This window comes from Syngnathus leptorhynchus, chromosome 10 (genome assembly GCF_054491065.1).
Source record: "Syngnathus leptorhynchus isolate UIUO chromosome 10, UIUO_Slep, whole genome shotgun sequence".
Taxonomy (NCBI): domain Eukaryota; kingdom Metazoa; phylum Chordata; class Actinopteri; order Syngnathiformes; family Syngnathidae; genus Syngnathus; species Syngnathus leptorhynchus.
The window spans coordinates 11951219-12093955 of NC_141204.1; the positions used below are offsets into that span (position 1 = coordinate 11951219).

Sequence of the window (142737 nt, forward strand, 5' to 3'; positions counted from 1 at the left end):
ACAGCTTCCGCAGGAGCTGATGAAGAGGTGGCATGAATGGGAGACAGAACTAGTACACCTGTCCAAGGTAACCCTGCCCAGGTGCTAAACTAGTCCCCGCCTGGATCAATCCAACTGTAAGAGTCTAGGTACATGTGTTCTGTGATGCCTCTGAGCAGGCATATGGCTCAGTAACTTATTTGAGGACGGACATTTCGGAGGAGGAAATAGAAGTTGCATTCCTTGCAGCCCGATCACAAGTTGGCCCCAAGAAGCAACAGTCTATTACCTGGCTCGAGTTGTGTGCTGCCCTGACAGGTGCACAACTCTACAAGGTCATCAGCTCAGAGTTAACCCTGCATCCGCAGCTGTACCATCTGGTCAGACTCCGCTACTGTGCTGACATAGTTCCCCCCACCGTAGACCCCTTCCAGTTTGCCTTCCGACCCAATCGGTCCTCTGAGGATGCCATCTGCTCTGCCCTCCACTCTGCCCTCACCCACCTGGAGAACAGGGACTCGTATGTGAGATTGCTGTTTGTGGACTTCAGTTCTGCATTCAACACCATTGTACCTCCTGCTGAACGTCAGCAAGACCAAGGAGATTGTCATTGACTTCCGGAAGGGTCATACCCACCACCTGCCGCTGACCGTCGACGGTGCTGTGGTGGAGAGAGTGCGCAGCACCAGATTCCTGGGGGTGCACATCAGTGAGGACCTCTCCTGGACCACCAACTCTGCGTCGCTGGCGAAGAAGGCTCAGCGCCGCCTGTACTTTCTGCGGAAACTCAGGCGTGCAAGTGCTCCTCCCGCCGTCATGACCACATTCTACCGTGGCACCATTGAGAGCGTCCTCTCCAGTTGTATCGCTGTGTGGGGTGGTGGCTGCACTGAGTACAACATGAAGGCCCTGCAGCGCATAGTGAACACTGCTAGTAAGATCATCGGGGTCCACTCCCTTCCCTGAAGGACATTTACGCCTCCCGTCTCACCCGCAAGGCGACCGGGATTGTGTGTGATGTGAGTCACCCGCTCACTCTTTGTTTGAACTTCTGCGGTACAGAAAATGAATGGATGGATTCTTACACGGTCTTAAGTACAGCAGCGTGAGAACTTACGGGTAACAGTGGATGCTTTGAGAGGCGAAGCACGTTGCAATTACTACACTTGTGATCGATGCTAACATTAGTTCTGATTCGAGGCAGCTAATTCACTTTTCTACGCCTGCTCAAAGCCCAATTCCAATCACGGCCCCACCATTATTCACAAATATTCTTTTTTTGGCGGCTTTCCTTTTAAGAACTGCGTGTTGTGTGTGGGGATTCCGTGCGACAGTAATGATTGTGCTGGTGGCATTTCTTTATCTAAATAACTTTTTGAAAATACGGGCAAAATCGGGTGCTTTTTTTTCTTTTCACCAACCAAGGGCCAATGCTTTTTTTTTTTTTTTTTTTAGCACCACTTGGGTTGCACGTCTGGATGCCAAGATCAGGCTTGATGACAAAATGAGGCGGCGATAGCGGCTTGTTGTTCGTCGGTTATTCTAGAAGCTTTATTAGTGGATAATGTTTACATCTCACAACGCATTCCACAAACCTTTTCTGGTCACAAAATGAAATATGAATCACACCATTCAAACAAACGCTGGACGTTTAGAAAGTGTTGAGCTCCACATATATTATGCCATTTTATGCCTTGCTTGTTTTTCATGTCATATTGAATTGAAACAATTTCTTCTGAATGTGTTCCTTCCATCACTACACAGCGGCCATGACACCAAAACCACAGCTGCCAAAGGTTTTCTAGAAAGGTGAGCCTAGTTAGTTACTCAAGCCATGAAGATGACTGTGTTGAAATTGATGACGTGTTGGCAAATGCTCAAGGACCCGCCCATCCTCCACCCAGAGGAGAAAGAAGTCAGCTGGAGAGGGAAAAATATCTGGCATCTTCATCAACTTTGTTTTAAATAAGTGTCAATCGGCAGCCACAAAAACAACAACCTGGGTAGTGTGTGACCTGCCCCAGGGAACCAAGGGGTGGAGAATGACACATCAGGCAGACCTTTTCTCTTCTTCCAGAAACGCCCCAAAAATGTATACGTGGAAAAAAAAGTTTCATGATTTGACAAAAACTTGGAACGACACTTCCTCCCTAAACCCCACCCCATATGTGGACATAAGGCCCCCCCTTTCCTTTTATTTTCTGTCCTGTCCACCCATCCAGCCAGCCTCCTCTCCGCACTTTCCTACTTCTTATCACTCAGCTTTACGTTTCATCCCAGGAACTTTGGCCTGGATCCTGGAAGACAATAAATTCAAATTTCAAACTCTTTCACCATCATGTTAAAAAAATAAAAATAAAAAAATAAAAAAATAATATATATATATATATATATATATATATATATATATATATATATATATATATTCAACTTTGGTAAACTGTTCTTTTAGTTTCAGTCACCTTTTTATTATTGGGACTATTCTGTCAATTTGATTTAATTGGATTTTCATATTGCTTTTCTGCATATAACAAAAAATGCCAATCTATTAAGCATTATGTTTATATACACGTTTTTTTAAAGCACATTTTCTTTCCCAACAGGAAAGACTTAGTTTTCAGAAATTACCATGATTATTTGTTTTATGTTTGGCAGAACCAAAGTCGACTTACTTTCCAACGATGTCTTTGATTTGGTTGTTGACGAGCGCCAGGTAGTGATCAATCTTAGCCTGTTACAAAAATAAAAATAAGGTTGAAAGAAACACAAAGATGAAAAGGTGGCCAAGAAAAGGTAAGGCATGTAGGGCTGAACATATGACAATTTTTTTTCCCAAATCAAAAGTAAAACATATTGAGTAGCACGTGAACTGGCTTATGTTTTATTGTGCTTTTGCAGGTACGGAGGAGCAAAAACGCACAAGTGACAAGAATGTCAAGATGATTTTGGGCTGCTGTCAAGAGTCTGCTGGCTGACTTTTTCATGCCTGGCCGCTACCTCTTGAAATTATTAAACTGATTTGTTGCGTTGACGGTCTTGGGGCACTGGACGGGCTTCGTACACAGACTGTCCAAACTGGGACTAAACCTTGATCTAGGCCGGCATTCTTTTCTGGAATGTCAATGTTGGCGCTAGCCCACTTTGGTTTTCAGAGGATCCCTTTCATCGGCTTCGTTCCCACCAAGTCACTTTGGGGAGAGCCAAACTGTTGCCACACAACCGACATTTTTAGCCACCCATAGCGACATCTTGAGAACAACGCAAGTCATGGCCTACATGCGTTTTGTTGGCCTCAGCTCCGCATAGAGCTTCATGTTTGCTTGTGCCATTTACAACTCAGCAAATTTTCTTTTGGCATTTCGAACTCGAGGAACTCAAACCGAAAGTAAAGGGGTAAAAGGTCGTTGTCCCTGATTGGCTGTTGTCTCGCCTGGATGTAGGCACCTTCGTTTTCTGTATAATAGTGGCTTGCATAAGCAGCAGCAAATTAGCACCCTACACTGGAATACATGTGTATTGCACTTGATGGTAAAAGACGCACACACCTGAAATTTATAGTGATGTGTAATTACAATGGCACGTCGTCGTGTGTTCGGAAGCCTTACCTGGTGTTTTTCGTAAATGATCGGACAGCTGAAGGCTCCGATAACAGCTAAGTAGAAGGAAGACCAACAAAATTGTCAATCCATAGTGTTAGTGTCACAAAATGATGTAATACAATACAACATACACTCATGTGCGTGTAGGATAGATTTGTTTTTTCAGTTGGGATTTGTTCTTGGAAAAGGCGACTTTGTGCTTGAAAAAGTTGTTGGGATTTAAAAAAAAAAAAAAAAAAAAACGGGTTTGCGGGGAATTTGTTAAATTCTGTTCTTTTTCTTTTTGGTAAATGTGAAATTACGGGAAAAGTAGCAATTGAGGAAATGTGAAATTGTTCCCAGGTAGTCCTAAATGACATCTTAAAATAAATTTAGATTCCAAGAAATTGCTATCAAACGTTGTGTAATTTGGTAAGGGGGCGTTTTCTTAACGAACTTGTAAATCGATTTTCAAAATCGCACATGAATCAGGTAAAGGTCCCTGTACATTCATAGGACAGGCCCCGAATGTAGACTGTCCAAAGTGGGACTAAACCTTGATCCAGGCCAGCATTCTCATTTGTGCAATGCCAATGCTGGAGCTAGTCCCCTCTGGTTCTCAGGGAGTCCCTTTCATCAGAATCACGGTTGCTGGGCAAATATATAGTAAGTACACACAAGGAACTTGTCGCTCACTGAATCGATTTCATCTGTGGACAAATTGTGACGGCGGGCCTCAAAACTCAGCCAAGTTGCCTTGTGTCAGTAGCCGACGTTCTGCTCACCCAGAATGACCAGCGTGAGCCCGTTGAACAAAGCGCCCACGTAGGTCAGGATCCACATCAGCACAGCAAACTGCAGAGGCGCAAATGCCTTTGAGTGTCGTTGAAAGCGGGAGAAAAGGGACGCAGAGGAGGAACTAGTCGCACCTTGATGGAGTCCACCAGGTCCTCGACCAGGAAGAGACGCCTCAACTCGCCGACTGTCTGGTTGATTTTCTCCAGGAGGACGTCGCTGTACTTGTGCACCGTGTCCTCGGACAGCGCCACCTCGTGCTCCAGGTACTGCCTGCGGCACCACGTCAAGACGTTGCTCAAGATGACGTTTGTGTGTGTGCGTGTTAACGAACGTGCCCGCAAGCACCGCCTTCCGACTGGGTGGCCAAAGCAGGGCCTACGACCCACAAATTGGGTGGCCAGCCGGCTCCGCTCTTTAATGGGCCCCATTCTGTGTTGACGTTTACAATCTTTGACTTCATTTCACTTATCTCTCCCTCAAAATCATTTTTGGATTCTACACTCTTTGTATTGTTAAAAATAAAATCTTGAATTCAGCGACATTTACGAGTAAGGAAAGAAACCCAAATGAGGTAACGCAAGCAGGGAGCCGTACCCGTTTCAGCGTGGACCTTCAAATCAAAAACAAAACCACATCCGCACATCGTCATTTTTCTTTCCTACAGTCTACGAAAGCCTATTCTTTTAAAAACAAGGTCGTCGATCAATGCTTGCGCCCTGGTCTGAGAAAGGGAAGTTTTTTTTTTTTTTTTTTTTTAACAGATTAAGGACATTTGAATGGGGACAACAAATTGAGCAGTCCCGAGCTTGCTCGCGGAACAGAAGTGTTCTACGGGGCGGCGCGGCGGCCAGCACTTACTTGAAAGGGTGTCCCTCGTCAGACTTCTGGATGGCCTGAAGAACACCTTTGTAGATGCGGAAGCAGACTGTGACAGAGAGCAGCGCCAGGCCAATGTAGGAGAACACACTGACGATGCTGCACACGGTCAGTGACAGCAGCAGCAGCAGCGCCGCGCCGAACACCGCAGCCGTCGTCTTCACATCGCGCCAGTACACCAGATCCACCACTGGGAAAGATGCCAACCAACCCAAAAACAAAACCAAGCAAAACAGCACAGCGTCAACATTATCATTTGGAGCAGTCACCAAAAACTGCAACTAATAATGTGCACAGTTGAGTGGTTTGACTTCTGCCATGTTCATAAGTCAAAATGCTAGATCATCTTTCCGTGCCAAAATGAAATGGAATGCCAATGTGTCCCAGCCTGGTCTGAAGGCAATTAATTCATGGAATAATCAATAGAATAATAAGAGTGACAACCTAACATGTTGTGATGTACATTTTGACAAGGAAAATGTCACTCCAATACTTGAGTGGCAACCTAACGTGTTATGAGGTGTATTTTGTCAAGGGAAAATGTCACTCCAATACTTTAGGAAAATGTTTCTGACATTACATCATTAAAAAAAATATGGAAGCTTTTTTTGTCACGACAACATTTATTTGTGCCAGTGGGGAGTTCAGCAACAGCCGACCAACTGTTCCGGGAGACCTCTCAATGGGCAGCTCATCAATGCGGCACTAACATTTGTCATTCCATGAAGAGAATGAACACCATGACAGTGAGTACTGTTCCATGTGTTGCCGCATCGTTTCTTTTCAACCTGTCAGCAGTATGTAGCCTCAAGGGCAGTAAGGTTTGAAACACGAGGTGCAGCTATCAGCTTTCTCTTGAATTTGAGTAAACTTTAACTGCAAGTGGCAATAATTGACGCCTTGTTTATGCAAATCCACACTTGTTGCGGATGCTCATACTTCAGCATTAGTTCCAAGGCACCTGACGCCGATCCACTCCGTTCTAAAGACGCGACAACAATAACGCCATGGAGAGCGCTACCGGGAACAAGCGGTCTCAAAACTACTTTCCTCTTCCTGGCTGCATCAAAATGCCGACATCACGGAAGAGTGAATAATATCCGCAGAGCTGAAAGCGGCTCACAAGTCGACAGACAACGATGACGAAAGGGGAAGAAAAGAGGCGGTACCGCGCGGTCCAAATGTGGCCGCTTATGGTCTCGAGAGGGCTAGCACCGCCGAAGCCCGGGCTAAAAATAGAGCCCGCATAAGCGAGCTCAGCCACGGTCGCTGATCCCGTCGGTGCGCCGCGCCGGGGGTCATTTTGTTACCATCCGTCCGGGTCAAAACCATCGCGAACCACCCACCGCCTTGTGGACTCAATCGCCAGGCGGTGGACAGGTGGGACAAAACGTCTTGCCGTCCTGACATGACCTCCGCAAGTAATGGGGGTTGATTGGGGCTCTGACTAACCCGGCCGGCTGCCGCTTTTGATCCGCCTGCACGCACGCCTCGGCGACACAAAAGCAAAACGACCGCTCTCAGCGACTATAGACGAGCCTCGGGCTGAATCAAACGTGCCGATTTTACTGACCCTGCTTGGTGTCCATGTTGAACCTCTGCGGAAACACGCAGCTGCCACCCGGAGGCTCCGCCCACTACCTCGCGACTGCGCACGCGCGTTTTGGCGCATCACGCTAAGAGATGCGCGAGAGAGAGAGGGCAAGAGAGAGAGAGACAGAGGGCGAGAGAGAGAGAGAGAGAGAGAGAGAGAGAGAGAGAGAGAGAGAGAGGGCGAGAGAGAGAGAGAGAGAGAGAGAGGGCGAGAGAGAGAGAGAGAGAGAGAGAGGGCGAGAGAGAGAGAGGGCAACAGAGAGCGAAAGAGGGTGGGGCGGATGGCCAAACGTTTGTGCTCAAGGGTCACGTCGGAGTTAAATATAAATAAAAAATGAACACGGCATACCGAGGTCAAGGTTTGAGTTTAAATGCGATTACGCTATTTAAAAAAGTTTCATTTTTAATATTTCCTTAACTGTACAATTAATTATAATAAAAATGCAGGCATTAGTTTTGTTTTACTCAAATTGTGATCTTATGTCAGACGAACAAAGCATCTGATTTCAAGTCCATTATAGCACCATCCACTGGATGTTGTCCAAATCTGCAGCTCAGCCAACTGGTCAGCTCACAAGCCATCAAAACATCCTGTGCAAGCCAATACAATTACACTCGATAGTCACTACAATGAAACATTTGACGTCTTTTTGTGGACGTTAAACGAGTGGCCTGGTAAAACAAGAGGCAGCAGAATGGAGAAGAGAGGCTCAGATCAAAAACATTAAGTATGGTGTACCACCTTGTGCTGCTGGAGCCCATCTCAGTTGACTTGGGGCAAGAGCCCCCAGTACACAGGCCACAAACTACCATTAGCACCAGCTAATCTTGCAGTTTTTTTGTTTGTTTTTTGCCTAACATTAGTTTTTTTCAAATACGAAAGAAAGGCGAAGTACCCAAGCAGAATTGGATATAAATTCTCTCGATCATAGTTCATGCCTTTGAGAGTTACTTTAGAGACAAACGTGTAAATGTCTCTTGTTCCTGAGAATGCCTTTTGTTCACGAGCGTGCCTCTGAAAGGCTCGTACCTCCCTTTCTGCTGTCCACCTTTGGACACAGTGCAAGTGCAGACAAAGGTCCCGGGCTGGATGTTGCAATGGTAACCAACAGCGCAAGCGCACACACACACACAAGCGCACGCACGCATGCCAACACGCACATCTGTCGAAGGAAAACTTGCACAAGCAGGACACATTTGTTATATTCTTCTGGCTAACTGGATTGCTTAGTTCATTGGCGCTATAGTTCACGTTGGATGAAGTCAGACGACTAAATCAGTCATTGAACACTTACAATCCCTTTGACAAAGCATTGCAAAGAAGCATGCTCCATCCAGACACGAAAGGACGACACGAGTACAGTAAATCAACGACAGGCGTGTCGACATGATCGTGACAAGAAGTGAAGCAAAATAGATGTCGGCGCACTGAGGACAAGACAAACAAGAAGTAAAGCAACCACAATGTCTGCATACCCTGCTGCCTCCACGCAGCTTTGCTCGTGTCTGCGCGTGCTGTCTGCATGCCGGATGCTCACAAGCACACATTCCACATGAGCTCCCGCTGCCACTGCACTGGCAGTGAGGAAGAGGGAAGAAAAGTCGGGCGGGGAGGGGCGGTGTCAAGTGAGCAGTCAGCTGATCGTCCGCCCCCAGCGCTCTGACGCAGCAACAAAAAGAGCCTCGGCCCTCCATTCATTCATTTAACAATGAAAGCAATCCCCCACCCCTGCACCCTCAAGAAGACTCTTTTTTGAACACGCTGGCCCAAAAATAGGCAGACACTTTCTATTGTCTTCACTTGACTACTAATCCTCCTCAGCAATGGCACCATTCTCCAATGTTGCGACATTCTTTTGCGCAACACGGACAAACAGCACCACAAGCTCACGCTTCTTAAACGGGCTTTCACTTGTTCAGCGCTTTTCCACCAGTCACTTACGGCCGTCCTCAAAACTTCGCACTGACTTGCTCATTCACCTCCCGATGACACAGCATGAGGAGCAGAGCAACTTGTTACTTGGACACGGCGCCCGGGGATGAAACCCAGATCCGACGGGTTAGGAGACAACCACTCTTCCACTGCGCCGCCCATTAGAGCGCCTTCTTGCGTTTCAACACTCGGCTGTTATGCATTGAGATGCTTTAGGCCTTAACGGGTTAACCGCTTAAAAATTGTGTTTGGAATAAAATAAAACATGACCTTTTTGAGGCGATGCGTAGGCAGTATTGGATGCAGTTAGGAAGAAGGCAGGTGTGCTCTCTTTTTCACACGCCTGTGAGCGAGTGTTGACTTTCAGATTAGCATTGTAGCTCATGTAGCTTGTGCAATAACAACATTTCAATTGTTCTGTTGGAGCAAAAATGCCAAAAATGAATGGGTTCAACAAACAAAAGAAATGCAAAAAGCATGGATGGTCTAAAGTGGAGGAAACATCCAGGAGATTGTGATGGCTATAATGTAAAAAGAGGAAGAAAACAAGCAGAACAAACGAGTGATGATGAAGCAAATGAAAAGTGAATGTGGAAGGGGGCGGGGCATGATGGTGGTGGCGGGGGTCCATGCCCAAAGAGATTTTGTTTACCTGCCGAGATGTTCACGCTTGGCATCTTGAACAGTTTGCTGCCCTCCGCACTCTTCTGTGCCATTGCCTCTTCGGGTTTAACAAGAGCGGAATGGACGGGCTTGGTTTGGGATGGCGGCTCCTGAACGCTGAGGTTGTCCAGCTCGGTCTTGCTCTTCTGAGAAGCGGACTGGGTTAGGAGTCTGTAGGAGCTCGGACTCTGAGCTCCTGCGACCGTTTCGGGGAGAACTGGCACAGATGCACAAAGTGAGCTCACATTCTCATCCATGGGGATCTCTGGGGCATTGGGGACGGCCAATGTGGAAGTCTCAAGAGCCTCAAGAAACTCATCAATGACTCCCTTGGGTGGTCTCTCAATGAACTCAAATTCCTCAGACGACACCTCGTGCTCAGAAACCTCTTCAGCCACCTCGGGCTCCTCCACCTCCATGCCGGTATTGCTCTTCTCCACCTGGAAGCCGGCAGGGTTCTTGGCCATGGCGTCCAGGACTGGAGACAGAGAATCTGCGGTTGGCGACTCCGAATCGGAATCTTCAACGCGGGCTTTCGCGCTTTCAAAGTCGAGACGCTCAAACATTTCCGTCATCTTGGGAGAAACGTGACTTGAGAAGCAATCTTTCTGCTCAACCTTAATAGGTTGTTCTACTTTCACTGGGGCTGTTTCCTCAGCCTCTTTGACCAAATCAAATGCACCAAAACTTTTCAGGTCGGCATCTTTTGTTTTGTCTGACACTTTCACGTCCATCTCATCCGCCATCTCCTTAAGCAGAGACACTTTAGCCTCCAGGGCAAAGGGGTTTTTAGCAGACAGGTTGATTGGGGGATTGGGTGACTCCATCATCCTACGCTCAAGAATGGGGCTCTGTTCCTCTGGGCTTCCCTCAGAAGAGCCAGAGTCCAGTTTGTCAGGGTTGAGAGGGGAAGACCTCAGGATGTCTGGAAGCGACAGCGGCAGAGTGCCATCCTCTTCCTCCTCTTCTTCATCATCATCATCATCATCTTCCTCTTCCAGACCTGATGAGAACTGGTCCACTGGCCGCATGAGGGAATCAATGGTCTTCATGCCTGTCTCAAATGTTTTCCCCTCATCTAAGAATGAAGCCGGGCTATCCTGGAGTTCTTCAGGTTGTCTGTAATGGACAAGATCTGGAGTGGGAATCTCTGACACTTTAGTGGCCTTGGTGTCAGCTTTGGATTCCCTAAAGTTGCAGGAACCACTGTCTAACAGCGGGGGGAAGCCCTCAAATGGGTTATTCTTCTTCACTTCCAACATCAAGTCGTCATCTTCATCTGAAGAGTTGCTACGCAGCTCTTGCTCATTTCCGGAGGAGCCAATGGTGGCGGCTTCCTTGGAAAAGGAATCCATACAGACCTTAGAGTTGTCTTGCGATGCTTGGAATGGTGTATCCCAGAGTTCTGTTGGGTTAGAGGAAGCAATGTGAGACTTGGCAACTGTCTGGGGGGTCACGGGGGAGGCTTGCGAACTAGGATGCTTCTCCTCAGGAGAGAAAGACACGCCGCTGTCTTCACATGGAACGTGAGGCCCCGGCTCTCTACCTAAGCTCAGGTAAGGACCAGTTAACTGACTTTGTCCACCCTTATTCTGACTATGCCCGGGTCCAGGGTCTTTGTCGTCATCATCCTGGGGCGTTTTCTTGGCCTGAGCAGACAAGGAGCCTTGGGGTACGGCAGATCCCGGAGGATGGGGTTGCTTGGGGCTCTCGGTCAAAGAGAGCTCTTCCAGGGAATCGGGGGAGTGGAGAGGGGAGATGGGAGCAGGGGAATCACCCTTCTGCCCAAGTTCTTGAGAAGAAAGGGAGGAGGGAGAACGCAATACAGCACATATCAAAAGAAACTCCATTGTCTACGGTAGATCCCAAATTGAAAGATTTTTTGGAGATCAAGACCAGACAAGTGCTGCTGAAAGCTCAACTGTGGTTTGTGGACATGCTCGTGGACGCCATCGTGCCAATTTCTTTTCATTGGTTTCTTGCTGAGACAACTTAAAACATTGGACTACTTTATAGCTAATATTCAACCTTAGTGGGGAAGTAACCCTAACGATTGATGAGAACTCCTACAGCTTGTGATCTTGCAAGGTTTTTGAGGCCAGTGATGACCCTCCGCAGACGAGACTTTGCGGCATTTGTCTGGGCTCTATCAACACATACGTGTTGGTACACAAGGGTTGCTCAATGTCTGTCCCAGGTCTGGCGCCATTAATCCATGTTAGGTGTGGCTGACAAACATTTGTATAATGATTCTGTTCAAAGCGCAATACATGAGAATTGACAGTTGAAATGTCTTTGAGAGCATTGAAGAGAACCATTGGCTACATATACAGACTACATTTACTGCCGACAAATGCTAACAGTCACAAGAACAATGACACAACATAATGGGTGTCTCATGCTGCAGGAGTAGAAACCTACTTGTGGCATGCACTAAGGTTTTTTTTTTATTTTTTTTGACGGAAAATACACAGTGACAACGACAGTACAGTGACGACAAACACAAAGAGGAGGCGGTGGGAAGACAAAGGAGCAGAAAGAACTTGCCTGTAGGGAATTGCATCAGAGGCTGAGGCTTAGGAGGAGCAGAAGAAGCATCTGCAGGAGAAATGACAGAAAGCAGCAGAGTCCAAAATCAGTCAGCAGAAGGGAACCGAGCGTCAGTCTTTGTCACGTAAGCTTGAGTCAGACCACTTCCTGACTCATCAAGCTCGCAAATGGGACGTCCCCTTACAGCCGTGTCCTCGGCTGAGACAAAAAGGGGACAAACGAATGCGCAACAAGGGAGTAACAAAAACGGCAATATTAAAGCCGCCGGCAGAGATCAAATCTCCATCGCCCAAAAAAGTTTGGTCAACATCTGACCTTGTGAAGCTGAGTCCTCAGGCTCAGTTGCCAGGCCGGGCCAACATTTTGCTGCATAGACAATACATCACCTCTATTGTCAATTCCAATGACTCAGCGCATTATGAGTCAGCATTACGCGGACCGTGACAGTATTAAAAGTTGGACCCGAAAGCAAGATGTTCTGGTCTCATTTGGTGGTCGGTCTGTTTGTCAGCTCCTGCGTATATCGGCACGGTAACCAACAGGACCCGGAGATCCCATATGTGACCGGGACACAGGGCAGACGACAAACAGTCCAAGTAATCCAACTGACCCGACGCCTGGGTGACACACTCTGATGGATGCCAGTGACCCAAAACAAGCATGTAGGTCAATTACAGTGCTTGTCATTCAAAGTCACTCACAAGAAACGACCAGGAAGCACAGCTTGAGTTGGCAGATCAGACACTAGAGCATTAAAGAGCTTTGAGGAAGTCAGAACCGCACAACCAAAATTTCCTCTCGCAAAGAAAGCCATATAGGGAACTTCTACGTGTCCAAATGTAGCAACGAAACCCAAACCAAGAATTTGAATTTGTAGTCGTTAGGCTAGAACGTGGGAATTACGTTTTTGGAAAGGTGAGCTTCTAACTGCTCACCAAGACATCGGAAGGACGATCCACGAATGCACATTGACAGAGAGCGCCAAAAATAAAAACAATTTCATTTTGTCTGAGAGGGACAACAGTTTTCAGCGCAACAGGGTCTTAAAGAGTAGTTACAGCTTTGATAGCCCTTGATAAACCCTTTCACACTGCCCATCAAAGGCAACATTTTAAGTCAAGACAAGAGAAACATTGAGCCATTGTTATTTGCTCATGAGAAAAGGGGCACTGGCAATTATAAAATGAAAAGATTTAAACCAACAGTATTTGAGAAAAGGGAATGAATTTAAGCTAAAGATGCTAAGTGAAGCCTAGGAGCGTCTTTGTTCAGAACGGTTACTGTTTAGTAAATCAGCCGGCCCCGCCCTGACTCTCTGTGTCTCTCTCTCTCTCTCTCTCTCTCTCTCTCTCTCTCTCTCTCTCTCATGCTGCAGGCGGGCGGGCAGGCAGGCAGACAGGCTTTTTCCATGCCTACAGGACCTTTTGCCTGATATTTGCCTAATCTCCTGTACAAAATCGCCTTGCATTCAACATATTACACAGATTCATTTCTTAATTCATTTCGCCCCCGGAGGCTCACACTGATCACAACAGAGCCTCTCTGCTAACTACCAGTTTTCGGGGTGGTCATTAAAATGGGGTGATTTGTGACGCGGACAGATGATGAACGCTAACACAGCTTGGTTGTAGCCACAAGGCACGATGGCAGGATCTTGGTGTTATCAGGGAGGGGATGCCGGCAGAAAAAAAAAAAAAGGGTGGCGACGCCTAGAAGATTCTTTTGTTGTGACTAATCTTATCAATGGGCTTCCGTTATCGGACAGCCCCACGTCTGAGCCAACTGACATGACTTGAACGTTGACTTCAAAGTAACAAAATCCTTCAGCACTTGTCAAAAGAACATAAGGACAAGATGGCAACGAGCAAATATGTGACGGAACAACCATGAGCTCCCATTTTAATGGCCAAACGTCAACAAGCTCCTTGGGAGTGACGGGCACCTGCGTCAACTTACCCTTTGGGGGATAGGTAACATCTTCAGTTATAAACACGAGGAAGGTGTTTCTATTCCCGGTACGCGAATGCTTTAAGCGTTTATATCGCTGTCGTTTTGCTAGGAGTGCCAGAAAAGGGGCGATTCAGCTTGTCCGACAAAGGAACTAGGTTGGCGCTAGCATGGGGGGGGGGGGGCAAAAACAGATGGATGCTGCTCATCAGATCAAAAAATTGTCTTTAGGAACATGGGACATGAACTTTATTCCCTACTACTTAAACGCATCAGATAGAATGGGAGACTGTGAGAATGGGAGATTTTTGGCCTTAAACTACCCAATGATGCAGCACACGTCCTGCGCATCCAAACAGGCGGGCCGCGTCACAATACATCAGCCCAGGGCGGACGACGCCCGCAAACACACGTTAAATGCTTCCCTTTCCTTTAACTTGAATCCCCCAACCCCCCCCAAAAAGTCCTACCTTACTGTCATTCGCTGTCAACACTCCGGCTTCTTGTCACCGCAAATCGTCGTCAAGCAAGCACGGCGAACCGGCGATTACCCGCAAGCTAAGCGGCTAACTGGCTAAAGCAGCAGGCTCAACCGTCGAACCCACTAAATTAGCCTCATTAGAGATGCAAACGTTAATATTCTCCCAACCAGCCCACCTATGTGACTGAGCCCCGGCCCCAGCGGGCTGTGCGAGTCTTTCCAGACGTCAACAAGCGGGCATCAATTGTCCGAGTTGGCGTCCATTTCGCCCACAGAATAATGTCTCGAGTAGCTCGCGCTCTAAATTTCATCAACGCACCAAAACAAACAAACAAACAAACCCCCCACATCAAACCGCCACCTGGTGGATGACAAGACGTCTTTTAAAGCGTCTGGATACTCACAAGATGCCGGAGCTGGCTGTGTGTGGGAAGCTGGCTGCGCTGCGTGTGCGGGGGATGGCGCTACTGGCTGGGCTGGAGCCGTCGCGGGGAGGGCGTCGCTCTCTGGACAAACCTGTGACTCCGCTTCACCACTGGCCTCGGGAGCTGAAAGCGTGTGAGGGAAGCTGGAGTCTGGCATTGATTTCTCCCCATCATCCTCCTCCTCCTCCCCTTCTTCGTCCCTCACTTGCGGTACCGGTTCCGGCTGCGGGTCCTGTGGGGCGGGCACCTCCTCAGGGGTTTCCGTGAACCAGTGAGTCTCACCATCTTCAGCCATGTGCCGCTCCAGGGCGACCTGGGCTCCGCCAACTAAGTCCACGATGTCGTCCAGGTTGAAGAGGTCCTGCTTGGGCTGCTGATCCAGTGGTACGCCGGTGTAAAGTTCGGGCTCGGCCTGATAGTGGTGGATCTCGTCTCTGAAGAGAGCCGAGCTGGACGACACTTGCTGCTCCTCGTTGTCTGCCATCTTTCTTTGTCCAACTCGGGTTAAGTGTAAAGTTTCAGCGGTGCGCGCCTTGAGACAGAAAAATCCACTCCTTACACAAGAACCGCGAGGACGATTCTGACGCTCTTGTCGCTCAAGTGTTCCCTGGACGCCAGACGCAGACAAAGTTTGGATTTGGACTCTTTCAGCACACGGACAGACAGACAGACAGTCAAACCCGAGTCTGGACGGGAGGCGCCAACTTGAAAAGGCAAAGAGGAGGACTTGTTCCGACCAATCAGAGTCCGATTACACCTTGTTGACATGCAGAATGATCAATCGGGCCGGTCCACCGCTGGCCGCGCCCAACGGGGGCGGGGACTCGCCAGTAAATGGAGAAGTTTGAGTTAGTCAAGTGTTACACAACATCATCGGCAGTGAGTTCACCACTCCCCCAGCAACGCTTTGCAATAAGGCAAAGAAGACGTGGCAGGCAGAGAACAAAGCTTAGCTTATGATAAACTTCATAGTCATAACATACCTCAAGTAGCTACGAGGTCATAAAATGCATATTGCATTTAAATCCAAAGCAGTCGCAAATCTTTTTTCTCATGTACACTAAACACTTGAGCCCTGACGCAAACATTGGGGGGGAAAGCAAGTATTTGATGCCAACGTTAATTGTTTGATAATTCTAAATATGTCACATTTTGATCATAAAACACTTTACCCTTTCAAATTCATCTTTCAAGATTAGCCTGAAAAATAAGATATAAAGTGGCAATTACGTCCCCTTTGCAAACAGTTAAAAAAAATCTCTTCTCATCAATAGCCAGACTGCTTACATTTATTTGCTTTCCTGAGCCATGCCAAACGTGCTCTACACATGTAGCCAAGACTTTGTAACTTCCACTAACAGCCCTGTCTAAACTTAGCTCCTCCCTGTGATACAAATGTTTTCGAAGAGTTGACGTATATTCTGTCAAAATGGTTACATGACACCATTTACTACTTTATAGCCAAGCTGGCTAAGCTAGCCAGCTGGCTATAAAGTAGGAAACAAAATTTTAAACACACGATTGTGTTCGTATCATTCAACCAAAAAAGTACAACAAAAGCCATGAGCAATATTTTTTTTGTCACACACATTCACAAGCGGAAATCGAACTCACGGTGTCGGCACATTAGACAGGCAAGTGCACCCCTACACCATCAGCGACTCCCTCCATGAGCAATATTTCAAACTTTGTTCTCGCTATATGCATTTGGAAAACTCAATGGTGACATGACAACGTTCATTCAATTTCAGTTTGAAATCTAAATTTAGACGTCATCTGACCTGTCCATACCTATTTCTAGCATGGAAGCACATACGGTTGAAAGCACATACGACTACTCTGAATAACATGAGACGGCGGGAGGACGGGGGCGATGGATACCATTACAGGATGTCTGGGTTTGATTAGCTTTGCTCTCTGTGAAACCTTTCGTTAAAGTTATTCCAATCTTGTCCAAATCCAGAAGAACGGAAGAACGCAGGTGGGCTTTTTTTTTATTTTTTATTTTTTTATATATATATATATATATATATATATATATATATATATATATATATATATATATATATATCTCCCCCCCACGAGTGTTTGGTTCCATGAGTGACAGTTGTTGCAGGCTGACACACAAAGTTATGTTTAGTCTGACTGGATGGAGTCTGTAGGCGGCTCGGTGACGCACTGGGTAGCATGTCTGCATCACAGTTAGGAGGGTGCGGGTTCGATTCCACCTCCGACCCTCCCTGTGTGGAGTTTGCATGTTCTCCCCGAGCCCGTGTGGGTTTTCTCCGGGCACTCCGGTTTCCTCCTACATCCCAAAGACATGCATGGTATTGATTGAGCACTCCAAATTGCCGCTAGGTGCGAGTGTGGATGGTTGTTCGTCTCTGTGTGCCCTGCGATTGGCTGGCAACCAGTTCAGGGTGTCCTGCTGCCCGATGACGGCTGGGATAGGCTCCAGCACGCCCGCGACCCCGGTGAGGACAAAGCGGTTCAGAAAATGGATGGATGAAGTCAGATGAAGACAGTTGCTTGGATAGCACTGGTGCCCAGTGACACAAACGCCAACTGTTTTGCCATCCAGGTGACCCAAAAGGACAATTGCAACATAGTGCTGCAGCTAATAGACAACACACAGTCTTTGTGTCACCACAGTGGACGAAACGTACACCCCAAGCAAACACATACTGACTGACGACAAAAGATATGTCTGTTTACTCGTGACCACTTTCCACCCCCATGCAAAACAAATTAAGGGTGCAAAAATCAAACAAAAGCATCAGACCAGATGACACAGATTGTCTTCAGTGGAAAACATAAACATCTAGCACAAAGGCGTCTTTTATATTAGAGCACTTCAGGACTGCGCTGCCGGCGTTACTATGCCTACATATAAAGGTACACTTTCTTGTATGAAATAAATCGTACTTGAATATCCAGCTACATATAAATAGAAATATTTGCTCAATGTAAACGTGTCGCAAACTTAAGACGGAGGTGTTTTTTTTTTAAATCAGGCACGGCGGTGGGCACCCAGCCCGTGTAAAGTGCATTAGAAAACCCCGCGTGAAGAGCCACAGGACCTCTTTTCTGCTGCTCCGCCATTTGAGGTGAGCCTTGAACTACACGGCGCTCCCAATTTAATGGCAGATTCCCCGCAAATTCCAACATTTAACAGCAAGTACTCGAACAAAAATCTCTCTTGTGTTGGTCCCTTTTAGGTGGATTGAGCGCCAGGATGCAGATTTTTGTCAAAACCCTCACGGGGAAGACAATAACGCTCGAGGTAAGCCAGGCGGCGTCCACGTTTTAACGTTTAAAGACGTGAAACTCTCTCACTTGGCGCCACCACTTTTTGGCCATTGAATTTTGAGCGCCTCGCGATGTTCAGAAATACTAGGCAGGAGTCGAGTTGCGAAGGTGTCGGAGCATGGTTTCCCGAGACTAAGCGTAACTAGCTGTTAGCCGAGCATTCGAAACACGTGCGACTAATGAAAAGTAACATGATGACAGGTTTGCGCTTTTCAACTTGGCAAAAGCTTGTGACGCGCGTCACGACAATGTAAAAATTGTCTCAATAAAACATACTTTAGATTAACTGTTGTGCTCTCGAACAGGTTGAGCCGTCAGACACGATCGAAAATGTCAAGGCCAAAATCCAAGACAAGGAGGGTAAGTTTGTTCAAGCGTTTTCCGTCTCACCGCCGAGATTGGTGGCTCAAAGATATAAAACATGACACCTTGGAACAGGAAATGATGACATATGGGTACATCGGCGAAGATGGAAGTTCAAGAGATGGAATTTACCACTAAGCAGTTGAAATTCGACAGCATGGGCCCAGATTGTTTCTTTGGGGGGAGGGCGAGGCGGATTTCAGAAAAAAACGTGTTAAAATGAAAACCTGAGTTGCAGTTTTAATCGTGAAAAGCCAGTGAGGGGTCATTAAACTCAAATGTGCTTGTGAGTAGTCACAATTGAACATGAAAAGCATTTATTTCCATCTCATCTGCTTCTTGGCCTCTTATCAGCTCAGTGAGTTAGAGGCTGGCTTAAAATCCGACCGTTTCACTGTCTTTTGCTCACCCATTGATTTGATTTTGCATGCAGGAATTCCTCCTGACCAACAGAGGCTGATCTTCGCCGGCAAGCAGCTGGAGGACGGACGCACTCTGTCGGACTACAACATCCAGAAGGTGATGCAAACCAGTTCTCCACTTTGATCTCCTTAAGAGGAAATGTAATGTCTTGTTGAAATTGTCTCCAAATGTTCCACCATGCCCTTGTGTCTATTGATGTGGGGTCAGCGAAAACTTCAAAAGTCTGATTACACATTTGTAGGAGTCGACTCTCCACTTGGTGCTGAGGCTGCGAGGTGGTGCCAAGAAGAGGAAGAAGAAGTCATACACCACCCCAAAGAAGAACAAACACAAGAGGAAGAAGGTCAAGCTGGCAGTGCTCAAGTACTACAAGGTAACCAGGCTCAACTGCTGCAATGTTCCCCGATGATGGCCTAACTTGTGTTTTTGTCTGGCAGGTGGACGAGAATGGCAAAATACACCGTCTTCGGCGTGAGTGCCCTGCGGATGAGTGTGGCGCCGGCGTTTTCATGGCCAGCCACTTCGATCGCCATTACTGCGGAAAGTGTTGCCTCACTTACTGCTTCAATAAGCCTGAGGACAAGTAGGCACACGGACGTTCAATAAAAACTCAACCTCAACCGTCTCTTGCTCTTTTCTCATTTGACGCACAAGTGCGCGCATAAAATAGTTGTACTAAAATTTACTGAGAATTCTTGCAAGTTTTGACCACTTCACATTTTTTCCCCTGTATTGCATAATGGGGTCCATTGTTTCAAGAACTTGTCTTCTTCTTGTAATGATGATTCTCATTTATGAAAGCAGGCTGAAAAAAGCTTTAGCAAATATCTTTTACTTTGGAATCAGAGTGGAAATGAGAGAGTACATTTCGATCAAGTCAAAAGATGAATCAAAGTCAGCAGCCCTAATAATAATTAAAAAAATAAGAGCTCAGTAAAATACATTGATACATAACCAGTCTGAGGATTAGTGGGTCAGATGAATGGATTCAGATCTGTTGTGTGTCCTGCAGAAGGCGCTGTGGCCAAATCATTTTTGGCTCACCAAATGATTAGGATCACTTGAACACGGTCAAGTTGGTTTAGGAAAATAGAAACACAGATCCGAATTAAAGTAGTTTACGAAGTGTAAAATTTGAGAATTAGCCCGCTCGTTTTTTTTTTTTTACACTGATGAAATGATTTGAGTTAAGTTTTAGTTAAACACAGAGAAAACACATATGTCTTGAAAATATGGTTATTTAATATTTTTACATTGGACAGACAGTTTACACTGTTTCCTTGGTAAACTAACATTTCATAACATCTGTCTTGCAAAGATCCTTACATTAGAAGGGGGGAAAAAAAACATCAGAATTGACTGCATTTTAAAAAAAGTCACTCCGACAACACATTTAGCAAATTTCTAGGGATATGCTGACGTTTTAAAACCCGCAACAATAGATCCAGCAAGGCCATGCTTAGCGTAGCTTGGCACGTGAAAGCAGATACAAACTCTGTAGATCGACCATCTGCTCAAGTGATGTAATTTTGACAATTTTGCTCAGTCTGGATTTAATCATTCGACCTAAATATTCGCTACGCTAAGAGAGCCTTAAAGAGAACTCTGATGAGCTAATAGACTTCACGTTGAGGTTCCTTCTGAAGAAAAGGCTCATGTTCAAAACAATCACAAAAACATGTACAAGAATCTGATTGGACGAATGAAAGCTCAGTGGGAGGAGCCAAAAGCCCCCATTTACCTATGCGAGCAAACGAAATCAAGTTAGCCTTTCGCTCCTAATCGTACAAAATTAGGATGATTTACATGACCATTTGGGTAAACTTGTTTTGGGGCTGGGCCATCAATTGGACTTGTCAGAATGATTACCAAAAACATTTTGAGACAAATCTTTGTGGCAGTTGAACTATCCACATCTTTTAAAATCAAGTAAAAGTATTTAAAACAGAACAACTACATCTATCCATCTTCTGAACGGCTTTGTCCCCACGGGGGTCGTGGGCGTGCTGGAGCCTATCCCAGCTGTCATCGGGCAGTAGGCGGGGGACAACCTGAACTGGTTGCCAGCCAATCGCAGGGCACACAGAGACAAACAACTATCCGCACTCGCACTGAGGGACAATTTAGACTCTTCAATCGGCCTACCCAGCATGTTTTTGGGATGTGGGAGGAAACCGGAGTGCCCGGAGAAAGCCCACATGGACACGGGGAGGGCCGGAGGTGGAATCGAACCCACACCCTCCTAACTGTGAGGCGGACATGCTACCCAGTGCACCAACGAGCCACCAAAACAACTACAAGAAACAATCATTTAGTACGGCAAGATATTATTTATGCTCAAATGATATAACCCTTGGCCAGCTTTCCAAGGTGTGGGTCTAGCGAGTGAGCCGGGCGAGGATGAATGTGCACACTGACAAACCATGCTGACAGTGCTGGAGTACCTACAGAGTCTTTTTTGAGAAACCCAAAAGTGCCATTTTAGCAGGCACAGGCGCTACTGCAGTTGTGACGTCTCTCGCAGACAACTACGATCTCGCTCAACATGGCAGCCCCTGAGATTGATATGGTATTTTTATTCTTATTCCACAAAGGCAGGATTAATCAGAGCACTGTGTTTCCACTAGTGCAGCTTAACTGTTCTCATTGGTACTGCCTGACACTCCGTGCACCAATTCGGAGTGCACCAATTGCTCGCTCAGGCAACCCTTTTTGGAGCTTTCTGAATGAGCAAACTGCACATTTCAACAACGCTCTGAGTTTATGAAGGTTTAAAGTGAAGCAGCGCAAGCTCGGGCCGTATTATGAAAGGCAGCTCTCATAAGCTCTTTCTCTTAACACTCGCTCTCATAACAGCGCAATCACATTTACTGGTATTGCCTAAAAAAATATTTTTCTGTCATGCGAGTGTAGCGTTTGCTATGAATAGTTAAAATGCAGTTTGAGTCTCATCGGCTCCGCCCACTGAGATTTGTCTGAGTCGAGCAGCTCCGCTTCCCGTTTACAAACAAATGAACAACAAAAACAGGACGGTCCACATCTCCACGGTGATGACTCCATCGTCTCCCTGCGGCCGAGATACTTTCCCAAGATCAACACGAGAAAATTCAAAAAGTTCAACAAGGATTTTGGGGGGGAAGAGGACAAGTGTATGAACAGGACAGGAAGTTGGCTAACAGCAAAAGGAAGTGGTCTGCGTTGCTTTCACAGAAAGCGTCACTGGAGGAAGACGAGAAGAAGGATGAGCTCCATGACTTGGGCTTGTGTTGTCCTTTTCCCCAAATTGTGTCGGTTACGTTTTATGCCTCAGATTTTGATGTCCTGCGACTCGACCATCTTGGCCAGCGTCTTCTTCACTCTCAAGATGGTGAGGCGGGAGGCGGGGCTTGCCGACCAGCACTCGCACATGAGCTTCAGCATAGCGCGCAGACACTACAAGAGCAACACACACACAGACAGACAGAACACACACATAATTAGGAGGTACAGACTGTCGCCGGGAGGTGGTGCCAGCCAATGGTCGCACCTCGTCGCTGTTCCATCTGTTGGGCACGGTGGGGCGCAGGCCCTTGACGCACACCACCTCCAGCATGTCTTCGTAGGACGGGTCCGACGGCACCATGTCGTAATATGGTAGCTGGTACTCCTCCACCATGCCTGCACGCACATGAGATAAAACCAAGTTGGGCTGGGTGAAGATCCAGAGCTACTTTCTAGGAACCCTATATGGGCCTGGTTCTTTTTTGCTCTCTTCCTCCTCCAACTAGTCATTGAAGGCAAGTCGCGCAGAACGCCAGTGAGAACTTAAAAAAAAGAAAAGAAACCTAGCTTCTAAAGATGGAAATTGACAAACACAAAAGTGTGCTCTGCATGTTTTTCTTGAAAAAAGGCTGGTACTGTCTGCCGCACGGCAACAGCTTCCGCCTTTCACTCAATGCGTGTGCGCTCCTGCAGCTACTTTGGCACAACTCCGGCCATACGCCGCTGCGAGTTCAACGATACGCATACATTCGCCACGCTTCTTTAAGATTTTTTTGTTTCGTATCGAGTATTTGGAGACATATGCGACGACACTACTTGTTCTTACACTGCTAAAACGCCAAGACAAACGGAGTACGATGGCAAAGGAGACAAGGCAAGGGTGTGTGTGTGTGTTGTTGGCTGGTGCGTCGGTTTAGAAGTCGAAAATTGGTTTGTAGTTAGATGCAAAAAAAAAATCACGAGAATCCGGTTCGTTTCTCGAAAAGTTCATATAGGTGTTTGTAAGTAGAGGTACCAATGTAAATGTTACTCTTCCAATTATGGTGTGGCGTCCCAACATGGACCTAGCTCAAACAACTGCATTTAAGGTAAACTTTGAAAGCTTATCCCTGGAACTAACAGACACAGATCAAAACGTGGGGGGTGGTCGTTTCGCTGTCTTCACAGTTTGTTTCCATTTGTTTTAGAAAGAGATAATGTCGTTTTGGTTTTTGACTTTTTTCCCCCGCCAGTTTGAGTTGTCTTTTTTTGTCAGTTTATCACAAAGTGGAAGAAGTTTGCGCAGACATTGCGTCGTACCTCCGGTGACGCAGCGTCGCGCAATCTCCCACACGACCAACCCGTAGCTGTACATGTCAGCCATGAGGTAGGCCTGGAAATGATTCTTCTTTAGGCTCTCGTCCAGGACTTCAGGTGCCATGTAGCGCCGCGTGCCCATACGTGTACTCGGGGGGATGTCCACTTCATTAGTGTCGCTGGAGTAATGCAAAGTAGCCAGAGCGGGTTAGAGAGCGAGCTGGGGCGAGATGGCGGTCGCGCCGTTCATCAAATTCGAGTCCAACCTGTTGAACTTGACAGCGAGACCGAGGTCGGCGATGCAGCAGGTGCCATTCTTCTTGATGAGGATGTTCTTGCTCTTGAGGTCCCGGTGGGCGATGGCGGGTTTTACCTGCGTGCCGTGGATCTGCGTGTGCAGGTGGCACAGGCCGCAGGCAGCAGAGTACGCCAGCCGCAGAAGCGTGGTCGTGTCCAGCGTAGCCGTCTTCAGGAAATCGTAAAGCGAGCCGTTCTCGTGGTAGTCGCTGATGAGGAAGAGGCGCGTGAAGGCGCCTGTGCCCTCGATGTCTGCTGCGATGAACCCTGAAGAAAGGCGCATCACAGGAGTTTTTTTGCTTTTTAAAACGAGTGAACAGTTAGTTATGAAAGAAAATGAAAATCGTTCAATATCAAAAAGAATATAAATATTTTTTAAATTAGAGAACACATAGTTATGAAAGAAAATGAAAATCTAATTCAAAATCATCATTGCCTACTTCAGAATCAAGAAAAGAGATTTGAATAAAAAAACAAAAAACAATGAAGATCATTCAGGGTTAGGCTGTAAACACGCCATAATCAACCGAGCGTGATTCCTGACATTAAATAGCAAAAATCCACAAATGACTGACAGTCTATTTAACGCCCACAAAAACATCAACAAAAAAATCCCGGGACAGGAAACTGGCTTAAAAAAAAAAAGTGCCCCCTGCCCAAAACCCATGACTATGTGACTCCACAAACCCCGAACTGCAAAAATGTAAGCATCCACTGCAAACGGCACTACAAAGTAGGGCTGCGCAAAAACACGGCTCACCAATGCTGGCATGTGTGAATGAATTTTTAAGAACCCTGACAACAGAGCATTGACATGACATAATCATCATCTCGAGTCATGAGATTGGGTCTACCGAGGATGTTGTCATGTCTCACGAGGACGGTCTGGTAGATTTCGGTCTCCCTGAACCAGCTGGCCTCCTCTCTGGTGAAGAAGACTTTGACGGCCACTTTCTCGCCTCGCCATCTGCCCAGCCACACCTTGCCGTAGCGACCTTTGCCAATCTGGCGCACCATCTGGATTTGCTTTGCGATGGTCCGATGAACCTTTTGTTTGAAATGACAGGGAAACAAGAAATAGGTTTGATTTGATTCTATCAAATTGCATTGCATTGCACTGCACTGCTCTCGTGTCGGAAGATGGACCGCCGGTGCAGCGTCGCACTCCTACCAAGAGGGGGAGCCCGGAGCCGCTTCCAGAGCTCTGCGATTGGTGGATGAGGTCTTTGAGAGACTCCCCCACAGGGATGAACCCTTCTTGTTCCACGTCCTTATGGTAGCGCTTACGCTCGCTCTGCCACTTGTACCTGACACGCACGCACACACACCCAAAAATGTACACAGTAAACCAACAATCCAAGCACACAAACACACGCATTGCAGTCACAGTCATGTGACTGAAAGTGAGAAGTAATTGATATCTGGATTTCTCCTTGAAATCAAAATTAAAGAAGAGCAAAACAAACAACAAGCAAATTGCCATGTTGGAGTGACAAGGGCTGACAATAGCAATGTGAAAAGTGTGAGGCAAGCCGCGTGCATTGTTTGCCGGTACGCCTGCGTCGCAGAGTATTTGGTGTACCTGTAGTAGCAAACCACGGTGACACAAATGAGTGTGCAGCAGCAGACCGTCATGGAGATGAGGAAGGCCAACCAGTGGGGGCTGCCTTCTGGAAAGCAGGCAGATGAGGCGGTCGCTCAGCGAAGGCCATCGGACAGCCCTGAAGCCGCGACAACAAACTAGTACCTGAAGGATCCTGCGGGGGTAGCGTGGGCTGCAGGTCTCGGTTGCAGAAGTCGCTAGCGCAGCACTCGATGGTCCTCCTGGTCTGAGCATTGGGGGAGTCCTGGCAATCCAAAGCACTCTTGCCTTACACACTTTCCAAATGTGCACGTGTACATGCGTGTGTGTGTGTGTGTGTGTGTGTGTGTGTATGTGCACGTGTACCTTGCACTGGAAGTGTGAGCCTTCATACTTCATGCACCCGGACGTGAGGATGTGTTCGCCGTGCTCATCCTCCTCGATGATGGCAAAGCACTGACCGTTGGTTCTGAGGATGGACACTTGTCACGTCACGAGCAAAAAAAACCCTCTCTTTTCTTGATTTCTCCTGAGAGCCTTTGTTGCTAGCACCAACTTGCATGTGGACCCTCACTCAGTTATTGTCCTAAATGATGACCGGTTTTGTTGTGGACCCTTTATTTCACGACAATGACAAACTAAACATGTCGGAAGACAAAAGCGTGTTTTGGTGGGAGGGACGAGAGTGGAAGAAAATGTCAGCTGGCTGAAGATGTATGCTCATGCACTTGCTAAAAGGCTGACTAACACTTTGTTTTGATACAAAGATTTTTGAGCACCATCTATTAATTTTTTAGCATCACTTATAGGAAGGATAAAAATATGGGACAAACGATCAAGCGCTCTCAGCCAAAAGTTTACAACAAAGATGGCTGCCTGTTGACAGAAAAGTACCCAAATCTACTGCTGGCGAGACAGAAGATGCTTTCGTCAGCACCTTTCTGTTGGCGGCCATGTTGTTATGTCAGCGCTGCGGAAGCGTCCTGCCGAACGAGCCAAGCGATTGTCAACTTACCGGCAGGTGTTGTTGGTGGCGTCTTCGGGACAGTAGCCGGAGCAGTAGCAGCTGAGGAAACGTGCGGCGTCTTCGGGGGCCACAGTGGAGTCCTCGCTGGGGCGCCCGACCTCCGCTTTGGCGCCAGCGCCCTGGAGGACGTGGTCCGGGTTCTGACCCGCCGCTGCAAAAGCCAAGACAAAAAGTGTCATTAACAGGTAAACAACTGCAAGTAGGCGCAAAACCCGCTGGTCGGGTTCCGTCTTCCCCGGCCGGGACAGTCCACGTTAGAAGAGGGACAAGATCACACTTGGAGAGAGGAAACGTAGAAAGCGCATCTTGGGACCGTGAGAAAAGATGACGGTTGACGAAGTGAAGAAAGAGTAGGTTGGTGGCACCTGCTTTGTTCTCTAAAACTAGTAAGAGTCCAAGCACATGAAAAAAGAGCGTTTTGGCAGTTAGCAAGGGAATGACTCTGAATGTGGTGGCGTTCTGAGTAGTTCACTCATTCGCTGTTGCTGAATCACAAGATCGGGATTTTAAGTGGGCTTTGGAGAGAGCCATCAGAGTGACCAAAAAGTCCATTTGACAAAATCTGCCACCCCCCCTTTTAAAGCTTCCGTATCACGTTTGTAATTTCTCATTCAGTTGTGGTCTATATAAAGCGGAATTTTTGTCTGAATTCCTCCTTTTGATAGCATCACAGGTCCTTCTTTTCTACTTGTTCTGAGGTGCGGCTCAGAGCAAGTCGATTTGGTGCGGTCTCTTTAAATGCAAATGAGATGCTTCACACCCTTTCCTGTCGACGTATTTGTAGTTTTTTTAGCTGAGGTAGAGTTTACTTGCCCCGCAAACTTTTTGATTGATTAAAAGATGTCAACGGCAGAAGACTTGTTCATACATCCATAACGTAACAAAATAAATCCCCTCACAATGTTTATGAACACGTCTTGTAAACAAGCACTGCAGTCAAGTTGACCAGTAAGCTGATGCTAGCCTTAGCGAGAAGCTAACCGATGCATTTAACACATTATTGAATAACACAGCACCTTCGATGCAATTCATCTGATACAACTACTCAAAATACACCCACAAGAAGCGAAAACAGCGCACAGCTCTAAAATCAGCAGAAAGACTGACGCTAATGCTATGAAAATGAGTGCAGAAACTATTTATTATTAAAGTGAAATACAGTTTATTATTTTGTGTCACCTCAAGCTTACCACTTTACATCGTTTCCATAGATTGAAGGAACTGAACCATCAACAAAACAAAGTCAAATCCTTTTCTATACCGACAAAAGATTTGTGAAACACTTGTCCTTGAACAAGCAGGATTTTGTAATAGATAAATGTAGGTAATAAAAACGGAGAAAAAAAACATTTGGAGACTCCAAGTACACAATAAAATGAATATAAAAGCAGAAAAAGTGGATTTTCTACGATTTGTCAGGCTTAGACATTGTAAAGAACAGTAGCTAAAAAAACAACAACAACAAACGTAGAGGGCTGGAAAGAGATCCATGTTTACGTTGACCCCCCCCCCCCCCCAAAAAAAACCCAGAAGAAAAGCGAAAGGAGAGGAACATCTTGATGCTTTTTATCAGTTTCTCTCCTGCCCGCTTATCTCCTAACTTGTCCAATCTCTTCTTCCCTCCAGCTCCTCCTCCTGCTGCTTGGTGCATTCCAGCCTGTGCCTGGACTTGAAGCGCGCACGCTTTGAGCGGCCTGGGAACAGTCGCTGGAGTACAAACGCCCCATCCCCCCCCACCAAACAAAGGTCCAAGGATCAAGGAGCTGTTTTTGCTGGGTTGGGCTCACATGCATGAGATGGAGGGAGGGTGGAAGCGAGAGGAAAATGGAGTCCTCTGTTCATTTCTTTCTTTTTGAAAGGGCAACTTGACAGCCGCCAAGCTTTGGGCCGCGGCGCGGTGGTTTTACAGCGCCTTGCGATCGGTCATAAGCGCACACACGTCGCAGACAGAAAGCGGAAGAACGAGCAGGTGCAAAAAAGAAAGGAAGGTCGATTTGATCGAGGCATCGGGCTAGGAGCAGGTTAAGATTTGTATTCCTTTACAGGGACCGGGAAATTTGAAATTTCATTTGGATCTAGTGTTGAAATATCGTCTGCGACTTAAGAGATGGATGTGTTTTTCCCCATGTAGTATGCCAATTAGCAGGTGTACTGCAAACGCTGTTAGTGTGTGTGTGTGTGTGGGGGGGGTCTGTACGTCAGTCAGAGTGGAGAGTGAGGTCTGGCAGAGTGCACGCTGCGTAATCAGACTCTTAAAGACACACGCACACACGCGTTTTCATGAAGTGCAACTCTATGATAGAAATGAATATTAAAAAGTTGTTTTTGGATCAGTCCTATAATATATGTTTTTATATTTTGAAAAGAAAGGAAAATGAATAGTATCGATGTGGAAGTCCATAGAGAACCGAATCAATAAGGACAGTTGTCCAGAATTTAGTTGGCAAGGGTTATTGTTTGCTGATAGGCCGCGCTCTTTTGAATAAAAGCGATTCTTGTTTTGCGCAGAAGCACATGTGTCAATATGGAGGCATACTATTTAGTGTAATGTAACTCAGAGGTGTACGAAGCTTGATATGGATGTCATCTGCCCGAGTGATATAGTGCCCGGCGTGGACATTTGTGGCTTGTGCAGGGCGAAATGAGCCCTCTTCAAGGGATATTTCCGGAGAACAATGACTGTTGAGAGCGTTCTGCGCCAGCGCTGTGTCATACAGGAAATGGTTCATGTGCAAAGAGGAAGCCGAAGCGCCAACAATCGGTTCAACAGCTTCCTGCGGCGGCGCGAGGCCAGTGAAAGTTTGCCGGAGCCGCACAAAATGTCCGCTGTGGGAACAGTGCTCCCAGTGCGTTAGGGAATTTGCCTAGCGATACCTTGAGGTCAGAGAATAAGGTTTGCTGCAGGCGCAGATTGCATCAGCCACGCATTCAAAGCTGCAGATATATAAAATATCAGACAAATTACAGAACTCCTGGAACGGGACAGTCTGTCCTCGGCAAATTTGGAGTTTGACACAAAATTTTGCCTCGGAGCTCGAACAAAGCTTCGAAATCTGACGTGACTCGTGCGACTTTTGTAAAGAAAACGCCTGACCCGGCCAGGCGCGTTGGTCATACCTTCTGCTCCGAGGACTATCAGCAGGGCGGCGGTGGCCAAACGAAGCAGGAGCCCTCCCATTCTGAGGCGTGACTCCACGGACACTCGAACAGAGTAGGGGACGGACGCTTCCGCCGGTCCCGATGCAACTTTGGGCTCCGGGGGCTTCCTGGCAGATGTTTGCTTGCTCACAAGATGGGAAGAAGCTCCTCTGGTTCGATGTCTCTTTGGGCTCGGAACGCTGGGAACACACAACAGTCACATGTAGATTGCGTGTCAAGAGGTGCGGAAAGAATGGTGACTAAAGACAACAGCAGGTGACAATAGCCTACTTGGAAACGGCACACGTGACCCTAGGAAGGCTGCTTCAACTCAAAATGCTTGACTTCCTGGGTCTTCTAAGGAGTGGTGCACTTTTTGTGGGTCAATTATATGTTAACGTATTAGTTTAATAGTATAAGTGAGAAAGGGGTAGGAATCTAAAAAGCTCTGCTTCCTCCTACTCCTTTTTGAGCATTATTTTTGTTTTTATTTTTTGTGACTGAAATATGGCACTTGTTATTTCTTGTATTTTAACTATTTTTTTTCCTCCTTTTATGTTTCAAATATATTCGAAATAAAGACTCATCATCAGCATCATCAACTCATGATGGACAAATTTCATGTTGCCAAGGCAAACTGGCTTCCTGAAAACCACAAAAGCCTTCAATCCAAATCAAAATGGCAGACTTCCTGTATCTTATGGGCATGGCTCTTGAGCTGTTTTTGTTTTTGTTTTTTTGTTTGTTTGTTTTTTTAATAGGTCTGTTCAAGACAGACATGGCGACTGTGTTTCAAACTTATTTTGAGAGAACAGTCATCAATGCAGTATGTTAAATGCGGGTGGACTTAATGCTGGTTTTCTTGTTCCTCTATGCTGGTCTGACTGCAGTGAACAGGAACAACATGTTGAGAACCCAGAAAAATCAATGATTTGTCCAAGATGTGCAATTACCAATTACAGGCGCAGCTTTAATAACCACGCATGGCAATTAGGGGGCACCGAGTCGGGGTTGCTGGATGCTCGTAACGGGGAAGTTAGGCTCTCATACGTGTGTGCGTGTTAGGGAATTAGTGGCAATGTCCAGCCAGTGTCTTTCCATTTGCCAGGGCGGGACAAAGCGGTCAGACCTGTGACCCACTTTTCACACAACTTTGGGCGGGGTGGGGCATGAGTGTGTGCATGTGACACAGAGAGACTTCCCACTCTAAGGAGAACATTGGACAAGCATCCAAATGCCGCGCGTTTGTTTGGGCTTGTGAATGCACAACATGGCCAGATAAGACAGAGTGGCACAAAAATGACACACGCAGGAGTGCAGACAAGACGCGGCAGGTTGAGAAGGGGCCGTGCGTCCAAACAGGAAGCCCGCGACAGCTCCCGCAACCTCCGCTCGACCTTCTCCAGGCACCCGTGCCACGCTCGCTTCCCACGGAAAAGAGCAGCACGACATCACGTGCGCGCACGGTATCTTCTCCATGAGTAACAAGTCAAGCGGGTCATTGGAAGACGCATCCCAAAAATCAGACAAGACAAATGCCGCGGCGGTTGGACTGAAAGTATCCGTTGTTTGAGAGAAACCCGCACAACCTTGCAAGCAAGCAAGCAAGCAAGCAAGCAAGCAAGCAAGCAAGCAAGCATCCAGCCATGAGCGCCACACTCGCACCCGCCAAAGACTCCAAACTGTCCAATTGCTGAAAACCTACTTGCCATCTGACTGATGACTAAACTATATATGGCGCACTCTGCCCCAAATTTTGCTGTGATACAAGTCAAAGTCCGCTTTATTGTCAATTTCTTCACGTTAAGGCACACAAAGAGATCGAAAGTACGTTTCCCCCGTCCCACGATGACTAGACACAGTACACAACACTCACAATCAAATAGCACAAAGAGTAAAAACGAACAGACAAGAGCAACGAATGGTGATGGGAGTCTATTGGAAGGCCTCTAAAAGTCAACTTGTGCCTTCTTCCAGGCTTCACAGAGCAGCCAGCATCCACCGGGGTACCTCGTACATCAGAGAAAATCCCAAAGTGTTCGGATGATGAGAAAATCCAAAAGTGTTCTGATGATGAGGAAAATCCAAAAGTGTTCTGATGACGTGGCTCGAGGGACCTGGGGATGTTTTTCATGAGGGTCACCACCAAAGTAACAGGTCTGCCCGGGAGGCATACTGTTGCCTTGGCCGTCCGGTGCGGCAGTCAAACAAAGCCGGCGTGCTGTAAGCCAGCGATATGATCATAAACCACGCACGACGGCAGAACCAGAAAAATATTCCTCCAACATCACCAACAGGTTTTACAACATTTATTGCTGATCGTGGCAATCCTTTAATACATGAAACATACATACGTATGACACGTGATATGATTTTACACACGTTTGTCGAGTTCCTGTGTGTGCCCTCAAAACTCCGATATGAATTCACAACCGAACGTGACCTTGCGTCGACCATTCTTGAAACATTGGACACTGTGTCTCGGCCAAGCTGCTCAATACCAACCATATGGAGGCCGGACGTAGCTAACCAAAACCTTGCTCCAACACCACGCGCCGCCGTGCAAGGTGTAGCCACATGGTTTCCATCCACAGAGTCACGCCAAGCCTCAGGGTCAACACGACACACAAATTGGTGGTCCTTTTGCAAGTGCGACTGGAAAATTGGTCAAACGTTGTCAAAGTGCCAAGATAAAAATTCTAATTAGCTTCATCTTGAGTTTAGTTTAGTTTGTCATGAGACGGTGTGATTTCATTTCATTAGCGCCCAAAGCAAATAACATGCAAGTGCTCCTAAGGTCAAATTCTCGCAAGCATCTAATGTTGGGCCGCTACAATTCTTTTTTTCATGAATTGTATTCAGCCCTCTATGGTCTAAAATGGGGCCTGAGATAAAGAAAAGGGATGCACAAGATCATCAAACAGTAAACAGCGATAAAATCTACACCGTTGCATTCCATCATTCAGCTCAATCTTTCTGCTTAAGATCTTTTCGCGGGGAACTCTGACATGCGTTTCTACTGAAATCACCCCTACTTGAAAATGTGTGTGTGTGTGTGTGTGTGGGGGGGGGGGGGGGGGACATATGGGAGTGATTTGGACAGCAGGCGGCTGCCTCTGAAGGTTTTTGAGAGCATTTCGAGTCACAACGTCAAAAGTTCCACTCAATCACTTATTTGATTTGAACATAGAACGCAACATTTCTTTCGATAAAAGCGGCCCCACCACAATGGGCATTCACTCAAGACCGATAACCGCTCCCTTTGCTGATAATGTGGAGTAGGTTAACAATGTCGTCTGTGATTCCCGCTGGATTGTTATGGATTCGAGCCGACAACGGGCCAATCAAGAGGCCGCAATTAGAAAGTACCGATTGGCCAGCCCCGCCTCATTGCTGAGTGAAGGGATCTCCTCATCAAAGGCCAGAGAGGTGAGGATTTGGGGGAGGGTGGCGAGGGATCTGACCTGACCCACCGTACGCGTTTTTATGTGACCACACCAAATCCTGCCGACATTAAATACTATTGTGAAGCCTACTCAAAAACATGACTGTGTGTGTGGATTGTGGATTGCATTTGTGGTTTGGCATTAGCAAATTCTTCTTCTCTAACCTACAGCGCGTTATCGGCAAATAGAAAAACCCAGTGAATTTTGGCAACACTTTGTGGTATGTTTATGCTTTAAAGCAGTGTTTGTCAAACACTGTGCCACGGCACACTAGGAAAATTATCCGATTTCACCTAATTGGTCTCAAAATATTTTTGGAAAACGAATTAACCAGGATATCAGCTCTGTGTTCATCCAAACATGCACAGGTTTCACACTAAGTGAGTAAAATATACTAAGATTGACATTTTGTACATGCAACTTTTCATATTGTAACAGTGAAATCTTTCCCAAATATGATTGCACTTTGACTGCACTTTTTATTTGAAGGAAGAAATGTAAAAGATGATAAAATACGTTTGAGTTGATTCCTATTAAAGACACTTTGATAAGAATCACTATATTGTTAAAAGAAGGTGGCTACATCTTAGCAGATTTTTGTTGGTGTGCCTCGAGATTTTTTCCAATGAAAAGGTGTGCCGTGAATGAAAAAGTTGACTAACACTGCTTTAGAGTACACCCAGAAGAACTGCCATTGAGGAGACAGTCACCAATTTGCAATTTACCTGAGCGCCGTGTCCGTGCGTGAACCACGATGCTGCGAGGCTCCATGGGAGAAGCAGGTCACGTCAGAGCAGACTGTCAGGACGAGAGCAACACAAAGACGGAGTCAGGCTTTTTTTCCAAGTTACACATTGCATCAAGTTACTTGTTGCTTTTGTGAAGAAGACGCGGCGGAAGGAGGAAGTAGAGGAGCTGGGTGGCAGCCATCATTTTGTTTTTATAGAAGAGAATAAAAGGAGCTCCCACTCGGGGGTGCATACGACAATCAAAACAGAAAGCAGCTGCCTCTCATCTATTTCTGGAGGGATCAACTGCTTTTTTTTCGTCAATGCAAATTAACAGCAAACGCAGGCAGACTGATTGACACTGCGAAGTTCATCAGGCAACCCTGCAAATAAAAGCCAGTCCCATTCTTCCGTTTTGAGCAAAGAACCGAAGCAACGTGCCGAAAGCGTGCACATGCCCCAATCAGACCGGCCAGCATTTACATGCGTTCCATTCGCCATTTCTTTTCAACACAAAATTGGGAAATAAATGTAGCTACTGGCCACAGATCCTCAAGTGACATTTGAAAAACATTTTGCGGTGAGTTTTGCCTCAAGCTGTACCTTCTTCATGCGTAGAAAAGTAAAAGGGCAAAAAAAGGTTGCTTTGCAGCCACGCGTCAAGAATGCACGAGGGAGCAGAGGATCCAGTCATCAGCTCGTGAGCAAGCAAAGCTGACTGAGCTATGCGGGCCGTGAGGTAAGCGCACGCGCTCACGCATACATACACACACACAGAAAGCAGTCCAAGCTCACTTGACATGTCCTCCTTGGTGCGGGTGACTTGAAAATGCCAAGAACGACTTCTTTGTAAAAAGTCTAGACATTGAAATAATGCAACAGCACCTGGCAGCGTCACAGCGTGTGCAAGCAGACACACACACCACGTGCGTGTGCATATGCCGAGAGCGCTTCTCTTCATCCTCATCGCAAATTTGCACACGCTCACCAATGGATGAACATGCATGTGAAAACCGACATAGCACAATAAGAGGAGCAGTTCACAGCCGTGGACCAAAACCTCAGCCAGACTTTCTTTCTCTTTGGATTGGGCAAAAAAAGGCTGGAAGAAAGCAGGACATTGATCAGAAAACATCCCGGAATGGATTTGTGTCCTTGCCCCGGCAACAAAATGGTTTCATTCTGGTCACAATGAAAGAGAATGACGGAGACAGGTGACGCCCAAAAAAAAAAAATGACTGACAGCGATCACACGACTGCCGCCAGCGTGGCGAGCGCGTCTGAATTATTCAACGCATTCGAGTCTGATCAATAAGACTAAAAGTCGACATGAAGTCACAAAATGTAGGATTCGTGCTAAAAGATGCTCAGCATGACGATTCGACCTTAGAATGAGTATTACGGCCACATTGAAGCGCCTCGGAGAAGAGTCATGGGTTGCTACCATCCGGAATGCGTTGCAGCGGCAAAGCAAGGAGAAGGCACATGAGATAATCAACAAGGAAGGCAAACGCAGAGGTGGGAAGAAAGCGAGGCTAAGAAAAATACTTTCACGTAGGATGCCGTTTGAGCAACCTTGAAACATGATAAGTGAATGGAATGACAACTGTGATTATTACACACACGGGGAAATCTAAATTCAGTACCAGATCAATCTACTGAACACAAAAGCGGAAAAACCAAGCAGAAAAAAAAAAAAAAAGCCAAATTCAAAGAGAACCAAATTGAAGTCGCTGTCGTGCTAATAGTCCAAAGGTACGTGTTTCCCCACCTTCTACTAGCACATGACATCTTGGAGCTATCGATCCACCCACCAACCATCCATCCATCCATCCATCCATCCATCCATCCATCCATCCATCCATCCATCCAATCATTTTCTCTACTGCTTGTCCTCACGGGGGTTGCGGGCGTGCTTGAGCCTATCCCAGCGGTCATCGGGCAGTAGGCGGGGGACAGCCTGAACTGGTTGCCAGCAGGGCACACACAGACAAACAATCATTCGCACTCACACCTAGAGACAATTTGGAGTGCTCAATCGGCCTACCAAGCATGTTTTTGGGACATGGGAGGAAACCGGAGTGCCGGGAGAAAACCCACATGGGCACGGGGAGAACATGCAAACTCCACACAGGGAGGTCCGAAGGTGGAATCAAACCTGCACCCTATGAACTGTGAGGCGGACGTGCTAACCAGTGCCTCACCGTGCCACATTATTTATTCACACCCCCCCCAAAGGAACCGAATTGAAGTATGCCGGGAAAATGAGGTGGGTTCATTGCCACCATCGCTGCGATCGCGGTTTCTCATTTCAACTTTGTCTTCATTTTGCTTGCTGCCGTTTACAATTTCCAAACTGTTCCTTCAAACTTCTTTTGGCCACATTTGCTTTCATTTTTTGCTCTGCGCTTTCATTGCTACGGTGAACATAGATTGTTTTTTTCTCTCTATGCTACTCTGTAACAAAATCATGTATGCATTTCCCCTGTGGTACGGGTTTCAAAATTTGGTTTGGCCTTTTTTCCCATGGCAAGCAAACTGAGCGTATTGCAGACCTTCAAGCAACACCTTGTGGTCCTAAATTGAGAAGAACTTCTTCATACGTGCAGAAAAAAATATGATGAAGAAGCTGATGATCACCACCATGACCCTATGCTCCATTTGAGAGATTTGCGGGAGGAGGAGGAGGGGGGCATGTTTTCCTCCCCAACCCAGCCACTCTGTCTCCACGCTCCTCTGGGATGGGGGAGGAAATAGGGAGGAAAGCAGACAGAGTAGAGTGCTGGAGATGTGAAACCCGATCTCCCTTCTCCACCTCCTCCTCCCTCTGCTACGCCAGCTCGCCGGAGCGCCTCCAGACTGGTGAGTAATGCGATTCTGCAGCCCGCGGCATTGGATGCTCTCCAAGAAAAGGCGGCCCAGAAAAGAAGCAGCAAAAAGAGCGAAGAAAACGGGAAGCAGGAATGAACCCGACAAGGAGTAGAAAAGACAAAAGAGGAGGAGGAGGAGGAGGAGGAGGGCTTAATGCAGGGAAAACTAAAGGCAATGCACATGGAAAACGTAATGTGTTGTTTGGGATCACCCAAACGTAGGCAGCAAAGTAAAACAACTGGCAAGGAAAAAGCTATCCATTTAAGTCAAGAACAAGAGCAAGTGACCACACTGGAACGACAGTGCAACTGTTTATCCGTCTGTCCCAGCCTCCTTTTTATAATGATTCATTAGCTCGACTCTTGCTTAGGGCACAACATAAAAGTGAGCTTGTAGCACCGCACATACGCTCATGCGCGGAGATTCTTTCCTTTCGGAGTGCGATATAAATACTTATGTATGAACGCTCAGTATGGAATGCGCAGCTGTCTGACACACCGCCGCAACGACAATTCCCTCGCTTAGTCGTGCTCCGAATGAAGCGACCTTATAGGAGCTGTTGCAATCCTTAACGCCCTTGAAATACGAGTTATTATGACAGTCGTTTCTCAAACGGCACTCTTGTTTTAGTCTTTTCTGAAAATGGCTGCCAATGGATGAGATCAAGAATCCAGTCAGTGCATCAGTCATGTTTCAAAATAAATAAAATCATCTTAGACTCTAAAATGTACATGGAACCAACTATGATCACCAAATTAATGGACAACTATTTGGAGATCTTGGTGGACTTAAACGTGTAGGGCTTTCAGTCACTCAACGGTAAGTGTTGTACAATTTCTGTTTCCTGCCAAGGAAGCAGACTGCAATTTTATGACCAATGCTACGGGAACAGAATCATCATCCATTTATGTCAACTTGAAATAATGTCCTGTATGATAAATGAAAATGTGTTTATTTATCCAATCATCACTTCACTGGAGAACTAACGCCTTGACGCCTTAAACGATTATGAGAATAATGGCTTTCTGCAGACCCACAAAATTTTGAACCTTTGACTCGGAAACCAATGTGCGCAACACTGTTAGCTAATGGTAATTTGTGCCAACATTACTACAACTTCGCTTACCTCTTAGCTTTGACATTGTCCAAGCCTACCTGACCTCATCACTGTCTTAGAATCCAAGTGTAGCTTTTAGTTGTCTAAACTCGCCCCACTGCGTTGTCACGTGGGCATAATTCTCAATGGCTCGCTCAGACACGTTTCCACAAACGGTCAGATCATTTAAGATTTACTTGACGCAATTTGATATTTGATGGGTGACCAGGCACTCAAAACAGATTAAAAAGGCCCAATCACATTATTTCACCATTTAAAAGGCTTTTTTAGATTTAAAAAAATTCATGATTGCAATTTAGTAATTGAGGGTAAAACAATGACGAAACACACTATCCTGTTTTGAGTTCTTGTTTGGGTCCATGCTCTTCATTTTTACTCGTGTAAAAATCTGTTAATAAAAGGCTTTCGGGTCCAATTTAGCCATTTGATTTGGGACATTTTACCAATGAAAAACACATTTGTCAATTGTCTTCTGTTAGCGCACGAGCTAGCATTGCACAATATTATACTGCCCGAGTTCCGTGGTGAAGATGTTATTAATTATCGAGTCGATGACAAAGACTTTGTGTTTGGAGAAAATGAAGACCAAAAGTTGAGCTAAACGTTAGCTAGCAGGGGAATGCGGGTGAAGAATTAGACAACTGGGGAGTGAGTTAAATGCTGGATTAACATCCTATTTCTTCCTTGACGTGTTAATGATATATAGTAAAGAGATTCTCGTGAGATAGAAAATAAGACACGAAACCATTTTAGCTGCTCAAAAGAGGAAAGTTTAAGATAACTTTTTTTTCTGCGACGGCAACAGTAGGGATCCGTCTATCACCTGGCAACAACACCCAGGAAACTCTAAGTTGCGCGAGGTTTCGAGTGACTTTGTGGTTTCTTTGCACAATCAAACGCCCATCAGTCTAGCAAACAATAAGAACGGACAAATACTGTGTTTAACACGCTCACCTGTGGGACTTGGAACAGAAGAAACACATTTGGTAACCAGATTGATAGTAAACACGAAAGCGCTTCTCCCAATTCTGCTCCAACAAATAGACATCGACAAGTCGAAGGGGGGGGGGGGGGAACTTGACGATTATTGCTTTTACCTTTTTCGTCGCATGTCATCGACGACTGACTCGCTCGCTTTCTCTTTTTGAGGTGCTTTTTCTATCAGTGGATCCAAAGTCCAAAATTCCAAAGAGAACCGAAGAAGGACGAGGCGTGAATTTCCTGTCTTTTCTGCGCTATTACAGCAAAAGGCGAGTGACTGAAGCAGCTACTGCTGTTGCTGTTTCTCCTCCTTCTGCTTCTCCTTCTTTTCGTTCGCTCGCTGTCTTGCTGGTTGCGCGTGCGCGCGTGGTTAAAAACCCACCGGCAGCCATCTTGCGTTGCCGCTCGCTCAGCGCACCTAGATTGAATACGGAGGATTTAGGTGACTTGAGCTTGTGTCGCTCTGAGCTTTTTCCTGGCTCTACATCTTTCCGTCCACCTGCGTCCTTGCACGAATTTCTAGTTTACAGCAGTTAAATGCCAGGTCCGCGCATACATTCAAATTAGGAGGGGCATCAAAATTCGAGTGGCACTGGAACTTGCCCCCACTCTCTCCACTGTCAACGCCGTTTTGTGATTTCGTATCCCTTCCCACTACCGCTAACCATACACTGTTGCTATGACAACATGGCAACCCCATGTTAATTCACGATGGACAGAAGCGTGGGCAGGCGGTGGGGGCTATGAGGGCGTAGGACGTTTAATGGCCGGTTATTAAATAAGTGCACCACAGACCCTCTTCCGTCAGGACGGAGACGAGCAAGAAGCCTTTTAAGTCCTCCTCCTGCGAGATTCGATTTGAGCTGAAAGCAGAGGAACCTTCTAGAAGATGAAGATGAGATGACTTCATCCCCCGTGAGGAGGATTTCCATGGTTACCGTTGGCCTCCAAGTCACGCTTTCATTTTATACTTGAACATGCTGGACGCAAACGGGACACTACATTAGCTACAGCCAAACAAACAATTCTACTTTTACAAGGATAGGCACTGTCAGACAGATCGTCAATGAGCAAGTATTACTATAATACCCACTGAGCATTTTCTCGTCTAATAGAATGCTTTTAGACCCCTTTGTGCTGCCTAGACGCCTACGCTATAACTCAGCTAAAAAAGGTCTAAAAGTGAAGGTTTCATAGACGTCTACCCCGTAGACATCTACGGGATAGACCTCTTTTCTACTGCTATGCTATAGACGCGCCTCTTGTGGGCTTTTGATAGCCCCCTCTGCTACTCAGCGCTGGAGCCTGTTTTATTTTTAAAGCCATTGCTCTCCCTGTTTTATCATCCGTGGCCTCTTTGTGCGTGTCCCCAACAGCTGAACTTGATGGACCATTGTAGACCTTGGGATTGCTCTGCCAAGAAATATGAATATGAAAAAAAAGACGACCTTGGTATTACTCTGTAAAAGAAATATGAATATGAAAAAAATGACGACCTGTAAAATTGTTTTTCCTTGATGTATGTCACGTCAGTCGCACATTTCGAACATGAAGCAATTGCACAGGAATGAGCAGACAGTTTTTTTTTTTTATTTACCAGCGCTATTAGAGCAGTCTTCTCAAGGGCCCTCTGCACGAGTCACACGACCACGCATATTGAACGTTGTCATTGTCATTTGTGTAGAGTCGACAACAGAAAAAAAATGTCAACATTGAGAGCAGTATTACGCCATCACATTGTAACCCTTCACTGTTGTCTTTTCTAATCTACAGTACAGATGCAAACTAATCAGTCTTCTTGGAAACATGCAGGTCTTCAAATCAGCCCCTCCCAACACGAGACTGTTTTGCAATCTGTATACAGGGAATTATGAACAGTGTCTCAGTAGAGTGGAATTAAGAGTGTACAAAATTGAATTGAGGACTTTTTTTCTTGTAAAGCAAGCAAAAAATAACTGAAAAGTCAATGACTTTGATAGTACAGCAGTTAAACCATACGGAACCCTACAGGTTCCATTTGTAAGCTGTCAAGAGTGAAGGGAGGACCACAACATCCAAAATCTTGACAAACCAATTCCAAGCATAATCATTCTGTCATTTAGTCTTGCATCCTGTTTTTCATTTGTTTCCTTGGACATCATGTCAAAGGTCTCCAGATCAGTCATGGGCAACCATCCACCCTCTGCGTCACATTATGAACAAGGCTCCTCAGCCAAGGGGTTGCCAGAAGGGTCTCCACGATGACCTTCAGAAACTCTGAGAATAAAGAGAAATAGAAATAAAATACTCACTTAAATTACTGCAGCTACGACCTTTTTAAACAACTAATACCTACAAAAAAAAAAAAAAAACTTTCTTACTCTTACCTGTCATGGGCATTTCACACTCACTTCTTAGCTGTTGAAGAATGAAGCAAATGTTCGCTGCAAGATTCAAATGAACCATTTTCCAATTACCGTATTTTTCGGACTATAAGTCGCTCTGGAGTATTAATCGCACCAGCCATAAAATGCACAATAAAGTGAAAAAAAAAACATATATAAGTCACACCGGAGTATAAGTCGCACTTTCGGGGCAAATTTACACCAAGAACAGACATGAACCAGCAACAACAGGCTAAACGATACGGTATGCTAATGTGACATATACACAAACGAGGAGCTGAGAACGGGCCTGAGTAACATTCAGTTATTCAAATAACTATTACATAAATAACACATTTATAAAACCATCTGTGTCACTCCAATTCATGAAATCCATCGATCGTCCTTTATGTAAACAATGCCGAGAATGCGCCGCATATGCGCCGCGCCGCTGACATCGGACTCGCTGTAAGTTGCATTTCTAATTATTCCACAGACCCATATAACGATATGTAAAGTATATTTCAAATAACTATCATATAACAACAATATTGGCTGCTCGGTGGCGCACTGGGTAGCACGTCCGCCTCACAGTTAGGAGGGTGTGGGTTCGATTCCACCTCCGGCCCTCCCTGTGTTGAGTTTGCATGTTCTCCCCGGGCCCGCGTGGGTTTTCTCCGGGCATTCCGGTTTCCTCCCACATCCCAAAAACATGCTTGGTAGGCCGATTGAAGACTCTAAAAATTGTCCCTAGGTATGAGTGCGAGTGCGGATGGTTGTTCGTCTCTGTGTGCCCTGCGATTGGCTGGCAACCGGTTCAGGGTGTCCCACGCCTACTGCCCGATGACGGCTGGGATAGACTCCAGCACGCCCGCGACCCCCGTGGGGACAAAGCGGTTCAGAAAATGGATGGATGGATAACAACAATATTATCAAACCATCTGTGTCACTCCTAATCATTAAATCCATCGATCAAATTCCTCGTCCTTTATGTCAACAACGCCGCCTGCGCGCCGCACAGAACTAGTATATAACTATATTGTAGCGTTAACAAAGTACCAGGACAGACGTGGGTTTGGTATAAACGGCTCTTTATTTAACAAAATAAGAGTTCAACGAGCCAACTACTGACCTGTAACGATAAGAACATGTACAAGTTGCTACACAAAATAAAATATACTATAACATAAATAAGTTTTTCAAACTTTGTGTCACTCCAAATCATTAAATCCTTCATCATCTTCGTCATCCCGTGATCGAATCCCTTGTCCTTTATGTAAACAACCCCCGCGCGGCACCGGTGACGTCACTTGCAGTTCAAATGACAGTAATCCCTTGCTAGATCGCGGTTTGTTTATCGCGGTTTCAATACATCGCGGATTTTTTAATTTTGAAAATTTTTGAAAAAAATCACATGTAAGTCGCTCGCGATAAGTGAAATCCGCAAAGTAAGGTCACTCGCTCATCTGTACATTTATTGTGTCTATAAATGTATATGAAACCATTTAAGTGCATATTTTATTATAAGAACGTTAAATAAATGTTTCAAACATGTAAATAGTACATTGATAGTATAAATAACCTACAGATTTTTTGCATAAATATTGAAAATATAAATATTATACGTGTGTGCGTGTAACATGTTAACATGAAGTACTGGGCAGGGTAACGAGTTAGCGGAAAAATGCTAATTTGCGATCATGCTAACACGTGAAAACGGACCTCTAAAAGAATGTAAACCAACATTTGGAGCAATACTACATTGTCCTAAAGGTTAGACATACGTTCACTTCTCTTTTTAGGAGACCAACTTACATCGTCAATTACTACTGTATCACTGTAACATGTATGTACACGAACGTGAAACAGGAAGTGGTATCCCCTGAAACCGGCCTTCAAAATAAAGCACTGAAGAGAGAGCAACAGCAATATGTACATATTTTGTTCGGTTAGACAATCTCATATACGTTTTAATACTCGTGTGAAAATCTCATTATTTTATATAAACATAACTGCTCAATCAGAACACGAATACAACACACAGAAATGTATAAACACACACACACATACAGTAGCACTCACACACACACAGACACACACGCACATTGACACGCACGCACGCACGCACGCGCGCACACACACACACGCACATTGACACGCACGCACGCACGCACGCACGCGCGCACACACACACACACACACACACACACACACACACACACACACACACACACACACACACAGAGGTGACGTCCCCACACTCTCAGATACCAAATGGTCAGGTGACATTTCCCGCCTTTTCTGGACAGTATAAAGCAAACTGACCTGTAGAAGGAATTTGGTGTTTCATCTGCTGTCGTGCCCTGTGTACTGACCACCATTACACAACCCAAGATTTTGCCAATAATGAACCAACTTCATACTTCACATCTTTGTTTTTCCTGGTTCAACAACGGACACGATGTGTGCACGATGCACAACACGCAACAGCACCCTACCTCAAATCAAAGCACGACTGAACAACATAACATGGAGAATTCTTAACACATAGTGTAAATACGTTTTTAGAACAGCTTTTATGATATATTTTTTTATAACAAGGTACAAGTGTACATACTGTAAATATGTTTTAAGAACTCATTAATATAACAAATTTTCGATAACAAGTTGCAAACACTGTAAATCTGTTTTTCAAACTCTTATTATGATAAAAAAAATTTTATAAAAAGGTACAACTGAACGCACTGCAATTGTGTGGGCACTCCCTGGCTTCTGCTGGCGTGTGGGCAACTTTTGTGCCATAATTCCCCACATTAGAAGTTTTATTTTGAATGATAATTGTTTTTAATTTGGAAAAAAAATCCGCGATGTAATGAAACCGCAATAAACGAACCACGACGTACGAGGGATTCCTGTATATTCAAACCACCAATTTCCAAAGATAACGCAAGACAGTTGTGATTACTTCAACAATCAAGAATAAGTCTAGAATCAATCTGTACCTTGTGGAGATCAGTCAGTTTTTAATACAGATGCTCCTCTTTTCTCCAGGCTTTGAGTCTGTGTTGTTAAAGGAGGAAAAGAACATGTCTTATTTGACAACTCACCCATTAACCGGTTCATCACATGGCACAACACAATTTTAATAAATGAGATGCACATTTTAATGACATCAGAAGATAAAAACCTACCTTTTCACGTGCCACTCCTTGAACTAAATCTGGAGTCGCAAATCACTACATGGGTTTAGTGGCGAAAGATAAATTGCATGTAGACTTCGGCAGTTACACAGAATTAGAAACCTATATTGTGTGGCGTCATCCATAGCATTGTAGTCCACATTTCTAACCGCTAGAGGGCAGACTATGTCCAGTGAATAAGGGCTGGCTCCCTGTGAACTCAAAGCAGCAGTCTTTATTCGTAAAAGAAGCCAACACGACACAACACATTGCGCTTCCATGTAGTGTTTTCCCCCTTTTCATGACATTTACTTTGAGACAGCAAAATGCATGTCGCAACGGCAAATTCGTGCTACCCCATAAAAACTGTCAATAACTTTTCATGATAGCCATGTTTCCATGCAACACTAAAAGTCTTGGAAGAAAGCCTGTTTCGGACCTGGTTGTGACAAGGATGGGAGACCATCAGGGCATACCAGGTGCTGAAAGCTTTTTTTTTTTCCTCCACACGTCAAATGTGTTAAGAAACCTTTTCAAGATTCAAGAGTTTTTATTCGCCATGTTTGAGCGTGCCAAACAAGGAATTTTACTTCGGTACATCACAGCATCTGTTCAACATTTAGGTGACTAACAACACTCAGGAAATGTGAAAATGACAAATATTCTCAAATTCGGAGTACTTGGATTGGAGACACCCTGGGAATACCAGGTGCTGTAAGCATTTTTTTTTGTGGCACTTCAATCGTTAAAGCAAATGTTTACACTCATCACGTATGGCATTCGGAAACTGCAAGCTAGTCCCTGTGGGTTTTGTACTTCGTGTACGTTATCACAGTTCATCAGCAAGCCAAACTCATGTATAAATTTGAGTCATAATTCAGAGCGTCTTGCTCCCTTTATTTTCACATTCCAGTGTAAAACACGAGTGAAACTGCAAATGGAAACAACAAAAACAGTTTCCTCCACAGTATTCTTATAAACAGTAATAAAGTTATCCTACAAAACGATGATAACTTACAGTCATTGCTTCCATGAGCATGAGAGGAGAAAGATTCACCTGGATGACGCGAGTAGAGTTATAACGTCTCTCAAGATCATTAGTTGTCAAGTCACTTCAAGGAAAATATGCACAACTTCTGGTGCATTTCAAAATGAAGTTCTGGTTCGCTTCTGAACGACAAATAACTGTGTATGTTTCTTTACTTAGAAAACATTTCTTAGCATAACGTATACTTTCAATAAATCAGTTTAAGTACACTTAGCTTTCTAACATCAAGAAAACAATTCTGACTGCAGAACACTAGTTTCAACTCCGACATTAAAACTACAGTATAACCCGAGTTTGAAATGTATATATATTGTGTGGTGTCATCCATAGCATTATAGTTCACATTAATTACCGCTAGAGGACAGACTATGTCCAGTGAAAAAAGAGCCTGGCTCCCCGTGAACCCAAAGCAAGCAAGCAAGCAAGCAAGCAGTCTTTACTTGCAAAAGAACCCAACACAACACATCGCGCTTCCATGTAGGGCAGGGGTGTCCAAACTCTTTGCGAAGCGGGCCAGATTTGGTTAGACGAAAATGTATAGGGGCCGATCATTCGCACCGACATTCCTTCATTCGCACCGACATTCCTCAACTCATGACCATTCGAAATGAACCTGTAAATATGTAACGATATTCATTGCTGTCTGCAGATAGGTCGATATTGCAAATGAGAATCTATTGTCAATTGCACTACCAGAAAAGTTAAAGATTACAATAATAATAAATTGAATACAAATAAACAATTTTATGAAAGTTGAATTCATTTTTTATTAGCTGTATTAAGTTTGTTTTATTATTGTTGTATTAATTAGAAGGGTGATATTGGTGTTTCAACTGCAGTAAACAGGCCAGGTTGCATAATGTCAGATTTTTAATCCAAATTAAATCATTCTCCATTTTATCTTTTGTATTTCAACAAATTACTTCCTAATCACAAAATAATAATCCATAGTCTTTTTGTTGTTTGCGATCACTGTAATCTGTAATAAATGGATTGTTGTTCAAGCAGACAGGGGCTGTGTCACCTCATCCGTGACCCCGACAGTCGGGGTCTGGTTCCTGTCTCGTTCCTCCTCCGCAGGTTGACATCTCCTCAGCCGCAGTGAGTGAGATATCACGAAGCTGCCGAGTGCCGTTTTCCTGTGGAACAATGCAACTAGACTTTCTATTGCTAAGTTTCTTTTCTTACCAAACTAACACAACACACCAGTAATATTGAGTAAATATGGGATAACTCTTACAATTACTTCAACAGATAGGTTTTGCTATGATACTCGCATACAATAAAGAAAGATAGGCCCCGTCAACAATAATCTATGAGAAGAAGGGAAGTATCGGATAAGACCCACAGGTGTGGGAACTGGGAGTTAATAGAATTCTCTGAAGCTAGACAGAGAATTTTGCTGGAACAAGGGGGTTCTGCTCATAAATTTTGAGAGTATCTGCCAGGGGTGGCCAGTGCCCCACTGTACAATTATTACCACACTAGCATACTTCAATAACTTGTTATCAACATAATTTAAGTTAAATAGTTCAGAAAAGAAGAGCTTATTGGTCATTTGAAGAAGATAACATGTTTAGGTTGCAGAAGTGTCTGTGAAGATTAGGACTCATTCCCTTTGATATAACAATAGCGATATTGTTAGTACTGAAGTTTATAGAAAATTGATCAGAGACTGTTACATTTCTTTATTATTTTCTGGGACACTCACAATATGTTAAATAATTGTTTTTATAAACTGCTTTCTCCCAGAATGCAGTGAGGTCCTGAATGCTGTGAATTTGAAATGGAAACTTTTCAGAAATTCTTATTTTATTTCATCACTCATGTCTTCCACTCAAAGTCTTATACAGTATATTGCTGAATTGTCTCTCGCCTGTTTCTCCTCTCCCATGCAAAGAACATTGGGCAGGTCCACTTTGGCAGAGAAGAGGATCTTATTTGCCTCAACTCACTCTGCTGCATGTCTCCAATCACACAGACCATGCTCTCCATCCGGGTCTTATGCAAAATAGACAAAAAAGAAAAAAAAAAGAAGAAAAAAGTGTTTTCTCAGTTCTAAAAGCATCCCGGTTTCTTTAAAACAAACACCATTTACTTTTTTGTGTGCACATCTTTGCTTTGGAACAAGGGCAATGCCATTTGATTGCTTTGGAATTATACGACACAAATAACTTTCCAAGGCGATTGTAGGAATGTAAATCTGGCTCATGGACTGAAAACGAGATGTACTTCACATGTGCCTGAAATGAGAGTTGGACATGGGCTGCCTGAGCATTACTTTGCCTTTTAAAGCAGGTTGCAATGCCTTCTTTGACTTGCCAAAGTATTTTAACTGCACCATTCTTTGAGTTTTTTTCTTTAGCAGTAGTATCAGTACCAATCAGTAAAGAGCGGAAGTTAGGTGTGTATGCTAACCTACTTCAGAATCCAATTTTTTCTGTACTGAATGCATTCCTCCAACTCAGTGGTACCCAACCAATGTGATAACCGTCGTGGGTTTATGGACTGACCGAAATCCCAACATATAGTTCGACCAAAGAACCTGGATTGTGCATTTTCTACCAGCACTAAGTATACAGTTAAGTCGTAACGCCTTCACTGTGATAACCACTCAGCTATTGCCAGAACAGCAGGGCGTCTTTAAACGTGACTTTGTTCTTTGTCGCAATATTTATAGAGCTAGTCTAAGACAGTAAACACAGTCATGTTCATTCTTCTGGATTTTAATCGCAAACACTTTCAATGGTTTATTCCTTACACCGTCTATAACTATAATATGATATATCATAATAATAATAATAATATAATATAGCACGTTCACAACGTCCTTCATCATAACGTAACCAAATTTAATATAGAAGCTGGTGTAATACTTAACAAATTTTTGGTGGTGGTGTGCCTCAAGATTTTTTCCAAAGAAAAGGTGTGCCGTGGATGAGAAAAAGTTGAGAAACACTGCTCCAACTCACATTGAACATTTTGCACTTCACCCCAGTTTTTGTTTTGGACATGTACGGTGATTGAAAAGCCATGTCTTCCATTTTTGGACAGCAGAAATTCCATTTGTGGGTCCACAGTGATACGTTTCAAATACTGTATTTTCTGGACTATAAGGCACACCTAAAAACCTAAAATTTTCTCAAAAGCCGATAGTGCGCCTTATAGTCCGGTGCGCCTTGATTATGGACCAAATTCCTAAATTTAAACTGGCCCGAAGCATTGTGTCATGAAATCCATCATAAGTGGCCTGCTGAAGACTATGAATCATCAATCCAAAAGACTATGGATCATTATTTTGTGATTATAAAGTAGTTTGTTGCATGTGAAGTCGAAATAAAAAAGATAAAATGGAGAATGATTTGATTTGGATTAAACATCTGACATGATGCATTAATGGTGCGCCTTATAGTCCAGTGCGCCTTATATAAGGTTTTAAAATGGGCCATTCATTGAAGGTGCGCCTTACAGTCTGGTGCGTCTTATAGTCCAGAAAATACGGTAATCACTTTCTGTTACTTCCTTTGATTTGGTGGAGTGGATGTGTCTGGCCAAGTTTCTCTTCCAACAAGTAACAACACAGAGGAGGTTACTTTTTTACCTTTATTCTCTTGGGCAGTATCAGAATAAAACTCCATTGAGTTGCTGCAGTAGAACAGTCAGGGCTGGAGATGGGGATATTGTCGTCTGCTGCAGACTCATTTTGGGCTTCGCAGTAGATGAGGTGGGTGTTTTTTTGTATTTTAAGCCAAGAAATGTTTTTGATTAGAGGACAAATTAGTTGTATGACACAATTTCATGCATGTGCTTTAATCTTTAAAATGACATTACCTCCAAAAGCGATGGCATTTTTTTATGTGCACATCCAAATGCTGCTGAAGTCTTGATGGCAGGCTTGGTTTATAGATGTCTTTGGGACAGAGGGGGCAGTGAAACAATCTGCAGCATGTTGTGCAGCGTTTCACCGCAGGCTCTTCCAACAGAAGGAAAAATTGAATAGTGCATCTGAGAAGAAGAGAGAATGTATTACGTGTTTAAATTACAGTACAATTACTTTATTTCTGTGCAGTATGCATGTATGTATGTACCGTAATTCTCGGACTATAAGTCGCGTTTTTTGTCATAGTTTGGGTAGGGGGGCGACTTATACTCAGGAGCGACTTATATGTGATTTTTTTTCACAAATTTTCAAAATTCAAAAATCCGCAATGTAGTGAAACCGCAATAAATGAACCGCGATGTAGCAAGGGATTACTGTCATTTGAACTGCAAGTGACGTCACCCGTGCCGCGCGGCAGTTGTTTCCATAAAGGACAAAGGATTCGATCACAGGATGACGAAAATGACGAAGGGCCCCACGTACTACCGGCGTCATTAGCGGCTTTGTTTGTAAGTGACACGGAGAACGAAGAGTTTGAAGGATTTAATGATTTGGAGTGACACAGAAGATTTGAAAAACTATTATGGCTTTTACGCACGCCCGGTCCTTCTCGACGAGAGCTCTCTTTCACCTCCGTGGATGGAAGTCGGGGGCCGGCGCTCGGCCGGGTGGCTGTCCGGGAACGGTGGATGGGGCTCGGACATGGCTTTTACGCACGCCCGGTCCTATTATATGTAGCTCTCTTCCACCTCCGTGGCTGGAAGTTCAGTAGTTGTTGGCTCGTTGAACTCTTGTTTTGTTAAATAAAGAGCCGTTTACCAAACCCACGTCTTTCCTGGTACTTTGTTAACGCTACAATATAGTTATATACTAGATCTCTGCAGCGCACGCACGGCGTTGTTGACATAAAGGACGAGGAATTTGATCGATGGATTTAATGATTTGGAGTGACACAGATGGTTTGATAATATTGTTGTTATATAAACCCACGTCTTTCCTGGTACTTTGTTAACGCTACAATATCGTTATATACCAGATCTCTGCAGCGCACGCGCGGCATTGTTGACATAAAGAACGAGGAATTAGATCGATGAATTTAATGATTTGGAGTGACACAGATGGTTTGATAATATTGTTGTTATACGTATAAACCCACGTCATTCCTGGTACTTTGTTAACGCTACTATATAGTTATATACTAGATCTCTGCAGCGCACGCACGGCGTTGTTGACATAAAGGACGAGGAATTTGATCGATGAATTTCATGATTTGGAGTGACACAGATAGTTTGATAATGTTGTAATATGATAGTTATTTGAAATATACTTTATATATCGTTATATGGGTCTGTGGAATAATTAGAAATGCAATTTACGAGTCCGACATCAGCGGCGCGGCGCATATGCGGCATTGTTTACATAAAGGACGATCGATGGATTTAATGAATTGGAGTGATACAGATGGTTTGATAAACGTGTTATTTATGTTATACTTACTTGAATAACTCTGAATCTTACGTCAGGCCCGTTCTCAGCTCCTCGTTTGTGTATATGTCACATTAGCATACCGTATCGTTTAGCCTGTTGTTGCTGGTTCATGTCTGTTTTTGGAGTTGGATTTTGACAAATAAATTTGCCCCCGAAGTGCGACTTACATTCCGATGCGACTTATGTATGTTTTTTTTTCACTTTATTGTGCATTTTATGGCTGGTGCGACTTATACTCCGGAGCGACTTATAGTACAAAAATTACGGTATGTATGTATGTATGTATGTATGTATGTATGTATGTATGTATGTATGTATGTATGTAAATATACGACCCACAGCATCCAGATGAGGACCCACAGCGTTCGCATGACTCATTTTCATCAAATTTGATTAAAAATGGTCAAGACGCTAACTGGAAAACGAAAGGGAAAAAAAGGTTCCCTCTTTGTAACTGTGAGCATGTGGCCCTTCAAAAGTCCATGTACACTGCTGCTGGCCCAATTGTAGCTTTCCAGTTCATCTGAGAAGACAGCAAAAATGTTAACATGGAGCTGAGCATCTGGCAACAGCAACACGTCAAATGTCATATTTGTGCCCTCTTAGCACTTGTTAGCGGAAGCATCAACATGAGCCAAGAGGACACAACAAGTAGGCGAGTGTCCTTCAAAGAGCCATAACAGCGCTTAATATAGCAGCAGCCTTCCTTTATCTTCAATGCCAATGTCTACTGGGACTGTTGGGCGGAGCAGCGTAAGGCCTGGCATGTTCTCTCCTACATGCACGCCATTGATCGCACCACACACCCTATGTGCTGTCACCAAGATCGAGGGGAGGGGCGTGCGTATTTTTGCACGTGCATGTGTGTGTGTGCGTATGTTTCTCTGGGAGGTCTTGCAACAGGTGTCGCATGCCTGATGCCCCTGGACAACAGGTTATTTTGGATTTCCTTATCAAAGACGAGCCGGGAACAATAGATGGAACCGCTCGTCTTTATTTAGACTGTGTTGACTACAAGAGAGAGATAGACAGACAGAGAGATGTGGTAGTCAATTAGAAATGGTAATCGCGATTAATTGCATGATTTCCACAGTTAACTAATGATTAATCGCAACTTCATGTCGCCATTTGAATGTGTTCCAAAGGTTTAACTAACTTCAAGGGAGCCTTTCTTTTTCCTCCAATTGCTTCAGTATCCATCCATCCATCCATCCATCCATCCATCCATCCATCCATCCATCCATCCATCCATCCATCCATCCATCCATCCATCCATCCATCCATTTAAATTAATACTGACCTTGTTTAATAGCGTGAGTTCATTTAAAATAATAAAATTAAAATCAAAGTGAGGTGCAATCACAGCCTTACCTTTTTGACTAATGTTTTTATGTTTTATTTTGAGCTGCTTCCAAGTCGTTTCTTTCTCCTGTTGAATTGCACCTAAATGAAAATAAGATTTCATTCCTACTTAAATTCATAACTATAGGCTACGCTACGATTTTATGGTTAGATGTTACATCAATGAAATAGTACATTCAAACTTGCGCATCGAGCAGCAATTTCCTCCCATGACGTCTCTTCGCTGCTGCAGCCGTATTAGATTTGCGGCAAATAAAATACGTTGTGCTCGCCGTAGGCCTGCATAAGGCCCAATAAAGTAAAATAAGGTGATCTGTTTTTCCTCAGTTGTCATGGTGACTTGTAGTATCGGGGCTCGATTGATAATGGCTTTTTATAGGAGTTGTGCACACGCGTTACTCTAGGTGGACATACTCAGAGTTGATTAAACTAACTCAGATCAGCTTTTCTGGAACCGAAAACTCAGTTTCCCATCTCAGAATAAGTCAACTCAGAGTTCAGGGATAGAATCAGAGTATGTTGAACCTGCTTTCTGGAATACCGTCCAAGTCTTGCCCCCCAAATTGTTTTGTTTGATTAAGGAGTAAAATTTTTGTTTAGGGTTAAATATGAAGAAAGATGAAAATGCCTTCGGTATGAGCCAATGATTGACAAATCAAAACTTTATGATTATTTTTTGCTTAGGTAAAGATTCAGATGATTGATTACTTTGTCTCAATAAACCAGCTCTTGCCTTAATGACAACACATCTCGTCAAAGAGGGCTAACAAAGGGTTTAATGACAAACCATTCACACTTGGTTGCATAGGCAGGCAAATTTTTTGTTATTTTTGTACAATTAAGTGCTCGTGATTGAGAGCCCTTCTCACTCAGTCACGATACAATCAGCTGTTAACAATCACCTACTCGTCTAAGAAGCTAGAATACAATAAAAGGAAAGAAAGAAAACAAAACATTTCCAGCATTTTGTTTTGACTGGCAAATGTTTTGAAATCGGCTGGTGGCAAAGTCACTTGACGCTGAACACATTCACGTCCATTTTGGAAACAGTGCCTCTCTCTGTCCGTGCCTGGAAGTGTCAATGCTGCATAAAATTGCAGAGGATGCTGAGCTCTTAAAACAGAGAGCATAGCTGTTGTTTTTTCCCTGTGTACACCGTTCAGTATACACGCTAAATAATAATAATAATAATAATACAGTTATCCCCCGTATATTCGTGGTTCATTACGTGGAATTACCTGTTTGCATTTTCTTCCTTTTACACGTTGTGAAATATTGCCACAAGATGCTGCCAGAACCCTGTCTACATATGAATTGGTGTCAAAGAAGTATGTCGATGTGTTCTATCTGGACTGGCAAACAGTTTGGAGAGGCCAGTGGGCTATCTTTCCCCAAATTAAATGTTTTGGTATTTTAAGACCAACTTGGACAGCGGGCCATTTTTTTTGGTATTGTGAAACCAACTTGGACCATCACGATTGAGACTGTTGACGCACACCAGCACATTGAACAATTTCATCTACGGATGCGCCGCAATGGAAAACTGCCAAAGTTTTACACTGTGCTGCTTTCACAAAACCATAGAAACGATTGTCAAGGAAGAGGCGGGTTGCGCGAGAGTAACTCGGCGAGTATAGAGGAGTAAGAGTGGGGTTATTTTGAACCAACGCTTCAGCCACTTCCTCGTGATTGGATCCGCTGTGCAATGTACACCACTCGCAAGCATTTTGGCGAGAGGTGGGCAAGCTAGGCTATTTCTGTAAAGACACTTGAAGGTAAAGCTGGAATGAGAACGAAGCCGAGTTCATCATCTGAGGTTAGGCTTTGCTGTTTGACTGTTGAGCGTTCCGCTTGCTACATGCGCAACGTCACATGATCAAACCTGGACTACTGGCTGCCATAACTGTTGTAATAACGGGTCAACTCCTTCTTTTGGGGGGATTGGAGCGGCCCTCGGGACAGTAACTTGTCTCTGGGCCGGTGAGCAAGGCCCTTAAGAAACAACGTTTCTTTTTCATTTGCGGCTTTTCGATTGGAAAGATGGAAGGCTTGACAAATTGGTGCTCACAGTAGGCCACGAATAGCGGGGAATGACTGTATCCTACGACTAAACCTGCATACGATCGGGTACGGCGGCATTTGGATCTGAGTCGCGCTTTCTAGAAAGTGGATTCCAGCATGGGTTCACACACTTCCTTGCTTTCATTTTGTTCCTTCGCATCGTCGTCGTCGTCTTTGATGTCATACTTGGAGCCGTCGGGCGTCTCGGCTGAGTCCCGCGTCAGCACTTGGAAGAAGTCCCACCTCTTGGGGATCACGCCTTTGTGGAAAAGTAGCGAGGCCAGGAAGGAGAAGGACAAAATGGAGGCCACCGCCGCCAGCATGCAGATGGTGCGAATGGGCCAGCTCTGCACATAGACGCCGTCCACCAGTGCGCCGCCAGGGAAGCGCAGCGCCGGCGGGAGGCCCAGCACGGGCTCACCGCACAGGACCCGGAGGAGAGTCCCGCTCAGGCAACCCAGGACAGCCCCATAGCCGTTGGACACGGCGAAGAAGAGGACGCACACCAGCTGCGGCAACATGAGCGTGTAGGTCAGGTCCGAACGCAGCATCCAGATCATCAGCACGCTGTTGTCCAGGAAGGTCAGCGACGTCCCCGCCAGGCCCACCACCACCACAGACGCGCGGATCACCCATTGGAGCTCTTGCTCGGAAGCCTGGCGGAGCCACCAAAGGCAAAGTGTCATTCAGCCACTTCTTACTTTTGTGTTTGCAAAGCCAGTGGCATCCATTTGATTTGGACAAATGTGTCATTTTCTTTTTTTTAGGGGGGGGGGGGGGGGGGGGCAGATGAGCAACAAATTCAAGATTGTGTCAAGGTAAGCTTTTTTTCTGGACTAACGCACCAGATTTGGGTGAAGAGCAATGACTCACATCGCTGACGCTCAAGCTGGTTGTTGTTTGTTTCAATGAACTAACTTTGGAAAAGGAATGCTAGTTGTGGCGCAGATTATTGCTAAAGAAAGGTCTGGCCTAGAAGGTAGCCCCCCCTTTGCTTCTCACCTGAGTCCTGAGGATGTTCTTGTAGATGTTGGAGGTGAAGATGGAGGCGGCGGAAAGCAGGGCCGAGTCGGTGGATGACATGACGGCGGCTGCCACGGCTCCGATGCCCACGATGGAGATGTATTGAGGGGTGAGGTGCTGCAACACAATGGGCAGCACCAGGCCTGTCTGACCTCGCTCGAACGGGGACGGAGAACCGTAAGTGGTCATGTTCCAGTCTGGGAGCAAAAAAACCCCAAAGGATTGTTTTCAAAATCATTTAGTCACATATCGATGATGAAGGGTCGGCCACATTCTTTTTTTTTGCTTTTATTCAACACGCCTGGCCTGGGCACTTTTTGTCCAAACTTCTGGCACGCTCACTATACATAAGCAGGAACCGTGCACACATTTGGCTGGGAACCGCCCACATTTGGCAGGAACCGCCCACATCTGACAGGGAACGCCCACATTTGACAGGGAACGCCTACATTAACTGCCCTGTGGCTGCGTGTGGCAAACCTTTCTAATTCACACATATGGGAGAACACGGCTCTAACTTCCTTGAAACGGGATTTCTGCTTTCGTACCCGTGGAGGCGGCGGCTGCGCCCAGCAAGATAGGAGGAATCCCCAAAGTGGGGACGATGAAGGCTGCGGCGAAACAGGTAATCTTGGCTGTGGTGGACGAGGCAGCAGACAAAGTCCTCTGGTGGAAGTTCTGAAGGCCCAGGTTGCCCAAACCCTTGACGGGAAGACACAAGAACAAGTTAAGCCATGCACATATGGAATAAATGAACACCGCGGTTCCTTGAGATAGAAGTCACACCACAAGAACGTTGAATTTTTTTTCCTTGTGAGCAAAAAGTCAAGGTCCAAGCTGTAATGTTGACCGTGAACTCAACTCAAGCATTAGTTTGGCAAATAACATTTGACAATATTGTTCAAAAACACACTCTAGCTCTTTAATTGCACTCTTTCAAAGGGAATGCACCCAAAACACAATTAGGAAAGCTTGTTTAGCTGAATGCTAATGTCACCCGTCATGGACGAGCTAACAACCTGGATCCACGCGGTGGCGTCTCAATGCTTTCAGCAATTGAGATTTGTACATAAATGCCATCGCAACACACAAATACAGACAATATCACATAGGAAACAACTATTATGGCATCTTACTGCCGACTTAGGGTAGTTGAGCAACTCTTCTAGCGACTTGTGAGGATACTGCCATCAGGGGATGGCCAATGTACATCTGCTATCCACACATACAATGAGGCAAAAAAGTATTTAGTCAGCTACCAATTGTGCAAGTTCTCCCACTTACAAGATGAAAGATAGCTATCATTTTCAACATAGGTACACTTCAACTATGAGAAACATAAATAAATAAAAACATCCGGCAAATCACATTGTCTGGTTTTTAAAGAATTTATTTGCAAATTATGGTGGAAATCTTGGAATTTGAGTTATTTGGTCAATAATGGCGTCGATCTGGGGCTCCACGCAAGATCTCACCACGTGGTGTCAAAATAATCACAAGAACGGTGAACAAAAATCCCAGGAAAACACGCCGCCAGGGACTCAAATCCTGGAGTGCCAGACGTGTCCCCCTGCTTAAAGCCAGTACATGTCCTGGCCGGCCCATCTGAAGTTTGCTAGAGAGCATTTGGATGATCCAGAAGAGGATTGGGAGAATATGGAATATCAAACTTCACATGGGCCTGGACATGTAGTGGCTTAGGCATGTCTCTCAAGTGTACTTATGATGAAAATTACAGGCATCTCTCATCTTTCAAGTGGGAGAACTTGCACAATTGGTGGCTGACTCAATACTTTTTTGCCCCACTGTAAGCACCCGTTTCAATAAGATATAAAGGTGAACATTCTTTCTCTCTTTTCTCACCAGGATTAAGAAGTTGTCAATCCAGCGCCACACTCGGTCTTCCTCCAGTGTGCCCACCCACGGCGGCTGGAAGGTGTAGTTGTATGCTGTCTGGCTGATGTCCGTCACAGCGGGGCTCATCAGCGCGAACGGAACGCACATCCACTGCGAAGGGGTTCAACAACAACCGCACGTCGGGCATACTGCTGCTTAACGTTATGTGGGAGGCTGCGAGCTTCCAACTACAGCTACAGCCTTCACCAAATGTTGGACACCTTCAGGGATCTCGGGATTAGATCGACAGCTCGAGCGAGAGTAGTGACTACTCGACCGGCACGAATATCAGCAAGCGGACACAAAAGCACAAGAGTGCCAGTTGCGAGAAAAACAAGAAGCAGCACTGACCAGGCTGATGAAGATGAGCACCAGCTGGATGATGTCGGTGTAGGCCACCGAGTAGAGTCCACCCAGCAGCGTGTAGGTGATGGCCACGGCAGCCGAGATCCAGATGCTGACCGTGTACGACAGGTCCAGGATCACGCTCATGGTCACTCCTGGTGCACACACATTTGACCACACCTTAGATCATTTGTGGCCATTTTCTGGCCATGTACCGTACTTCCCAAACTATAAGTTGCAGTTTTTTTTTATAGTTTGGCCAGGGGGTACAATTTATACTCAGGAGCAACTTATGTGTGAAATTATAATAAGACGATGAGTGTGACGTAAGCGACGTAGAAGAGGAAGCGATGCATCTTCTACTTCCGGAATTAGCGGAGTTGTTTAAAAGTGACACCGAACATGAAGATTTTATTGGATTTAGTGATTTGGAGTGACACGGATGGTTTGGTAAACTTGTTAGCATGTTATTTATGCTATAGTTCTCTGAATAACTCTTAATATGTTACGTCAGGCACGTTCTCAGTTCATTGTTTATGTGTCATGTAACGTTAGCATACCGTGCTGTTCAGCCTGTTACCTATTCTATTTTTATTTTAAATTGCCTTTCAAGATGACGTGTCTGTTCTTGGTGTTGGATTTTATCAAGTAAATTTGCCCCCAAAATGCGACTTATATATGTCATTTTATGGCTATAAAGTGGAGCCTCGGTTTTCAAACACAATCCGTTCCAGAAGGCTGTTCAGAAGTGAATCGTTCAAATTCCGAATCATGTTTTCCCATTACAGATAATGGGAAAAAACGTCATTTTTTTCATTTGCGCATTTTGGTCCGATCGCGCGACTACAGCGCACCGCCGGCCGCTGAAATTTTGAAAATATTTTTTAAGTCCTGATGTACTTTCTAAAATTTAAGTGGAGCTCAGTGCGCAGGGAGCTTAATTTGGTCCGATCGCGCAAACGCAACGGTCACTGTCGCATTGCTTTAGGAGCGTCTTTGTGTTTTAGGATGGCTTTACTGCTCCCACTTGCTTCATTTGGAGGCATGAGTAGAGTTGATGAAATCCTCAGAGTAACGAGAATGAAATAACGAACGAAGTCAGTTGGCATGCGGGTCCTCTCGGCTCATCTCGCGAGGTTCGACAACCGAATTTCGTCCAACATCCGAAGGAAAAAAATGTCAAATTTTTCGTTTGAATCCCGAATTGTTCGAGAACCGGGACGTTCAAAAACCGAGGCTCCACTGTATATACCCTTTATGGCTAGTGCGACTCATACTCTGGAGCGACTTATTGTTCTGAAAATACAGCACACACACACACACACACACACACACACACACACACACACACACACACACACACACACACACACACACACACACACACACACACACACACACACACACACACACACACACACACACACACACACAGGCTGAGAAAAAAGGGGAAAAAACAAAGAACGCAAAGCAAAAAGTGTTGAGTCTTGAGTTGGATTCATTTTAGTCAAGGGGATTCAATTTTGTTCATCATGACAAGTACAAAGACGTAGCTTGTACGACTTTCAAACCAAAAAGGAGGATTGGATGCAAGCAGGATACTGCTAATACGTTGCAAGAGCTTTCATCGGAAGTGACAAAAGCAGACAAAGTTAGGGTTGACATTATTTTGATCGTATGATTATGTTGGAATGTTGACTAAATGTTGACTAAAATCATTAACCTTCCCTTGACTTTTTGAAACTTTCCACATTCCCTTTAGTTGTTGAAACTTTCCAAGGTTGTGCAAATGCTCTTGCTTAGCTTGTTGTCTAAAGATGCTCCACTAGTATCTGTTTTCACATCCTTGTAAAACAAAGAGCTGAGACCCTCTTCACTGATTAACCAGTTTGCAGACGTGACCCCCGAAACCTGTTGACTTTCATCCCCACCCTGCTTTCTCTCAATAAATAGTCTCTAGCAAGAGGCGAAAATCCGACTGCTTCAAGCACCTTTGTACCACACAGGGTGCTGATGGTTTTGTCCGCTTGCAAGTGTAAAATGGCCAAACTGTCTCACGTGTGGTTCTTGCAAAGAAGTTAGAGTGGACAAAACTTGATCATCTCCAATTTGGGATTTCTTTGCATTAGCTCAGCGATGATGGATGAAAACAAATACATAGGGACCTTGATGACCACAAACGGGCGGCGCTCGGGCTGAAGCAACCTTAACGGCGAGCGGGCGGTGTTCTCACGTTCCTGACAATGAACGGAATGGTGAGAAGACAGCAAGCATAACAAGAAGTTGCGGTGTCGCAGTCGGCGAGCTGAGCACAATAACAGATCCCATGTCCTCCTCCACGGGATGTTGACGGTTGTGTTGCAAAGTAAGCGCAAATGTCCTATTTTGGCAAAACACAAAGCTTTCACAGAAGACTAGACAAATGGAAGATTGATCAGTGTAAGGCTGAAAATACAAGGATTTGGGCATTTTGAAGTTCAAAGGGACTCTAAACCATGAATTGATTGATTGATTGATTGATTGATTGATTAATTCGATAATCAACTCAAGTCATATGATTGCTTAAACATACGAATCTTTCAACATACAATGTGAAATTTGATCAAATATTTGAATCAACATCCAAAGTAATTCCTAACATAGGACGTCATCATGGTTAGACCGCTTGACGGCAGCACGTTGGGATGACGACAGTTAGCGTCCGGTACTAGTGGTGAAAAAAGAAAGAAGGTGATGATTTTCTTACAATTGAAACAAGAAATCATAAGAAAACATGAGCGCGGTTTGCGCGAGTAATATTGCAAAACAATATGGCCGGAAGATGTCAACAATTTTGACGATCAAGCGACGGCAATTAAGCAGAAGGAAGCCCTCAAGCCATCACTATCACGATCATCTCTAAACGTCGCAGGCCTACCCTGGAAGAGATGGCACGGCTTTCTTTAAAAAATCTGCAAAGCGGTTGAGTGATGGTGAGGAGAAAAGAAAAGAAAGCCTAAATTGAATGGAAGATGAAAGTTCAAAAGAAAATGTAAAAAAATATATCAATTTTGAGTTAACGTTATGCAAGTTGGTTTAAAAAAAATGGATTGAATTGAATTGTTGGGCTTGGAGATTGACTCTTTTTTGTTTGTTTTCAACAAAATGAAAAGTGCACATTGGTCAGCCAGAGAGTCACCGCTGCAATCCGTCTGGTTTGATGCGTCTGCCCACGGGAAAAGCCGGCGCGAGCTAAAAGTGGCCGTTCCTTTCACTCGACGGCCAGCTGCGGCGTGCGGCGGCATCCTTACCTAATCCTATGAGAGTGCCGGTCACCCACATAATCTCAGAGACCAGCGCAGCCATAGAGAGGGCGGCCGTGGCCACTTTGCCGTACTTGATGTGGAAGGGGTCCATCATGGTCACGTACTTGCTGTTGCGCATGGGCTCGGCAAAGAACAGGCCGCCTACGGCGCACAAGAGAGAAAGATGACAAAAAACAACCACCTGGGCGTCATTCGGTGTCAAGACGGTCGCGGGCGGTTGCGTTTGTACCAAAGCGTGTTGCCGCAAACAGACAAATGCTGACACTCGCGGGCAGTTGTGTTTGCTCCAAAGCGCATCGGCGCAAACAGACAAATGCTGATATGCTCGCTGGGAAGGATGCAAGCTTGCACTAACGCAGGCCAGCCATTCTCCTACACTTACTTAAGGCAGGCTGTCCTGCCTGTTTTTCTGCACGGCTCCCTCCCCGCTGCAAACGGTCAGCTCCTCTGCAACTCCAGAGAAGTTCCAATCGGCTGCCTTGCAGCAGGGAAGGGGAGACGCGCCGGACGACAGGCCGGGCAAGAGTAAGAGGATCAACCATGTGACTTTCACGTGGCCAAGGAATGCGGGCCAATCTGCACATACTTACGCAGGCTGCTGTCCGAGTGCCCGCTCCGTGTTTGTCCGCCGACGACAAAAGTACGCGCTAGCACGAACGCGCTAGTACAAACGCGCTAGCAAGAGAATTCATGCCAGCGGCACGTGCCTCCATTTGAGATCTCAAACTTTGTACGACACTTGGCGCCTTGTTTTCTTTGACAATATCAACGGTTAGGTGGCTGCTCATCGACAACAGTGCCGGCGAGCTGAGCTCAAAGCGATTGTCTCATTTTAGTTTTTTGCGTATTGGTGACGTCAAATGCACCGCCTTTAAAGATACTAAGTTGTCAAGTTGTAATGTTGCCATTGAATCATTTGAACTTTCCCCGAGATGGCATTTTTGCCGTGTCCTGGTTCTGACGCTGCGCTACTGCTGTAAGAGCTGCCCAGTGTGACCTCGAACGTTATCAGTGGAGCACTCGAAGGTCACAAACAATGAAGAGCTCGCTCACGACAGGGGCGGTGAGCGGTTTTCACTTTGTACTCTTATTTAGGGGCTCTTATTCAAGTCAACCGCCAAATCTCCTCCACAAAATTGTCGAGTGTGCGCCCCACGCGTCGGAGCGCGGCATTCTGGTGAACACTGGGAACACATGAAATCCATCTCTGAGGGGTCGGCCATTTTGCCACTTTCTGTCGACTGAACATCACATTACAGTCGTTCAGCTCTCAGGTCACAACCAACCACAGCTCAGCTTTCAAGACCGGTGAGCCGTGACCCGTTGTGGCGGATTGCATTTGCCAAATTGACACATCTCATTTACAAATTACAAAAATATTTTTGGCTTCGTTCGGGACTTCTTGGGAAGGACTTTTCCACATTTCAAAACCGGCTCTTCAGACTTCTACCAATTTCAACACGAGCGGCAATCTCAAGTTCTATTATTGTGATCACATGCTACTTGCACTCGAGCGTTCTGGGCCCACTTGTGATTTTTCTGAACTCAGGAGGGGTCAGCTTCTGACCTCGTAAACCCTATTTGGACTCCAGCGCCGACGCGAATTAAGTGTTCTTAAGGACTCAAATCCGCCTGTTGTGAGGGCCCGAGGAGACTCTCCTTGTTTGGACGTTAGCGCTTTTGTTTTTTGGGGACTATTGTTCACCAGGCTGGGAGAAAAGGTGGGCCCGGCACCGAGCGAGAGGCGCTGAGGCGCTGCGGCCTGCCCTAAAAAGGAGCGCTGCTCACCGAAGATGAAGCACATGGTGGCCGTGACGGGCATGACGGCCCAGATGAGCCCCATGGACGGGTTGTAGACGGCCTCCGCCGTGCCCACGATGAACCCGCCGCCGACCCACGTGGCTGTCGACAAAAGACACGCGCGTCACATTTCAGCTGAACGCAGCATTTTTATCTTTCGGCACGCGCAATTCTTGACGGGCTCAACGGTTTCGTCGCAGCATTCAAACTCAAGCAGGGCCTTTGAGGATGTGCCCCGCCTCGTAACTGTCAACGTCAAAATACATGCGGCACAAGTTGGTGCAGTGCTTGAAAAACGCTCACAGGGTCATAAAAACATAAAACAACAAGCTATTGCTTCGAACCACAGAGCGCAAAATGACGTCAACGCGTATCGAAGCCATTAAAGATGCTACATTAGAGATGCACACAACATGTCTTGGCGCATTCAAGGTGGATGGAACATAAATGCGTGACACAGCGATGCTAAATTGTTGTCAACTAGAATTTGTTCTTTTTTTGGCATAAAACAACCAACTGAGGTCATTCAAAAAATAATAATCAAAAATAACCGAGGTCATTCAGTTGTTATACTTTTGCTGAGATGTCAAATGGATGCGCCGACTCAATAAATGCGCACGATTGAAACAATCATATTTTATATTTTATATAGCTCAACTGAATGAATATAAACTGTGTGTATGTGTCTTGTTGACATCAATGACTCTGCTTTACTTTGAGTGTGTGTGCGTATGCTGCAGGAATGGACAGATGGTGTGAAACGGGTCGAAGGCTTGATGGTGTACGGAAGCCAAAGTGACAACCTGCCTGCAGTACTCGCTATCCAACAGCAGAGGCGGCGGCCCGCCAGAATTGTCGGCTGCAGTCCAATTTGTAAGAGGGGCCGGGGAGAAAGTCGAGCTCGTCGCGCACTCGGCCAATTTATCCTGCTAATTTTAGGCAACAATTTTGCAAGACGAAGCGAACAAGGTATTTCCGAGTGCTGACCTGTCAACTTTGATCTTGGGTGTCACCGGCCGGGCATGTACATAAATGCAAATGATAGCAAACTTGTGTTTCTGCGCAGTCTTCTCCACGCTTCCAACAGAACCTATTTATGTTCGATGCTCCTCGACTGGCTTTGAGGCCTGCTCTTTTCCATACGGACTTTTAAACTTTTGTTAACGTCAAACTGAAGGATGTGTGCAAGGACAATGAACAATTGTTTTTGGCTTTTAGCTTTTTTTCAACAAACCTACTCTGTGAGTCAGGCCATAAGAATATCTTTTCATCTTTTGCACCAAAACTCAACCTAAATTGAACATTGGAAAAAAAACGTTCTTATGCAAATTGATCTTAGCTCAACGTAAAAAACATAATAATAATGGAGTTTTACTGAGATTTGCGTGCCGAACTTCCCAAAAGTAGCAAAGGCGGGAGCTCAGTCTGTCTACTGGAAACAAAAGAGCATTGGCGTCTTATAAAATAGAGCAGAAGGAAGTCAGCGGGACGACCGAATCGAGTCTTGTTCACGGCAGACGTCCCAGCCCGTCACTTTGTTCCGTGCTATTTCCTTGGACTTGTGGCTATTTCAGGGGTAGCTTGTTTCGCCTCTGCAAGCTTTTGCTGCTGTGGCTTTGCAGCTTTGCGCTTGTGAATCTCAAACTTGTCCCGATGATGCCGTCGTAAGCAAAAAATGAAATTGGTTGTATTCAAGTGAGCTTTGTTGGTTCCTCCGTAGCAAACACTTCACTTGGGGACATGCCCGGCCCATACGTCTCCGATGTGCAATTTTAAATCTTCTATGTCTCTACACTTGCCATTCAAGACCAGTAATGTGTTTTTCTTCAAAGCATTACTTTTAAACATTAGAATTAATGCTTTTTAATTGAAATGTTCAGCATGTCATATGCATCATACATAGTAATGTACTATCGTTTGACATCATATTTAAAGGGACAGTGTTTTTTCTTGGCCATCTTGTGGTAGACTTTAGAAGCGCGCACACACGGCAAGCCGAGACAGCAACGTCTTCAGCAGAGGTGAATGCAAAATGTCACCACAAACAACTTTGAGTCTTCCCTCAAGTGACCAAGCAAGCGCATCAGATTTGTTACCCACTCTGCCGACATCAATCCAGCAAATTATTCTCCCTCGGCTAGCCATAACGGAATGATGGCAGCGAGACGTGGCACCATCCACTACGACGAGGTGCGACACGGTAATATAATTGGCCATTACTAGATCTACGGGAGTGGCTGATGGTGTAGGGGTACACTTGCTTGTCTTGTGTGCCGACACCGTGAGTTCAATTCCCACATATGACGGTGTGTGTGTGTGTGTGTGTGTGTGTGTGTGTGTGTGTGTGTGTGTGTGTGTGTGTGTGTGTGTGTGTGACCGAAAAAAAAAATATATATATATATAAACTGGACCTACATAATATGTTGATGTGATAGCACTTTTTTTGCACATTATTAAAAATAATTACGATTTTTTAAATTAATGACTATTGAAAAATCAAACCATTCCACATTGTCACTTTAATGTGTGTAGCACGATTACGTCCTATCTCAAACACGTTCTACTTGTACGTGTAATATTCTATGCACCTCTAATGTACCATAATTACGTCATATGTACCACTTGAACATGCATGCGCTTGTAACTGTAATGCATTTTATTCTGGACGCACCTGTGTGCATCGTACGACGATATGCAGACCTCGAACGGCACAAGGAGGGTTGAGTCATCACGTGCGCGAGGTGAAACGGAGGTCGAATTCCGATTCATTTGGCCCGTTTTCCAGGCCTAAATAAGGCGTCGGGAAGCGCGACGTACGCGTGTGCCGCTCGGTCGGCGCCTGTACTCGCCCGTCATGGTGAAGATGCCGACCGCCAGGTTGATGCCGCGGTTGCCGAGCAGCGCCATCTCCGTCTGGTCTCCGCGGCCCTTCTTGGCCTCCCGCTTGGACTTGAAGGAGGCCCACACGCCGATGGCCAGCACCAAAAGGTAAAAGAACATCATGACGCTCACACCGGGGATGTTGAGAGCCATGATGGTCGAGCGGAGCAAGTGGGTTGACGAGGAGGAAGAGAGAAGAAGAAGGAAAGGAGAAGGACGCGCCAAGCGAGAGACCGGGCGACAGTGACGGCGGTTGGGCGAACATCCCCTACATCCACCCCTCCCCTCCCCTCCCCTCCGCCGCCGTGCCCGCTGCCTCACGCCGGGCTCTGGGAGGGAGGGAGGGAGGGAGGGAGGGAGGGAGGGAGGAGCGACGGAGGGGATGGGGTGTTGGCAAGAGTCTACCCTCCCCCGGCCTCCGCTCGGCCAATCGGAAGCCGGGCCGGGCTGGCCGGGTCGAGTACGTCACGAATGGATGTCGGTTAGTTGACTTTGTCCTGTGCGAGCCGCCCCGAGGTGACGATTTGCTGCAATGTGCTGACGCAGAGCCCAGACGCCATACTGAAATACACTAGGGAGGACAAGGGAAAGGGGCGCGGGGGGGTGGTGAAGACTCCAGGGAGAGAGACTGGGCGCTGCCCCCTCCCTCCCTGGATGCAACGTACATTAGCTAATCAATATAGCACATGCATAGGCAGCTTGATGACTTAATGGGGCTTCTTCGTTGATGAAAAGACTCCATCACATATTGGCGTGAACTCAAGTGTAGTGGGCACTCGCGAAAGGGAACCACGGAATCAAATCAAACATACGCCTCATTCAGGAAATGGTTTTACGACTTGTCTTTTTATTCATGCCACCTGAACAGACGTGTTGGGGGACAGTCGCTCTAGTTGAGAACCAAAGGAACAAGAAACATTCATGTAGCTAAGAAAAAAACGGAACATTCATTGGGTGGGGTTGCAGCAGGGGTGTGCAAAGAGGGGGGTTGAGAGGGTCGCGGTCCCCTGGCATCCCTTCCCACCACTGGTCGACAACCAATTTTTAAAGGGCAGCAGAATGTCTTGAGCCGTGCAGAGCAACAGACGGTTGTTCGTCAAACACTGAAATCTTCCGTCCGACCTTGGTGGCGGGAGAAAAAAAGCACATCAAAAAGCGCAACTGGATTGTGCATTAGCTAATCGATATGCAGGAAGCTTTCTGACTCACGAGTCTTCTTACTGGATGAGCAAATTGCAATGCCATCCAGTGAGACAGCCGACAACCGAGGAACAACGCAACACAAATAAAACACGAGGGGGTGGGGGCTTGACTAATGAGTTTCATTCGTTTTGTGACAGTGTTGGCGTCATGGAGGGTCATTAAGGTTGTTGTTACTTACCAAGTGAGAAGGAAATTGCTTTTGAGCAAACTCATACATTTAGATGAGTGTAGTTTACTTTTTAAACTTGGTCAAAAGTGTCTTTTTTCCGTTGTAGGTGAAATGTCTTGCGGGTATCGAGTCCTTATCGTCGCCGGCCCCTTGCCACCGCCGGTTAGCCTGTGCAGCCTTAGAGCGCTCCCGTGGTGTTTCCACTAACAACAGTAAAAAAAAGCAGTGGCCTCCAGCATCCCTGTAGAGATTCAGACAATGTCTGCCAGCTCGCGGGAAATATAGCGGTGAAGCGCTGTGGGTGGGGTAGGGGAAGAACGTATGTAAGGTTGTGATGGGTGGGGGGGGGGGGGGTGTTAAAGAGGCTTGAACACTCCAGCAAGAGGATGATCTCTTCATGAAAGCTACGCAAGCTGTCGGCGACAACTAACATTGGCACATGGGGGAAAAAAGTTGTTGGGGCTCTGCTGAGATATTTTTTCAAAATGGCACAATAAAGCTGACCCAATATGGATTTTTTGTTGTTTTGCTCAACCCCTCTGGTATATGAGCGAGCACCTGTGCTCCCTTTTTCGCTGAAATGGAATTTAGAGTTTCTCCTTGCCCAGTTGGTAATGTTGCTGGTCTTGGTCAAGTGTGCATGGACTTTTATGTGAAGCCCTTTCAGACAGAGCCTTCATTGACCTGAAGTGGACTCTTGCAAGTGCTGAAGATTGAGCTACACTTTGCTTTTATGCACAGTCGTCATAATCGCTTTGAGTTCAGGGCCACATTTGTGACAGTTTGAGCTTGAGTGGGCTGCACCGGGCGACTCGTTGGGGCCCCAAAGCCACAAATTACAACAATTCTTAATTCCTTACCCATTTGGAAAATATTCACATTTATTGACTATCCTGCGGCATCATATCAATCATTCCAGTGAAAGTGGCACTTCGACAATACCACCTCAGCCGAGTGGACGTAACAACAGTTATCAACGTGCGAGTTGTGCCGCGCTCACCGCCATCTTTGTTTTGGTTTAAGCCCTGGGAGGCTATTTTTAGAGAGCAGGGCGGCGGCGGCGGCGAGGAGCAGCCGGGATTAACATTTGAAAAAAGATACAGCTAATTCATCTGCCCATGCTAACAGCACTAGCGCCTGGCTGGCACCGCAAGCACCAAGCAAGACTCTCGGCTGGCTTGGAATTCTTTGCTGGGGAGGGTCGTGGGCGCAGTTTGGCATGAGTCATCTCTTGAATGTAAAAAATACGAAGGCGGAGGCTATATTGAAGGCCGATGACATAATCGTTTGTGGAGAAGGCACCCTGAGGGCCCGCATCGCAAAGAGGCTACATTGGAAGGCACTCACCAGGATTTCAACACAGACCACCATATAGAATGACCCCATTTAAATATTCCCCAGCCTTCTTTTTAGATCACATGTGTCAAACTCAAGGCCCGGGGTCCAGATACGGCCTGCCACAACATTTTATGTGGCCTGCGAAGACAAATTGTGCATCAAATTAGTGTCATTACTAGAATTGCAAATTGTCTTCACTTTTAGTAATTTTCTTTTTTTTAAATATTTGACCAGTTTTTACTCGTCTGATTTGAAAACGAGTTATTTGTTTTGTGGCTTTTACTGTATATAATATGACGTGCTCATATATTTATATGGATTGACAGTCATAATGGAAGCTATGACTACAATGCGGCCCGCGAAAAAAAATGAGTTTGACACCCCGGTTTTCGATCATTTACGGCCAGTCATTTGTTTAAAGGTCTTTAAACACACTTTAGAAACACATTTCAAAAGAAATCCCGTTTCCCCCACAAACTAAGAAACTTATCATCTCAGCAACAATCACACCCACAGATTTGCTTCATAAAATGTACTTACTGGCATTGCTTTCCATAGGTGCAAAAGAGGATTGAAGCTGATAAGATCCATTCACCTGCAGCAGCAATTAGGCTGAGTGGAAATACTTCCTGTTTTCATTGTTCAAATTCAAAGCGTGAAACAAGGTGTGTTGCCACTCAGAGGTTGGCAGTTGAATTACGGGTCTCACTAACTACTTTCGAGTGTTTGTGTGAAGTGAACAAATCTAGAAGAGAGGTCGTCTGGCGGGCTCTGCCCAAAGCTGGCACAACTAAAGCTTAACGGCTGCTTAGTGGCTGGCCCCATACGACTGTGTAGCGACATTGACGCCTGCTCGCTTGTAATCACGTATGCTGCTGTCCCTCGTTTCAAATTCCTAAGGAAAAGCTTGAACCTTGAGCACAAAAATAATGGCCAGTGTTGATATGGCTCAAGTGCGAGGAACATTTTGGACATTTTTCGGCCGGGTTGGGCTCGGTGGCTGGCAGTCTGCGGTGTAGGTACCACATCTACTCGGGTGACCTCCGCTGGGCGCATGACCCGGCCGGACGTTCCATTCTAAGCTTTCTTGGGCCGCAATGCCTATGGCAGCAGCTGCGCACAGAAATAGATTCTTTACGGCTCACAGCACATGGACGCAGCGACAATGGCCGTCGGCCGCTGGAAACTGCACCTTGCGCACCTCCGGCCAGGTGGAGCCAGAGGTTGACGTGAGTCTCTGAAAGCGTAGGGGAGCACTCGGCTGTCTTGTGTGCCGACACCGCGAGTTCGAGTCCCGCATGAGATGCTGTGAATGTGTTTACATGTGCCCCCCACAAACACTAATTAGCCAACTTTTAACATTGTCAATATCGACATGGAACATTATTACGACATTAACGTTGCAGTTTTGAAAAAGTTAATAATATTGCAAGCTTTAACAAAAATCATGTAATACGCAATGTAGTGTCCCCTAGTGGTGAACACACGCACACCAGCGTGCCACGTGACTCATGACAGACGCTTAACCGGTTTTATTATTTTTTATATTTGAATGGCGTTAACACTGACGTTTTTACAAAGAAACTGATTTTCCAAGAGTGCTACATTGGCTCCCTCTAGTGGTATGTAAAAAAATCACTGCACAGAACACTGCACACTTGAGCTGCGTTTATATTTCTTTAAGGCCATACATTTGCAGTTCATCTCAAAGTGCCGTTTGCTTTTACACATTTCTTCAGACAGACGTTAGAATTAACTTTGAATATTAGACGTTACAGTTGTTTATTTTTTGCAAAAACATTGCTAGATTACGTGATTAAATATGTATTCAAAAAGATGCAAGGTCAAACTATTAAAAAAGTGATATTACATTCAATAAAGAAATCATAACATTACAAGTTGATTTTTGCAAAAAGGGCAAAATCTCTTTAGATCAGGGGTGTCGAACTCAAATTCACAGTGGGCCAAAATTTTAAATTGAACAAAGTCGCGGGCCAAGGTTGAACAAAGGAACCTTTTAATATGGAATCAAACAAGTTTTGATTTTACAATGAATATTGAACAAGCAAGGCTTATATAACTTAAAAGTACAGGCGTGCAAAATCAAGTTGATAACACTAATAATACTACTAATAATAATAGTCATAATAATAATAATAATAAAACATATCAATGGCATATTAAATCAAATTTAAATAAAAATTGAATGCCTCCTTTCTGTTTGCAGCCTTCTGAGGTAGATGTCAAAATTAGCTTCTTACACAGGCTAATAAATTTGAAAATAAAATAACATAACAACTATGAATAAATCAACCATTCAGGCCTTGGAGTAGCAAGAAAAAGTGCATAGAAAATTCCAGAAAAGACTTAAACTGGCGGTGATTGAGACCTTTGTGTTACTGTGGACATAACATCCTCCATCTTCAGCGCTTTACCACACAGGGGTTCTTGATGTAAGATGCAGTGATAAACAGATAATTCACCTGCACAGTTCTCTTCGCGCATCTTTTCACAGATCCTGCCCACCAGTCCATTCCTTTTACCACTCATGGTTGGCGCACCATCAGTGGTTAATCCCACAAGTTTATTCCACGGAAGGTTTATTTCAGTTACACATTTTCAAACCTCCTCAAAGATTTCTTTCCCTGTGGTTGTGCCATGCATTGGTTTAAATCCCAAAAGCTCCTCCGTAACATGCAGATTTGTGTCCACGCCGCGGACGAAGACAGTCAGCTGCGCAGTATCAGACGCGTCAGTGCTCTCATCCACAGCAAGGGAAAGAGAAACAAAATCTTTTCCCTTCTCCATCAACTGGACATGCAGATTGGTGGCAAGCCCGCATGTGCGGTCAGCTATTGTGTTTCTGCTCAGGCTTACGTTTGCAAAGGCTTGGTTTTTCTCGGGGCACACTTGGTCACAAACCTTCATCATGCACTTTTTCAACAACTCTCCTTCATTAAAGGGTCGGGCTGATTTGGCAATTTCTTGTGCCACGATAAAACTTGCCTTTACAGCAGCCTCACTTTGTGTTATGGCTTTTGTGAACATTTTCTGTTGTGAAATCAAACCTCTTTTCATCTCCTTAACTTTCTGGCTCCTTTGAGCCGTGTCCAGGTCCTTCTACTTGTCCTGGTGTTTGGTTTCATAGTGTCGTCTAATATTGTGCTCCTTAGTTACTGACACGTTGGCTCCAAAAACAAGACAAACAGGTCTGTCTTGTATACATATAAACAGATATTCTGTCTCCCACCTGTCCAGAAAAGTTCTATTTTCTGCCTTTCTTTTCGCCATTTGTTGGTAGGGTAACGCAGTGACAGCTGTCGTTTGAGGTCGCAGTGTGGGTGGGGGAGAGGCACGGAGATGCGGGGTGTGCACATAGACTGTTTATAAGAAATGGATGTAACATCCGTGACGTCATCCATTAGTTTGTGGACGGCTGCTCGAAAGCCAATAGTATCGAATCTAGGCAGCGCCATCTTGAAAATTTCAGGTGCATTCTGGGGAAAAATGAACACGGATTCTACTTATATGGGCATGAGGCGGAGTCATGAACGGACGTATGGGCGCCAAAGCAACAGCAGACCATTATGGGATTTGTAGTACAAGCGATGAATGCGGTGTTACAGCGCTGCCGCCGTATAATACCGGCGGGCCAGCTCTAATGTTAATTTGAAATTGCCTCGCGGGCCAAATATAATTACACTGCGGGCCAAGTTTGGCCCGCGGGCTAGAGTTTGACACCTATCCTTTAGATTCTTAGTTACAAGTCTGAATTTTGTACAGTTGTAGTTTTACTTGTTAGAAGTGTTTTGTCACAATATTGAGTTATATTTTGTGGGCAAAATTGCAGAAATCAATCATAATCTTCATTTTGAACAAACTGGACTTTCAAGTACGCACATGCACAAAAATTCTCATGAGAAAGTCAAAGGCAGGCCTCCCCGGAAACCTGTTGGATTTGTCTCCAAAACAAGCCGAGAGCGTCATCGCTGAAGAGGAATTGGGAGGGCTCGAGGGTGGCTAACCGCAAACGTGAGTCTCCTTCCAGCTGCGTAAGGCGCCGGGCCCCGGGGAAAGCAAATTGCTGCATATGCCAATGGAAAATCATCCTAATTGCTGGGACAAAACGTGCGAGAGGGATTTGCATCAAATCATCAAACTCAAGAAATTATGGCGCAACTTTTGCGCTTGTTGCAAAACAAACACGGAGAGCTCTGGTTGTGGGAAAATGACCTGGTTGCCGTTTGTGCGTTGTTGTTGGGGTCGGGGAGCCATCCCAGCGGGCCGAGCTCCAGATCAGAGCGCAGACGAGGAGCCATCCCAGCGGGCCGAGCTCCAGATCAGAGCGGAACACAAACACAAACAAACGTTTGAGCCCAGCTTACGAACTGGAACCCTCCAGAGGTAAGGAGAGGGCCAAGGTCAATGACGCACTTTTTGTAGGATGCCAAAGATATCAGAAGATTAATATGACAGCAAAAGTGGAGAATTCCAGCTTTTCTTGGTGATGGAGTCTCCATGTCTGCCGACAGAGCACCTTTTGCTTGAAGCCAGCCACTGTTCAAGTGAGTTTCTGAAGCAAAACACACACACGAGCTTCGTCGCGGCTCGGTTGGTCACCGTCCTGATGAATTCTGAAGTCTACAAAAGCATCTTCCCTGCAACGATTCGACATTGATCACTGATACAGTTCCACTTCGGGAAAAAAAAAAAAGACTCCTACTGGCGGTATCAGCCCACTCGTTCAGATGACAACAAAACCAGGCCAGTCAGATCAAGAATATGCTTTAATAATAAGATCACGTCAGTGCAGAAAAGCAACTTTTGAGCGGGTTCCATTTGCCGTAATAACAATGATGAGATGCTGCGTGTACAATGTCATGTGTAGCATGATAGCATTTCGAGCGTACACAAAAGCAGAATGGGCTCAGTCAACTCAATAAAAGTTGAAAGCAGATCCCAAAGTGATAGACTAAAACCCTGTTTCTAGACACAAAAATGCACAACATGCTGATATCGTCTTCCCAAGCCCAAACATTCGGGGACCTCCTACTTCGCAATGGAACCAATGTGGAACGGCGCCACCACGTTCAATGCTAACGCTGCTGATAACGTGAGCGTTGCTTCCGCCGGCCTTAGCGTCCTCCTTTACTTTTTTTCAACGCGACCTTACATTCACCAACTGCATACGTTAATACAGTTAGGCTGACGCTGACTAGTCAAATCATTACAAAAACGTTGCTTACCAATCCCAATTTTGGATTCAAACAAAATCCCCCATTGATACCTTTGAACGTTTTGTTTACAATACAATAAAGTTCTACTTCAAACCTGCGAGGAGCTTCACTTGGATTGACAGACCGTCAGGGCTTTGATTGGCTATTAAAAACAAACTGAATAATAACTACCTAAAAAAAAAGTCTGAGTCATTATCACCTGGTGCTTCGAATCAGTCTTTTGACTCAATGTTGGTTCTCGTGGCAACAGCCCACTTTTTACAAAGGCGGCTTCTCAAAAGAACTCTGTCGTGTGCTTGCAGAGTCAAAATGGGTCAGCATGGCCCCATGGAGGGCTGTATGAGATCTTTTGATAGGCGGTGTGCGCGACACTTCCGGTGGCGTGCATAATCGGGGGTCGAGTGGAGTCCGATTGGAATGCACAGGACGGGTTGCAGTCGGGATTACCCCACGTGGATGAGAACGTCTTCTCGATAGAAGGCACAAAATGAAGGGTTGGATGAGGCTATGGCACATTTGGGCAGAAACCAAATGAAGCTTTGGCAAAATATCAGCATAATGACGCAATGAGCACTAAATGCTCATTGCTACAAATTCAAATCAAACGCAGCGTGGCGCATTCTACACTCGTGCCGGCCTTAAACACTGGACGGGAAACCACGATGGCTGCTGTACAATATCAAAAATGCTACATATCGCAAACGTGAAAACAACCTTTAATCTTTCTCTGTAAAGCCCAAATAAGAAGGAAGTAAGTGGGGCAGGAAGGCAAGGCAGAAAGGCAGAAAGGCAGGAAGGAAGGAAGCAAGGAAGGCACGAAGCAAGGAAGGCAGGCAGGCAGGAAGGCAGGAAGGCAGGGAAGGTAGGGAAGGCAAGGAGGGAAGGCAGGAAAGTCAAGGAAGGAAGGCAGGGAAGCCAAGGAAGGAAGGCAGGAAGGCAGGAAGGAAGGCAAGGAAGGCAGGGAAGGCAGGCAGGCAGGGCAGGCGGGAAGGCAGGACGGCTACTGGCCAGTCAAGTGCAGCAGTGGCGGCGAGGACCACGTACCGGTTGACCACCGTCAACATTCCAAATGTGTGCCGGGCACGCGTGCATAGGTTGAGTTGTGACATCATTTGGCCAAAGGTGTTTACGGAGCATTCTGCAGATGCATACATAAATAGACTGGGAGTGAGAAAGGCAACTTTTGATCAACATGTCTGGGGCAGGGTTGACTTTAACCCCTTTCAAAAAGAGCAGAGGAACAAAGAAGCACCTCGTTGTCCAGTGGCGCAGGTCAGAATGACCCTTCCCCACCCACTGCCACCCTTACCAAGGAGGATTAGGGCCACATCGGACGGCAAACAACAACAAAACCATTAACAGTACAAACGGCACAATAATAAAGCTGAAATGAAACAAAAAACATTTCAAGAGTCTCAGAATCACAAATAAAAGAACTCAACCGGTTCAAAATACTGACATCATGAACATAAAGTTGCAGTCACCAGATATAAATGTCAGAATTTAACTGGCCAAATTCAGAATAATTTGGCCATTTTCCAAATTGGCATTCCAAGGCACTATACGATCAAGTTGGAATTTGACAAGGGGAAATCACAATAAACGGGGATGAGGGAGAAAAATAATGAATTCATGAGACTTGCACATGAAATAACTTGCCATATTACTCTTATATAGTCAAAATATTTCAATCGTAACGTTGCCATTTTACGAGAAAACACACTCGCATTTATCGAGAATAAATCCCTCATCGTGGCAGTTTCTAGCTTACCGAAATCAAGAAGAAATTTCAGGACAATGGAGGAAACAAACAAAAAGATGTTTAGGAAAAAATGATATTTCAGAATTTTCCAAGAATCAAATCTGACAAAAATCAATTATTTGTTTTACGAGACCAAAGTGGAAATCACACAAGAATTCAATCAAAATATATTACTATCATTATGTGCAATTTTAAGCGAAACATTTTCATATTAAGAGCATTAAGTTTGGAATAGAATTAGAAAAAAAAATGATCGTACTTAAAAAGTGACAAGTCTTCAACAGTTTACTCAAAGAACAAACTTGACATCACTTGAGCTGTAATTTTGAAATAAATACTGGCTAGTCATTTGAAGATGTCATTTTAAAGGAAAGAAGGACCTTCATTTCATCTTGAATTTGTACTACTGGAGAATAAAAGATATCAGGGAGGGGGGGAAGTTAACAAATTAAATTATAATAGGATGATTATAGAGTGAGAATAAAGTGATAATTTATACAGACAAAAATATTATAATAATATAGCATTCTTTTTATAAGAATAAAGAGTATATGGTGCAAATTTAAATGTGCTCTTTGAACAATACATGCATTTTGGCAACAAAGAAGACTTTTTTTCTTCTGAAAGAGTAATGATGCTGTTACATGCAATTGTATGATTTTCTTTGTCCCCCAATGTGGCTGTAATCCTCCTGTGGCGACGAGCCACACCAGGCCAAGTCAGGCCAAGCCAAGACAGGCCAGGCCAAGCCAAGACAGGCCAAGCCAAGACACGCCAAGCCAAGACAGGCCAAGCCAAGACAGGCCAAGCCAGGCCAGGCCAGGCCAGGCCAGGCCAAGCCAAGACAGGCCAAGCCAAGCCAAGACAGGCCAAGCCAAGACAGGCCAAGCCAAGACAGGCCAAGCCAAGACAGGCCAAGCCAAGACAGGCCAAGCCTTCGCATCGTGACATGACCAGCGCACGACAAAGACTGTTACAAGAAAAAGTCAAAACCTCGTGGTTGGTTACGCAAAAACAAGTGGAGCATATCAAAGTTCGAGTACTGCGTGACACTTGAAAAACCAAAAACACGAGTTGATTCTTTGTCTGACTAAAACATTTGTTTGAAATTTACAACAGAGAAAAAAACCCACTCGTTTTGCGATGCAAAATTGGAATCATGAAGTTTGCTAATTGGGGTAAATTGTTGAAAAAAGAAATTCTGGAAGCGTCAGTAAATATTCTCCAATTTCTCTTTGTGTTGAATCAAAACCGCACATTTGCACCCATTGGCTTTGAGCAACATTTTTGGCCATTTTCTCATGAATGTTAGTTAGAGCAGCCGCAACCCAAGCGGGGAAAAGGCAGTCAGATCCTGGCTGGCCGGCTAGCTGGCAGGCTATCTGGCCGGCCGGTTGCTGCAGAACAAGCCAGCAAGTGATTGCCAATCCATTGTTGTGTGCATTTCCTGGTTTTTAATGTTTTCAAAATTTCATTTCCTGAATTGAGAGAAGCCCTCAACACATTCATCAATTATTAAAGTAATCTTTAGTTGCAGCTCGAGAATAAAGCCTTTTCTTTTTATCACGTTGACATTTTGGCTCAATTCGCGTTGAGATTGATTTGAGACCTGAAATGTTTTGAGCAAGAATTTTCCAGACTTGGCTTTGCTTGCCACCTTTTTTTTTCTCGCAATTGTGGCTCAAGTTTTGTACAAAGTGGTCCTAAAAATGCAAGTAGGCTCGTGCGGCATCTCTCGCGTGAGGAGGACGGGCTTGAAGTCCAGCAAGGACAGACGGATAGACAGAATGGCCACGGGTCGTGTTTTACAGCGTCCCAACTGGACAACTATAAAGAAGGCCGAATGCTCTGATGAGTTAGCTTAGCACGGAGGCGGCGCTCGGGCCGGGCCGGGCGAAGAGTCCCCGCGGAGCTCCGCCGGCCGACTTCTAAGTGGCCTGGTCCAAGGCTCGCAGCAGGTCGCAGCCTTGGAGGAGGTGCAGGTTGCCCAGCAGCGGCACGTTGACCTCGCAGTCAAAGCGGGTCAACTCGGGCAGGAAGGTGCGCTCGGCTGACGGGCACAGCAGGCGACCGGCCGCACCTGCCATGCAACACCACAAGGCGGCGCTTTTCAAAACAAATTCCTCAGCAAAACATCTCGTAATGATTTGTTTGGTTACAAAGTATACAAACTTGGTTTCGTTTTGTGATTTTTTTTTGGGGGGGGGGGGGTGTTCTAAACTACATTTTATTATTCCTAAAACACTGTTCAAATAATGGCTGGACACTGGAAAACTCGCACTTCTTCTGAAGGTTCCAGTTTAGTATTCTTTCAGAGTATTTTCACTTTTACATCTCATGAAATATTAAATGAAAAATGAAATATTATGAGATAGAATATTAAATGTTGATTTTTGTATACTTTAATAAGCAATTATTTTTTATTTATGATTAGTTTTTTTGTGTGCCACCATATGAAGACTTGAATAAATAAATGACTATGCTCAAGTCAACCTTGGTCTTTGTCATGGCGCGAGACATCTTTTCCAAATGTTTTTGTCCCTTTGTGGCCATCGTATCCTTTCTGCGGCAAGTGAGCCGTACGCCACCTCACCTGTCATGTTTCCCAGGAAGTCAGATTTCCAGCTCTGCTGCAAAATGTTGCAGTGCGGAGTCCTGCTGCTGGGCAACATCCTGCCCGGCCCGAGCTCTAGTGGGGCAAGAATGTTCAAAGTTAAAGTTTTCTTCAAATCGCACCAGACGATCAATCGTACCAGGCACAGACGACGCTTCACATCCCAGCTCGCCTCTCATCTTTTTCCAGATGCTTTCTGACGTCTTGATGTCGCCCTGCTCAAACACGTGCCAATGGCAACAAAAGTATTGGGTCATATACAGTTTGCTCCTGCTTTTTGCACATCTGCTCAGTCTTTGTCCCCCAGAAATGTCAATTCATTTCACCCACTTTTTGGATGTCCAGCTATTTTTTATTGTACTCACCGACATTTGACTGAAGGAGCGCTTGATGCTGCTGGCTGGACTCATGTCTCTGTTATTGCGGACAAAGTCTTCAGAACACCTACACACATACACACAACTTTTTAATTTCTCTACGATGATGCTTAACACGCAAAATCATCAAATACTCTCTGGGTTTTGGCTCATTTTCTGGTCTTTGCTCGGATGTGAGAGCACCAGTTTGGATTTCTAAACAATGCAACGGCCGACAAAATAGCAGCGGGCTGAGTCGTTCGGTGTTTCAGGCATTATGAGAAGCTGCTTGATGCTTCAGGTCTCACTGGACGGACGGACAGCGCTTCACAGTGCAGGTATGAAAAACGACAAACAAGCTTGTCACCTTTCTGTGCGCATGACGCTGCGCAGAAGGTCCTCCGGGCAGGGCGGCCACCGCCGCTCGCTCGTTGTGTAGGCCTCACCGGCAGCCTGTTGTCCGTACGTCAATAACGGGTCTGGCGGCCACTGCAGGTTCTGAATGCCCCCCCGCGAGGACAGAGGGGTGCTGACGGGGGCTCGGTAGGGCGGGTTCTGCACACAACCCATCACGTACGGCCTCCCGGCCCTCGAGTCCAGAGGCCCCCGCCCGGGGGCGCGCCCCTCGCCTCCGGCCCAGGGTGTGGCGGGCGGCGGACGGTAGCGGGCTTGCCGATGGGAGGTCGGGGAGAGGGGCTGGAAGAGGCTGGCGATGTTGCTGAAACTCTGCTGCTGGGAGGGGGGGAGAGTGGCGTTGCCCTTCTCCAGGGGCTCGGCCTCGGGTATGATGGGACTGAGCTGGAAGTCCTCTCCGTCCATGGGGATGTACGGAGCCAATGTCTCTAGGTCAAAGTCGCTCAAGTCCCTCTGAAGGAACATAAAGCCGGGCGGTCAAATGAAGGTCGCCTTGTCAGGAAAGGCGAGGCGCTGCCGTGACATTTTCATACGAGGAAAACATTCAGCAACAATGTTTTACAAACAAATCAAATGGACACTGAGGGCCTTTTGATTTTCCCCGATATTAGGACGAAGTCAAACGATGAAGATGACTGATAATAATAGTAACACTATAATAACTGTACTAACTTCTTGGAGGCTTATTTGTCTTTTGTTTGTTCCAGCAAGACAATGTCCATCCACCTTACCTCAGTGTTTGCGGCACCGTCACACTCGGCGGTGTCCAAAGCGAAGAGCCTCTCCGTGAGCTCCACCTTCAGGTCTCCGTCAGTAGTGCCGTAGTAGTCGCCGGGGCTGCTGGGCTAAGGCCCGGCACAAAGCCGAACCACAAGTTGGTTAGGTTGGTTAGTCCTGCCGGCACTGGGTCGGCTCCCCCGGCGCGCCCCCCTCACCGTGGAGCAGCTGCTCAGACTCGGGGTGGCGCTGCAGGGAGGTGGCTTCTGCTGGACCGTGAACGTGGCGCCCGCCTTGGACGTGTCGCTAGTCGGTGGAAGCAGGGTTAGGGTCTCGGCGGCCCAGGACGAAGGCCCCAGGATGGGAGGAGAGGCTGCGGGGAGCTTGCTGTACGCCACCGATGTATGCTGGGACGGCTCCTCGAATTGAGGGTGGCCTATCACAACAAAACCGCTAACAACAAAAACTGCTGGGCTGATATTCGGTCTTCACGTTTGGTCTTCATGCAAAACAATAAATTTTTCAAGACCATTTCCGGATATTTCCACCCCTTAGCTTGATTTGACAACGCAATCATTATCAAGTTAGTGGATCATATTTTGGTCTGCTATCCGAAGGCTGCAATTATAAGGCGGCTCTGTCGCCAACTTCGACCGCCTTGAAGTGGGACATGAGATGGCCTATTGTGAGCGGGGCTATCTGCCGGTTTCCCAATTGAGGTATAGAAGGTACAAGTCGCACCGAAATCGAGGCTGATGATGGTGTCTCCGGGCGTGGGCGCCAGCTGGGCCAGGTCTTCGGGTTCCTCTTTGAGTTTGCCGAAGAGCGCCTCGCCCGCCTCGCCGCCGGTCTCCCCACTGAAGAAGCTGCCGGCCTGTCGGGGCTTGAACAGTGACTCTGTCTGCTCCAGGGAGAAGATGGTGCTCTTTTCCTCAATGTCACTGCCCATGTGGAGAGAGACACAATTGTTATATGCCCGGCCCGGATTGTTCCTGAAACCATCTGGCAAATTTCCCTCAGCAGTGGTTTGGGTCCATCCTCTCATTGTTGTGTTTTTACAAAATTGACTGCCTGGGTAAATAAGAGCTTGGCAAAAGAGAGCTCCAAACCTATCTGTCCACTTTGGCAGAAGACGATAAACGTCGGAGGATATTGAACGGTGAGCACGTCTGCAATTTGACGTTAAACACATTTTCCAGTGAGCGGTCACTCGCTGGCGTCTCACCTGAGCACGTAGTTGATGCAGACGATGCACTGGGGCTGTGCGTTTCGGCCGTTGTAGATGACGGTGCCCTGCGTCTCCACCCACACAAAGCCGCCGCTCTTGGCCAGCATGCGGTACCGGCCGCTCACCGCCTGCCCTTTGCTGCACACTAAAAAAACCAAACACAACCACACCAAAGCCGGCACGAATTAGACACTGTCCAAGTCTTCACCTTCATCTTCTTCCGCTTATCCGGGGTCGGGTCGCGGGGGCAGCAGCTTTAGGAGGGACTCCCAGACCTCCCTCTCCCCAGCCACTTCCTCCAGCTCACCCCGGGGGATCCCAAGGCGTTCCCAGGCCAGCCGAGAGACGTAGTCTCTCCAGCGCGTCCTGGGTCGTCCCCGGGGTCTCCTACTGATGGGACATGCCCGGAACACCTCCCCGGGGAGGCGTCCAGGAGGCATCCTGATGAGATGCCCGAGCCACCTCATCTGGCTCCTCTCAACGTGGAGGAGCAGCGGCTCTACTCCGAGTCTCTCCCGGATGACCGAGCTTCTCACCCTATCTCTAAGGGAGAGCCCGGACATCCTGCGGAGGAAACTCATTTCAGCCGCTTGTATCCTGGACATCGTTCTTTCAGTCACAACCCATAGCTCGTGACCATAGGTGAGGGTAGGAGCGTAGATCGACCGGTAAATCGAGAGCTTTGCCATTTGGCTCAGCTCTCTCTTCACCACGACGGACCGGTACAGAGTCCGCATTACTGCCGACGCTGCACCGATCCGCCTGTCGATCTCGCGCTCCATCCTGCCCTCACTCGTGAACAAGACCCCAAGATACTTGAACTCCTCCACTTGGGGCAGGATCTCATCCCCGATCCGGAGAGGGCATTCCACCCTTTTCCGACCGAGGACCATGGACTCGGATTTGGAGGTGCTGACCCTCATCCCGACCGCTTCACACTCGGCTGCGAACCGCTCCAGTGAGAGGTGGAGATCACGGACCGAAGAAGCCAACAGCACCACGTCATCTGCAAAAAGCAGTGACGCGATGCTGAGGTCCCCAAACCGGACCCCCTCAACGCCTCGGCTGCGCCTAGAAATTCTGTCCATAAAAATTATGAACAGAATCGGTGACAAAGGGCAGCCTTGGTGGAGTCCAACCCTCACTGGGAACGAATCCGACTTACTGCCAGAAATGCGGACCAAACTCTGGCATCGGTGATACAGGGACCGAACCGCCCTTATCAGTTGGCTCGGCACCCCGTACTCCCGAAGCACCCTCCAGAGAACCTCCCGAGGGACACGGTCGAACGCCTTCTCCAAATCCACAAAGCACATGTGGACTGGTTGGGCGAACTCCCATGCACCCTCGAGGATCCTGCCGAGGGTGTAGAGCTGGTCCACTGTTCCACGGCCAGGACGAAAGCCACACTGCTCCTCCTGAATCCGAGGTTCGACCTCCCGACGGATCCTCCTCTCCAGCACCCCTGAATAGACCTTACCAGGGAGGCTGAGGAGTGTGATTCCCCTGTAATTGGAACACACCCTCCGGTCCCCCTTCTTAAAGAGGGGAACCACCACCCCAGTCTGCCAATCCAGAGGCACCGTCCCCGATGTCCACGCAATGCTGTAGAGGCGTGTCAGCCAAGACAGCCCCACAACATCCAGAGCCTTTAAGAACTCCGGGCGGATCTCATCCACCCCCGAGTTTTTTAACTACCTCAGTGACTTCGACCTCCGAGATTGGAGAGTCCGCCTCAGAGTCCCCAGGCCCTGCTTGCACAAAGGAAGGCGTGTTGGGGGAATTGAGGAGGTCTTCGAAGTATTCCCCCCACCGACTCACGACATCCCGAGTCGAGGTCAGCAGCACACCATCTCCACTGTAAACAGTATTGACCGTGCACTGCTTCCCCCTCCTGAGACGCCGGATGGTGGACCAGAATTTCCTCGAAGCCGTCCGGAAGTCATTCTCCATGGCCTCGCCAAACTCCTCCCACGCCCGAGTTTTTGCCTCAGCAACCGCCGAAGCCGCGTTCCGCTTGGCCATCCGGTACCTGTCACCTGCCTCCGGAGTCCCACAGGCCAAAACGGCCCGATAGGACTCCTTCTTCAGCTTGACGGCATCCCTTACCGCCGGTGTCCACCAGCGGGTTTGGGGATTGCCGCCACGACAGGCACCAACAACCTTACGGCCACAGCTCCGGTCGGCTGCCTCAACAATGGAGGCGCGGAACAAGGTCCACTCGGACTCAATGTCCCCCGCCTCCCCCGGGACGTGGGAAAAGCCCTGCCGGAGGTGGGAGTTGAAGCTCTTCCTGACAGGGGATTCTGCCAGACGTTCCCAGCAGACCCTCACAGAGCGTTTGGGTCTGCCCGGTCGGACCGGCATCTTCCCCCACCATCGGAGCCAACCCACCACCAGGTGGTGATCAGTTGACAGCTCCGCCCCTCTCTTTACCCGAGTGTCCAAAACATGCGGCCGCAAATCCGATGACATGACTGTTAGAGATGTTCTAACTCTAACTTATTTTGCAAGAACCACACGGGAGACAGTATGCCCTTTGAACACTTGCAAGTGGAGAATTTGTTCGTTACTGTAGATACAGCAATGTCCGAACAAAGTCTGCCGTTGAAGTCATGCAAGAGAGTCTTTATTGAGAGAAGAAGGGTGGGGGTGAGAGTCAGCCAAGGTGGGGGTGACATTTGACATGTGTGGTGGGCACCTCAGCAAATGATTAACCACTTGGGAGGGTCCCAGTTTATCGCTCCACGAGGCCGTGGACATAAATCCTAGTGGAGCAAAACAAGGACGCCTCCACACCGCCTGGAGAGCTTCAACAACTGAATGGTTAAACTGTTCAGAGTAGACGGGAAGGTAAAAGGTTCAAACAAAGTTCATCATTCTAGTCTACATCCCAACATAATCATACGATCAAGATAGTTTATAAACCCTAACAATGACTACAAGGTCGATCAACGAACTGCGGCCTAGGGTGTCCTGGTGCCAAGTGCACACATGGACACCCTTATGCTTGAACATGGTGTTCATTATAGAAAATCCGTGTCGAGCACAGAAGTCCAATAATAGAACACCGCTCAGGTTCAGATCGGGGGGGCCGTTCCTCCCAATCACGCCCTTCCAGGTCTCACTGTCATTGCCCACGTGAGCATTGAAGTCACCCAGTAGAACGATGGAGTCCCCAGAAGGAGCGTTCTCCAGCACTTCCTCCAGGGACTCTAAGAAGGGTGGGTACTCTGAGCTGCCGTTCGGTGCATAGACACAAACAACAGTCAGGACCCGTCCCCCCACCCTAAGGCGAGGCTACCGTCCAAGTCCTTATTTCCTATTGCAGCCCTGCACGTTGCACAGTTTTTGGCAAGAACGAATCAGGCCATTTTGACAGGGCGCTTACTCACCGGGATGGCCTCCTGCGTGGCAAAGGAGAGCCACCGTCGCCGATGCACACAACTCACTTGTGGGGCGCTTTCAAACAGTCAACAATTGACTTCATTTTGGCAAATGCATTGATCTGGGATATTTTACTGCTTCAACTCTTTGACGATGGAAATTTGGGCAATTGCGTTGATCTAGGGCATTCTGGCTAAAGTGCAAGCTCAGTCTGGTGACAAAGAGCGGGACATTCCTTTCAGTATTTGCTTGAGGTGTGGGAAGGAAGCAGCCTTGAGAGGCACCGGGTCATTGACTGACCATGAGGGGAAGGACCACGACGACAATGAGGAAGGGGAGAAGGGAGTTCACAGAGCCCACAACATAGCTTAGCCCAGGGGTCGGGAACCTATGGCTCGCGAGCCCGGTATAACTCATTTAATGATTTTTTTCTTTTCAGATAAGCTGACCCTTCGACGAAAAAGATGGCGAAAAGAAAAAAAGATGAGTATTGCACATTTCAGGACCGATGGACTGTAAAATTTGCCTTTGTGGAGAGAGCAGGTTCTGCGGTGCGCCTAATTTGCAATGACAAAATTGCAAAGAAGAAACGGTCAAATGTAAAGCGGCACTTCGGCACACGCCATGCTACCTTTCCATCAAACACCCTGCGAGAGACAGTAGGAAGAAAGCCTGCCAAGAGCTACTGAGCAGGGTGCAAGTTAGCCAGCAGCAACTCCGCGTATAGACATGGCAACTATTATTACGCTAGTTTTGCTGGATCTTTAGCAATAGTCAGGAACGGAAATCCATTCACAGATGGCGAGTATGCTAAAGTCATTTTCTAGTCAAAATAAGTCCAACCTACGATCACGTTTAACGGATGAAAGCCTCAATGCCTGCATGAAGCTAAACATCCCCAAGTACCAACCAGACTACAAATTTATGCAGCAAATCCTTGCAGCACCAGAAGTCAAATTAATGGTGAGTATTATAACAACATTATTTAAAAGAATAAATTCAGAGACTTATTATACACATATAAATGAATATATGGCTCATACTGAAATACATTTCCAAATATTTTGCTTTCATGGCTCTCTGAGTCAAAAAGGTTCCCGACCCCTGGCTTAGCCTCTACGTTAGCATGCGCTCAACAAAGAACACAAAGCTCGGAGAATATGTGTGCGTGTGTACGTCTTACAGTTGTGGTGGCTCTTGCTGACGCTGTCCGAGTCCAGAGCGTGATAGAAGTCGTAGACGGAGCGACCCAGCAGATCATTGGGGGAGTAGCCCATTAACTCGGTTACCCTGTAAAAAGACACGCACGCACGCACGCAACCACCCACCCAACACACACACACACACACACACACACACACACACACACACACACACACACACACACACAAACACATACAAACACATACAAACACATACAAACATATATCCACACACGCGCGCGCACACACACACACACACACACACACACACACACACACACACACACACACACAGAAACAAACACATGCACACACGCGCACACAAATTCAGTTCAAGCCAAGCCCATTTAGGGGAAGCGGTAATTCCTGGCAGGTTTTCACTATGGTTAGAAAAAATAGCAGCACCTAACTCGGCACATAGACAAATGCCGCTATCCAGACTTGCTTGCTGATGACACACATCTTTTTGTCAAGAAGCACTTTTTATCCAGCGAGACCTTGTGTGTGTGTGTGTGTGTGTGTGTGTGTGTGTGTGTGTGTGTGTGTGCGTGCGTGCGTGCGTGCGTGTGTGTCCTGTAACGAGCGCCGGAACCTTCAATAACCTCATTCCCGTAATTGGACCCAGGATTTGGGCTACTATCAACCTCCCCAAAAATGATCTGAAAAGAAAAATGGGCCCTTGTTTGTAGCGGAGTCACGCAAATACACGCACACACACATTCTCGTCCAGAAGAAACCTTTGTCCTGCATGAGCAACTTGAAAAGATTAGAAGACGACATGCACAAGCTTGTGTAACTCCAATCAGTGTGTGTGTGTGTGTGTGCGTGCGTGTGTGTGTGTGTGTGCCAGCCAGCAATGAGGGGAAAAAATCCAAACCTCTGCTGTTGCCACAGAGACACAACATCAAGGTGGATGACAAAAAATAAACACCTCTTCCCAAATAAATGTAAAAGGCCTCCACAATGTCTTTTCCGTTCCGCTTTGTTCTTGCCCAATCGGCCTTGCTTTGGACACCCACTGTCACTTTTGAAGTGCCGGCCCTCAAGTGGATGCCTCCCTCCGTCAAAGAAACACCCTCCCTCCGTTTGAGTCAGCGGGAGCCACCGACCGACGTGACATCCACAAAAAACAAATGCCAAATAAATGCCTCCATGCGCCCACCAATGAAGTCGCCAGCAGCGCACACCTTTCATCGCAGTAGGTGAACTTCATGTCCATGCTGTGTCGGCTCAGGAAGGTCCTGCTGTCGAGCGGTGCCTCCATGTTGGCCGGATGTGGGACGGGTCGGCACATGAGAAGAGTGCAAGTGAGCGCCGGCTCCTTGAATGCGCACGCCGGACGCTGCGGGGCACCCGTGTACATCTTCAGCTGGCCTGTGCAGTGCAGCACCTGCCGACAACAAAAGGTGAGCCCGTGCTTAGTGCTGAATGTTGCGAGCTATTCGTGCTGGCTTGATGCCAGACTCAGCTGGCACCTTGTTATGCTGTCTATCGGTGGCTCTCACCTTCCAGCTGGCCGACTTGAGGTTGACGGTGCGACCCCTGTTGGTCACTGTGCATTTCATCCGCATAAAGAAATCTCGCTCGGTGCTTTGCTCTTTGCTCTGCTTCCCGAAGACGCTGCCGCCTAGAAACAAACGAACAAATGAATTAAACAAAATTGAAGAAAGCGGAAGAAGGCATCACAAGACTTGAACATGTCTCTCCTGTTTGTTCACACATCTTCCATTTTGTTTTGTTAATAACAGATCTTGTTTCTTGAGTCAGTCAGTGTCAATGAACAACTTTGTTGAGGTCTACTTGCTATGGCCTTCAAATGAAATTAGAAGTTGAGTCCATTTATTATAAAACATAAGGAAAACAACTCCTAACCCAGTTGCCTAAAAACACTTCCACACACAAATCATGACCACCAAATGCTGACATTTTCTTGGTGTACAGAACAAAAAGAAGGCGACAAATTAGAAAACAAGTCGTAAGCCGAGGCACTCGTAGTGACAGCGCACCAATCAAACAAAAAAGCTTCATTTTCATCTTCTTGGACTTTAAGTCATTTATTTTCTGAAGAGCACCGTTCCTCTGCAAGTGTGTGAAAGTTTTGTGTACAAGCAAGAGAAGGAAAAGAACTCTGAAACAAACCAGATTGCTCCGCTTGCGTTGCTGATAAATCCCATCGACTGCGTGTGCAGTGTCATGTGTGTGTGCGTGTGTGTGTACACAGACGCACACGCACACATGCACACACACACATACACATACACGCTCTGTTGTCGACATGACCCAGACAACAGGGTTATAGTTGGAGAGCCTGCATTGGCACGACGCTCTCGTGAGATAGCTTACGTAACTCGTATGTTTTTTTTTCCTTTTGACCCATGGGCACATTTTAAATTGCCCTGGTGACCTGCCATGCTGATGTCGCCATATATGATGAGGCGGAGTGTGTGTGTTGCATGCATGTGTTTTCGTGCATGCGTGAGGTCTCACTGACTTGTTGTTTTCAGGGCGAGGTTCTCCCTGATCTCGTCGTGGTCACACGGGTGCGTAAAGTCAAAGATGCTTTGGCCAGTCAACTCCACCTGACAACCACCACAAGAGAAACACGTCATTGTCGGAGAGCGTGACACAGCTTGCCGCGAGAGGGCGCCTGACTCCGTTGTTGCAATACATCAGAGGGAACTGTGATCTCAAGGGGATGGGCAGCATGCGGTAGCCATTTTGGAACCTCAACAGCTGACGGCAAAAAAAGTGTCACAACAACGGCATGTCTTGACCGTTGCGAGCGGCTAAAAGCCGGTGTCATGAGGTTGATCATGGCGCACTGTTAGGCAAGGAGTGCATTTTGATTGCTTATCATTTATGGCCAGGCCTTTATGTTGGACTGCCCAAAAATTGAGTGGATTGTGCTCTTTTGACTGTCTACTTCACAGGTGTCAAACACAAGGCCCGGGGGCCAAATACAGCCCACCACATCATTTTATGTTGCTAATGAAGACAAATTGTGCATCAAATTACTAAAATTGCACATTGTCTTCACTTTTAAAAATACCGTAATTTTCGGACTATAAGTCGCGTTTTTTGTCATAGTTTGGGTGGGGGGGGGCGACATATACTCAGGAGCGACTTATTCACAATTTTTCAAAATTCTAAAATCCGTGACGTAGTGAAACCGCGATAAACGAACCGCGATGTAGAAAGGGATTACTGTCATTTGAACTGCAAGTGACGTCACCCGTGCCGCGCGGCGGTTGTTTACATAAAGGGCAAAGGATTCGATCACGGGATGACGAAGGGCCCCACGAACTACCGGCATCATTAGCGGCTTTGTTTGTAAGTGACACGGACGACGAAGAGTTTGAAGGAGTTAATGATTTGGAGTGACACAGAAGGTTTGAAAAACTATTATGGCTTTTACGCACGCCCGATCCTTCTCGACGGGAGCTCTCTTTCACCTCTGTGGATGGAAGTCGGGGGCCGGCGCTCGGCCAGGTTGCTGTCCGGGGACGGTGGATGGGGCTCGGACATGGCTTTTACGCACGCACGCTCCTATTCTATGGAGCTCTCTTACACCTCCGTGGCTGGAAGTTCAGTAGTTGTTGGCTCGTTGAACTCTTGTTTTGTCAAATAAAGAGCCGTTTACCAAACCCACGTCTTTCCCGGTACTTTGTTAACGCTACAATATAGTTATATACTAGATCTCTGCAGCGCACGCACGGCGTTGTTGACATAAAGGACGAGGAATTTGATCGATGAATTTCATGATTTGGAGTGACACAGATAGTTTGATAATGTTGTAATGTGATAGTTATTTGAAATATACTTTATATATCGTTATATGGGTCTGTGGAATAATTAGAAATGCAACTTACAACGAGTCCGACGTCAGCATATGCGGCGCATACGCAGCATTGTTTACATAAAGCAAGATCGATGGATTTAATGAATTGGAGAGACACAGATGGTTTTATAAACGTGTTATTTATGTAATACTTACTTGAATAACTCTGAATGTTACGTCAGGCCTGTTCTCAGCTCCTCGTTTGTGTATATGTCACGTTAGCATGCCGTATCGTTTAGCCTGTTGTTGCTGGTTCATGTTTGTTTTTGGTGTTGGATTTTGACAAATAAATTTGCCCCAAAAGTGCGACTTATACTCCGGTGCGACTTATATTTGTTTTTTTTTCACTTTATTATGCATTTTATGGCTGGTGCGACTTATACTCCGGAGCGACTTATTATCCGAAAATTACGGTACTTTTTTGACCAGTTTTTACTAGTCTGATTTGAGAATTGGTTATTTGTCATTTTGTTTTGTAGTTTATACTGTATATATTATGAGGTGTTCATACATTTATTTGGGTTGACAGTCTTATAAGCTCTCTGAAAGCAACTATGACTATGATGCGGCCCGCGAAAAAAAATGTGTTTGACACCCCTGGTCTACTATGATGGCCTCATTGGCATTTGGATCTCAAGCACGGCTGTGTCCGGAGAAGAGACACCGAAACAAAGATAACCAAAGTGGCATAAAACATTAATGATGTGAAAAGCCATTTACAAAACAAACAAACAAATGAACAAACAAACCCAAACGAGAATTGTCACAGCAAACTTTGAAAGAGCAGCCAGCATTGAGAAAAAAAAATGGTTGGGCCATGACGATGATGCTTGCTCACCTCTTAAAAGTATAAAGGCGCTAATCTGTCTGCTGTTAAAACGAAATCAGATTATTTACTCAACTAGACTTTTAAGATGCACGTAAACGCGTTAGGATAGGAGCCAAATTAAATTTAGTTTGCCCAACACAGGCGCAATCTTTCTTTTTGGGAGGTAAACAGATCACTGAGGGAGGAGACATTCTGCATGTGTTCACTGGGAGTCTTTGCAAAATGGATGGAATCCATACGTTCCTATTTTTGGGGGTGATTTAAGACATCAAAGGGGAGAAAAGTATTGCACTAATCCTGAAAAGTATTACATTTGTCACGTCTCGTACCCAGCCGTTCCTCCATGTTGTCTGTTATGGTTTCGCCCGTGTGCTCGCCCCTCCCCTCCTGTGTGCCCCTGATTAGTTTGATTATGCTCACCTGCCTCTTGTTACCTGTCATGTATATAAGTCCTGTCTGCCCCCCATGCCCCGTCGGATCATTGTCTTTCTGTCTTTATGTTGCTGTTGTCTTGTTGTCGTAATGTCTTCACATCTTTTGTCTCACGTCCCTGTCGGTCAGTCATCTTGTTGGTTTTGGTTAGGAAGTCATGTTAGTTTAAGTCTTGTCAGTTTTGCCGAGTCTGTTTTTGAGTTCCTCAAATAAACCCTGGTCCAAGCTGCACTTGGTCGCCCTGCTCCAATCCTCAATCATGACAACATTAGCTATATATGCATTCATCAGTTCATCACATTCAACAGATGCTCTTAATTTTCGATTACCGTCAGTCTCGAGGTTTTCTCAAAATAACAAATAAACGTACTGCCCAAGTAACAACAGAAAAGAAGCCTTTTATTGTTTATTAAAATATTAATTATGATTAGAACGTATGATACTTCCTAGTTAGCACGAATAATGGTACAGATTTAGCAAAATAAATGGTTATAGTTTTGCACGACACTGAATTAAGCATTTTGTAGTTTGAGGATTCATGAGATCGACAGAAGCACAGCGAGGTGCTTCAATAAAGTGGCATTTCCACCTGAAGGTGGCGCGTGTGTGCGCGCGCGTACCTGCGTGAGGCCCACAAACTTGTTGATGTTCTCTGACAGAAAGATCATGTCACCGTCCGACGTTACCACGGTGATGAAGCCCTCCAGAGACTTGAGGTACAAGCTGCTCATCTGTTCGTCATCGCTGCCATTGCAGCCTGAGGGCGGACACACATGCGCGTGGGTTAGAAACTAGCTGCAGTCGTCCTCCTCGCCTCAGATCAAAACAAATGCCTGCGCCGTTCGCATGTTCACGTGGGAACATTTGAAATCTCAACCAGCCTGTGAGGAGAAACAACATATTAGCTACAGTTTGTCAAAGTATCTCTTGTTGCTCAGGGCCACTTGCTATAATAATGACAATAATAATAATATATAATAAGCTTAGGTGACTGTATGACAAAGCGAAGTCGGCTGCTTCTCAGAATTTGCTGTCTGGTGTGGATGTGCCCATGAAGACTCGCGTTCGGTTCGAAGAGAACGCAAAATACCGCATGTCAAAAGTTGCCACTTGCAAATCCAAAACGGACAGGGAAGCTAACTTTCCTGCCTCCGATGCTCAGTCTGCGTTCCACCGGCTGGCGCAGAACGCGGGAATTTTCTTCCCATGCCGGGAAAGAAACATGTCCGTTTTTGTTTATCAAATTACATATTTAGGTCAGTTCAAATAATATTCATTTTGTAATTATGTTGTGCTTCAAGTTGTCTCCCTGGAAGCGCCAAAAGGAAATTTGATGTTGTACAACAGATGAGGGCGGGGACATTTGTCCGAGGGGAAGATCGCAGTTCCTCCAGTGCTTCCCTCCGATAAGACTTTTGGCTTCTCAAAGCTTCCAGCATAGCCAGTGGGGACTCGGGCAGACTCACATGGTGTTTGACGTCCAACCCCCATTTGGCGGGGGAGTCCGAGAGCTTTCCCACGGGGGAGACTCTGGGGTCCGGTCCGGCCGGCGGGCAGGCACCTTTAGCCTACATTCTTTGCCGTGATTAGTGGACATTTGGAGCCTGCTTTCACATTTCCTCTGTTGCTCTTGGCTTGCGCAAGTGTCTCCCTTGGACCACAATGGTTGACATCACATGATCCCTTTGCGCTTCCTTGTCCAATCCGAGGCGGGACATGCTTGACAACATCTTGACGGAGTTTAAGACAAGTCTTTGTCCACCAACATTGACCAGTGAGACCAGTGTGCTGCTGTCTGTCATCTTTTGAGGCACACGGCAACAGCCTAGCCTAGTCGTGTTTCATAATTAATTTGTAGTTCCACATTTGACATTCAAGTTATATTTTTTCAGTGCGATACGTTACAGCACAAACAAAAAGATGAGCAAATGGTCTGGAAATATGGGAGTGAATGATAACAACTACAAGTCCAGAATGCAGTGTGCGCGTGCGTGTTAGCATGTTGGCGCCACGTCGCGGGGCTGTTATGGCTAAGTGCAGTAATGCCAGCAGTCGTCTGCCGTTGGGCAGAGTCCTCTACTTCCTCTCCAATCTCTCGTTGGATCTCGCTCACTTTTTAATCGCAACACTCATCTGGCAGTGTCCTCGCCTGCACTTTCTGCCCGCCCTGCCCTCTCTTATTCCCCTTTCCAGTCACCACATTCCCCCTGATCACGTGATTTGAGGGGAAATCTTCTCAAATTCAACCTTCAGGTCTGCAGTTGAAGCACCAAAACGATGACAACAGTATTTATGCACCTGACTGAAAGCAGCGCAATCAGCAGACAAAACAAGAAACTCCACTTGCCACATGGTCCAATTGATCTAAGAAAAAAAACAGCAAAGACTCAGGACAATGCATTCGAACAAGAATGCATTCATTTAGCAAAATCTCCATTTAAGACCACTTGTAACTTGAAATAATTTCATTTCCGTTTTATTCATTCCATTTCTAAAACGCAGTGGCGTGTCACGAATAGTCCCCGGTCAGTCCATTGTGTGTACATTTTGTCATAATTCCTGTCTGTGTGCTCGCCTCTCCCCACCTGTTTACCCATGATCAGTGTGATCACCCTCAACCGCCTCTCGTGACCTGGCTTGCATTTAAATCCTGTCGGAATATTTCTTGTTTTATGTCTCTGTCAGTTCTGTCGATATTTGTTAGGCCGTTATGTTAGTTTGCCGGTTCTGTTGGCTTGTTCCCCTTATCCTCCCTTCCACCTACCTTTTCCCTTCAATAAACCCTGGTCCAAGCTGCATTTGGTCGCACTGCTCCATGCCAATCCGTGTGACATGGCGGGCCGTGCATTTCACACCTCGTGTTCCGTCTGAATCGATCCAACCCTCAATAACTATTTTATGGCTAAAAAACGTCTACTGCAGGTACAGCTGCGACACACATTAAAAAAAGCATAAAATATAACCTGATAAAATTGCAATATTATTTAGGAAATATAGCAACATTTTACTCACCAAAAATCCTGATTATTTGTACACAAAATCCATCCTCCTTTCTTTCCTCAAAAAGATTTCAATAACTCTGTGGTGCAAATTATCCGTGCGTTTCAGTTCCATCGAGAAGTCCTTTTCTATCGCCATCGAAGCTAATGTTGAAAGTCGAGCCTGCCCTGTCCTATTTCTGGCATAAGTTTTAATTTGCTTTATAGCTCGAGTAATAATGTCCATCTTTTCTTGAAAAGTACGTCTTTAAAATGGCTTTGACAGTGAATCTGCAACCAAATATATTTCCTCTCCTTCAGCCATTGTGGGTTGACAAAACGGCTCTTAAATCAACACAATAAATCTGCTTGTGCAACTCACTACAGATGCAGTTTGCTAGCTCTGGCTAGTACACTTCTTTGACTATTCAATCAAAGTCTGTGAATACGCTGACGTTTCCTGCGAGAGGGCCTTGGTGTCACCAACTCAAAATCTGATTGGTTGAAGCAACAGTTTGATTGACATTTAATTTATGCTACGGGGCCCGCAGAACTGATTGTGAGGACCTCCAGGCAAATTTCGTTGATCTGGCAACAAATAGTGGCTGAAATGAGATTGGTTAAATGCTTAAATATGAAAATACACGTCTGGAAGCAGCGCAACTAGCAATGAAAGGAAGCGGACAGACCATTTGTAATTATTGAATACGTATTCATGGACAAAATATAATTAAAATCAGTCTGTACTTCAGATAATTTTAGGCCAGCAGAGAAGGCCTTTCAGGCCCTGATGGCCCACCACTGCTAAATTGTTAGAAAAAGGTGTTGAGGATTTGTGGAGGCCAAGGCAAAGATTGATTGAATCCACACATATGAAGCGGCCAACGCATACATTTAATTGGTTAGGCATCAAAACTATCACCACGTAAAATGAAACGAAGCAGACAGCTCAAAATAAAGCTCCGCTGGACGTCCACTCTGACGCTTTCAGGAATGTGAGAACAATAGAGCTCGTTTTTGATCCAGTTTAGGAATCAAAATGACACACAGGAGGAAGAAGTGGCGACTTGGAGGCTGACAAAATGCGTGCGTGCGTGCGTACGTCTGTCTGTCCCACGGGCAAGAGTAAGCCCCACGTGTACGAGTCCTAAGAACGGTTCCATTGACACTTGACATTTCTTTTGATCGTCACTCCTTTCACAACTTATGCTGTGAACGCACGCTAGCGTTAGCGAGAAGCTAACAAATGAATTTAACACATTATTGTGTTCCCCAAGAATAACACACCACCTTCGATGCAATTCATCTGATATAACTACTCAAAATTCGCAGCAGTAAGACTGAGGCTAATGCTATGAAAATGAGTGCATAGACACGCAATATTATTAAAGTAAAATACAGTTTAATATTTTGTTTTATCTCAAGCTTACTGCTTTATTGTTGTGTCCGTCGTTTCCATAGATTGAAAGAACTGAACCATCAACGAAACAAAAACATTCGGCAAATCCTTCACGATACTGACATAAGATTTTTGAAACACTTCTGATTTCTGAACAAGAAGGATTTTGCCTACGGATGTAGGAACACTGCTTAAAAATCTAATTTGACCAAGCAATGAGTTGTGTGGATTGATACATCCAACCACGGAACATTTTGATCTCTCCACTTCGGTATCCTTGAGTTGTTTGGACTACAAAAGTCTCTCAGAGTAATCAAAAATTTGCGAAACTGTTTGGCCACACCCATTACCTTGTTTGGTAGTACCGCCACAACCGATGTGATGTATTAGATAAAAATACGTAAAAGAAAACTGAGAAAACTGAACAGAGTAAAAAATCGCCCCCAACAGATCATAAAAGTATCTTAGCAGAACCTTGAGGGATAGGTTACACTTTTCTACAATATTGGAGACACAACAAAATGAATATAAATGCAAAAAAATTGATTTTCCATGATATGTCTCACGTAAGCACATATGGCCGCCCACACCTGTCCTGATGCATTGCAAAAAGGCAGCTGTCGTTTTCTTCACCAGACACAATTTCTGTCTTTGTTGGCAGAAAAGCTACATGATTTAAAGTTGGCTGTTTTTGCGCCTCACTTTTCTTTCCTACTCAGCTTAAGAGTCAACCTCGCCATCATCTTCCTATTCCATTGGGGGGTCGGGAACATGACCTCCGCCCGTCAGTCATGCCTCTCTGTCCTCCTGTCTGTCTACTTGCCTTATGTCAACTGACTCCTCCCCCCACGAGCCGCAAACGGCCTCGTTACCTGTCAAATTGGAACGATTGCAAGGCGTACCTGTGGCAAAGAGTCGACGCGTGCGCAGAAAGCTGATGGCGAGCCTCATGATAGATGCTTTGTCCAGGTGAGCGCTGACGCTGTGCGGCAGCGGGAGCTGGTGAGCCAGCTCGTAGAAGACTTCTGTTTCTTTACCGCGGCGGCAGCGGGCGGCATCACGAGACTTCTCCTTACGACGCTCCGAGGTACTCCTAAGTGACACAAGCCCCGACAATGACACGTTATGACGGTTTGCTCTTGCATTTCAAAACTGTCAAAAGCATCCAAATGAATCTTTTTGTGTGGCGCCGTCAATGTTGTGACTGGCTGCACACGCAACACGGCCGCCGCCATCAAGAAATGCAGTTGACGGAGAGGACACGACAATGTGGACCTGGGCAACAATGCTCACGCTTTGATTGCGTGCATCCACTGTAGACGTCGTATAGTCAAAGGATGGCTAACAATGGCATCCTATCGGCGGCGGTGGCTCCTGGTGTGGCCGCCTACTCTTCTGATGTGCCCACCTGCCAGCCGGCCAATTCCTGTCTCCAAGCCTAGCAAGTGACCAAGTGATCATGTGCAAGCACAGCCAGCTGGTGAAAAGCGTCCTGTTTTCCGAGTATGGTGAACCCCAGGGATCCGATCTCGACCCACTCTCGATGGTGAAAATCTGTTTTACATTTACCCGCGGGCAATTCTGGGCTCAGAAGTCGAAGGAGGTCGACACACACGTCTTGTACAATTTACAGTGTAACAGGTTAGCAGTGCCGTCTAATCAGTGAAAAATTTCTCAGCTACAAATAAACGTCAGCTAGAAAACGTCAGCTAACAGCTACCGTCCAACCCAAACGGTGAGCTACATTTAACTGCGGTGAAAATGATTTATAGTAATAATAACAGTCTGTTGTTACGTGGTCGTAGACAATAGGCTGTTTAAGCCAGGTACTTACAAGGACTGCCTTCTGATAAATGGGACAAAAACACAAAATAAAACAAGTTAAAGAGTTTCCACCTACTGAGCAAAGCTCAGCAAATCCCATCATTGCTAACTGCTTTGTGCTCAATTATCAACATTCAGTATAAGATAGAGCAAGATGAACTTTGAGTCGAGTTATCTGCCAGATGTGGAACTTCCAAACATTCCAAATTGACAAACAATCAGCGTATTCTTGCTTCGACAGACACCAACGTAGATTGCTTCATCAGAGACTTTAGCCAAATGTCAATGTTTGATCAAGTTTGATTGAGCAACCCATGAAATCTCCCGGAGTCCCGTGACTTGGCAACTACAAAAATGGCTGATGGAAATTGAACAGAGTAAATTAACGTGGGAGTGACAGGACAGGGAGTGACACTGGTGTGTGTGTGTGTGTGTGCGTGCGTGCGTGCGTGCGTGCGTGCGTGCGTGCGTGCGCGCGCGCGCGCGTGTGTGTGTGTGTGGTAAGGGGGTAATGTTTGCTTGTTGACGGGAACTAAAGCTGCCTTCACGTCCTCTGGTAAAAAAGTAAATACCAAAAACCGACGTCAAAAACTGCACATGAACACACACTCACGTCATAATTTCCACTGGAAAACTGGAAAAAAAATGGATACACGAGCTACCGAGATGAGATACAGTACTTTCAACATGGTAATTGTTAAACGTTCTCTATTGCTGTTAGTTGGTGAATTTGTGGCGTCCATGGTGCTGTGGCATACACAATTGTATAACATCGCCATTTACACTTGTTGCCTTGTTAGGCATCACTGTAATCATTTGGTTTTAAAAGCATACACTAGCAGTCAGTCGAGGATAACTTAGGCGACATGATCAATACGATAAAGCATAGGTGTATTATATTTACTGTCTATGTTTAGCTATATCCTCTTCCTGCAGTAGCAGATGAATGAAGAGGTCAAATACTGTTTTACCTAAGTAGCAGAAAAGAGTAAACTTTGGGTCTGCCATGTTTCCGTTAACTTCGACAACTAAAGCACTTGAACACAATGCACTCGTAATTTCCACTTCACAAGTCAGGACGACAAACATGGCTGACAAAAACCAAAAGAGTCAAGCGTATTGATCAAATCCAACTCACACATGCATTTGATTAAATTCTTCCAAAAAGTCGGGCGGATAATTAAGTATTATTGCATATCTGCCTCAGTTGGTGGCATTAAAATGATTTGATCTCATTTACTTTTCTTTTTGTTTTGGGAGAATTCCCGGCCAATTTTTTGTTTGTTGTTTTTTTTTGTTATTCTTTGTTGTGAGTTGACCTTTCTTTTGTTTTCTGCCATGGGTTTAATAAGGTTGCATTGTTATGCACTTAGAACGACTTTTCAGACAAATTATACTATTTCTAGCCACAGTGAAGAGTTGGGGGGGGGGGGGGGGGGGGGGCGTTCCTAGTAGGGATGTCACAATACCAGAAATTCAGTTGTCTGTACCAATACCTGTGATTTTCCACGATTCTTGATACTAATTCGGTACCACGGTAAAACACAGCAAAACAACAGAATCCACTTACTTTTAAAATCACTAATCCATCTGCTATAGCCAACAAGCCTTGTGCGCACACCCTCAATGTAATTTTGCATATTTGAGCTGCTGACTGCTGCCCTGTGCTGCTTCCATGCGTGTTGGTACCAAATTGGTAATGAAAGTAGTGGTTCTTGTGACAACACTAGTTCCTAGGGCACTAACATAATATTATTGAGAAGCAGTGATTTATTGTCACACACAATCACATTAAGGGCCTACCAATGCACGCGCGCGCACACGCACACACACACACACACACACACACACACACACACACACACACACACACACACACACACACACACACACGTGTGCTCAACTGCATGCTAACCGTTCATGTGAACGTGCAGAGTGAAACATCACCCCCCTTTCACCTTGCAGGTGCACACACGCGTGCACTCTCTCTCTCACACACACACACACACACACACACACACACACACACACACACACACACACACACACACACACACACACACACACACACACACACACACACACACACACACTCAGCACCGTGTGTGTGTGTGTGTGTGTGTGTGTGGTTGGACTCGGGAAGGTTGCGTTACAAAGTCATGTGTGTGAACACACATTTATTTGTAAGCTCAGTGGCCTAGGCCTTGTGGTATGAGTGTCCGCCATGAGACTGGGAGGTCGTGGGTTCGATCGATCCTCGGCCGAGTCATACCAAAGACTATTAAAAAAATGCCACCCTATGCCTCCCTGCTTAACACTCAGCATTAAGGGTTGGATTGGCGATGCTGTAAAGCTGCACCTTCGCACCGCCCTGTATGTGGGAGTACCTGCACCTGCTGGGCAACGACCCTCTGAAGGCGAGAGGGTGGTAAGAGGACGGCACGACCGTTTGACACCTAAAACAATCTTTGTGCTGGTAAGACTTGCAGAAATAACTGCTAGTCTACTCACCCGTCGGATCGACGGGAGATTCTGATATTTGTAAGTGAGCTGTGCGTGTGTTTAAATTGTTGCCACACTTGTTTTCGGGCAAGAAGAAAATGAAACAAAATGTCAGAAAGTGATGCCAAAACAAGACTGCTTTGGATTCAAAATAGCTGCTGTGGTCCAAAGCCTGACAGACCAACTGAGACGACCACACATCACCAGTCGATTCCAACAGCGATACAGTTACGTACTTTGCATAGTCAATTTTTCCCCTTTACAGCAGTTCATGTTTCTGCTGTGCAAAGCATGGTGACCTTTCATGCTCATTTTCAAAACAAAAGAATAAAAATGTACCGTATTTTCCGGTGCGGTATCTATGGATTTTTGGTGATTTTTGTCATGTCTAATACAGTTATACACGTTAGTAAAAAGGTTGTGGACTGCTATTGTGTGGCACTGCTTTGCTAGGCGGAGGGATATGTGACCAGACACACGGTCACTGGGGAGAATGGTGTGTTGATCGCATGTCTGTACGCCACGCAAATAGTGCCGCACAATTGACATGAACAAGAGACAGAACAAGATCAAGATGGACATTACTGGAGAAAGGAAGTTTTATACACAAACCCTCATTATAGGGGGACAAAAGAAATGCATATGCTGCTGCTTTTAAGTTAAAGGGAGAGATTCGGCTCTTCACAAAGGAAATAGAGCTGCTGAAGCTACTGTAGCGGTTTCTTCCAGGTACTAGAGGGCGCTGGGCTATTGTTGATGACATCTTGTTGAGTTACGCTTTTCAAGTTTTTTTCCGGCTCCCGTCTCTTCCGGAGTTTTACGTGTAGCTAATATTGCATTGCCAATTTTTCCCCTGTAAGTGGTCCCATTTTATTTATTATTAGTTGTGTGTTGTTAGTGTTCCCCGCACATTACGTTTATTATAGTCGTCATTGAGATTTATGCATATGTTTATATGTTTGGAGAGCTTCTCCATCTCTGTCATAAACGTTATGTTAATAAAACGTTTGCGTCCTCAAAGAACCATCACTTTTCTGACAATCCCCTTTGTGTACATTCTCTTACAAATGATATGATAATATTAAAACACCTGCTGCTTATAGTCCGGTATGGCTTATATATGAACAAAACAAGATTTTCCCCTCATTATAGCTGGTGCGTCTTATGATCAAGTACGGTTTATTGTCCAGAAATTACGGTACTTGCATTGTGGTAGAAGTAAGCAGCACACGTCAGAGCCACCCAGTGATCAAAGAAACAAAGGCGATATTGCACAACAAAGACCACATGGGCACACGTACACGCACACACGCACACACCTTCCCTTGCTTACAGTTGGCCTTCCTGCGGCGGAGGGCCTGTCCGACAAACAAACACAGTAACAATACAAGTTTGGCTAATCTGTGATCCCATAGAACACGCCGTTCTGGAAACACACGCACGCACACACACAGTCACAAACACGCACACAGTCACACAGTACACGTAGGGACAGACAAACAAAGAGCCATCCCACTCTGGGGCCCCAGATTGAGCTCAATCAGGAGAAGAACGATGCAAGAGATTGCTGATGACTGCGATAGGCCATGAAAGAGATGACAAGCGCGCACACACAAGTGCGCACAAATAAACAAACTTTGCAAGACTGACAAGTCGGAATACCAAACGAGAAGCCAGGAGGGCGGAGCTAGAAGACATCAATATACACACTCGTGCACGAGCACACTCGCTCACAATCTCACTTTCACTCTATCATTTGCTCATTTACTTGGTCAGATATTGGCACGCACGCACGCACGCACGCACGCACGCACGCACGCACGCACGCACGCACGCACGCACGCACGCACGCACGCACGCACGCACGCACGCACGCACGCACGCACGCACGCACGCACGCACGCACGCACGCACGCACACACACACACACACACACACACACACACACACACACACACACACACACACACACACACACACACACACACACACACACACACACACACACACACACACACGCACACACGCACACACGCACACACGCACAGAACAGGTTTTTCACCAAGGCACACACAGTAGCATCCTTGGCGATTCTGTCCCGCCAACGATTCCTTTCAAAGTAAATCGTCCAAGGCGAGAATCTGCCACCATGACAAAACGACTGGGCCAACAAACAACGCTCACTTGAGTAGAGACGTTTGTTGTCCCTGTTTGGGAAGGAGCAAAAATCGGGGCCAGAAACAACTCGACTATATTTGTGTGCTCGGCGGCTCTTTGATCGACGTCTCACCGGTAACGACACATCCGCTACATGGAAGGCTCAAACATTTTGTCCAAATGCATTTTTGAGACATCGATTAGCTCACAAAAGTCATCGGGCCGTCATTTACAGCCAGCCACAGACTTCTTTGGAGGCTGCGCACACATTCCAAGGTTGCGCATGTGTCCAAAGTCTGGATGGGAGAATGCGCAAAGCTGGAAGGTACGCACAAGTGGCATGAGGGTGTGGGGACAAAAAGGATCGGTGCTACGACTAGCGCTAATGGCGCCCTGTGCAAAAGGAGGCCTTGGCATGCGAAGGCCGCGTCAACATTTAAGATACTGTCTTGACGCCAGCACTCTCGGCTCGCTATTTCTATTGCCTTTCCTGATTGTGAGCGCACATTGAAATCTTCTGCCCGCTGGTGGGGAACATGTGACGTAACCGCGGTAACAAGATGTTCCGCCAAAAACATGACAACATCTCCCACCGCGGACTGAGGCTGTCTTGTTAATGGGTCCAGGCCGGCTGCTAATTAACATGTCAGGTCACATGACGTCAGCCTCAAAGCGTGCATGCACACGCACGCGAGAGAGGGAGAGTCCAGGAGAATCTTGTAATTTACTACGCTAACAGATCCAAACAGACCAGCATGGCAAAAGTAATTTTTTCAGATGACAGTTTCTTAAGCAATAACTGTTTGGGATTGTTTGATGATGTTTGAGTAGTCAAACAACGAAACGCAGGCCGGTGTTGAATGTTGGCCAACCGGATCGGCCGCCCGTCGCCTTCGCCTGGCTGCATCGCAACTTTCCGTCAAGCCGCTCCAGTTTCTAGTCACTCGACCGGCGTCACGCGACACTTTTCATGTTCTGACCTTGACGTTCAACTCACGTGCGGAAAACCAAAGGGATTTGTTTGACAGGAGGTAAAAATAGCGCGGCTGAGTCTGACTCGTTGCTGCCGCCAGAGGATGCGCAGGGGAGGGCACGCTTAGAAATGGCAGCGACCAGCCAGGGAGCAACGGACAAAAAGGATGCACGAATAGAGCGAGCGCCGGTTGGCCGAGGATGTATGGTGGCAGTGGTCATGTAACGTCCAGCTCGGATGAGCGCCAGCTGAGCGTCCAGACTGGCTACAAATCAGATCCACATACTGAACCGCTGGCGACAGACAATGGAACTATAGCAGAAAAAAATCAGATGCAGGTCACACAAGACAAAAGGTGCGAGATACTGTGAAAACCCTGTCAAAAGCTGCAAAATATCAAACCAGAGGGATGTACTAGGGGCAGTTTTAGACGCCACCAGGGAGAAGAATAAGCTCCCTCTTGAAAGGTGTGAACAGGTGAGGCAGCTTGTTTACCTGCTGCTTGACTGCAAGCACTAAACCAAAGTGTGGCCAGCCAGCAGCACTTTCTGGATGGGCATCAAACTCCACATCTCAGCAGACCGCCAGCAAACTTTCCACCATTTGACGCCGTCACTGCTCTTGCTAGCATTAGCCGAGCGACTGGAAGTTAGCATACCAAGTCCACGGATGAATTCACATTAGCTGGCCTGCAGCTTGCCTAAAATGGCCGAAGTCGCCGCCGACGAAGAGCAGCAGGCCACAGAATGTGTGTGTTGGCCTGTTCTATATACAGCCCACGCACACGCTCACTCACACTCATGTGGCTCGATGTCACAACACGCACGCCACAAAGTGACAACGTGAATGTGTGTCTTCAAAGAACAACAAAGACCAGGACCAAGATGATGAAGAACAAGACGACGACGATGAAGCTGATGTTATGGACGTCAGGACAAAGTGAACCAGAAAAAAAGCAAGCACATCACAGCCACAAATTCCATCAAGACGCTTCCTCACAAGCCCCCCCCCCCCCCCCCCCCCAAAAGTCTTTGTCATTTTCCCTCTTACCTTCTACTCATCTTGAGCCTTGTGTGCGAATTGGCTGCACACGGAGGCCACACAGCGTTTGCCAGGCAAAGGCCTCGACATCTACACAATTTTCCCACGCACACACATTTCGACAGCCACAAGTTTACTGCTCCAACAGTTTGACGCACACTTTTTTTTAATTGCCACATTTTTGTCCACATTCACACTTTTTTCTAGTGAAGTGGTTCAACACCCACACAAACCCTATTTACGCACAAAGGTTCAACAGACTTTTGAGGCTTGAATATCCCTTTTTCCCTCTCCAGGTGAAAGGGTTCAACTCCACGTCACTATTGCAGAGTTTGACATGCACGTGCACCACACACAGACTCACTCTCACAGTCTCACAGTCTCACAGTCTCACAGTCTCTCACTCACACACACACACACACACACACACACACACACACACACACACACACACACACACACACACACTCTGTCACACTCTCTCACACTCTCTCTCACACTCTCTCTCACACTCTCTCTCTCTCTCTCAAGCGCACGGGCACACACACACACACACACACACACACACACACACACACACACACACACACGCACACACAATTTCAAAACAATTCCATCTAAGATGCACAAAACCATAAAGACACAGTTATTCAGCTTTTTCTTTTTCCTATTTAAGGGAGATTTAACCTCACACACACAAAAAAATCAAGAAAGTAAATTAAAAATGTAACTACAACCACCATCTTAGAGAGCAAAATATTATGTATGAACATCAATCAAATTAACTCTTGCATCAGAAGCTTTTGAAACTGAAAAATGAAAGGGACACTAAATGAGTGCTGGACCCCCTAAAGAAGAGTTTACGTTTGGTATTCGAATGAACTCAGATCTGATTATAAAATAAGCATCGTGATGCAACGCTGCTGCAAACTACAAAAACAATCAACCGAATGAATGATCGTCATCGTCTTTACTATTAAACGTCACGGCAAGGATTGTAAAATTCGAAAATTCGTATTGCTTGGATTGGGCAGGTGCCCAACATTATCAAGTGTCCGGCGCCGGCCTGGTATTTGAAACAAACTTCACTTTGTGCCTTGGAAAAGTTTCACTTTCAACTTTCCACCTCCACTTTCGAGCAATAAAGGCCACCGCCTCAGGTTATTTGAAAACGAACAACACTCGTCGACACGTTGTGAAACAAGTGAAACTTTTTTTTTTTTAAAGTCAATGTCGTCTTACCTCTTCTTCTCCTTGTCTGCTGTCATCTTATTACCAACTACAAATGCGCCCAAGTGTCCAACCAGACAAAAAACAAAAAGCAAAGGAAAGCAAAGGAAAGCAAAGGAAAGCAAAGGAAAGCAAACAAACAAACAAACAAACAAACAAACAAACAAACAAACTTCAAAGCAAGAACACAAAGTGCGTGCAGATCGCAGGCTGAAGAGTGAAAGTGAGTCAGTCGGGCAGCAGTTCAACGGACGGACGCTCGCCACTCGCTACAAGACACTCGCTTGGGGACCCGGGCAGAGCCGTTCAATCTCGGAGCACTGCCGAGGATTGTACAGCCTCTCCCCGAAAAGGAGTTCCACAAGGGCCGCGGGAAAAAACAAGCTGACGTCCGGACACTTAGCCGCTGATTGCACTTTGCCACTGACAAACTGACTGACTGAGCGAGCGACTGGCAGTGGAGTTGCAGCTCATCAGCGCTCATTGGCTACAAATCACAGGAAAGGAACGCCCCCCACCAAGCTGGCCCTGCCTCCAAAAACCCGCACTGCCATCTTTTTCATGCTACAGGAGGCTAAACCTTTTTTTTTTTTATCCATCCATCCATTTTCTGAACCGCTTTGTCCCCACGGGGGTCGCGGGCGTGCTGGAGCCTATCCCAGCCGTCATCGGGCAGTAGCGCAGGTGGTGCACTGGTTAGCACGTCCGCCTCATAGTTAGGAGGGTGCCGGTTCGATTCCACCTCCGACCCTCCCTGTGTGGAGTTTGCATGTTCTCCCCGAGCCCGCGTGGGTTTCCTCCGGGCACTCCGGTTTCCCCCCTGCATCCCAAAAACATGATTGGTAGGCCGAATGAAGAGTCTAGATTGTCCCTCAGTGCGAGTGCGGATGGTTGTTCGTCTCTGTGTGCACAGCGATCGGCAGGCATCAGATTCAGAATGTCCCCCGCTTACTGCCCGATGACAGCTGGGATAGGCTCCAGCACGCCCGCGACCCCCGTGGGGACAAAGCGGTTCAGAAGATGGATGGATGGATGGGACGATGTCAGTGGTTGAAATAAAAGTCGCACTTTACCAAAAGCGGTTGGCGATAAATAAAAGCATGCAGGAAAAACAACTCGACAACTTTGTTCATCATGATGTCATGAGAATTTTTTAGCAAATGAAAAATCACCTCATCCACATTGGACAACAATGAACAGAAAACGGTGTCAAAACGGCAAATATGATGTAAAAACGGTTGAAATAAAATTCGCACTTTACCAAATGCGGTTGGCGATAAATAAAAGCATGCAGGAAAAACAACTCGACAACTTTGTTCATCATGATGTCATGAGAATTTTTTAGCAAATGAAAAATCACCTCATCCACATTGGACAACAATGAACAGAAAACGGTGTCAAAACAGCAAATATGATGTAAAAACGCTACAATCGGACGTGAAAGATGATATCAAAGGTCACCAGAGCGGTGGAAAGAACATTAAATGTGCTAAAAAAAACAACTCTAAACTAAAGATAACTATTCTATATATTCATCTTGTAAATAAAATAAAATAAGTGGTTTAAAGGTATGAAATATGAAAATAAGATGCAACATCAAGTAGAAATACATTGTGTATATAAATCTTGGTCGCTGGCTAATGTGGGAACGCCAGCAAGAGCAGGAGCACATAAACATGTTGCACGCTGTGTAAGAACATTAAATGGGAACTGTGCCGAGTGTATTAAAAAAGTACAACGACAATAAATCAACAAACACTTCTTTCACATCTGAACATTGCAGTCTTGTTCTCGTTGAATCCATTCGCCTCAGCTGTATGTGTGTGTGTGTGTGTGTGTGTGTGTGTGTGTGTGTGCGTGCGTGCGTGCGTGCGTGCGTGCGTGCGTGCACGCGTGCGTGCACGCGTGTGTGCACGCGTGTGTGTTTGTGCGTGCTGACAATGCGAGGCTTGAAGGGTGGTTGCATCTTGCGTCCCTTCAGCAGTGCCTGGTCGATTTCTCAGAAAAAGGGGCGGAGCGTGATGGCGTGCTCTGGGCATGAGCCGCCACGCAACCCAGACGCTTTTGGTCATGAAGTGAAAAACAAAAGATCAGCGAGTGAGCGTGCACGGACGATGTCTCATGATGCCAATTTCTTTCCTAATCAGATGCAAGAATTGACACGCACCTCAACGCGCTTCCATAAATGTTCTGCAGGTTTTGACGTTTGTCAGCGCACTTCCAAAAATGTCCTGCGGGTTTCGATGTTTGTCAGATCAAATCACCGGGTAAACATTTTGTCCTTGTCCACCATGTTGTCCAGCTTCAAGGAGGACACAAACAATGACACTTCTCACAAACTCATCTCAGCTTTCAAAGCGATTGAAAAACAAGCACCCGGGTGATTCCGCGATTGCCACCAAATAAGAAAGTTGGCCACACTGACTGTGCCTCTCCATTTACAGCCTGCTTGTTTGTCTAAGGCCATTGGTCAAAAAGATTCAGTATCTGGGACAGACGCCATCGCTAGATAGAAATCAGGCATTTAACAATTCTGCTTGTATTGCGTGTGGTCCTCTCTGATAATCTCAGTCCCGTATAATCACAAATCAGGTCAGAAAAACAAAGAATGTTTCCAAAGAGTTTAGGAAACCTATCCTCCTTAAAAGTGCTAGCTAATAACCAACGATGGACACACAATGCTACTTGAGCTCAGCCAGAAGAGTTGGACTCCAGCTCCACGACAAAACCAATCGTTGACGTTAAAAGAACACCCCCTTTGGAAAATAAAATTTACCAGTACCCGAGGCCAAAGGATAATCTGAGAGGACAATTCTGTAAAACATTGCCATAGTTGACAGGGAACGGCAAAAGTGGGACAAAAACTGTCCGATTGTCTTCAAGTTTTAATGAATGCCTTTTATTGATATTATACCCGTGGACAACAAGATTAAAAGCATCCCCAGATCAGTGGGGATGGGGAAAAAATAGACTTTTAACTCATTCACCACCATGGACGTGTGTATTCGTCAAGCGGAATTCAACCGTTTGCTGCCAATGCCGAAAATATTCTTTGTGTCACGATTAGGCGGTGAAAGTTGGCATCGGGTATTCGGGAGGTTAGCAGGCGACAGTGGCGGGAGGAGGAGGAGAGGGAGGGGCACTCGAGCACGGGAGATAAGAGTTGACGTGTTGAGAGACGACAGAGTCAATGCTGAATGTGGCCGCTTGGAGCTTGATGGTTGATTGCAAGAAAAATGTCAACATTGTCACTGCCACCCTTCAGCCACAGCAGCCGCCTGGACAAGCCCCAGGCGGTGAGGTGGGGAGGCGGGGCCGTCGTCTCACATGCTTAGGAAACATCTCTTTCTGTTTTTTTCCATTGCATCCTTCTTAAAAGTGTTAGCTAAAAACCAACGATGGCCACGCAACGCTACTTGAACTCAGCCAGAAGATTTGGAGTCCAGCTCCACAGCAAAGACAATCATTTTTCACATACTGCTCATACGAAGAAATGTAGTTTGATTTGATCAGATAGCATTCCCATGGAGCTCGGCAAATCCATTCGAGGTGATTAGTTGCGCATTATTACAGGAATTCAGTTGACACTCTTGGCGAGATCTGTTTCAGAGTTCACCTTTCTCACATTCCCACGCACGCATGGCATTCACTTGTCTTACTGGTCCATGAGAAAAAGAAAACATGAAAGCCATAGCTCATTGCTTCATAGACAATTGTAATTAATTTGTGCGCGATGTCAGGAACTCTGAGTGGCGGCTGTTGATGGTGACGATTGCTGCATCAGCAAGGCGAGCTGAACAAAAGCAGCCATTGGAAGAACCTGCTGCATTGTATCAGCGCTCGCTCAGAGTCACAAGGAAGCGACTCAAGCGCATCGGTGACTGCGAGAGGCCGACATGCAAATCGCTCGACCGCCGCCAGCATTTTCAGATGATCTGAACAAAAGCAGCTACCCCAAATGTCACGACTCGTCCCTGATCGTCCTACCACGTGTCCATGTTGTCATAGTTTCTGTCCGCGTCTCTGCGTACTTGCCCCTCCCCTCCTGTGTCTGCCCACGATCAGTGTAATCACAGTCACCTGCCTCTCGTTGCATGTCTCGTATTTAAGTCCTGTCTGCGTGTCGCTTCCCGTCGGATTATTTTTGTTTCTTGTCTCGTCTCACGTCTTTGTCTGTCAATTCTGTTTCTGTTAGCCAGTCTGTCGGTTAGTCCCGTTGTTGTTTTGTTAGGTAGTTATGTTAGTTTGTCTGTTGTCTCTTCCCCTTCATTCTCCCTTCCAACTCCCTTTTCCTTCAATAAACTCTGGTCCAAGATGCATTTGGTCGCTCTGCTCATTCCAATCCGTGACACTGAATTTCATTTTTGAAATCAAAACCAAGAAGAGTCTCAGTGTGCGCATTTTGATTCGCTGACACAGGGACCATTCGAGCGACGAGATGATGGGTCGCTTAGTTTGGTCCACCAGGAACCAGCAAATGCAGGCAAGCGTATGGGAAATCGCCTTCCACCTTGTTTAGGAACACACACACACACAAACACACACACACACACACACACAAACACAAATGCACGGAGCAATCAAGTTGAATTGAGGACATTTCCTGTTTGCTGTTGATCTTGGAGAGATATTTTTCCATGACATCCTGATGACACTTTGACAGCGAAGCCCTCTCAACAGCAGGCACGCTCACGCGCACACAACATCTATGTACGTGTTGGGAACCATCTGGCTCAACATTGCAAGGCCTCCTTGTGTGACCTCCCTGATATGTGCAAATTTGGTTATACTTGGGTGTGATGCTTGTTGTGAACAAGGCCATCGCCCTTTGCCATTCTATCAGCAAGGGGGCAATCAATCAAAGTGTAAATCAGAAAGTGAATCAGAATTGCTGTTGACTGGGATGCTTTGGTGATTTGCGTTGGAATGTTGGAGATTTGTTTCTGCTGTATTTGGACTTCCCCTCGGTTGGAGTCCATGAGGTTCTTCGGGTTCATGCAAGATTACGCACATATCTGAGAGAGCCGCAAAACCCGACCGAACCGGATGACTTCTTGTCGAACTTCTCACTGTCCGCATGTGTTTCCGACCCTTTCTTGAAAACTCGATGGTAGGGTTGTCACGATGCCAGAATTTCAGTAGTTGATACTAATAAACAGCTCAGTGGCCTAGTAGCAGAGTGTCCTGAGACTGGAAGGTTGTGGGTTCAAACCCCGGCCGGGTCATACTAAAGACTATAAAAATGGGACCCATTGCCTCCCTGCTTGGCACTCAGCATTAAAGGTTGGAATTGGGTTGTTGGATCACCAAATGAGTCCCGAGCACGACACCGCTGCTGCTCACTGCTCCCCTCTCCCCCAGGGGATGGATCAAAATCACATGGGGATGGGTTAAATGCAGAGGATAAATTTCACCACACCAGATGGGTGGGACTTTAACTTTACCTGTGATTTTCCACGATTCTCGATACTAATTCGGTACCACGGTAAAAAACAACAAAACAACTGAATCCACTTACTTTTAAAATCACCAATCCATCTGCTATAGCCAAGAAGGTTTGCGTGCACACCCTCAACATGTGCCCAAACGTCATTTTGCATATTTGAGCCTTTGTCTGCGCACTTTGTCTATGTATTTGACATTACATACGCTTGGTAACCTTATTGCCCCAGCTGACCCATGCCGAAATGACGGCACGTAGGCACATTCGGGTTAACGTATTTATAACGTAACGTGGCACAACTGTCATAGTAAACGGACAAATCTATAATTGCTCTGGTTGCGTCTGCCTCGAATGTAAAATATTTCCACAAACGACTCTTTGAGCGACCTGGCTTCTCAACAAGCCGGCTTGTTGGACTTCCAATCCCATTTGCTGAAGCCATTGTTATGAAAGACCGAAAGTTTTCTTCTTCTTCAGTGCCGCTGACTGCTGCCCCGTGGTGCTCGCATGCGTATACTGGCCCCTTCATTTCCGGCAAGAATTGACGCAGCTCGCCGAGTGAAAAGTTAAATATTCTGTACTACGAAAAGCAAGTATCAACATATTTTTTGCGTGTTGGTACCGGAAGTATCGGTTCTTGTGACAACCCTACTCGATGGTGGCGAAAAAGTGGGAGGCATCGCGTTGGGAAGAGGCTTTGTTGTTTGATTCTCTTCAGGGTTACAGGGAGGATGTTTTTGGCATCAGGTAGCAGTGTTCAATCCAGTGTCCATGAATTAACACGTCAAGGTGTGTCTGTCTGTGTGTGCGTGTGTGTGTGTGTGCGTGTGTGCGTGTGTGTGTAAAAACACAGCCGCTCACAAAAAACAACTCGAAAGGTGCCAAGAATCCAGCAGCAAGAGGGAACATGCCGCTTTTGATTGGTGAAAAAAAGTCATCGATGACAGGCGCTGTCCTGACCCCGGTGCTTGTTTCATCCAGTCTTGATGTCATGCATGAGCTGACACTTGGCAGACGAGCAAAACACGAAAGGATCCAAAACAAGCTCCCGGCTGCAGCGACGGCGGTGGCAGCGACGGCGGTGGCAGCGACGGCGGTGGCAGCGACGGCGGTGGCAGCCACGGCGGTGGCAGCGACGGTGGTGGCAGCAGCTGCAGCGCTCCTGCGTCTGCTCCGATGGGGTCGTTGACACTCAGACGTCAGAAAATCAACGAGGGAGGCTGAAGCCGGTCCACGGCTTGTTAGGTCAACTCATGGACGAGCGTAGGCAGATCAGATCGGGAGAATGGATCTCCGAGCCCCAGCTCTGGAAAATCGGATCGCCGCCATTCATGAAGGGCCACCTGTTCCGAAATAACACATTTGTTCAAATTAATTTTGAGGTTGTAATTTTGTCGTCACAGAGAGTTTACGACATTCATTTATGTGACCACGCCAACCATGTTAATGCCAACTTGCAACCCAAGTGTCTGCCGGTATTTCCATTTTCTAATGATGACTTCTACAACCTTCCTGGAAAATCACAATGTCCCATCAGTTTGACGACGCCTGCGCTGGTCACCAATCAATGTCCGAGCGCATTGAGACAACAGACGGGCCGCCGGTCGGCGGCTGGCCACGTGTAGACCAAAGCGGACAGGACGCCGGGCGCGTTGCATAAGAAGAGCACACAATGTGGCAGAATTTGAGCGACAGGAGACAACAATGATCCAATGCCTCCACATCCGCGCGCCACCCTTCCTGCGCATACACAATACTGGACAACGGCCTGCCACCTCTGTTCTCGTGCTGCCAAAAATGGACCTTCCTGAATTCCAGCTTGCTTTCTTTATTAAGGAAGCGTGCGTGTGCGCGCGCATGTGTGTGATATAAACAGCAGTGTATATAAGAGTATCTCCTCCGGGCCATTGTGTGAGGCCTGCGGGAAGTCCCTTGAACAATCGACAGTCATCCCTCGGTCGTCGTCAAAGACACCCAAGACACCAGAGCCACGTTCATCTTGTACATAAATTGTCCCATTGGTTGCTATGGTGACATTCATTGAGAGCATCTTACGCAAGAGTGGCACATCTGTCTGAACCACTGGGCTCTCTCTCGCTCTCTCGTTTGCTTGCTCGGCCCTCCCTCCCTGAGCCTTGTGTGACTTTAAACAGGAAGTGGAAATAGTTTGTTTCAAGGTGCTCTCCGTTCCCGACTTGAGGCGCCGCCCAGTCAAACGGCAAACAACATTTCTCTCATGGCGCCTGCACGACGCGCAACCGTGTGTTTTACGGCGACGCAGAGGAGCTGCTTGCCTTTTGAACCGGAGTGCCGATAGATGCAGTCGTGTTTTCAACACTCCTTTCGAGCTTCAAAACAATTGTTTAGGGTTTGGCTCCATGACTCACATAAGCATGCTTTGATTCAAGTCAAAAACATGCTTGCGCATGATGAACACAGATCGTCCGCCAAACCAAAACAAAAAAAACAGCCAATTGTTGACCTATTTTTAGCGGAACACTGCGAGCGATTAACGCTCAGCCTCATCCCGCCAAAGATGACCTCAATGATTTCCACGTGCTCATTTTACTGCTTAAACCTGTGCGTGCGGGCAGGCTTGGAAGCTCGTCATGAATTTGTCCTGAGAAGCAAAAAAATCCCCTCCTGACTGCATGTTGACTTTGTTCCTGCACTTGTGCGGTCGGTTAGCACATCATGCAAAGCGCAACACTTGAAACAATGGCTATTTGAAGCCACGCGTGACGATGCGGGCATCACAGGACATCTGCATGTATCTTGACAGCATGTCTGGATGACGCTGTCCTCGGATGCTTTGGACGTCAGATGAAAAATAGCCCGTTGGGTACTTCTGGTGCATCTACAGAAATGCTTATTGATGTACACTGTCCCCGTCAAATAAACCAATAATTATTGTGTACAATTGCACAAATGCTGGAAATTTGATCAAAGCCGTGTACCGGGAAACAGAAGGCGACCTCAGCAGCACTTAAAAGGGCCCACGCACCCTCCATATGCTGCTGGCAATTGTCACGCTCACCTCGGGTTGTTTTTTCTCGCTTGTCGTAAGGAACGATGAATTCCCGATTATGTCGTTTAGCATCGTCAGCTTACCTGTAAGTGAGCTGCGGGAAATTACCAAAGCCCTCAGGCATTTGGAAACCTCAAACAGTATCGTTTGTCATTGCAATTGTTTTTTATGTTCATTTGGCGCTTCAGGTTGTTGATAAAAGTAATTTACCAAAACTCTCTGTTGGCTCATCTTAGTCTTGTGCTAGCATGTACGCTACACGGCAAGCCTTTGTTAAACCGCATGCATTAAAATTGATTTGTGTTACATTCCAGACGGTACCACCGCGATAGTTTTCAGTAGAATGCGGTTGCCGCTACCATTGCGTAACCGTATTTACATTTCTGCGCTGTAATTAGGCTGATAAGGGGAACCGGCGCGATGCCAGAGTTGATTGGAAGGGGGACGGTGAGCAAGGGGGAGGGGGAGCAAAGTTGACAGGAAGTCTTGGACCCCCCCAAAAAAATTGTCTGCCATGACTAAAAGAGCAGCTATTGGGATTCAATCCAAAAAATGTATCAGGAGTGTAAACAAAGGTGTCGCCTCATTTTTAGTTGGCCGAGCAGACATTATGCAAGACCTCAAAACCAGGAAGTGCATGCTTTTGTGTGTGTATAGTGTATACATTGTGTCTCTGAGGGCCTGTTTATTGTGATCACATGGTGTGCGGAGATTATGTGTGCGCGAGTGTGTGTGTGTTGAAGTGGCGGGTAGGTGGGTCTATACAAAACACATGATAAGTATCAAAAATGTTACATAAGCAGCCAGAATATTCCTTTGTCTGAAGCCACTGTGTGTGTGTGTGTGCGTGTGTGCGCGTGATGGCGACTCGACGGGCACGATCAAATTCGTCATGTGACTTTCCATGTGTGAAGTGTGTGTGTGTGTGTGTGTGTGTGTGTAGGTGTGTGTGTGTGGGGGGGGCGTGTGTGTGTGTGTGTGTGTGTGTGTGTGTAGGTGTGTGTGTGTGGGGGGGCGTGTGTGCATGTTGTTTGTGTTTGTTGTGCGAGCGACAAAACAGGAATGCATTATTTCTGCAGTAGACGCCATCACCCAATGTTCCAGAACCTTCTAAAAAAACAATTTTTGACCTCTGCCACAGCGTCACAACTAAGGGCTTTGTCCAAATTTTGTTTTTCAGGAAACAAAAGCAAAACCCATTATTATATTGCTTTGAATAGCCATTTCAGGGTTTCAGAGATTTACTCCAATATATATTTTCTGTACCGCTTTGTCCCCAGGGGGGCACTGGAGCCTCTCCCAGCGGTCATCGATCAGTAGGCGGGGGACACCCGAACCGGTTGCCAGCCAATCGCACGGCACACAGAAACAAACAACCATCCTCACTCGCACTCACACCTAATCGGTTTATCAAGCATGTTTTGGGGATGTGGGAGGAACTCAAAATAGCCTCAACTGGCCTTTTTCTTGTTCCTGGATGCCGCCTTGTTTTTGACAGCGGCTTGTACTTGCTGACTCCCTTGCTGCTGAATGACGAGTGGTCGCACCGGTGTGCGTGTCTCGGCACCGTCAGGCTCCGATGGAAATGAAAAGACGTCGGCTTTAGCGTCGACGCGCGTGCGCGCGCCCACGGGCTTGCGAAGCGTGTATAAATTCCTCGGCGGGAACACTTATGCAACCCGAGCTAGACAAAACATAAAGCCGGCGCGGGAAATTGTTGGCGGCGCCCCTCCTTCCTATTATTACTTACTCCTTATTATTGAATGGCAACCATACAATAATGATGTTATTGCTGTACGACGTCACAATGAGTCAAATACTATGGCCCGATGAAGGCAGCCCGCGCTCTGCTTTTCTTTTCCTCATTATGACGTCATACAGCAATAACATCATTTTTTCCGATCGAGCAGTCATGTAGCGAGCCATCATTTGGCAGCTAATGTGCTTTGACTTGCGAGCGGCTATTTTGACATTTCAAGATTCCAGTTATTTTGTCTAAAGCGCATCCGGACGACAGACCCACTGAGATCTGTAAATTGCATGTGTAGCTGAAGAAACAGATTTGAGAATACTGTTGAAATATCAGTTTGACATTTCTCACTGGGTAGCACGTCCGCCTCACAGTTAGGAGGGTGTGGGTTCGAGTCCATCCCCGGCCCTCCCTGTTTGGAGTTTGCATGTTCTCCTCGTGTCTGTGTGGGTTTTCTCCGGGCACTCCGGTTTCCTCCCACATCCCAGAATTATGCTTGATAGGCCGATTGAGCACTCCAAATTGTCCCTAGGTGTGAGTGTGGATGGTTGTTTGTCTCTGTGTGCCCTGCGATTGGCTGGCAAGCAGTTCAGGTTGTCCCCCGCCTACTGCCCGATGACAGCTGGGATAGGCTCCAGCACGCCCGCGACCGCCATACAGCGGTACAGAAGATGGATGGATGGATGGATGGACATTTCTGATTGCAAATAAGACTTGCAAAAAGATAAAGATGGATATTTTCCAAACTGTTTCCCCTAAAACATTTTGTTATTATATATTATTATTATTTAATAATAATTCGAACGATTATTCAAGATGACGGCGCATGCACACGCAGCCACCTCTCTCTGTCCCAACCGATCGGTGTTTTGTTCATTTAAGAAGTGTTTGTCAAACAGTTTTACGTGTTCGTCTCATCTTACCGCGTCGTGCTACAAGTACAGCAGGCAGGTTCTGCTCGACATCGGCGAAAGCGAGTTTTGCGGCGTTCTGAACTTTGAAATAGAGACATTAAAGGCACTAGGACTACTCCGGCCTGAAACAACGCCGGACTCGTCTGCTACTCCTTCCCCGGATAGAAAGCGTCGGAACCGGTGTGCGAGGAGGCAGAAAAGGGGCAAGCGTGGAGGCGTCCGGGCCAGGCTAGCGGCGAACCCAACTCGCCTGGCCGTGCCTTCCATTCTTCTGACGAACGTTTGGTCGCTGGACAACAAAATGGATTACATTCGACTGCTGAGATCTACAAACCGGACAGTGAGCAACTGGAGCAGCTAGCGTGCTATCGAGCGGACCGGGTCATTGTAAAAGGGGAAAAATCATGTGGAGGAGGAATCTGTGTCTACATCAGTGACGAATGGAGCCGGGACTCTGTAGTTGTACGCAGACACTGCTCGCCACTGGGAGTTTGTGATCATTAAGTGCCGTCCTTTTTACCTGCCAAGGGAATTTACTGCGATTCTGGTTGTCGCGGTCTACATCCCGCCTACCAACGTTGGAAGCGACAGGATCACGGCCCTTAGTGAACTGTACCAGGCTGTCAGTGATCAGCAGACGGCGCGCCCTGACGGTTTCACCATCTTCGCTGGGGATTTTAATCATACTGACCTGAAGTCTGTCTTTCCAAAGCTTCACCAGCATGTTAATTTTCCAACATGTGGTGACAGATTCCTGGACCTGGTCTACATTGCACATAAAGGAGCTTTCAAGGCCACCCACCTCCCCCACATTGGACTTTCTGACCACATGACTGTTATGCTTACGCCCGCGTACAGACAAAGAGTGAGAGCTTCCAGGCCGGTTCGCAAGCGGGTAAGAGTGTGGCCTGAGGGGGCCTCTGATGCTCTTTCGAGACTGCTTCGGCACTACAAACTGGGAAATGTTTAAGCAGGCAGCCACTTGCAACAATCAGACGGACATTGAGGAGTATACTGACTCTGTGACCTCTTACCTCGCGAAGTGCATTGATGATGTGACCCTCACAAAATACATCGTCACTCTGGCTAACTGGAAGCCATGGCTGACAGGGGCAGTCCTCGGGCTGCTGAGGGCCAGAGACAAAGCCTACAGGGCTGGGGATGAAGCAGGCGTGAGATCGGCTAGGGCGAACCTGTCCCGGGGCATCAAGGAAGCGAAAAAGGCAACGTCCCTCTGCTCAACGAACTGAACCGCTTCTTTGCTCGCTTTGACGCTTAGAACAGCACTTGCCCTTTGAAGACCCCTCCCCCTCCGAACGAGCAGCCCCTGTGCGTTAGCGTGAGGAGGACGCTTGCCGCTATCAACACCCGTAAGGCGGCGGGCCCGGACAACATCCCGGGTCGAGCGCTGAAGGACTGCGCTGAGGAGCTGATGGATGTCTTCACGGACATCTTTAACATTTTCCTGCAGCAGGCCATCGTCCCGTCATGTTTCAAGGCTGCCACCATCATACATGTGCCGAAAAATCCTGCTCCTTCCTGCTTCAATGACTACCGCCCTGTGGCACTGACACCCATCGTCATGAAGTGCTTTGAGCGGCTTGTCATGGCGTACGTCAGATCTGTTCTTCCCCCCACCATAGACCCCTTCCAGTTTGCGTACCGAGCCAATCGGTCCTCTGAGGATGCCGTCTGCTCTGCCCTCCACTCTGCCCTCACCCACCTGGAGAACAGAGACTCGTATGGGAGATTGCTGTTTGTGGACTTCAGTTCTGCATTCAACACCATTGTTCCACAGCGTCTCATCTGCAAACTCGACAAGCTGGGCCTCAGTACCTACCTTTGCAACTGGCTACTGGACTTCCTCTGTCAGAGGCCTCAGGTAGTGCGTGTTGGCGACAATGTCTCCGGCAGCATCACGCTGAGCACGGGGGCCCCTCAAGGCTGCGTGCTCAGTCCGCTGCTTTTCACCCTGCGGACGCATGACTGCACCGCGACCTACAGCAGCAACCGCGTGCTGAAATATGCCGATGACACGACTGTGGTGGGTCTCATCACCGGGGGCGACAAGACCCAATACAGGTTGGAGGTCGACCTTCTGGCCACTTGGTGCAGGGACAACAACCTCCCGTTGAACGTCAGCAAGACCAAGGAGATTGTTGTTGACTTCCGGAAGGTTGTTTGATCTTCTGCCCTCTGGGAAGAGGTACAGATGCCTGCGCTCCCGCACCACCAGACTCACCAACAGCTTCATACTCCAAGCTGTCAGGATCCTGAATTCTCTCCCCCCTCGGCTGCATGACGTCCTGTTCTTTTGCGCTATATTTTGACTGTCTGCTGTATGCACGCTTGCTCCATTTTGATCCTCTCCTTTATCTATTTATTTATTGTTTATTTATTTGGGTTATTTGCTTATTACTTATTCATCGCTCTTGTCTATTCGTTTTTACTCTTTGTGCTATTTGCTTGTATGTGTTGTGTAATGTGTCTAGTCACCGTGGGACGGTGGGAAACGTAATTTCGATCTCTTTGTGTGTCTTAATGTGAAGAAATTGACAATAAAGCAGACTTTGACTAAAGCAATGGGAGAAAAGAAATCAAGTCACAATTCATATCCTATCAAGTCAGTGAGATACAGCCCATTTGAGATTGAAATGTCGCAAACGATAAGGCCTCTTGCAGATAGTTGTCATATGCTGCCCCCTGCAGGCGGCAGCGGCTCTCTCTCTCGCACTCTCGTTCGCTCTCTCTCTCTCTCTCTCTCTCTCTCTCTCTCTCTCTCTCTCTCTCTCTCTCTCTCTCTCTCTCTCTCTCTCTCTCTCTCTAACGCACGCACGCACGCACGCACGCTCACACACACACACACACGCACGCTCACACACGCACGCACACACACACACACACACACACACACACACACACACACACACACACACACACACACACACACACACACACACAAACACACACACACACACACACACACGAGCAAAACGAGATCTTAGGCGGGAGTCTCTGGTTGTGTACACGTGATGTATGATCAAGTTATGGTTGGGTGGGGGGTAGCCAAAGCTTAGATCCAACCTACACCCTTGGAGGGTGGTTATTTATATATATATCCCACTGCCATTTTAAAGCCCACGTATCATGGTAATAAATTCTACTATTTTACGGTTTACGTTTCAGTTGTGGGCTGTTTAAAGTGGAACAGCGATGCTTTTGTCTGTATTCCTCATCTTGATATATTCAAAAAATGTACCAAAGCGAAGCAAAACTATTTTAAGTCGAAAAAACTTTTCATTAATGTATTTTATTTTGAATATATATGTGTCTATTTTTCAAGTTTCAAGCTCAAAACATTTATTTTCAGTTTCAAGTTTTATTTTTTCAATAGACGGGGTCCACAATCAAAAAAAAAAAAAAAAAAAAGGTCAACCCAAATCAATTCCCAACGCAAAATGTTTGTGTGTGGAGGGGAGTTGCGGGTGGAATGGGTGCAAGGGTGCGGGGGGCGCTCCAGCGTGTTTGATAGCCGCAGCAAACGAGGGAAGGTAGGTAGGTACGGAGGGAGGGAAGGAAAGAAGGAAGGGCGGACATTCACGCGGTCGGTCGCCTGCAGCCGCAGCTCATCCGCGGTTGGTGTTCTCGTGGACTCGCCGCACTTATTTCAGCACGCACGCGCACGCAGAAAACAGCGAAGCCGTGACGTTCACAATGCAAGCCTGAGGACGCAGATGGTGCTGTAGAAGACAACATGCAGGCGAGCCCTTCCCTGAGATTGATCAATATTTGACAATATTATCCTGGACATCGCGTGTCACAACCTATTATTGCAGCTTTTATGCTTACAATATTGGGTTGAGTTGTTGATCTTAATGTGGGCTTCCAAATGATAATTTCCATGTAATTATGTGTTTTTAATTTGGGTTACAAATTTGCAGGCTTCCTGTAGGCAGTCTGGTGGGCCCCAAGTCAGGCAGCAACAGTTTCATTAGCAAAGTGCTGGAGGACAACATCAGCAAGTTGACCGTGTCGACTAAAGAATGTCCACAGTGACGATCCTGGTTAGACCCAGTTAGTGCACACATTCGCAACCCGTTCTTTGTTCATTTATCATCGATAAGTGGCAGATGCTTGTTGCATTTCGTTTATTCTTATTCCTTCCTCATTACTGACAATAAAACATTTGATGAATATTGGTTTTGCACTGACGTTTTGATTGCGTGTAGCCTCGTTAAGCGTGAGAGGGCGGTGTTGGTTTGCTCAATGCCACAGACAGACAGACAGACAGACAGACAGACAGACAGACAGACACACACACACACACACGCACGCACGCACGCACGCACGCACGCACACGCACACACGTACACATACGCACACACACACACACACACACACACACACACACACACACACACACACACACACACACACACACACACACACACACATACACGTATATGGAGATTTTAATTTCCTCCCAGGATTGAGCATCGCGTGTTAATAATGCATGCTGGCACGCAGAGTCAAGAACGAAGCAGGCAGGCGTGCCGGCTGATTGGCGGTTTGCTCTGATGCGCGCTAATAGAGGCCTTGATGGTGGCGGGGGTTGGGGTGTGGGTGAGGGAGGGGGTCTTGTCTGCTGTGAGGATGAAGTATATTCCAGTATATTCATGTGCTGTCTTCCAAACGAGCTCTCACCTTCATACGCCAAGGGTCGCGTTTTTAATCAAAAGCTGCGTCGCCGCCAAATATCATTAGAATATGTGGGCGCGGCCAAGGTGAGTGAGACGGGGAGGGATGGGGCACGAGTGGGGGTCTGATCGACCAATACAGCGAGGAAAACCCGACAGGCGAACAGATGAAGGAGAGAAAATAAAGACGACAATAAGAATAGGCAAAGTGCAGCGGCCACGAAAAGGGAAAGAAAACACAATAAGACGTTTTAACGGCGGGGCGGCGACCTCTTTTCCCGCCGTCAACAGCAGCCGTAAAGGTGCCGTTTTATGCGCCCCGTGGCGCCACCTTATCGCCCCTCGTCTTTATGAATATGATCATTTATTCATTAGTGCTTGGATCTGCATATCTCAATACCTTCAGCCACCAACAGGGAGCGCAGCCACACTCGTGTGCAAGAAGGGAAGGGGCAAAGTCAAACACCGGCTTCTGACATCAAATGTGAGATGAAATCAGTCAGGCTGTCTTGAATTTGAAGCCCCTTTCACACTGCTGGATTCCCCGCATCTGTTTGCTCTGTGTGTGTGTGGGGGGGAAATATTCATGATGCACGTCAATTCGGGAATTCAATCAGATTTTTTTTCAGCCAATCGACATAGAGACAAAATGTGTCATATTCTCAATTGTTTTGTCCTTGGTTGATCATAGAAACTTTTGTAGACCACCACATCACATCATTTGCTTTTTCTTAGCCTTTTCCACGGTCGAATTGGCAACATGTTGCGCTCGCTTTTTTGACAACAAAGTGCCGTTTAAAATGCACACGTCAATATTTCCCTTCATCAAATAAAACTTTTTTTTCAACATCTGCACAAAGAAGCCCTGAAAAATGCAAAGCGTATTACTGAAGTGAATTTAGGAGATGGTAAAAAAAAGAAAGATGAAGTGATGACTCAGCAAAGGTACGAGAGGCGGCAATGGGGAAGAAAAAAGGTCAACACCGCCTACTTCACTCCGGCGACTAATTGACGTCGGCTGGGGGATGAGGAAGGAGGATGAAGGAAGGGGTCACAAGTTAGAGGGGTGCTGGGTGAGCCAGACGAGAAGAAAAATAGATGACAAGAAGGACGGACTCATTCATCTTTGTCTTCTAGCAGCCTAATGACCAATTTGTGTGTGCGTGTGCGTGCGCGCGCGCGTGTGTGCGTGTGCGTGTCCGTGCGCGCGCGTGTGTGTGTGAGTGTGTGTGTGTTTGTGTGTGTGTGTGTGTGTGTGTGTGTGTGTGTGTGTGTGTGTGTGTGTGTGTGTGTGTAAAATGGCAAAATCCGTTTGGATAAATCAAACTAACCGGCTGTGGCGGTGGTCCGTCCTCCAGGTGGCGCTGTGGTGGCATCTTCAGGCACGCTCCTGCAACTTCTTTGACGCGTTCCCACACTGTCGGAGTCTGGACTGCACAAAGCGGTGACATCATGCTTTTAAAAGCACCTTTAATGAATATTAACATTAAATACTCATTTCATGGGATTTAAATGAGAAATGAGAGTCTCCTGCTGCTGTGCAGGAAAATGAAAGCACTTTTGAGGAACTTCATCAACACGGTGAAAGTAGACTGAAAAATGCCACGATGGCAAATTCAAAGGCCGTGAAACTCGCTCAGTGAGCGGCGCCTGGTCTCCCTCGCCGCCGTGCTGTGTTCAACATACAGCCGACACATGCTTGTAATGCGCTTTAAAAAGAAACTTGCACGGGCAGGCGGCGCACATGCAGGCAAGGATTAGCATACATTCATTCAGCCAGCAAGGAAGTAGGCCAGCCCCAAGCGTGGAAACCTGACAACAAACAAACAAACAAACAAACAAACAAACAAACAAACAAACAAACAAACAAACAAACAAACAAACAAACAAACTGTTAGGGTTGATAGATTAGTTTGATTCTATAATTATGTTGGAATGTAACCTGTAACAATTAACCAAGCTTGTCCTGCCTTAACAAAGTAGTAGAACAGAGTGCTAAGATCCTTTGAACTGATTGACCAGCTGCAGAGGAAGCAATCAAAGTTGTTCTGTTTACACAACATCGTAAAACACCCCTGACCAGAGGCCAGGGGTTCACCCCCACCCTGTCCACTCTCACCCCCACCCTGCTTCTCTAAATAAATATGCTCTTGCAAGAAGCCTAGGTCAGACTTCGTTCGGACATCCCTGTATGCACAGTGATGAACGACCTCTCCACTTGCAAGTGTTCAAAAGGCATATTGTCTCTGGTGTGGTTCTTGCAAATAAGTTAGTGAGCACCACTCTAACACAAACAAACACACAAAGAAAGAAAGAAAGAAAGAAAGAAAGAAAGAAAGAAAGAAAGAAAGAAAGAAACAAACAAACAAACAAACAAACAAACAAACAAACAAACAAACAAAAAACAAACAAACAAACAAACAAACAAACAAACAAACAAACAAACGTGCGTGTGTTCATACAAAAGGACCAGCGCGACCTCCAACTCGAGCAACATTTCACACACTAAGGCAAAAAGGCAAAATGTGGTCGTTTCAACTCCCTTCGGTGCTTACGTGGTGGCCATGGCAACCGGCAGCTCAGCACCAACTTAAACGGGCCCGGCTGCCGTGTCTCCCAAGATTTACGTTAGGCGGGTGGCAGCGTTGTCTTTGAAGGACTCAAGCAAGTGACTCAAGGAAGTGTCCAAGCTCTATAAAGTCTTCTTGAGACTTGTCAACCAACATGCACCAAACAATTTGCATGTTTGGGTTCAACCAGGAAAGACTGCGCTGGTGCGCGCGAGCCAATGCCATCGTCTTTGTATAGGTGAAGCAAATGCATCGTTGCGAGTGTAGGAGCGCTGTCAGAGTCGGATGGCGCCAAGGCTGCTGCCCGTGCGCCGTCAAAGCTTTTTCAGTGCCCGCCGCCACTTGACGTCCATCTCAAGAGCGTCGTCCTCTTTTCGGCCCACCAAATATTTTTTTCCTTATTTACGGGAGACAAATGCTTGCCTGGAAGCCTGACATACATGGCGGAAATGAGATTTGTTATCGGCTCAACAGTGTACCAATTGCTACACACGCGCACGCACGCACGAACGCACATTGTCTGGCCAGTGCGATATTCAATATTTGCACTCAAGTGCGTTCTTTTGTCGAGCAGTCACTTTAGCAGCCAGCAGTGCGCGTTTCCATCTCATACCCATCGTAATTATTCATACCTCAAAGTCACCAAATGAGCAAGTATTTGTTACCAGTGGCGTTCGGCTGGTTCTTTGTTTTATGTGGATTCAGGACAGTGTGTGGCGTCCGTGCATGTGTTGAGACTCATTTCGTGAATCTGGCAAAGTCCTATATCTAGTGATACACTAGATCAAGAATATATATATATATATATATATATATATATAGAATATATATATTCTTGATCTAGTGTATCACTAGATATAGGACTTTGCCGATATATATTTGCAGAGTTGAGGGAGTGCAAATTTGTGTGTGTAACGTGAGGGCACACTTGGTCGAAGTGTGCCCTCACGTTACACACACCCTCACAAATACTATACCAAAAAGGTATAGTATTAGTATGAGTATGGATGATGAGTCAGGGAGTGTGGCAAGTTCGCAGGAGAGTTTGATTCCATGGGAGTGGGTGCTGGTTCGGTGAGAGCTGGTTCCGTGGGGGTGGGTGTTGATTATCGGCGATTCGGTGTGTGTGGGTGCTGTTCTTTTCCACTTTTGACACTCCATGTACTCGCTTATTTCATCCCATTCTTATTTAATTATGCTTCCAACCATATCTTTTCATTATAAGGCAAAACATTTCCCTCTGTCCAGAACGTTCAGTAGTAATCCAAAGCTGGCATCTAGCATTAGGCAACATATGACATCTCATCTAGCATTAATCAAAACCTAAGATATAATTAAGTACTGAACATTTTTAGACAACTTTGGCAGTGTCTGTGATTTAGAAAAACATCGGGCATGCTTTAAACAGTTCCTTAAAGGTCATTAAGCTATTCAGGCAATATATCAAAAAACATTTATTATTTCAAAGTGCACAGAAATACATATCAGATCATAAAGTTATAAAAACCTTTGTCATTACCACCTATCAAAAATGTCTACTTATGACTTTATTGATTTGGTGTGTAGGTATAATGATATGCTTAAAATGTTTGTTTTATTGATTTAATATGTGAATATACTTGTCTGCTTATGTACTTTATTCAATGAGGTTTGAGCATATCTGTTTTTGTAGCAAGGCAGGACTTTTTGTATTTCTACCCCATTTCTTCACTCCCTCTGTTTACCTCAGTTTAACTGAGGTCAGCAAAACCGTTGACACTACCAGGGTCCCTCTGTTGGCACACCACGTCCCTCTGTGGATCCGCTTCAAGTCCCTCTGTGGGGCCGCCAATGAGTGAGAAAAACAATTATAGATAAAATTCATACCCAGACATTTGTAAAGGATGGGGAGTGGAAAGGCAATTGGCCTAGATGACATTCCAGTGGTGCATTGCATAGTCCAAAACTCCTGACCTTAAACTGCCAATGCCCACAGGTGGTATAGAATGCCGTTTTAGGTCTGGACTCAGCAGTGAGAGGGACCTGCCAGTAGCCACTGCGCAAGCCGAGCGATGAAAACCAGGTAGACCCTGAGACCAAGTCCAGTGTCTCATCTATCCGTGGAAGCGGGTAGCAGTCCTTCCTCGTTACTTTCTTAAATGGCCTGTAGTCCACACAGAAACGCGGTCTGGCACTCTTCTTTCTGGGCAATGACTACGCCAGACGCCCATGGACTATCGGAGGGCTCTATAATTCCTGCCTCGAGCATGGCACCGACCTCCTGATCTGCAGCCTCCTGTTCGACCAGAGGTAAGCGTCTGGGCTGCATCTTGACTGGTCGCGCGTCCCCGGTGTCGATGTGGTGCTCCAAGTGAGTGAGGCCCATCTCATTCTCACTGAGGGCAAAGATGTACTCAAAGTCCCACAGCACCCGCCACAACTGGTCCCGCTGCTAGACATCCAGCCCATTGCAGTTCTACTCCCAGATGGAACGGATCGCCCCGGTCCGGTCCTCTGCTGGCTGTCCGGGGGCTAAGGCCGCTGACGCAGCTGGCCAGGACGATGTTGCTTCCCCCAGTGAGTGGTCCATCTTGGGGCGAGCGAACTCTACCCAATCTACCAGAGACTGGGGGGGAGGGTTCAGCGCTGCGATCAACCTGAGAGGGCTGGGCGGTGTTGTCCCCACCTGCAGGTTCTCCTCTGCAGAGTCTATGGTGTTGATGTTCACTTCCGCAGTGCTGTGTTGCCACGCCGCAATCAGCTCCACATCCGGCAGGATGAGCACTCCAGCACTCAAGTCCACCACACACTTTGCAGCTTTCAAAAAGTCCCGACCCAGAATACAAGGGTTACTCACGTCCGCTACGCAAGCTGAGTAAATTGTTGACAGTCCCCCCAAGGTAAACGCAAAGGTCCCTTTTCCTTTCATCTGGGCTGTTTCACCAGTCACCGTCCTCAGATTATCAAAAGTCGATTGCAAGACGGTTCCTACTGGAACAACTTCAGGCCTCACAATTGTGTCCACCAGGGCCGTGCAGGAAACATTTCCGATCAGCACGCAAAAATGGCTGGGGTCCCCCACGTCTGTCCATCCAACCATCACAACAGGCTCACTCTGGACATGGGGGTCTCGGCGCAGAGCCCCTCCGCATGCAGGTTGCTGTTCCCAGTCCCCATCTGGAAGAGTCCGCGTCATCAGGGTTACACAGACCCCTTCCCGTTTCCCTGCTGGTTTGTCATCTTCAGTCAGTGACGCAGCAGATGACTAGACTGCCCGCAACCCCAGCAGACCGCGGGGCACGCACGCCGACTGTTCCCTTCCTCACGCTGTGCTGAGCGAGCGTTTATCGCACACACCAGCTCTTCCACCCACGCCAGTTTGCGTTCCTCCACTTCAAACAACGACGTTGCCGAAACGGAGCAGGTTGATGATTGTAGCGTCCCCTTCACCGCAATCTCCCTTTCCATGCCGAGGGCCTGCGCCTCTCCCAGCACTGTCGGATGGGCTAACTGGAAGTGCAGGTGGAGCTCATCCGGTCTGAGAGCTTCGATAAACTGATCACGTACCAGTTCATGTTGGCCTCCTCCTTTACCTTCGGCCACTCGCCGTAGCCGCTGCACGGCTCGGCTTCCACATTTACCTTCGGCCGCCCGCCGTTTGCTGAATATCCTGATCCACAAAAGTCCACGTACAAGTGAACCCAAGACTTCTGACACCAATGTAATGCCCCTCAGTGTGTCAAGGATGTTCAGACGGTTTGATCGCCGCTTTTATTATAACAAAAAAAGGCAACAGAAAAACACATTCAAACAGGAGTTGCTGGTGGCCTAGTGATGTGAATTCCAGTTCTTTTAGGTAAACTGAATCTTTAGAATCAGTTCACTCAAAAGATTAGTCCAAACGAATCGTTCAACGAATCGTCCCCCCCAGACTGATCCTGTTTTTTGTTTTGTTTTGTTTTTTACAACATCCCCTGGAAACAACCCATACACATCAAACAATACAACGACCCCCCCACCCAAAAAATAAATAAATATATAAATAATAATAATTGGCTCGGGTAATTAACACACTAATCCGTTGGGAAGTCTTTCACCTGGTCGTGAACGGGAAGTTGCGTCAATGACTCGTTCGTGAACGGGAAATTACGTCAGTGACTCGTAGAGTCCCTCCTCCATCTATCACTCGCTGCTGATTGGTCGTTCGCAAAGATTCAAGAATAAGTGACAGACAGCATTGCCGCTATGCCATTGCCAGCCGATACACGTTATGCCGACATTGATGTTTTAATTTTGTATTTGTTGGCTTGTAGTTGATGGTGTTATTATATCGAATGTGTTTGTGTTTGAAGAATAGGTTGAAAAAAAACGTTATGCCGACATTTGTTAATTTTGGGGACACCAACTCATATAACAACGTAAAACACGTATACATATTGTCATATAAAAAAAGTCAAAAAGTCAAAGTCTGCTTTATTGACAATTTCTTCACGTTAAGACACACAAAGAGATCAAAATTACGTTTCCCACCGTCCCACGGTGACTAGACACATTACATAACATACAGCAAATAGCACAAAGAGTAAAAACGAATAGACAAGAGTGATGAATAAGTAATAAGCAAATAACCCAAAAAATAAATAAATAGACAAATAAGAGGAGCAAAATGGAGCAGGCGTGCATACAGCAGACAGCCAGAACATAGCGCAAAAGAACAGGATGTTATGCAGCCGAGGGTGGAGGGGGGAGAGAATTCAGGATCCTGACAGCTTGGAGTATGAAGCTGTTAGTGAGTCTGGTGGTGCGGGAGCGCCGGCATCTGTACCTCTTCCCAGAGGGCAGAAGATCAAAGAGTGAGCGGGGTGACTCGCATCACACACAATCGCGGGTGAGACGGGAGGTGTAAATGTCCATCAGGGACGGGAGTGAAGCCCCAATGATCTTACTAGCAGTGTTCACTATGCGCTGCAGGGCCTTCATGTTGTATTCAGTGCAGCCACCACCCCACACAGCGATACAACTGGAGAGGACTCGCTCAATGGTGCCACGGTAGAATGTGGTCATGACGGCAGGAGGAGCACTTACTCGCCTGAGTTTCCGCAGAAAGTACAGGCGGCGCTGAGCTTTCTTCGCCAGCGACGCAGTGTTGATGGCCCAGGAGAGGTCCTCACTGATGTGCACCCCTAGGAATCTGGTGCTGCTCATTCTCTCCACCACAGCACCGTCGACGGTCAGCGGCAGATGTTGGGTGTGACCCTTCCGGAAGTCAACAACAATCTCCTTGGTCTTACCGACGTTCAGCAGGAGGTTGTTGTCCCTGCACCACGTGGCCAGAAGGTCGACCTCCGGCCTGTGTTGAGTCTCGTCGCCCCCGGTGATGAGACCCACCACAGTCGGGTCGTCGGCATATTTCAGCACGCTGTTGCTGCTGTAGGTTGCAGTGCAGTCATGCGTCAGCAGGGTGAAGAGCAGCGGACTGAGCACGCAGCCTTGAGGGGCCCCCGTGCTCAGCGTGATGCTGCCGGAGACATTGTCGCCAACACGTACTACCTGAGGCCTCTGACAGAGGAAGTCCAGTAGCCAGTTGCAAAGGTAATGTCAGATTTTTGTTTTGTTTGGCGAATATAACAACAAGGAATAAAACACCAGACAAGTTATAACATAAATGTTTATCATACTACTACTACTACTACTACTAATAATAATAAACATAAAATACTAATAATAATTAATAAAAGTACATCTCAAACCAGCAATCTAATGTGAAACTGCAGTCGAAATATTGGATAACAATATTTAGGCATATATATGCATACACGTTATACAAAACCTACTATATGTAAATCGTAAATCTACATTCTTGCTTACATAGTTCACGCAAGGAGACGCAACACGTTCACTGACTGATCCATTGATGCACAAAGGCAGTTCACCCATTGACTCTTTCGCGAATGAGAAAGTCAGGATTCGTTCCCTCACTGATCCGTTCTCATGATGAACTGGACATGCGAATCACTCACTCACTGATTCGTTCACTCACAGATTCCTTCGTTGGTGAACGGGAAATGCAATTCATGACTCGTTCGTGAACGGAAAGTTACGTCATTTTCTTCTTCGTTTTGTTTTATGATGAAGTGGCACCAGGGCATGGCATGGGCATTACCGACACCTACTGGTTGAAGCCATATGACCCCCCAAAAATGAACGAATCACTTTAGGAAGTGATTCGTTCACTCTCGTTCACTGAAAGGATTCGTTCTTTTGAACGAATCGTTTACTCACGAGCCAACACGAGTGCGCAATCGCCAAGCTGCAGATGAGTGGACATTTTCTTTTGCTTTTTCTCTTTCCAAAATCATCAATTTGTCCCCCTGCTGTAAGTCGCCCAAACATCTTTATTACTAACATGTCCTATCCTCGACCGTGTCTGTTTCGCGCACGCACACACATACGCACGCACGCACGCACGCACGCACGCACGCACGCACACAAACGCACGCACACAAACGCACGCACGCACACGCACGCGCAAAGGCACGCACACGCACGCACACACACACACACACACACACACACACACACACACACACACACACACACACACACACACACACACACACACACACACACACACAAACAAACAAACAACCTGCCAAATGCTTCAGCAGCATATTTTTTCCTCGTAAGCCATAAGGAAAGCAAAGCGACAACGGCCTCCCACGCACCTTCTGCCAACACGACAGCAAAATCGACAAGTGCAAAAACATTTCAAGGGGACAGATTACGGCAAATGGACCTTAGAATGGCTTGCATGCAAAAAGTTGCGCGTTTGTGTGGTAATCTCTTTTCCAAACTGTCTCTGTGAGCAAGCAACAATGTACTTGTGATGTCAAAATAGGGCCGCTTCATTCTTGATTTGATGCCATCTTTGTGAAAAGTCAAGCACAATTATGAAAGTATGACTATTTTTGCATCCAAAAATACGGAAGAGGTCTGTAAAAGACATCAAGGCTCACCCGGCTCCAATTTTCAGTAGCCTCAATCAGACCGCGCTCTTGATTACACTCACAGGCCCGGAAGCAGCGCTTGAAAAAAATACTCGCTCGCCTTTGTTTTTGCGGGTCGCCGATCACGAGGAATGAGACGGAGGGATGAAAGCAAATCAGGAAGAAGGAAGCAAACAAAGGCCGCCATGGAGCTACGGTCCCAAACAACGTGCAAGTCGCTGATGGCAAGCGGCTGGTTGCCATGGCCACCGCTCAAACATCTGCGAGCCAAGGGGGGGGGGGTCTCTAGGGGTCCTTCACAAACTAAAATGAGAGAGAAAAAAAGAGACAGAAAAGCGGCTCATGTTGCACCTTGGTGCCACAAACGCCTAAAGTAGAGGACCCTTTCGAAAATTCAGCCCCCAGAGCCTGTTTTAGTAAGCATATCTCTTGTGAGTGGACTCACAAAAAAAAAACCTCAGGAAGCTACACCTCAGAAGACACAGCAAGACTACACAAGCTTTCTTGCCAAGAATGAGCAACAGCTGCAGTCCATCTGAGGCACCTGGCCGCGCAGCTAACACGGATGCTCATGTCAAGCGCTCAAGCTCAAGGCCAAGCAATGAGGTGGACATTCAAATCACATTTTTAGGACTTGATGGGCAGCCTACAGAATTTTGGAATACTTGCATGTGTGAGTACATGACAAAACATAAAAAGTGCCAACAGATGGAAGTGGTTGAAGCGCACGCAACATCTCCTGTAACAAGAAGCCCTCGACTCAACGGCGTCGGTGAAGTTGCGAGGCTCTAAAGAGGATGTGTCTCTTTCAGGTTTCCCCCCGATGGAATGTCACAAGTGATCTCATCCCCTCGTGTGAGGCCTGGCAGGACGTGACAAGAATGAACGGATAATCAGAGATGCACGTGTCGCTGCTTGGATTCAACATGCCAATCGCTCCCAGACTCATTTCCTTACAATCTTCTCGACATTTGCCAGTGAAAAACTTGTGAGACGCCGACATTAGGTCCAGCGGGTTTTAATCCAGCTTTTTTTCCCTGTACGTGTTCTTGATCTCGTTTTGCTCTGTGTGTTGTGTGTGTGTGTGTGTGTGTGTGTGTGTGTGTGTGTGTGTGTGTGTGTGTGTGTGTAAGGACAACTCAGCATGTTTGCCAGTCAGCCCACAGGCCTCGTCTCCAGAACTTTCCAACAAAGAGCCGCCTAATCAATCTCCAATCGATAACCATGTGGAGCCATTAAGGTGTGTGTGTTTGATGGCGTAGCATGTGCCAACAGTGAGGATGAAGAGGCGTCTCTCAGGTCAGCTCTCAGCGCCCGACTCGGGAAACTGGCAGCGAAGTGAAGTTGTGAGAGAGAAAGAGAGAGAGAGAGAGAGAGAGAGAGAGAGAGAGAGAGAGAGAGAGAGAGAGAGAGAGAGAGAGAGAGAGAGACAGAGAGACAGAGAGACAGAGAGACAGAGAGACAGAGAGACAGAGAAGGGACAGAGAGACAGAGAGAGAGAAAAGAGACGAGGCATAGTGCCAAGCAAGCAGAGGGCTAGCAGAGCCAAAGTCAACATCCACAGGGCACAATGCAACATGATGTCACTTTGGGCCACTCAAGAATCAACAATTCCAATTTGGCTGACGTGCCACACATGGCCACACATGGAGTCAACTAGATGAAGAGCACAAAACCAGATAATGATTGCAACAGGAAACTAAACGGAATCAGGAAACAAAAACCAGGACGAACAAAAACCGTTTTCTGTACCGCTTTGTCCCCACGGGGGTCGCGGGCGTGCTGGAGCCTATCCCAGCCGTCATCAGGCAGTAGGCAGGGGACACCCTGAACTGGTTGCCAGCCAATCACAGGGCACACAGAGACGAACAACCATCCACACTCGCACTTACACCCAGGGACAATTTGGAGTGGTCAATTGGCCCACCATGGGATGTGGAAGGAAACCGAGCCGTCCCGAACAAAAAACGGATAAAGAAAATTGATGCAACCACAACTAAATGAAGAAGAGCACAAGCAGTGTTGCCACACTTGGTCTTCAGCTTGACAAGTTCTTGATTGCATTCATACTTTTTCTTGATCCAGTTCTGCCTCCCGCAAGCCAAATTTGATTGAACGTCTTTCTGACTTTACTCGAGATGAAATCAGCTCACATCTGGTGTCCTCGTTTAATCTTTTAATGGTCAAAGTGTGTGTGTGTGTGTGTGTGTGTGTGTGTGTGTGTGTGTGTGTGTGTGTGTGTGTGTGTGTGTGTGTGCGTGAAGCAGCTTATTGTTATCTGAGTAGATCTCCATCTCGTCTCCCCGGGGACTGTTCCAATTCTGGTGTCATTGATTGGCTGTGGTGCCTCGAACAACAATCAACGCCCAATGCCGGCGTGAAAAGCGAGAAGACTTTTGACTCATTCTTTGTTTCCGCTTTGAGTCTGCAAACGACGCAAATGATAAGACTTGCGACTTTTAAGTGTGTGCCTTCATAATGACACAGCAAAGAAGTTCTCTTCCTCTCCTGAGATACGATCAATTTAGCAAGCAGCAGCAAGTTGTTATCAGTGAGTATTTGATACAGATCCTAACTATATTCCAATTCCAGCATATGAATGAAGCAAGCAATCAGAGATGGCACTGGGAACCCTGAATTGTCCGGAAAAAGTGTGCATGGAAAACCGGAGAAGACCAGCGAGGCAGAATCAATCTGTAAACAAAGCTCCATCGGGAACAAAAGTTAAAACAAAATTATTACAAACAAGAATACACATGGCGACCAAACTGGATCAAGGACATGTCAGGACAAGGAGCTTTTGCCCTTGTGCGTGATTGGACGCTTTCCGCCGTGCGATTGGTGGTGACAAGAGTGGCTCCCGCGATGTTGGAGAGACTCTCCACACGGCAATCACCTCACTTCAAGTCAGACAGACAAAAAAGAAAAAAAACTTGCAGCTTTGCCACAACATGAGTACAAAAGATAAGCGGTATTGCACATTGAGAGCTTTGGCGCTGGTCACAATTCACCACTCACTGTCGCCCCCTACAGGACTGATAACCAAGAGCAGTTCAGTCAACACACCTCTTCAGTTTCATCTCCTTGCACAAAGTCAAAAAAGGTCAATAGAACCCTTAGATTTTTTTTTACATGGATTCAGTATGAATGTAAATACGTCAACTAGCCAGCCCTTTGATGCTAATACTAATAAACTATGAGCAATACTAGGAATCCATCCACCCGTCCATCTGTCTGACCGTCCATCATTTTCGTTTTTGCTTCTCAGCATTATAAAAAAGAATGAAATCAAAGAAAAATGATCAAAAACCTTAGGTAGCTTAAGCACGTTGATATAAATAATTTTCCTTGTAAGGATAAAGCGGTTCAGAAAATGGATGGATTTTTGTGACAACTATGCTAAGAAACATCAAACGTTAACAACGCTAGTGCTTCATCCAAAATGCTAGTCAATAAATCAGTAAATATCCAGTTTGATCATACTTGGGCATATCAAAAGATCTACTTTGTAGCTCGAGAGACTGTGTGGCTGCTTAAGACTCGTTTCAAGGGAGACCACATAGCAGGTAATCTCACTGGTAGCCAAAACATCCCAACACAAAACTTCTTGTTTATTCCACCGAAATCTCCCCATGATATTTAATCTGAGTGGAATTTGAATAGTCAATTTAAAACAGCAATTTACTGAGCCAGTGATTTTCTACCTTGTCCACTGATCTTGTTTTGCTGATCAGGAGGTCAAAAGTCTAGTGCATCTATATCACCTATAATACCATTTAGCACCTTATCAATAGCGGAAAGGGCTGCTGTTATGATAGTCCAGCTGGCTAAAGCGTATCTTATCACCATTGAACTTGAATGTTTCATTTTTAGACTAAACACTGCGTTGGACTTTGTCAGTTGATTATTAAACCGTTTTTTTTTTCTTTGTCCTTTCCTAATGTATTTTATATAATGCTAATGACGCCGTATAAAATTTTACTTTGAATTTATGTCAAAGTCATGTACATGGTTGTCCATTGCAGCTCGATGAAGGAGGACGACGACAGATCAAAGCGTGCTAAATGAAGGAGGACGACGACAGATCAAAGCTGGAAATCAGATAAGCCTGGCACATCAGTTTACCGTTTTTCATTCAGTATTGTCCAAGATAGACACTTAAAGTTGTGTGTTAAAAAAGGGAGATCAAAGAGAGGATAAACAACAAGGAACTGTGTGTAGCGTGTTATATCGTTTTCCTTAAGAAAGTAGGAGCATTTGTGACGTATGTTGATTTCTTATCATCCACTTATGTTAATTCAAGATTCAAGATTCAAGAAGAATTTATTCGCCATGTTTGAGCGTGCCAAACAAGGAATATGACTTCGGTACATCACACCCTCTGTTCAACATTTAGGTGACTAACAACACTCAGGACATGTGAAAAATGACAACTATTCTCAAACATCCCTTGATCTTAAACTCCCAGGAGAGCAAGGAAAAGCTCAAAACTCAAACTAGGGGCAATGAGAAACCTTGAGTAGCGACCACAGATGGGAGGGTCCCTCTTCCAGGATGACCAGGCTGCAATGGATGCAGAGAGGACACAGTACAAACAGAGTAGACGATTCACAAAAGGTGTAGAGAGTAGGATGTTATTGCACAGCAGTGACTCTGAGACTCTAAGAGTGGTGTGAGTTCATCAGAGCAAGAGCCTGGGGGAAGAAGCTGTCTCTGTGTCTACTGGTTTTGGCGTACAGAGCTCTATAACGCCGTCCGGAGGGGAGTAGTTCAAACAGACTGCAACCTGGGTGAGAAGGGTCTGTAGAGATATTACTTGCACGTTTCCTGGTCCTGGACAGGTACAAGTCTTGGATAGATGGGAGGTTGATTCCAATTATCTTTTCTGCAGTCCTGATTGTCCGTTGCAGTCTGTGGTTGTCTTGTTTGGAGGCCGATCAAAACCAGACAGTGATGGAGGTGCAGAAGACAGACTGGATGATGGCAGTGTAGAAGGTCTTCAGTAGCTCCCGTGGCAGGTTGAACTTCTTGAACCGTCTCAGGAAGTACAGCCTCTGCTGGGCCCTCTTCCGGACAGAGCCTATGTGGCCGGTCCATTTCAGGTCCCGGGAGATTGTGGTTCCCAGGAACTTGGAGGTGTCTGTGGAGAGAATAGCATTACTGTGAATAGTGAGGGGTGAAAGTGGTGAAGGGTCTCGCCCGAAGTCCACTGTCATCTCCACGGTCTTGAGCGGGTTCAGCTCCAGGTGGTTTTGGCTGCACCAGTGGACCAGCCGCTCCACCTCCTGTCTGTATGCAGTCTCATCACCGTCCCGGATCAGTCCGATGAGAGTGGTGTCGTTTGCATACTTCAGGAGCTTCACAGGAGAGTCACCTGAGGAGAAATCGTTGGTGTAGAGAGAGAAGTGGGGAGAGGACGCACCCCTGAGGGGCGCCAGTATTGGTGGTCCGGGTGTCAGATGTGATGCTCCCCAGCCTCACACGCTGTCTCCTGTTGGTCAGGAAGCTGGTGATCCAATGACAGGTGGAGGCAGGCACCGTGAGCTGGATGAGCTTCTGCTGGAGGATGTCAGGAGTGATGGTGTTGAACGCCGAGCTGAAGTCCACAAACTGGATCCTGGCGTACGTTCCTGGGGTGTCCAGGTGGTGTCCAGGTGGTGTCCAGGTGGTGCAGGATGTAGTGCAGTCCCATGTCGACCGCATCATACACCGACCTGTTTGCCCAGTAGGCAAACTAGAGAGGGTCAAGCAGGGGGCCCGTGACATCCTTCAGGTGGTTCAGCACTAACCTCTCGAAAGATTTCATGACCACAGATGTCATAGCGACAGGTCTATGGTCATTCAAACCTGTGATGGCGGGCTTCTTGACTACTGGAACGATGGTGGAGCTCTTGAACCACGAGGGCACCTCACACAGCTCCAGGGAACGGTTGAAGATCCGTGCAAAGGTGAGTGCCAGCTGCTCAGCACATACTTTCAAGCAGGAAGGTGACACGCCGTCTGGGCCCGGTGCCTTCCTGATCTTTTGTCTCCGGAACATCTGGTGCACTTCCTCCTTGCGGATCTGGAGTGCGGGCACGGCCGCTGCAGGAGAGAGAGTAGGTGACAGCGGTGATGGAGGTGTGGACAGAGCGGTTGTGGGGGGAGGTGAGTGTGTAGATTGGGCTGCAGGAGGTCCTGTTGTTTGGGAGGGCTAATCAAACCTGCAGTAGAACCTATTTAGCTGGTTAGCAAGCCTTGAGCTCTCCACAGGACGGGGGGTTCGATTCTTGAAGCCCGTGATATTCTGCAGACCTTTCCACACTGTTGAGAAATCAGGATTCGCAGAGAGGTGTCTCTCCAGGCTCTCCCCGTAACACCTCCTGGCCTTCCTGACCTCTCGGTTCAGTGTGTTTCTGGTCTGCTTGAACAGGTCCCGGTCGCCGCTCCTGTAGGCCTCCCCCTTGACTTTGCGCAGCCTCCTGAGGTTTGGTGTAAACCAAGATTTGTCGTTGTTGTACATGTAGAAGGTCTTAGTCTGCACACATAGATCCTCACAAAAACTGATGTATGATGTGACAGTGTCAGTGAGATCATGCAAGTCTGAAGTTGCAGCTTCAAAAACTCCCCAATCGGTGCAGTCAAAGCAGGCTTGGAGGTCCTGCCTTGACTCCACTGTCCATTTCCTCACAGTCCTCACCACAGGCTTAGAAATTTTTAGTTTCTGCCTGTAGGCCAGAATCAGATGAACTAGGCAGTGGTCCGAGAGTCCTAAAGCTGTACGAGCCACAGAGTGGAATGCATCCTTAATTACGGTGTAGCAGTGGTCCAGTGTCTGTGCCCCTCTGGTGGGACACGTTATGTGATGTCTGTATCTGGGGAGTACGTGTGCTAGGTTCGCCCTGTTAAGATCACCCAAAACAATGGTTAGTGAATTTGGAAGAAGTTTCTCCATGTCTTTCACCTGGTCAGCCAGCATCTGCCTGGCTTCACTCACACATGCGTGTGGTGGAATGTAAACAGCCGCCATGACGATCGAGGAGAACTCCCGTGGTGAATAGAACGGCCAGCAGTTTATGAAAAGTGTTTCTAGGAGAGGGCTGCAAGACTCTTTCAACACCGTGACATCAGTACACCAACGTTCACTGATGTAGAAACAGAGACCACCTCCCTTTGATTTTCCGGAGAGCTCCGCGCTGCGATCTGCACACATTAGCCGAAACCCAGCTAACTCCACGGCGTGGTATAGGGTGCATCTGCTGAGCCACGTCTCCACAAAGCACAGCGCGGCGGATCTGCTGAAGATGGCAATAGCACCCAAACTTCAGCAATCATCCTGGTCAATGTGTCAAAGCCCACTGACTCTGCCAACCAAGTGCTTGTCTATGCTCTTTTAGACTCACAAAGTGACTCTTCCTTTATCTTAGAGGAAGTAGCAGATACCTTAGATGCCAATACAGAACAAGTCAAACTTAAATTACCTACAATGGCATCAAAGAAGAAGATTCTGCACTGTAAAAGAATCAGAGACGTGCAAGTGAGAGGGATATTCTCCATCGACAAAATCACAGTTCCAACCACATACACGTGTGAGTTCATCCCTGCAAATAAGAAACACATTCCTACCCCCGAGACTGCCAAGGCATGGCCTCATCTGGAGCATCTTGCAGAGAACATTGCTTCACCAATGAATTGTCAGATTGGTCTACTAATCGGCTACAATTGCCCGCAAGCACTCATGCCTAGAAAGGTTGTGTGTGGAGAAAAGAACCAGCCATTCGCTCAGAGTATAGAGCATAGTGAGCTATGGTAGTCCCGGTGAGTATGAAGATGATGTCATAGGAGTGAGTCACCGCATTATTGCACGACAAGTGACACCTGAGCCCAAACCAGCAGTCAAGCTCAAAGGTGAAGTTCACTTTGTTTGCAACACTCGGATCAAAGAAGTCATTACTCTAGTAGATGTTCTGAAAGTATTAGAGTCTGACTTCAGCAAAAGAGTTAAAGAAGAGACACCTGTATCCCGAGAGGATCTCCACTTCCTGACCAAGCTACAAGTAGGAATCAAACACAAACAAGACGGTCATTTTGAAATGCCCCTACCTTTCAAACAAGGTCGACCAAATCTTCCAAACAATAAGTCATGTGCTGTGCAGCGTCTGAAGGGTCTAGAGAAAAGCCTCAGGAGAGATCAGAAGTACTGCTCAGACTATGTGAACTTCATGCAAGACATCATCACGTGGTGATGCAGAGAAGGTTCCAGCAGAAGAACTGGAAAACCAGCCTGCATGGTGTATCCCCCACCATGGTGTCTATGACCCTCAAAAACCTGCTAAAATACGCGTGGTTTTTGATTGCTCAGCAAGGTTCCAGACCACAGCCTTGAACGACCACCTTCTCACCGGGCCAGAACCCACAAATACCCTTGGTGGGAGTCCTTTGTAGATTTCGCAAGGGCCCAGTCGCTATCATGTGTGACGTTCGAATGAATGTTTCATCAATTTCATGTAAGACTTGAGGACCAAGATTACCTGAAGTTCTTATGGTGGGAGAATGGAGATCTAGAGTCACCACCATCAGTCTTTCGTATGCGAGTCCACTTGTTTGGCGCAGCTTCCTCTCCTGGCTCTGCCAATTTTGGTCTTAAACATTTAGCCACTGAAGGTCAAGAGGAATTTAGCCATGATGCAGTTAAATTCATCCAGCGAAATCTTTACGTAGATGATGGGTTAGTGAGTGTCACATCTGATAGTGAGGCAGTTCAGCTCGTCAAGGAGGCTAGACAGTTATGTAGTACAGGCAAGCTTGGATTGCACAAGTTCGTCGGCAATAGTAAGAAGGTACTGGAATCTATACGAGATGAAGAGTGTGCAGAAAGTGTCAAAGTGTCTGCCTTTAGGAGAACCACTCATAGAGAGAGCGTTAGGAGTTCAGTGGTTTGTCTCCTCTGACGACTTCCAGTTCAGAGTTGAGGTTAAAAGGCACCCACTGACTAGAAAAGTTCTATCCACTGTGACGTCTATTTACGACCCCTTAGGCGCCTTTCATCTTGTTAGGGAAACAGATCTTGCAACAAATGTGTAGCGAGTTGGATGAGCCACTCCCAGAACAGCTCAGAACACAATGTGTGGGTGCAAGTTTGACAAAATCTGTCCCAAGTAAAGACCAGAAGATGCCTCATCCCACCACACTTCTCACAAGTAACCAAGTATGAGTTGCATCACTTCTCTGATGCTAGTGTCATAGGATATGGAAAGTGCAGTTATCTCAGAGTAGTCAACAGCGATGGTAAGGTCCTCTGCTCGCTAGTGATTGACAAAGCACGTGTTGCACCTACCAAATTAACCACAATACCACGGCTAGAGCTATCGACAGCAGTGGTCGCGGCAAGAATGAGCATCATGCTCAGAAACGAACTTGACATAAAGGATCTCCAAGAATATTTCTGGACAGACTCAAAGGTCGTCCTGGGATACATAAACAATGATGCCAGATGGTTCCACGTGTTCGTGGCGAACAGAATTCAAAGAATCAAGTCTACCACAGAACCCGATCAGTGGCGTCATGTGAAGTCTGAGGATAATCCGGCAGATCATGGCATCAAGGGGTGTTAGGGCAGACCAGCTCATTGCCTCTAACTGGTTCACTGGACCAGCCTTTCTGTGGGAGAAAGAATTGCCCATCAAAGAAAGCAAGGTGGGAGAGGTCATTGACAATGACCCAGAGTTACAAAAGGTCCAAGTGCTTAACACCAAAGCCAAGGAAGAGCGAACTCTACTAGACGGTCTGTCAAAGTTCTCCAACTACAACAGAGCAGTCAAAGCTATCGCTTATCTCAAGCGCCATGCTAAGCAAATCAAAGGCCTCGCTCCGAGAACAAGCGTAGCAACAAGTGTTAAGGAAAGACAAGAGGCAGAGCTGTTCATCATCACACTCGCCCAAGAAGAAGCATTCAGTAGTGAAATCAAGAGAATCAAACAAGGCAAGGAATTAAGCCCCAAAGACAGAACGAACAGGCGCCACAAGCTAAGTCCATTCATAGATGAGAAAGGTGTAGTCAGGGTAAACGCACTACAATGCCAACCTATCTCGATAGGCCTGTACAGAAGACAGTGCTTTTGCTTGAAGGAGAATAATGGTTATTATTCATTTTTATAAACACTGTCTTGTCATTGAGAGAGAAATCCCATAGCTGTGATTTGGTGGGAGTTTAACTGCCAAATTTGTCATCTAAATTATTTATTTATTATTATTATTATTATTATTGAATGAATGGGCGGCTAGGTGGCGCACTGGGTAGCACGTCCGCCTCACAGTTAGAAAGGTGCGGGTTCGATTCCACCTCCCCGCGGATATGCGTTCCAGGGCTCTCGGTGCAAGTTTGGACTCACTCCCGTTTTCAGTGTTGTGCAGCCTTCGAGGTACGAAATTGTTGTTTGTCATATTTGTGTATGTTTCTTTTATTGCTTTTTGTGAGTGTGTTTTATATGATTTTATGTTTGACGGAGACGAATAATAAACATCTGCTGTGGCAAACCATGGTATGGTCTGGTCTATCCGGCGGGAGTGATAATGGTGATAAATGAGTGTCACGTCTCGTCCCCAGCCGTTCCACTATGTGTCTGTTGTTATGGTTTCTGTCTGTCTGTGTGCTCGCCCCTCCCCTCCTGTGTGCCCATGATTAGTTTGATTATTCTCACCTGCCTCTTGTTACCTGTCGTGTATATAAGTCCTGTCTGCCCCTCACCCTCGTCGGATCATTGTTGTCTTCATGTCTTTTTGGTTCCTGTCGTCTTCAAGTCTGTTTCGGTTAGTCAGTCATGTTATCGGTTTGTTAAGTCATGTCAGTTTGCCGTGTCTGTCTTTTGAGTTCCTTGCTCCATTCCTTCCGTGACACAGTCTTCAAACAATTGTAAAGCGGCTGTGAAATATGGTGTCACAGAATATAATGTACGGAGATGGAGAGGTCAAAAAGATCACCTAAAAAATGCTCACAATCAGAGAAAGACTTTCTGTGGTCCTCAGAGCGGCCGCTTTCAAGAGCTCAACAGGATAATTTGTTTCAGATGTACTGTAATTATTTTCTGTATAAAAATTTGATTTGGTGTTCAAAAAGTCCTTTTTCAAACTTGAGTCCTGTAAAAGAGGGAGTCGTCTTATCAGGGTCGTCTTATATTTGGGCTAATATGGTACGTTCTCATTTTTCCACCAATGTTGGAGCCTTTCGAAAGCTGGTTATCTCGTTTTGTCAGCAGCGTCGTCTCCTTCAACTCATAATGTAATAATAACCACGTCAAAGTTATTTCGAGTAGTCTTTTGGATATTAGATTTCTTCATTGTGCGGGCGTGTGAGTGTTTATGTGGATGCTAATGAGCGACCTAATAAAGGCGCTGAAAGTGTTTTGGGCCGTCAAGGCTGAGTGGCCAACCGCGGGGACTCTCACTGTTTGTTTTGCGAGCGCTAGTAATGGTGCTGCAGATTTATAATTAGCAACCAAATGAAGTGAAGAAATTACAAAGTATTGACGGCGAGAGAGACGATTGTGAGGAGGCCGGCATCCCGACTCGCAAAGACCAATGAAGAAAAAATAATAAATGAGGCTGTCTGGCTAAGTAAAATATTGATGAGTTCCAAAAAGTTAACCGCGCTAGTAAATATGCTAGTGATTGCTTAGCATCAGCCATGCTAGCTAAAATGTGAACAAATAACAAAATACTCCAATTGCTAATAAAGTACAGCACCAAGCTAATAAGACGTGCTAGCATTCTACAGATGATGGAAAAAAGCATAAACATGCTAATGAGATGAAACATCATTCATCCATTATGGGAACCGCTCCTCCAATGTTCGCAGTATTGTATCGGGCTATTTCCCTTTGAAATTCACAAGTTACAGATGTGCCCACAGAAAAAAATGAACAAGTGAGCTTGTGTAATTGTGCTTCGCCCACACTCGATGGGCGGGGGCATGCTCTCGTTTCTTCCTCTCAACAACAACAGATGGCGACAATGCAAAGCAGAAGAAAAGCAACATCTGCCTGTTGAACAGAAGACATCTTCTGCAGCATTCCGCCCACTGACCACCGCGCAACACATTTTGCTATTTGGGGGGAACCTCACTTGCCAAATTGTAAATAAGAGATAGAGTGATAGGCTGCAAAAAAAAAAAAAGCAAAATGGCATGAAATTGCTCAGTGTCCGCATGCCCTGAAGGCCTCGCCCTTAACAACGAGACGCCTTTGAGATAATCCGAAAAACAAGGCTCACAATGAAAAATGAGATTTATCCATGAGACAATAAAAGTTTAATAGCAAGCAGAGTGATGAATGGCACCATTTAATTGAGGCCAGGTATTATTAAAGGCGGGTCTCGTGAACTAATTTGCCATCTTTTGTGCGGGATGATGGATGACACGACTGCGTTGGAGTCAAAACAAACAAATGGAGCCTCCACACCTGCTCTGAAGAGGTGCTCGTCATTTAGCTTTTTATGAGTTGCAACTTCATTCGAGCCCAAAGGCTGACATGAGCGCACGGCAGCCATCGTATTAATGCCATCACCACCACTTTTTTACAACCTTGCGTTGGCTACAAAGTTTTCTGTCAGAAAGATCGTATCGGATTGAATCGAATCAGAGCAGCTGCGCGTTCAACATTTTGGCTATTTGTTGCAAAACACATTTGCTGCAAAACACCCACTGTGCACTTTTTCTTTGTACAATCAGTCCAATTTTCATGATCCACTAATGAAAACATGGTACTGAATTGACATAGAAAAAGAGTCATGGCCGCAGATCATGAATGTCGCCCCCTCCCACCCCCAAAAAAACAATACCCAAGACAAAACAAAAAAGGCCAAAAGGACCGGACGAATTTTATGTCTGCAGTGGGTATAAAAGCCGCGACAATCAAGCAAAACAGAGGCGACATTAACCCCCCACGGCGGCAGATGCGGCGGCGGGCGTTTTGATGGAGTCGCAGGAACGCCATGCGTACGCTCGCACTTGTAATCAAACACGGCGCGTTGTGGCTTCTTTGTTATTACGTGCAACTTAATGATGTGCTCGCCACTTTCATTAAAACACTGGCAGACATTTTTGGGAAACTTTTAGCGGTGCTTTAATAAGTGCAGAGATGAGTGTTCTCAGGTTCTCATGCTGTTCTCAAGTTTTACTGGGAGGACGTTAGTGAACGCTGCCGTCTTGCCCATTGTTTTGACACAATCCAAGCTTGTCCCGATTTTGAATCG

General features: G+C 46.3%; 5 protein-coding genes and 1 long non-coding RNA gene across 11 annotated transcripts; 1 reads left to right on the plus strand and 5 right to left on the minus strand.

Moving 5' to 3' along the window:
* Window positions 1-1502: 1502 nt before the first annotated feature.
* Window positions 1503-15705, minus strand: LOC147050475 (uncharacterized). Its single transcript, XM_085921682.1, has 9 exons — window positions 14803-15705; window positions 11968-12018; window positions 9410-11212; window positions 5214-5421; window positions 4487-4625; window positions 4343-4412; window positions 3585-3631; window positions 2652-2710; window positions 1503-2276 (listed from the first exon to the last, which is right to left on the minus strand). Exons 1-9 carry the CDS (start codon window positions 15305-15307, stop codon window positions 2234-2236), a joined length of 2925 nt encoding a protein of 974 aa, XP_085777808.1. The 5' UTR covers window positions 15308-15705; the 3' UTR covers window positions 1503-2233.
* A 2142-nt stretch (window positions 15706-17847) lies between these two features.
* rps27a (ribosomal protein S27a) lies at window positions 17848-19538 on the plus strand. The gene is made up of 6 exons (XM_085921496.1): window positions 17848-17930; window positions 18042-18106; window positions 18438-18492; window positions 18929-19014; window positions 19160-19291; window positions 19356-19538. The coding sequence occupies exons 2-6, from the start codon at window positions 18059-18061 to the stop codon at window positions 19503-19505; spliced, it is 471 nt and encodes a 156-aa protein (XP_085777622.1). The 5' UTR covers window positions 17848-17930; window positions 18042-18058; the 3' UTR covers window positions 19506-19538.
* Window positions 19539-20140: 602 nt separating this feature from the next.
* Window positions 20141-39198, minus strand: LOC147050477 (bone morphogenetic protein receptor type-1A-like). Of its 2 annotated transcripts, none has more exons than XM_085921494.1 (13): window positions 38779-39198; window positions 33691-33763; window positions 29499-29719; window positions 26370-26532; window positions 25721-25823; window positions 25520-25619; window positions 25355-25439; window positions 24944-25079; window positions 24627-24819; window positions 23742-24039; window positions 23479-23654; window positions 22445-22575; window positions 20141-22350 (listed from the first exon to the last, which is right to left on the minus strand). In XM_085921494.1, exons 1-13 carry the CDS (start codon window positions 38795-38797, stop codon window positions 22225-22227), a joined length of 1824 nt encoding a protein of 607 aa, XP_085777620.1. In that variant the 5' UTR covers window positions 38798-39198; the 3' UTR covers window positions 20141-22224. The 2 variants fall into 2 exon arrangements, with proteins under 2 accessions (XP_085777620.1, XP_085777619.1); XM_085921493.1 differs by having other exon boundaries at window positions 25355-25442.
* A 1048-nt stretch (window positions 39199-40246) lies between these two features.
* On the minus strand, window positions 40247-45273 carry LOC147050478 (uncharacterized). Its single transcript, XR_015067431.1, has 3 exons — window positions 45223-45273; window positions 44028-44085; window positions 40247-40918 (listed from the first exon to the last, which is right to left on the minus strand). It is a non-coding gene; the product is annotated as an uncharacterized LOC147050478 (long non-coding RNA).
* Window positions 45274-52670: 7397 nt separating this feature from the next.
* LOC147050479 (high-affinity choline transporter 1-like) lies at window positions 52671-69109 on the minus strand. 4 transcript variants are annotated; one of them, XM_085922323.1, is made up of 8 exons: window positions 65262-65595; window positions 62401-62514; window positions 60598-60753; window positions 57314-57462; window positions 56930-57073; window positions 55615-55768; window positions 55046-55263; window positions 52671-54699 (listed from the first exon to the last, which is right to left on the minus strand). In XM_085922323.1, the coding sequence occupies exons 1-8, from the start codon at window positions 65443-65445 to the stop codon at window positions 54142-54144; spliced, it is 1677 nt and encodes a 558-aa protein (XP_085778449.1). In that variant the 5' UTR covers window positions 65446-65595; the 3' UTR covers window positions 52671-54141. The 4 variants fall into 4 exon arrangements, with proteins under 4 accessions (XP_085778449.1, XP_085778447.1, XP_085778446.1 ...); XM_085922321.1 differs by lacking the exon at window positions 65262-65595 and adding an exon at window positions 68543-69109 and having other exon boundaries at window positions 52673-54699; XM_085922320.1 differs by lacking the exon at window positions 65262-65595 and adding an exon at window positions 65084-65240 and having other exon boundaries at window positions 52673-54699.
* A 3662-nt stretch (window positions 69110-72771) lies between these two features.
* epas1b (endothelial PAS domain protein 1b) lies at window positions 72772-104592 on the minus strand. Of its 2 annotated transcripts, none has more exons than XM_085922498.1 (16): window positions 104135-104592; window positions 95298-95488; window positions 90639-90775; window positions 87411-87498; window positions 86425-86546; window positions 86107-86309; window positions 84901-85007; window positions 80328-80475; window positions 79844-80043; window positions 79321-79538; window positions 79117-79230; window positions 78339-78838; window positions 77981-78059; window positions 77755-77830; window positions 77595-77690; window positions 72772-77081 (listed from the first exon to the last, which is right to left on the minus strand). In XM_085922498.1, exons 1-16 carry the CDS (start codon window positions 104158-104160, stop codon window positions 76930-76932), a joined length of 2457 nt encoding a protein of 818 aa, XP_085778624.1. In that variant the 5' UTR covers window positions 104161-104592; the 3' UTR covers window positions 72772-76929. The 2 variants fall into 2 exon arrangements, with proteins under 2 accessions (XP_085778624.1, XP_085778625.1); XM_085922499.1 differs by lacking the exon at window positions 104135-104592 and adding an exon at window positions 102347-102842.
* Window positions 104593-142737: the final 38145 nt, after the last annotated feature.

Coding starts and splice junctions, on each gene's coding strand:
- LOC147050475 (XM_085921682.1), bottom strand. CDS start 15,307: ATGGCAGACAACGAGGAGCAGCAAGTGTCGTCCAGCTCGGCTCTCTTC. Junction 5,422..9,409: donor AAGCGTGAACATCTCGGCAG/GTAAACAAAATC, acceptor CATCTTTCCCAG/TGGTGGATCTGGTGTACTGG. Junction 2,711..3,584: donor TCATTTACGAAAAACACCAG/GTAAGGCTTCCG, acceptor TTTTTGTAACAG/GCTAAGATTGATCACTACCT.
- rps27a (XM_085921496.1), top strand. CDS start 18,059: ATGCAGATTTTTGTCAAAACCCTCACGGGGAAGACAATAACGCTCGAG. Junction 18,107..18,437: donor GGAAGACAATAACGCTCGAG/GTAAGCCAGGCG, acceptor GCTCTCGAACAG/GTTGAGCCGTCAGACACGAT. Junction 19,015..19,159: donor CGGACTACAACATCCAGAAG/GTGATGCAAACC, acceptor ACACATTTGTAG/GAGTCGACTCTCCACTTGGT.
- LOC147050477 (XM_085921493.1), bottom strand. Junction 26,533..29,498: donor GATAGTCCTCGGAGCAGAAG/GTATGACCAACG, acceptor TGGCTTTTGCAG/CGGCGGGTCAGAACCCGGAC. Junction 24,820..24,943: donor GCTCCGGGCTCCCCCTCTTG/GTAGGAGTGCGA, acceptor TTCAAACAAAAG/GTTCATCGGACCATCGCAAA.
- LOC147050479 (XM_085922323.1), bottom strand. CDS start 65,445: ATGGCTCTCAACATCCCCGGTGTGAGCGTCATGATGTTCTTTTACCTT. Junction 57,074..57,313: donor TGCTCATCTTCATCAGCCTG/GTCAGTGCTGCT, acceptor ACCCCTTCGCAG/TGGATGTGCGTTCCGTTCGC. Junction 54,700..55,045: donor AGAACATCCTCAGGACTCAG/GTGAGAAGCAAA, acceptor TGGCTCCGCCAG/GCTTCCGAGCAAGAGCTCCA.
- epas1b (XM_085922498.1), bottom strand. CDS start 104,160: ATGACAGCAGACAAGGAGAAGAAGAG. Junction 95,489..104,134: donor GCAGACAAGGAGAAGAAGAG/GTAAGACGACAT, acceptor TGTGTCACTTAG/GAGTACCTCGGAGCGTCGTA. Junction 77,691..77,754: donor TGAAGCGTCGTCTGTGCCTG/GTACGATTGATC, acceptor TTGCCCCACTAG/AGCTCGGGCCGGGCAGGATG.